The 144,179-nt window shown below is 46.0% G+C and overlaps 1 protein-coding gene across 1 annotated transcript; it reads left to right on the top strand.

Moving 5' to 3' along the window:
• The first annotated feature begins 57,532 nt into the window (after positions 1–57,532).
• Positions 57,533–127,816, top strand: CDYL (chromodomain Y like). The gene is made up of 6 exons (XM_065885050.1): positions 57,533–57,827; positions 116,058–116,314; positions 117,588–117,760; positions 122,960–123,170; positions 126,711–126,854; positions 127,658–127,816. The coding sequence occupies exons 1-6, from the start codon at positions 57,533–57,535 to the stop codon at positions 127,814–127,816; spliced, it is 1,239 nt and encodes a 412-aa protein (XP_065741122.1).
• Positions 127,817–144,179: the final 16,363 nt, after the last annotated feature.

Raw genomic sequence — 144,179 nt, 5'->3', positions numbered from 1 at the left:
AGAATGGCCCTAAGTTGGAGTTTCCTGTGTTTTTTCATGATGAGATTCAGGTTAGTACCCCTTTGGGCAAGAATTCCATGGAAGTGACGCAGTGGCCTTCTGTGTTAATCTGCCAGGACCGCCGTAACAGAGTGCCCAGACCTTTATTCCCTCACAGCCTGGAGGCTGGATGTCCAAGATCAAGATGGCGGCGGGGCTGGTTCTCCCGAGGCCTCTCTCCTTGGCCGGTAGATGCCGCCTCCACCCTGTGTCCTCACAGGGTCATCCCTCTGTGCACGCACATCCCGGCGTCTGTCCAGATTTCCTCCTCCTGTAATGACCCCAGTCACATTGCATCAGGACCACTCCAACACCCTCATTTTAACTTAATTACCTCTTTAAAGGCCCCGTTTCCAAATACAGTCACTTTCTGAGGCGTTGGGGCTTAGGACTTGAACATACGGGTTTTGGAGGACACAGTTCAGCCCGTAACACCTTCTCAAGGCATCACACCAGGAGGAGGGGTGTGGGATGTTATCTCACTGTTGCTGACATAATCTCCATCACTTGGTTGAAGCGGTGTCTGCCGGGTTTCCCCGCTTTGTAATTAATATGTATCTCGGGGGAGATGACTTTTAGACAATCCAAATACATTTTTTTCTCCTTCAGCTTTCTCCCAGTCACTCTAACATTCCATTGGTGAGTCTTGTCTGCAGGAGTTTACCTGATAGTGGCTTCTCCTTTTCTTCCATTTCTTTATTGGAGTTTTTCTGTAAGGAAGAGCTGTCGCTTCTTCCCTGTATATTCACTCATTCAGTGACTTATATCTTTATGGAATCACAGTTTAAAAAAATTCAGTGGGTTATAATCTCATACCCTTATTTTGTTAATCAGGTGGCTCTAGCTTTGGCCACTGGAAACTCCCGTGTCCTTTTGTGAAGTTCCCCACCCCCTCTTTGGAGCATGTCTTTATTTTCAGCCACCACAGCTGGCTCGGGGCTCATCCTGAATTTTCCCTGCCCCAGCCATGGAATCAGCCACCTCTCCAAAGAGCCCCCGCTTAGTGTCATTGGAGCATGGCAGTTAGAAACCCAGATCTGGCCACTGGGCGTGCTCACTGCCACCGACGTGTCATTGCGTCCAGACCCTCCTCGTGGACAGAGCTGTGGAAATACATGTGTGTTCGTGTACTTGCCCGCGCATACCTACACATCTTTATGTCGTTCTGTCTGTGTCTGTACTGACAGAACAAGGGTTCACGTGATAACCTCCGTTTCCAGCCCAACAGCATGCCATTCATTCTAACTGTCCTCCCTTCCTTATTTGCAACTTCTGTCTCCAGTGGTGAGAAATCTGGTCCTCATTGTCTGTTATACGTCTGCTCCACTCTTGTGTGCACGTACGTGTGGTTTCAGAATTGCTAACGGGAACCCTCTGAGAACAGCTTTACTAAACCAGGTCAGGCACCAGTGGACTCTGGCCGACGGGCTAAATCTGGCCCACTTCCTGTTTTTGTGAATAAAGTTTTATTGGAACACACCTGCCCATTTGTTTCTGTGTTGCCTGTGGTCCTTGCTCAGTTCAGTGGCAGACTTCAGTAGTTGCAACAGAGACCATATGGCCAGCAGAGCTGAAGATACTGACTGGCCCTTTGTAGAAGTAGTTTGCCGACTCCTAAACTCCGTAGTTTTTGTGTACGGTTCTTTTTGTCTTCAGCCGTTCGGAGTCCCAGTAAAACAGTGTGTTCCAAAGTTACCTTTTCCTTCCGCCTCCGCCTGGGTGGTTGATCATTTGTAGTACAGGTAGGTTCACTTGTTACAGCTTGTGTTCCATTTGGGTTACCCCACATCCCATCAGTAGTTCATTGTCTGTTTGGGGGGCATGTAAAACATTAGGCTCTAGCAGTGAGGGCTGTACACAGAGGTGCCCACACAGCGCCCCTCGCACCTCATCCCCACTGCCCCGTTCCCACATCATGCTCTCCACTCCTTTCCCCCCACCCTCTGTGGGTGGCCAGTCTCTTTAGTTTCTGGTTTGTCCTTCAGGGTTTTTGTTTTTTGTTTTTGGTACAAATCAGATACCTGTGTATTTTCCTGCATCCTTTTCTTTCTTGCAAGAAGACTAGCGTGTTATCCACACTGTGCCTTGCGTTTTTCACTTACCAGTCAGTCTAGGGAATCACCGCGAATCATACAGGTCATCCTCATGTTGAAAACAGCTGCATGGGAGCAACACCGTGGGTGCGCCGTAGTTTATGAAACCACCGTCCTGTGTGGCGTTTAGAATGCTTCCAGCACTTCGCACCCAAAGTCAGTGCTGCAGCGAGGAACGGTGCGCGTGTGTGGGTTTACGCTGTTGGGGGTCTGCCTTCAGCGGGGGGGCCCTGGAGGTGGGGTGTTGCTGGCTCAGGAGCGCAGGCGTAGTTTCGTCAGCTCTGGCCGGACTCTCAGGAAGGTTGTCCTAGTTTGCACCCGCAGGGTCAGGGTATGAGAATGGCCGATTCCCCACAGTCTCACCAACTGAGTGTACCTGTTGTCATCCTTTCCCCTAATTTGATAGATGTTACCTCTGTTTTTAACTTGAATTTCTCTAATAGTGAGTTTCAGTATGTTTTCATATGTTTGATCTGTTTCGTGTCTTTTCGTGACATCTTAATATGTACATTGATATTTTTATATCTTTTTGTGTGAATTACCTGTTGAGATTACTTTTCCCACTTTTCTATCAGATTTTGGTTCTATGTCCTTCAGTTTTTAAGAGTTTTTTTGTGTGGTAGGGGTGTCATCCCCGGTGATACTTTGTTGCATGCCCCCCTCCCTGTCTTGACTTTGTGGGGTTTGTTTCTGCTTCGTGACTCCCTCTTGCCCCCCGGGCTGATGCTCTCATTCTCTCTCACACACAGACACACACACACACACACACAGTTGCTCACCCTCTGCTGTACCCTGTTGGCAGTGAACACTTTCTAACAACTACTCAGCAACGCTCAGCTCAAGGGTCAGTTCCCAGATGATTTCTCCGCTAGGAAGAGTAAGTTTAAAGAAAGAAAGTATCGTCTGCCTTTTCAGAGGTGCTGCTTTTTAAGTTCGATCCTCATAGCACCCTTTAATGACTGTGACTGCGACCAGGACCAGTTGAGTAAGTCAGAGTTTCTTTCAGATTTCATCATTGCCGTGTCTGTACAGGGTGATTCACCACTAGACTTGAGACTTTTTCCCCAGTTAAGTTATTACGAGTTCACGAATGCATTTCCACCAAAGTCTCTTTTGGCCCTAGTATGGAAGAAGATTGACAAGTCCCAGTGCTAACCTGAGTGGCCACTTGCGTACATCTGGTTATCGCAGCCGTAGAGGCCGGTTTACCTGGCGTTCGTGGAGCTTCGGGTTCAGGTCCCCTCACTTGCCAGGGCCAGGCCTGGAGACATTTTCCTAGTTGTCATTATAGCAGGGGCCTTGCTGCATGTTCGTTAACTCTTCCGTAGTTACGAAGGATTTCCTCTGGAAGGATTAAGTAGCAGGAATATTCAGTAGAGATGAAGCACGGTAGGCCGTGCGAAAAACGCCTGAGTTATGTTGCGTAGATGCTACTTCAGATGAAAATAGCAGTTGTTTATTTTTAATAAGCCGACTAGACTTAAAAAAATTTCAAAAGAAACAGAGCACCTGATTTATTTATCTTTTTAACATCTTGATTGGGGTATAATTGCTTTACAATGGTGTGTTAGTTTCTGCTTTATAACAAAGTGAATCAGTTATACATATACATATGTTCCCATATCTCTTCCCTCTTGTGTCTCCCTCCCTCCCACCCTCCCTATCCCACCCCTCTAGGTGGTCACAGAGCACCGAGCTGATCTCCCTGTGCTATGCGGCTGCTTCCCACTAGCTATCTACCTTACGTTTGGTAGTGTGTATATGTCCATGCCTCTCTCTCGCTTTGTCACAGCTTACCCTTCCCCCTCCCCATGTCCTCAAGTCCATTCTCTAGTAGGTCTGCGTCTTTATTCCTGTCTTGCCCCTAGGTCCTCCATGACCATTTGTTTTTTCTTAAATTCCATATATATGTGTTAGCATACGGTATTTGCCTTTCTGTCTGACTTACTTCACTCTGTATGACAGACTCGAGGTCCACCCACCTCACTGCAGAACACCTGGTTTAAAATAACGTTTGTAGGAGTGCCTCTGCAGTAGGGATGGGCTGTCACCACCCGCTTAACAGTTAATTTCCCTCAGCGGCTGCTCGTCTGGCCAGTTACCGAGCATCGTCCGAGGAGCAGCGGCCAGTGTTGACCTGCCCTGTGAACTGACCACCGCGAGCTCCCTAGAATCCAGTTAACTATACACGCTGAAGTGGTCTGTGTGGGTTTTTTAAAACCAGCTTTTAATTACACAGCACTTAACCTCATTGTTCTTAGACAGTAAATGACCACATTATAAATAAGGCCGAAGCCCCCTTTTACCCCTGCTCACGATCTCGTTCCTGGTTCCTCATCCCCGCCCCCTTCCCAGCTCAGTAACCCCTGGCGTCAGCGTCCTCGGGAACCTTCAGAGCATCTGTGTGCCCTCGCTCCGCTCAGTGGTCCACGGACTCACAGCGTCAGCATCTCGTGGAGCCCGTTAGAGATGCAGACACCTCGACCCTGGAGCCAGAACCTGCCGTTTAACAGGACCCTCAGGTTTTTGTACCGTGCGATTTTGTATATGTAACGATGATGAGTGTAGAAAACGCTGCCAGTGTGTGCTTAAAATTTACACCAGTGGTTTAATGCTGTAACTTTTGTCCATCAACAAGATGCCCTAGAAGCTCCGAACGGTCTCTCCGCCATGGTGTCCGGTAGGCCCGTCTCCCTAACCTTCCCTCTCTGCCGCCCTTCAGGTCACCCATCATTTCCTCCTTGAGGAACCCTGAGCTTGTTTGCAGCTCTTCGTTCTTCTGAGACACCCAGCTTCGCAGTGAACTCTCCAGGGTGCTGTGTCTTATGTACGTGCACCTGGAAAATAACTGGATGGAAGGGTGTGCGCGTTTTTAATTTAAAATTGCCCTCCAGAGTAGTTGTATCAATTTGATGTTGTTTTGGTGGCCAATTTGCATATCCTTTATTTTTTGTAACATGGTTTTAATTACTGCAGCTTTATATGTTTTCACCTCAAGTCCCATCTTTCTTGGGATTCAAAATTATAATGGCTTTTGAAGAAATTTCACACTTGTCTTCTATAGGAAATTTAAAGTCAGCCTGTCGAGTTTTGTGAAAAATTCTGTTGGAGTTTTCATGGCAGGAGATTGTATTGAGTTTCTGGATTAATTTGGATTAGATCTGCTGTTTATTCCTGAAGGTGGTACTTCTCTTTACTTTAGCCATAAGTCCTTCAGTAAAGCTTTATAGTTGTTTGTGTACGTGTATATGCATTTATGTGTGTGTGGGTTGCGTGTGGTGGTTTTGTTTATTTTCTGTTAGGCTTATTCTTAGGTCGTGTTTCTAGCTAATACGAATGGGATTTCTTAAAAGGTTGTTTTTTCGTCGATTGCCAGCCTGTAGGAAAATCACCGGCATTCCTTGGTATGTTAATCTTGTACCTGGCTCTTTTGCTAGACACTAATCGTTTTAATTATCAGTTAGATCACCCGGATTTTCTGAGTAATTACGCTTTTATACTTCCCCCCTAGTATTTATACATGGATTTCATTTTCTCATCTAAGGTGGGCTGAGGGCTTCCTGGGCAGTGCTGAGTAGTGGCAGCGGGACAGGTAACACTGCTGTCGTCCTCTTTACTCACCGGGAGTGCTTCTAATACGTCACTGTTAGAGTATGATGGTTTATGGAAATATCTTGCAGTAGATATTCTCCTGTGCAACTTTTTAGGCTAAGAGGTCTTTATTACTCTCTGAAATCGTGAACGAGCTTTAATTTGCTGGTGTGCTTTTCCAGCATCTGTCATATTGTCCTGCTTCTCCTGTATCTGATGGCAGGGACGGATGGTCTCATATCGAGTTCTCCTGCTGCTCTTGGGGCACCCCTCTCCCCTTGGTCACCCTTATTCTTCTGCCCCTGATGGATTCAGTTTGCTCCCTTATTTGTTTAGGAAGTGTAAATCTCTGCTGTAAGTGAGATTAACCCACCTTCCCCCCCCCCCCCCACTTTGGGCTGTTCTGGTTTGGTTTGGGTATCAATTGTTGTTAGAATGTATTTATTTGTTTCTTGATTTTTTTGTTGGTGGAGTTTGTCTTAAAGTTTCCCTCTCAGAATTGTTGGTGCTGTGATGTATTTTTTTTTTTTTTTTTTTTTGCGGTACGCGGGCCTCTCACTGTTGCGGCCTCTCCCATTGCGGAGCACAGGCTCCGGACGCGCAGGCTCAGCGGCCATGGCTGACGGGCCCAGCCGCTCCGCGGCATGTGGGATCCTCCCGGACCGGGGCACGAACCCGTGTCCCCCGCATCGGCAGGCGGACTCTCAACCACTGCGCCATCAGGGAAGCCCTGTGATGTATTTTTTATTTCTAATAGCAATGAGCAGTAACTTCTGGCAGGTCTGTGCAGCCCTCACATTATTTTCATTTCCGCTTTTAGTTAAAATTATTCTTAGCAAACTTTTGGGAACAAAACATATTTCCCGAAAATGTTGGAGTAATAAGTTTTCTTAAACTTTGTGTAAACAACTGTTTTTATATTTAGTAAATTATTTTAGAGTCGAAATCCTGAGGGAAGAAACAAGCTTTAAGTAAATGACTTGGACCTCTCAGAAAAGGAAACTGGACAGAGGTTTGACTGTGGTGTTATGTGCACAGCTAACCAAAGTAGTCACAGGAACTTGTAACTTGAGGAGCTTCTACCTCAGATAGCTGCGAGGGTTTACAGTTGTAAGAGTAGAGTTAACAGACAGATTTGGGGTTGAGAAGAGGTCCCACAGATCAGCCCTGTGGGCTCCTGTCGGCGTGTGGAGTTGGCGTGAACGCGTGTGGAGAAGGGATCCAGCCAGGCTTGGTGGCCACTCTCTCAGCCCCGTGCGTCACCAGCGTTGCCCGTTTTCCCGCTTGTGACTCGGCGCACCGTGTCCTCAATCTCAAGGTCAGTTTGTAGCCTGTCAGTAGGGACTCGAGTTTTGGTAGTGCCCACTGAGATCCCAGTGATAACAAATAATCGCACCTGGAAAAGAGGGGCTCCTTGTTTCCTCAGCCTCCCACGTGACCTTTCGGAACATACGTGCACATGTATGTGCGTGCGTCTGTATGTATTGGAGAGATAGGACTTTGAAATGTTCACTAGAAGTTCATATAAATCTGGCTATGTTGCTTTTTCTTCTTGAATTTAAGTATGTCTTATGTATGGTTACCTGGTCACCTGGTATATAATCCACCTGCCCGATCTCTTTTGAGAGCCTTCTGGTTTTTATTCCTTAGTATGGATATACCGTAACTTATTTAGCCATTTCTTTCTTGACATTTAGATTATTTACAGTTTTTCAAGTAGACTACTGGGTCAGAAAGTATACACATTTAAAACTGTGCATCACTAGACTGCCTTCCAGATAATCTGCTTGTCTGCATTCGGATGGAATGTCTGTTTTCCTGTGTTTGTATCGACACTGGTTATTATCAGCCTTTCAGTTTTGCTAATCTAACGGACGAAAATTGGTATACACTTGTCTTAACTGTGGGAGTGACTGTATTTTTCTTTCTTTGGTCATTTTAATTCTTCTTCTTTTCGAGGCACGCTCATGCTAATGTTTTATCAGTCGGGAGGCACTCCTCGTGCTGTAAGTAGCGGTCCTGTGTGAACAGTGCTTTGCCCTTGTCTGCTACCAGTTGTAACTTTTAAAAATACATATCTTTTGCTCTACAGGATGTTTTTATTTTGATAGTCAGCTCTCTCTCTCTCTTTTATTTTTTTTTAATGACCGCTGACTTCTGTGTCTTGGTTAAGAAGTCCTTTTCTACGTGGACATTATAAACACACTCCTGTATTTTTTCTAGAAATTTTATAGTTTTATTTAGTTTATCCTGTTGGGGAATATTATCGTTTACAGATTGGGGACGTAGAGATTGAACTTGAAATTTTTTTCTTGTGAAATAGCCGGGAATATTATTGTTTACAGATTGCGGACGTAGAGATTGAACTTGAAATTTTTTTCCTATGAAATAGCCGGTTGTCCCAACACTATTGAATTTCCCACTTGAAAATGCTACCAAGTAGCATATAGTAAATTTCCATAAATTTCTGAACTTTCTGTTGAGCTCCAGTGGATACTTGATCTATTCTGCAGCAGCGTCACAGGGTTTTAATGATGATCGAGGTGTAGTATGTCATGATAATCTGGTGGGCAGGTCTCCCTCAACTTAGTTCTTTTCGGTCTAAATTCTCTTGGGTATTTTTGTGTGTGTCGGTTCCTTTTAAGAGTTTTATTTTGGATTTTGTACGTAGTAAAGGGGCTGTGTCTTACATTTCACAAAGGTAAAAATATGAAGATCCCTGAGAAATTAATACTTACCCAAGATTTATTATTTCGTGTGCTACTTACTGTTTCAAGTGCTTTGCAAATATTGTTACAGGAGAAGCAGTTACACCTTCATTTCTCAGTGAGCAAAAAGTTAGCCTGCCCGCATGACTGTGGTGAGAAAGCAGTAACCAGCAGAGACAGCGTAGATCTGGGATGGACCGCTCAGGGTTCCCACCACGTGACACGCGCACACCCAGGTGGCATTCATCCCCGCCGTGCACACACCCAGGTCGCATGCATCCATGTTCAGTATGGCTGGCATTACAGATTTGTGTCCTGCATTTTACAAACCACGAGCGTAGCGGTACATGAAAAAGAGGATGTCACATATGGTGTAACCAGGAGTCCATGAGAACCACCCAGTTTCAACTAGAGCCTTTTTTTTTTTTAACTGAAGTAGAGGTGATTTACAATACCGTGTTAGTTTCAGGTGTACAGCACAGTGATTCGGTTTTACATGTATACATATATATATGTGTGTGTACATCTCTATTCCTTTTTTTTGATGCTTTTCCATTATAGGTTATTACAAGATAAGAGCCTTTCTAATACTCAAGCATAGAACTGTGTGCTCTTTCCCTAAAGATATCTAGTTACAGTTACACAGTTATAATAATATCATGACCTACTCTCTGATCACCCTCCCCCTATTAAGAGGGTTTTTAAAAACTTTTATATACGGTGAAATTACTGGATCAGAAGCGATGAACAATTTAGCTTTTATTGGAGTCAACTATTCACTCCCACCAAGGTCACCCCAGTGTTTCCTTCCCTGCGTGGGGTGTTACACACCAAATAAAATTAAAAACATAGCTCACAGATGGAAAAGTGTTATCTTTTGAGTTTCGTAGCTAAGTGGCTTTGAAATGTTTGTTAGCCCTTTTGTAGTTAGATTTCAAAAAATCACTTTGTTAACTCTTTTTAAACTTCATATTAATGTGGCAAATGTATTTTCTCAGTTTATTTTCTTTGTACCTCTGTGCTTTTTATTTATGTGAGTTTTACTTTTTAAAATGTAATCAGGTCCGTTGGTCTTTTCTCTTTACAATTTGAACAGTGCATTCCCAAGTACAGAGTTAGCATTTTTATCATTTTAAGCCTTTAAATGTATAATTTATGTGTTGGGAATTATTTTGCCCTGTGTTGTTTCTTCACAGTCTGAATCTCACAGTCAGGCGGTATTTCCAGGATTATTTATGACTCGTCGTGCCCATTTACCGAAGTTTAAATTTCTGTGTGTACTAGGGTCTCTTCTGGACCGCTGTGCTCAACCAAGCCGAGGTGGATTTATCTGTGTAGTCCCATTTCTTGGGACAAAGCATTCCTCGAAAGGAACTTTGAAAGAGTATCTTCTTTCTATTAAAAATGTTTATTTAAGTATCGGTAACTTGAAGGCTACTCCTGAAGTTCCATTTTCTCAGCCTTTATCTCCTTGAGTAGTGTAGTAGCTAAAAATTCACATTTAAAATAGAGAACACCGAGGAAAGGAGGGGGTGATATAAATGATATCGATAAACCTTTCTAAGAAAGATCATTTGTTCCTAGGAATGGAGGGATTTCTGAAGCCTTTGAAGGAGGTGTGAGACCATGCTCCCGTGTACCGTGTTGATGTGTGTACGGTGTGCATCCGAGCTGGGCGGCCGTGTCTGTCCTGGCGGGGCTCTGGTGGGGGAATCTCTCTTTCTCCAGCATAAACTGAAGGTTGGCGGCATGTTTGCGAGACCCAGCGGGTTTACTGACCCCGAGCACTAATTTGTTTGTCTTCCATGAGTAAGCGGATCTTTCTTTCACTGGCTCCCTGTTTCTCCTGCTTTAGCCGGGGGCTTTTATCGCCACACTCACTTTCCTTCTTCCTCCTGAAGGACTTGTAGTCCCTAGTAAAAACACTTAGCTGGGAAGGTATCAGAGCCAACTCTTACCACAGGCTGTTAGCACTGCAATCACAGGTTTGAAAACCATGCTACCTTGACTGTCATCCTCTCACCAGGTGGCTGGAACAGAGGCTCGGGGACTATGTTTGTTTTTATTTTTCCCAAGGGACTGATCTCCTCCTGCCTTTAAGCCCCACATTGTGGTTGGTGATGGTTACTGAGCGTGCGGTGTGGCTGTCGCATTCTCTGTGTCGGTCCCTACAAATTGCGAACGCTTCCCCCAAACCCCCAGGAAAAGGAGTGCTGGGAGTTTGAGTATTGTCCTTAAATCTAAATCTATGTATACCTTGATAATCAAGTACTACCTGGATGATTTTTTTAGGGTTTTCTGGGGTTTTTTGTGTATAGCTCTACAGAATTTTGTTTAAGTAGAGGTGTTATTTGTGTGTGTTGGATTTAGTGTTTTACAGTAAATCTCAATTATATTTTGAGATTTGGTAGTGCTTTGTTTATAGTCGATTCATAGAAATACATAGAAATACTTGTAACTTTTAATCATCTAGAGCATCCTTTGCAAAGATGACTTTAGACAACCTCAGTGTGCAGGCTGGAAGGGGACCTCATCTTCTCCCTGTTCACCGTCGGACACATGGCTGACTCTGAAGCAGGGAGGTCGAGGGGTTTGCCCAGAGTCACGCTGGTCAGGCGGGGACCCGAGCCCAGCTCCTGGGACGTCCACTTAGCAAGGTGTCTAGCAGATAGTTGTGGCTTCTGCCCCGTTTCTCTCTGATTTATCAACAACCTGCAGGTAGTGGGAACTTGCTGTTTGCTGGACCTGGTTCATCACTTTACACGTACCTTCATGACGACGTCATGAGGGGTTGAGGTGGCTGAAACTTACAGATAACAACCTGCGTGTCAGAATTTACTTCTGATGCCGCTTCTTCCTTGATCTCTGCTGCTTATTTCTCTTTTTGCCTTATAATCTGGTGTCAGGTATTTAAGGCAGTGGTTTTTCGGGAGGGAGGTGGATCAGATTTGCTCTCCAGGGGACATTTGGTAACGTATGGAGACACTGTTGATTGTCGTGCCCGCGTTGGGGGCTGTGCTCCCGGCATCTCATGGGTGGAAGCCAGAGATGCTGCTAAACATCCTGCAGTGACCAGGACAGTCATCACCAGGTGACGAATCCTCCAGACCAGGAAGCCAACAGTGCTACAGTTGAGAAACCCAGGTTATGGGAAAGGACCAGCTGCTGGTGGGGGAAGGTGTGGTGGTGATTGGGCAGGACCGAGACATTAAGGAAGGCTGAGCAGCAAACAGACGGGGGAGGAAGGGGCTGCCTAGATGGAGAGTGGCGGGGGGTGTAGACTGATCACAATCCACTCCCCTCTTGCGCCCCCTGGCGGTTGGTCCTTGCAGTCGTACAGGTGCTCAGAAAGCTCTTGGAGCCACACGGTCTGTGTAAAGACCCTATAGTAGGTTTTCCCTAGCAGTGCGGAAACACTCCCAACAAGTATCGGTAGATCAGAAGTTACCAAGCCGTAGCACTTTCCCTGCTGTTTCAGGGCCCTGAGTACAGCTCCATGACTTGAAAGTGATGACTAAATCTACCCAGTTTACTCTTTGGAGGGTCACACAGAAGATGTCAAGGACAGAGTATCACCAGAGGACGACCCCAAAGCCGAGGTGTTCCCTTCTCAGAGCCCTGTGACTTGGTTGTGATTCAGTTACTAAGTCAGTGTTCTACACCCAGCCTGCGCCCCGGGTGACAGGTTCCTCTGGCGGGCGTGCTCTGCGGAACCCTCTCTGGTGGCATCAGCCTTCCCGGGTCCTGAGGTTCAGCTGGTGAGGGAAAGGAGGGAATCTGACCTTCGTTGTCATCCCCTCTCGAGCACGTGCATTCTGTTCTCCCCCATCAGGCCGTGTTTAAGGAGAGGCTGCGTAGGCAGGGAAGCTTTGAGGAGCTACATGCAGGAAGACAAGATCAATTAAACCACCAGTTTCTGGGGTGGCGGGGTGGCATTGGCAGGGACTGGGACCCAGGTCCACGGGATGGCTGCGTACCTTACCTGCATGGATGGAAACCGTCCTCCAGACACCTGTGAGCATAAAAGTTTGGTAAACAGTAGGATACAGAGGCAGGCTTGGAATATACTGAGGGACTGGAGTACAAGAACAGCTTGAAATCTGTAGAAGTAAATAAATAATCCGCAAGGCCTTGCCTCACTGCTAGAATGTGAAGCCCACAGTGAGAACTGTCTTTTTTGTTTGTTTGTTTTGTTTTAATGTTTATTTATTTGGTTGTGCCGGGTCTTATTTGCAGCAGGCGGGCTCCTTAGTTGCGGCTCACGGGCTCCTTAGTTGTGGCATGAGAACTCTTAGTTGCGGCATGCGTGTGGAATCCAGTTTCCTGACCAGGGATCAGACCCGGGCCCGCTGCATTGGGAGCGCAGTCCTAACCGCTGCACCACCAGGGAAGTCCCTGAGAACTGTTTTATATACATCTTCTTCTTCAGCTCTCAGCACAGAATAGTATCAATAGCAGTAGAAGCAGTTTTTAAATTTTCTTATCTCACTTTTAAAACAATCTAAAAATTATTTTATTGAAGTATAGTTGATTTACAATGTTGTGTTAGTTTCAGGTGTACAGCAAAGTGATTCAGTTATGTATATCCTTCTTCATATTCTCTTCCCTTATAGGTTGTTACAAGAGAATGAATATAGTTCCCTATGCTAAACGGTAGGTCCTTGTTGTTTATCTGTTTTATACATGGTAGTGTGCACCTGTTAATCCCCAACTCCTAATTCATCCCTCCCCCCTTTCCCCTTTGGTAACCATAAATTTGCTTTCTATGTCTGAGAGTCTGTTTCTGTTTTGTAAATAAGTTCATTTGTTCTCATCTCACTTTTGATTTTTCTTATCTCATTAATGATGTCATGTAGATTCTCATTTCTTTATCACTGTTCACCTCTGTCTCACCTTTTCGTCCAGTGGGTTCTGGTGCCTTCATGCGCCGAGTGAAGGTTCCGGAAGTGCAGCGTGCACATCAGAGGGGAGGTGATGACCACTGTCACAGAGGAATTCTTTATGTAAAAGCATTCCTTGGGGTTCCATGTGTTCTTAAAATTTTACAAGACTTAATAAAGCACACTCCTTTGGGATTATATAGATTAAAATATGCATCTCCCTTTTCTATTAGGTAAATCACTGCCGTACCATAAATTCCCAAACTTAAGTTCTTGATTTTTGCAGTATCAAGAACAGTATCACCCATACTGTTTATTTTTTCTTTAAATTAGCTTACCTTCTCTTTTAAAAGTAAACTATTACTGCCATAAGTGGAAGGCTCATTTAGCTTAAACAGTATAGCAACAATATTAGTTTGGGGAAAAAAATGCAATAACTGTAGCAAATTGATTTACAAAAATGTATACCTGAATGTTCGTCAGTGGGAATATAGTTGTTTCTAATCAGTCAGTAATAAAGGGATAAGGATGCTTTATGCTCCTTAGTGAGCTAGAATGAGTTTGTGCCAGTAACACTACTGATTGATTGATTGGTTGGTTGGTTGGTTGATTAATAGTTTTATAATTTTATGTGAACAGAGTCAGTTCACATGCACATAGTTGAAAGTGGAAAAGATATATTTCACCATTTCACTTGATAAGGTTGAATGTCAGGAATTCCTAGTTTAGGTGATGAAAGTGACTTCGGTTTCAAGGAACCACCAGAAGCCTTTCTCCACAAACTGTTGAGAACGTGTCCAGTTATTTGGGTGGTATTCAGACAGTACGGGGCGTCCCTTAGCTGCTCATTGCTGCTGTCCAGTGTGAAAAACAAAACCTGTTTCATGTCGTTCAAGTTCTCTTAATAATGTGCAAAAATATTTTCATCTTTCAAATGATATCTAGATCACGCAGATAACAAAAAAGGCTCCCCACATACTTTCACCAATCTGTAGCCCCAAAGCTCTACTTTTGTGCACTCAAGGGAGTTCGTTTCGTCTTACCTGTGGAAAGCTGCAGTGTAAGGATGAACCTGGATGGCCTAAATGAGCCACTGTCCTTGCAGAACATGGTAATCCATGAAGCTGTGCCTCACCGTGCCTGTGCCCTGACGTGGACGTCTGTGTTCACATGTAAGAAGCTCTTCCTGCAGTGAAGATGCTAGTGTAGGCTTTGGAGTTTCAGGGTTATAGACAGCTGGAGTCCTTCCCCATCTCTGTAGAAAGTAGAGACAGGAGGATTCAGCATCTGTCCTTAATAAACGTTAACATTTTGAGTTTACTCTTCTGTATAAACGGAGTAGATTTCGTAAGTTCCCACTAGTATTCATATTTGTATGATGACCTTTACCTTTAAGATTCTTAATCAATCTTATCCGTGATAAGTTTAACAGAAAGAACAAATATTCAGAGAACAGTCCCAGTGCCGTTTCCCAATTATGTATACTTGTACGTAATATGTATATGTACGTAGCACGTATATACTGCCAACTTCTAGGAGTAACTTTTGGTCTATCACTGCTGAGAATGCACTGAGAGTGTGGAGATTCCAAGCTCAGGAATCTTGATTGGGCATCGTATCCAACCCATCTATACTTTTTTTTCTTTATACTGATAAAATACATAGAACATAAAATTTGCTATTACAGCCATTTTAAGTGTGCGACTCAGTGGCATTAATTCAGTGTTGTACAACCATCACCACTGTCTATTACCAAAGCTTTTCATCACCCCAAACAGAAACTCTGTAACGGTTAAGTAATAACGCCTCATTCTTGTCTTCCCCCAGCCCCCCGGAAACCACTGTTCTACTTTTTGTCTCAGTGACTTTTCCTATTCTGGGTATTTATATAAGTGGAATCATATAATCTTTGTCCTTTTGTGTCTGACGTCCTTCTCTTAGCATAGTTTCCAAGGTGTATCCACGTTGTGGTGTGTGTAAGAACTGTGTTCCTTTTCAGGGCTGAATAATACTCCAGCGTATATTTTATTCATCCATTCATCTGTTAGTGGGCATGTGGGTTATTTCCACATTTTGGCTACTGTAAATAATGCCACGGTGAACATTAACATATAAGGGTCTGTTTGAGTCCCTCTTTTCAATTATTTTGGGTATACAGCCATCCCCCACTTTTCAAAAGTTTCCCTTACGCCTGTTTGCTTTTACAAAAGACCTACATTAGTATCTGTTTCCACTAGCTGAGAGAAATTGGAAGAGGATTTTTGCTTTTCTGAAAAAAGGTGAAAAGCAAAGTGTTCGGCATGTGTGTCTTGCAGCGAGCTGCCATAGAGGCAGTGGGCACCCCAGCAGCAGGAGTGGCCCCACAAACTCCTTCCCCCAGAACTGCACTCAGCATCAGACCACCAGAGCTTTGAACTGTGTCTTTGAGCATCTGTGCTTCATCTCGATTTATTTTGTGCATCTGTTAGCAAGACGTATCCTAAGACAATTACTTTTTCACCTTACACCATTTCAGCTTATGAAAGGTTTCCCAGGAATGCTCTATTTTCAGAGAGCGGGGGGAACCTGTATATCTAGGAGTGGATGGTATGGATTGTATGGTGGGTCATTGTTGGGTCATATGGTAATTCTGTGTTTCACTATGTTTAACCACCAAACTGTTTTACATAGAAGTTACTCCATTTTACATTCCAGTCAGCAACATTCACCAACACTTACTTTCCCTTTTTTTTTTTTTTTTTAAAGCGTAGTCATCCTAGTAGGTGTGAGGTGGTATCCTGTGGTTTTGATTTGCATTTTCTTAATGACTAATGATGTGAAGCATCTTTTCATGTGTTTATTAGCCATTTGTATATTTCTGGAGAAACGTCTAGTCCTTTGCCCATTTTTTTTCATTGGGTTGTTGTTGAGTTGTAAGAGTTCTTTATGTATTCTGGATATTAAACCCTTATCACATACATGATTTGCAGATATTTTCTCCTGTTCTGTAGGCTGTCTTTTCATTCTCTTGACGGTGTCCTTTGAAAGACAGTGTTGTAAAATTGAAGTCCAGTTTATCATTTTTTTCTTTCGGTGCCTGTGCGTTTGGTGTCATGGCTCATAATCCATTACCGAGTCCAATGTCAGAAAGATTTATTCCTAGGTTTTCTTTTAAGAGTTTTATGGTTTTCTTTCTTACATTGATTGTTGATCCATTTTGAGTTGAGTTTTGTATATGGTGTGAGATGAGTTTCCAATTTCATTCTTTTTCTTGTGGATATCCAGCTGTCCCAGAACCATTTGTTGAAGAGACTGTTCTTTCCCCATTGATTGGACGTGGGCATCTTTGTCAGAAATCAGTTGGTCATAGACATATAGGTTTATTTCTGGAGTCTCAGTTGGATTCTGTTGGTCTGTATGTTTACCCTTAGGCCAGTACCACGGTGTTTTGATTATCCCAGCATTGTATTAAGTTTTGAAACTGGGAAGCATGAGCCTTCTAACTTCGTTCTATTTCAAGATTGTTTTGACTCTCTCGGGGCCCTTGCAATTCCACATGAATCTGAGAATCAGCTTTTCCATTTCCGCAAAAAGTGCTTTTAGAATTTTGATAGAGGTTACATTGAATCTGTAGATTAATGCAGTTTGGCTTTTAGAATTTTGATAGAGGTTACATTGAATCTGTAGATTAATGCAGTTTGGCTAGCATCCATTGCTGGGTGTATAGAAAAACACTGATATTTGTGTTTATCCTTGGTCCTGAAACGTTGTTGAATTTGTTTGCATTAGTAGCTTTCTTGTGAATCTTTATATATATTTTCTATATACAAGATCATGTCATCTGTGAATAGTGTTAGCTTTACTAATTCCTTTTAGCTTGGATGCTTTTTATTTATTTTTATTGTCCAGCTGTTCTGGCTAGAACTTCAGCGCAACGTTGAATAGCAGTGGTGAAAGTGGGGCATCCTTGTCTCGTCCCTGAAAGCTTCTGTCTTTCACCATTAAGTGTGATGCTAACTGTGGGTTTTTCATAAATGCCTTTTATCGTGTTGCGGAAGTTCTGTTCCTAGTTTGTTCGATGTTTTCATCATGAAAGGGTATTGGATTTTATCAGTGCCTTTTCTGCGCTGATTGAGATGATCTTGTCTTTCCTTTGTTTTGTTAATGTGGTGTATTACATTGATTTTCTTTTTGTGCTTGTTTAGTTTTATTGGAGTCTGGTTGATTTACAATGTTGTGTTAGTTTCCCATGTATAGCAGAGTGATTTGGTTATACATATACGTATGTTCATTCTTTTTTAGATTCTTTTCTCATACAGGTTATCACAATATTGAGGATAGTTCCCTGCTCTATCCTGTAGGTCCTTGTCGGTTATCTGTCTTATACATAGTAGAGTGTGTATGTTCATCCCAAGTTCCTGATTTGTCCCTCCCCTCCACGTTTCCCCTTTGGTAACCCTAAGTTTGTTTTTGATATCTGTAAGTCTGTTTCTGTTTTGTAAATAAGTTCATTTGCATCATTTTTCAAAAATTAGATCCCACATGTGAGTGATATCTTTTGATACTTGTCTTTCTCTGTTTGACTGACTTCAGTTAGTATGATAATCTCTGGGTCCATCCATGTTGCTGTAAATGGCATCATTTCATTCTTTTTTATGGCCGAGTAGTATTCCATTGTGTATATATGTACCACATCTTCTTTATCCATTCCTCTGTCGATGGACACTTAGGTCGCTTCCGTGTCCTGGCTGTTGTAAATAGTGCTGCAGTGAGCATTGGGGTGCACGTGTCTTTTCAGATTATGGTTTTCTCTGGATATATGCTCAGGAGTGGGATTGCTGGATCATATGGTAGTTCTGTTTTTACGTTGATTTTCTTATGTTGAACCACCCTTGCGTTTCTGGGATAAATCATGCTTGGTCATGATACATAATCACTTTAATATGCTGCTGGGTTCAGTTTGGTATCACAGTTGATCCTCATCTGTGGATTCCATGTTTGTGAATTGTCCCGCATGCTGAGATTTATCTGTAACCCCCAAGTGAACACGGTGGTGCTTTCATGGTTGTTCATGGACATGCTGAGAGCGGTGCCACCTGACACGCACCTTCCCAGCTGAAGTCGACCCGGGAGCCGCTGCCTTCTTGTTTCAGCGCTCACGCAGAGATGACCAAGGGTGGAAACGCAGGGGCCAGCGCGACGCTGTGCAGGAAGCTGGGACTGCGGAGCCGCTTCGCATCTCAACTCTGGCACTTGGTGGGGTCGTTTCAGGCGAGTCCCTAACACTTTTGGACCCCGCTTCCTCTGTTATAAAGAGAACAAAATCTATTAGGATAGGTTGTTTTAGGATTGCACACTGTAATCTCTGTGAGGGGTGGGGGGGATGTATGTGTGCTTCCTGTAGGGCCGTGGTTCAGACCTCACTAACTCAGTGTTTACAGCACCTCTGCAAAACATAGCTGCTGTGATTATTGACAATCTACTGTATTTTGTTGAGGATTTTTGCTTCAGTATTTGTAAGAGATACAGATGGGTAGTTCTGTTGTGACATCTTTATCTGGCTTTGATAGCTAATGCCTCACAGAATGAATTAGGAAGTATCCGTCTTATGTTTGGGGGAAGAATTGGAGAAGGTTTGGAGCTAATTCTACTTTTCTTTTATATATATATAAATTGATTGATTGATTTTTGGCTGCGTTGGGTCTCTGTTGCTCCGTGCGGGCTTTCTCTGGTTGCGGTGAGCAGGGGCTACTCTTCGTTGTGGTGCGCGGGCTTCTCATTGCGGTGGCTTCTCTCATTGCAGAGCACGGGCTGTAGGCGCGCGGGCTTCAGTAGTTGCAGCCCGCAGGCTCAGTAGTTGTGGCTCGAGGGCTCTAGAGTGCAGGCTCAGTAGTTGTGGCACATGGGCTCAGTAGTTGTGGCTCACAGGCTCTAGAGTGCGGACTCAGTAGTTGTGGCGCACGGGCTCTAGAGTGCAGACTCAGTAGTTGTGGCGCACGGGCTTAGTTGCTCCACGGCATGTGGGATCTTCCTGGACCAGGGCTCGAACCTGTGTCCCCTGCATTGGGAGGTGGATTCTTAACCACTGCACCACCAGGCAAGTCCTGCAAATTCTACTTTTAATGTTTGATAGAATTCAGCAATGGAAAGGGTCTGGAAAATCGGTGGTTTATTGCTGGTTGACTTTCCGATTGAACCACACGGTTAAAACGAGAACTCTGTTCACTGCACGTGTGTCTTGCACACGACAGTGAATTGTGGCAGAAGCAAGATATACAAAGTAGAGGTTTATCAAACTGAAACTTGCTTATGTTCATGTGATGGTGAACCGTAATACTTAGTTAAAAATGAGAAAAGGACACGCGTGAGACCAGACTGGACATTGAGACGGCAGGTGTGAGGCAAGACTGCTTAGGCAAACCAGGACAGTGCTTATCCCCTTAAATCCATAAAATTAAACTTCTCTGTAACTTCCCTTTCCATTTCCCAGTTTGGTCAGCAGAGTAGCTTCCTAATAGGTTTTAGCCACGGCTCACATCCACGTAGGTTACTCTCCTCATTTCCACTCCCCGCTCTACTTGTACACAACCCTGCCTGGCGAGCTGATAAGACCCTAGTCTGTCACGTCCATCCCGTGCTTGAAACCCAGTCTTGACTACCCATGAATCACTAGTGGTCCTTCAGTGACCGTGTGCACCAGCATCCTCTGTGTGTGAGGGTAGCTGCAGATTTCTGGTTCCTGTCCCAGAGATGGAGAGTCAGTAAGTCTTGGGAAGACACTAGCACGTGGAAATACCCATCTCATTAGTTCATTAGGTACCATTCCCTCTCCAGTTTCACAGTCTGATGCCACCCAGCTTTTGCACGTCCTGTTGAGTGGACCAGAATGTCTTCTTTCCACATTCTTCCATCAGCCAAGAGGCTGTTATAGACTGAGCATCTTGTGATAGTGGGGTCTAGGTCTCAAATCACTTTTGTGTTCTTAACCTGACACCTGAAACTCATGGCGACTGTTTAGTGATGCTTATAGGTAGAAAATTCAAGGTAAGGATCTTTCCATTTTCCTCTTGTCATGAGCTGAAAAAGTTAAGTGAAAGTGAGATTTGTGTGGTCACTATATGAAGTTCATTGTATACATCAAGTTCTGACTTTAAAACTTCTTTTCTCCAAGATTAATCAGTGTGGTGATTTTTAATTTCACACTTAAAAATTGTGCTTTAGAGCAGACCAAAAAACACCCCCTTAAACATTCACAGCCACTGCTTTATTTTAAAATACAATAGCCGTGGCTAGAACTTCCAAAACTATGTTGAATAGCTCAACTGTGTTGAATAAGAGTGGCGGGAAACAGAAAAGACCCCACATAGACAAAGCAATCTTGAGAAAGAAAAACAGAGCTGGAGGAAACAGGCTCCCCGACTTCAAACCATACTACAAAGCTATAGTAATCAAGACAGTATGGTACTGGCACAAAAACAGAAAGATAGATCAACGGAACAGGATAGAAAGCCCAGAGATAGACCCACGCACATATGTTCACCTTATCTTTGATAAAGGAGGCAAGAATATACAATGGAGAAAAGACAGCCTCTTCAATAAGTGATGCTGGGAAAACTGGACAGCTACATGTAAAAGAATGAAATTAGAACACTCCCTAACACCATACACAAAAATAAACTCAAAATGGATTAAAGACCTAAATGTAAGACTGGATACTATCAAACTCTTAGAGGAAAACATAGGCAGAACACTCTATGACATAAATCACAGCAAGATCCTTTTTGACCCACCTCCTAGAGGAATGGAAATAAAAATAAACAAATGGGTCCTAATGAAACTTAAAAGCTTTTGCCCAGCAAAGGAAACTATAAACAAGACGAAAAGACAAACCTCAGAATGGGAGAAAATATTTGCAAACAAAGCAACTGACGAAGAATTAATCTCCAAAATTTATACGCAACTCACGCAGCTTAATATCAAAAAAAACAAACAACCCAATGGGCAGAAGACCTAAATAGACATTTCTCCAAAGAAGATATACAGATTGCCAACAAACACATGAAAGGATGCTCAACATCACTAATCATTAGAGAAATGCAAATCAAAACTACAATGAGGTATCACCTCACACCGGTCAGAATGTCCGTCATCAAAAAATCTACAAACAGTAAATGCTGGAGGGAGTGTGGAGAAAAGGGAACCCTCTTGCACTGCTGGTGGGAATGTAAATTGATATAGCCACTATGGAGAACAGTATGGAGCTTCCTTAAAAAACTAAAAATAGAACCTACCATATGACCCAGCAATTCCACTACTGGGCATATACCCTGAGAAAGCCATAGTTCATAAGGACACACGTACCCCAGTGTTCATTGCAGCACTATTTGCAATAGCCAGGATGTGGAAACAACCTAAATTTCCAATGATAGATGAATAGATAAAGAAGATGTGGTACATATATACAATGGAATATTACTCGGCTATATAAAGGAACAAAATTGGGTCATTATTATAGAGATGTGGATGGACCTAGAGTCTGTCATACAGAGTGAAGTAAGGGAGAAAGAGAACAACAAATACCGTATGTTAATGTATATATGTGGAATCTAGAAAAATGGTAGAGATGAACCTATTTGTAGGGCAGGAACATAGATGTAGAGAACGGATATGTGGACTTGGGGGGAAGGGGAGGGTGGGACGAGTTGGGATTAGGTTTGACATAGATACACGACCGTGTGTAAGATAGCTAGTGGGAACCTGCTGTATAGCACAGGGAGTGCAGCTTGGTGCTCTGTGACGACCCAGATGTGTGGGATTGGCGAGGTGGGAGGGAGGTCCAAGAGGGAGGGGATATAGGTGTACCTATAGCTGATTCACTTCATTGTACAGCAGAAACTAACACAACGTTGTAAAGCAATTTTACTCCGATAAAATAAAATAGTAACTGTATCTTTCTATAACCTGGAAGATACAGGAGCCTCCAGCTCTCTGGGGGTGGAATCGCGAACTGTCAGCAGGCGTTCTCAGGTTTTTTCTGCAGGTCGGGATTGCTGTAAGGATGTTTAGAAAGATCTGCTAAAGCTTTTCTGAGAGTTCTTGCCTGTGGACATGCCTCACACTTTGACTTAAGACCTGGGAGAGGTCTGGTTAATGACCAGTGTTATAAATAATGAAGTTTAATAAAATTTAACTGTAATCACCTATTATTCTTTGAAATTTGGCAGGCTTTTTCCAGAAGAAAGTAACCTCTATAAGGCAGGATTTGGGGGGTGGGGGGCAGGGGAGCCCACATATAATACCCCCAAGGCTAGAACAGTGTCTGACAAAGTAGGCCCTCAGTATTTGTTTAATGAATGAGTGAACTTTAGGGTAGAGCTCAAGTACAGCAGGTTGATTCTTTGATGCTTTACGTTTTTCCTGTAACAGATTTTTACAGAAATTGGAGAGTTTGTGATAACTTTAACATAGTCAGAATTACCTTTGATATCCTTTACCAAACAATCAATTTCAGATCGGTTGCTAGTACCCAGAGCCAGATTTATGCCTCCTGTTAGGATCTGGGAATGTTCCGTTTTTGACAGATACATAAATGAGCAAGCATGTAAGAGCAAATCACCGCTTTCTTGTTTAAAATGATGACAGTGAAGGTCTTACAGGCAGGAAGGGATCTACATCGTGAGCAGCTGACCTGCATTTTGCTTTGAATTCAGTGAAAGAGCAGATGTTTTGATCAGGAAAAGGATTCTTGGAGAAGTAATAGAACAGGACAGTTTTAGTCGTGTGGCTATTTATAGCGTCCCGATGGGATGTGTGTCTTAGTCTTTCTTTGATTTTTTAGGATGTGCTCAGTGTTGAAGGTCTTAAGCCTTAACTGCATGGATGACAGTTTGAGATGGTCTCTTTAAGGCTTCCCTGTGAAGCCCCTTAGGTCGCCGGTGCAGGTCGGTCTGCTTTTTTTTTTTTTTTTAAATTTATCTTGCTGAAGTATAGTTGATGTACAATGTATTAATGTCTGCTCTGCGGGGTAGTGATTCATTTGTACATATATATTCTTTTCCATATTCCTTTCCATTATGGTTTATTACAGGATGTTGAATATAGTTCTCTGCGCTATACAGTAGGACCTTGTTCATCTGTCCTATATACAATAGTTTACATCTGCTCATCCCCAACTCTCGATCCATTTCTCCCCACCCCTCCCCCTTGGCAGCCATAAGTCTGTTCTCTATGTCTGTGAGTTGGTTTCTGTTTCATAGGTAAGTTCACTTGTGTCATATTTTAGATTCCACATGTAAGTCATATCATATAGTATTTGTCTTTCTCTGTCTGACTTACTTCGTATGACTATCTCTGGGTCCATGCACGTTGCTAAAAATGGCATTATTTCATTCTTTTTTATGGCTGAATAATATTCCACTGTTTGTGTAAACTGCATGTTTATCCATTCATCTGTTGATGGACATTTAGGTTGTATCCGTGTCTTGCTATTGTAAATAGTGCCGATATGAACATTGGGGTGCTTCATATTCCAAGTTTCTCAGGATTTGTGTCCAGAACTGGGATGGTCTGTTCTTTTTGAAGGTGATAGAGGCAAAGGGCAGAAGACTATTGCATATATAGGATATTTGAAGCTTATTGTTTACTTTGTTAATAATATTTGACTAATTTTCCTAAACATTTCTTGTGTAATAGCAAAGATCTTAAAAGTCAGTACTTTATCAGGCTCCAGTTGTCATTAATTTGCGTCAGTACTTTTTATTAATAAATTTTAGATTTAATCATGTTTCCCTTAGAAAAATCAGTCTTATTTAAGAGTGTCCTGATTATTTGGGGACATCTGTATAAAACTTTTCGCTTTAGTCCACAATCTGTCCTTTAAATTCCCGTAGTCAAGTGTTAGTGTTTCTTAGAAACAACAGTTGTGGGCAAGGGGGCTTCGTCATGGTATTGAAGCGTGTTAAAAATGTGTAGTGACTGGCCGGTTACTAAAACAGGTTCATACTAATTTTTGGCAAAACGAGTCTTTATGGAAGCATACATTAGTGATTATCTGCCAGGTGCTTTTTGAGGTTAACAGAATCATAAACAGAAGTTACAGAAAGTAAGGTCAGTATTAAACAGCATAATATTTATGTCGTATGTTTTTTTCAAAGATTCTTAAACTTAAGTGCTCTCTGCTTGGTATGTTACTTATTAGTTGATTTGTGGCAATCATTTAAATAACTGTTCTTTTTTCTTCTTAAGGGATCTTACTTTCTTTCTCCCTTCAGTGCTTCTGAACATAAACTTCACTGTTCAAAGGACTTTGTCCATTTTTATTTTTCATATAAAATTTCCCCGAAGTGGTAAAATTAGTCATGTCAGAACAGAGTCCCTCCCCCCCCCCCCCAAGTTTAGGTGGTTAGATAATTCCTATTTATTTTGTACTTGCTGTGTGCCAGGCCCTGAACGGTTCAGCAGATGCAGCAGGAAACAGAACACATGAACTCCTCGCCCCGGTGAAGCTCACGTGTAGACTCAACAAGATCAAGAAGGAAAAAAACATGGCACGACAGGCGGGAGCCGGTGCTGCGGGCGCAGGAGAAAACAGGAGCAGGGAGAGGGCCCAGGACTGGGAGGTGGGGAGACAGGGCCTGTCCCAGCTCGGCCGCTGCACGGAGTATGTCAGCTGGGTGACTTCAGGTCAGTGGTTTAATTCTGGAACCTGTGTTCTCGTGAATAAGTTGGTGAACATAACACATGTTCAGCCTGCTTCACAGGGTTGTGTGGGTAAAAGGAATATTACTAGTAAAAAGACCTTATCAGTAGTGCATACAGGGATGAGTATTAGCTTTTTTTAGTTTTAGCTCCTTGCATCTTCACAGTCATGCTGCAGCTGAATGCCATCGTTTTGAGCTGTGCCTCGATGAACTCAGGAGACACTTACTGAATGTGTCGTGCTGGGCACGAGGGAGGTATCTGGGTTTGAAACAGAACCAGCTCTGCCCTCCTGGTCGCGGTGTAATTGAAGATGTAGCGCAGTACCTCTTACAAGTGCTGTATGTTTTATTTAAAAACTGAGTTTGGTGGCCTTTGGTCAGTTAACCGGAAAGGTTTGTATTTTAGTAAGAAAGTTTGTGTTTTAGTAAAGATTGTGATAGGAAACTCAGTGTGGTTTGATTTTCTCATTAGCGGTCTCAGGACCACTTGAAGTAGTCGTTTCTTTTGCCCTGTATCAGTTCTTAAAGTATCCGTGGAATTCCTTATAAAAATTCTATAGCTCTAAATTTATAATGGTGTTCAGTGAGACCACTGAATACAATAAATTTTGTGACGACTGTACAGATCCGGAAATAGAAACATGTCATTTGATAACTGAGAGCAGTTAGACTGTGGAAACCACACACTGGGGTTTAGCTAAGTTGGGGGAATGCTGACTGGTGAATGAGGTGCATGGTCCTCCGTTTGGGAGCGTGGAGTGAGAGGGATACCAATATTTGGATATTTAATAAAAATTTGGGGGGATTAAAGTATTATTTGAAAAAGAGTAAATTTGCATTAATAAGCAGTGCAGAGTTCTTAATTGAACTAATGAGCAGAAAATCCTGCAGATTTAGAAAACAAAAGCTTCTGATTATTGGGGGAAAGTAATTTGTCTCAAGCGTTGTCACCATGACTAGTTAAACTGAGTCCTGGGGTCTGTGGCTGGTTAAGAGTGACTGGGATTTGTGGTTTCGTCTTTGGGCCACAGGCGCTGTCCACTCACTGACACAAGCTAATGTTGACCTTCCGTTTGAGGAGGTCACCCGTGGGGACAGTGACGGCACCCACTTGGGTGGGCACAGCTCTTCCAGGGTGACTTGAAACAGAGGACATCATCCTTGTTGGAACGTGATGTGGGCCCCCGCGCTGCGAGCTCTGCTGCTAATTCCATAACCTTGGGCAAGCCGCTCGGTTCTGGGTGCCTTTACTTTTCTCATCTGTGAAATGGGTATCATGGTGTGGGGTGTGGGGCTCAAGTGAGATGACTGATGTGAAGACCTAACCCATTGCTTGGCACACAGACGCCTGCAGGGCCTGGTTAGCATTAGCTGTCGTCACTGACGTGGATGAATTAGCTGAAGGTTTCTTAAGAAGACGCACAAGCACTTTTTTGTACTGGAGAGTCCCTGCTCTGGGAAGGTTTGGTTCTCCCTGGGGTGGAGTGGGGTGGGGTGGGAGGAGTAGGCCCTCGCACTGTCTTCACTGTGGCAGCGAAGACCCATGCACTTCCTCCTGCTTAGTGGGCGCAAGAAGCTAGGGTCTGGGGGGTCATCTTCGGTTAAGGGTCTTTGGGGTGGTAGGAGCACAGGGATCGTGTGCACGCCCGCCCCTAGGACCCAGCAGGGGGCAGCGGTCCCCTGTAACTCTTCGCCACCTTCACGGATGGGCACCCGCCCGCCTCTCGGTGAAAGACCCTCCGGGTGTCGCTGGTACCGACAGGCCTGCGGATGTGTTTCTGCCCGTAGTCAGGCCTCCTCAGCCTTGTTTCAACACAAGCCTGTGGCCGTCATTCTTCACATTTAACCACGAGAGACCAACAGTCAAATGGCCGGGGGGCGGGGGGCGGGGAATGATCCGTCTCCAGGGCAGAGGGTCTGAAAGCGCCAGTGACTGAGATGAGCTTGGACTTCTGAGCTCTGGCGATGGTGACACTGACTCTGATGGTCACCAGGTGCTGTCTGATGCCCTTCCCTGGAGAGCCCCTACTCTGTGCGTCCGACTTTGATGTTTCGAAGTGGCCGGCCCAACGTCTTGTGGAATGTCTCACATCCTGGATTAATCTGAACGTTCCTTGCACTTCCTGGGAGTTGGAGGTTTGGGTTGAAGGCTCGCTGCTCTGTGGTCTTGCGTCCGGTCACCGGCCCCCGGTGGCAGGTGGTCCCACTGGTGGTGCTGAGCTGCATGGCGTGGCTTGTGGTGTCTTCGCTGTGAAGGGATGATGCATTCCCCTCTCTAGGGAACCTGGCGGGCGACACGGCACACGCGGAAATCCTGTTTCCATGTTTCAACGTGAGAATTCAACGTTCACTGATGGTCCTTGCTGAATCTTCAGTGGGCGTTGCAATACGATGATTTTTCTGTCACTTCTTCCACATTTAGTAAGTTGAATTATTTTGTAAAGAAGAGCTTGCTCTCATCAACTGGGGTGAACTACAGTTCCTCCTGGAAAGGCAGGGCTTAATTCTTCGCAGCAATTTTCAAAGTTTAGGTTTGGTGTAAAAGTTACTTTCCTTGATGACAAGTGAGGGTTTTATATGTTTTTGTGTGCATCGTTGTGGGCTTTTGATTTCTGACTGAATGATTCCAAGGCAGTCATTCTTTTTGTTTGGATTGTTCAATTTTTAGCCAGTGGGAACATTTCTTGTGGGTTCCTTTGTTCTTTTGACATCTGCCCACACCCCTTCATTTGAGTTCTTTGCATTTTGGCTCAGTGAGGTGGCCCAGGCCCACCCTGTCCTTCCCCGTATAACTGACAGCAGTACTACGTGTAGACGAGCATCACTGCGCCCTTACTGTCAGATGCCGCTTCATACTTTAAAAGTGTTACCACATCCAAACTTCATCCAGCCCCGAGGATGGGTACTTTCATTTTCATCTGTGGAATGAGCACCAAAGCTCAGAGAGGTTAAGAGACGGTAACGTGCCTTCTCCAGAGCCCCTGGTACATGACAGAGCCTGTGTCGGAATCCAGGCTGCCAGCTCTGGAGTGCGTTTTACTAATCGAGTCGGTCGGTGTGCCCATCCCACCCATAGTACCAGGGATGGCTCTGCAGTGTCCCTTGAGCCGGGTTTCTGATCAGCTGACCACCTCCTTGCTCCAGGCCCTTCTACACTGCTGCGTTGACTCTGCCTCCTGCCTTTCTCTTTCCAGGATCCGTGTTCCTGCCTGAGGGATCTTTCCTAAATAAGAGAGGGAGAGGGGAGAGGGAGGGAGAGAGAGAAGAAGAGGTAAATACCACTGTTGCTACAGGGTGAAGTCCAGCCCCTTGTGCATGTCATGCTGGCCCTTCAAGGTTTGTCCCACGAGCCAGCCCTCGGCCTCCCCCGACCCCAGCTCTGTGGGTGCAGAACCGAACAGCTAGCAGTGCTCAGAGCCCCCGTGTGACACTCACTCGCGTGCCTTGTTTCTGTTCCCTAGAATCCCCCTCCCACTTTTGTTTTTATTTTTTTAAACTCTGCACAGATGGGCATCTCCTGGGACTGGTTCCTGGTTCCCGGTGCAAGGTGTCCCTGACCCCTGAAGTATCCCCCAGGCTGAAGCCCATCTCTGTGGCCCAGTTCTTCCAACCAGCAAATAAGGTGTTATTCACCCCCAGCACCGGTGCTCAGCACATAAGGCCCTCGACACACACGTGAGCACGCTAATCTCTGGTTCTCCTCACTGGGACGGTCGCTTGGGCTCTGATTCAATTCAGGTGATGGCCATCCTGCAGGGCATAGCTCAGGGCTCATCTTCAAGCCAGTTTTCTTTGTCATCCCAGTTTTCCTAAAAAGTCGGCATCCCCGGTTCCCTCATCCTATTTATGTGATTTTATATAGCTTTGCTGCTTGTATATCTACTCCACCAGATCTCATAGTTTTAACTCGAAGGTTCTTCCTGGTACAAAGAGCTGCGCACCCCGTAGGCCCCTAATGAATTGTTTCAGCTGGTGAAGTTGGGTGAGGGGGCCCTTGGCTGGGAGTTGCCCGCACGTGCTCTCATCTTAGAAGCATTGATGGAGGCGGAATAAGTCCGCCACGTCTTCCGATGTGGTCAGTGTTGTCTAACGGTGAGCGGCTAAGCACCGGGGCTAAAAGGCTGGATAGTCTCGTGGCCGGCTGTGAGTAGAAAGAGGTTCCAGGACCGGCAGGTGGCAGCTTGTCCCCTGTAGCATTTACGCACTTAAGTTCTGCGCCGTCGGCGACCGCACCAGGCGGACTGTCAACGCCCCTTCCCTTCCCCCCAGCCCCAGTCCGCATGTCCTCCGGGTGTCGGGAGCAGGGAGGGATGTAAGCCTGAAGCTCCCCTACACGGACTTACGTTTGGCCCATACTCTTGGTCACTTGTCTTAAGAGCTAGCGGAGATTAAGGGAAGGGTAAGTTCAGTGAGGCCCTTGGTAATGGACAGGAACTTGACCAGACCTGGTGGCAACCATAAAATCCATAGAGAGGGTAAATGGGAGCTTATTGACCAAATACTGGAATTCTAGACCTAGTCTGTGTCCAGGCAAGGTTGGTTTAAGATTAAATGAAAGAAAGTAATTATTTCATGGATATGAAGCTTAGGATTTTGGATTAACTACATAGATCGAAAAATGGTTTATATAAATTAATTGATTTGTAATGGATTCTCAAGAAAGTACCACTGTAAAGCCCAATATCGAACCCTTTGATGTAAAGTAAAAGAGAATTGACTTTTTTCTCTATCAGTGCCCTCTTATGTCAGCAGTTTTTAACCTATTTAAGCCATGGATCCCTTCTGGAATCTACCAAAAAGCCATGGACTCTCCACCGAGAAAATTATACACGTGTGCCCCCAGAATTTCTCCACAGAGCTTTTTTTCCCTTGGGGCAGGGGGAGGGCCAGGGAAGTCACAGAGCCTCCTGAAAGCTCTTTGTGGACCCTTTTTCTCAAAGGTTTTCTTGACCACAACCCAGAGTTAGTAGAAATATATTTTACGTTACAACCTACTTCCACATATTTAAGTATATAAAACATAAAGTTTCAAAGAACGTTAACCCTACTATAGGCAACACCCTCTGTTCTGTTTTATTTTATAGAAGGTCATCTAGCGGAATTGACTATGACACAGTAATGAGTCTCCACCTGCAATTAAAAAAATATAACTCCCAGCGTGCAGAGCTGCCAAGATTTAGAACGCTTGCTTTATCGTGGTCAGGTTCAATATTGGAGTGTGTGCTGTTCATAGTTGGTTTTTTTTTTTTTTCTGCGGTACGCGGACCTCTCACTGCTGTGGCCTCTCCCGTTGCGGCGCATGGGCTCCGGATGCGCAGGCTCAGCGGCCACGGCTCACGGGCCCAGCCGCTCCGCGGCATGTGGGATCTTCCCGGACTGGGGCACGAACCCGCGTCCCATGCATCGGCAGGCGGACTCTCAACCACTGCGCCACCAGGGAAGCCCCATCTTGACCATTTTTAAGCGTACGGTTCAGTGACCTTAAGTACGTTCCCGTTGTTATGCGGCCATCGCTACCATCCATCTCCAGAACTTGAGAAAAGTAAAATTTTATACTCAACAAGAAACATCCTTCTCCCCAGTGGTATCTAAGAAGTATTCAGATTTATCATGGTAAAATTTTGTATGTATAAAGTAGTTACACATATATGAATCTAGATACTTAATTTAAAAGCTGTTGTAAATCTTGCTCCAGGGGAGGACTTATTTACTTGGGCTAAAGATGCTTGAAAAATAGGTCCAGTGGACTTTTAACTTTTTCTGGTCCCCACCCTTCTCTGCTAACTCTCCCTTTAGCAAACTTAGACCTTCTATGCAGCATTGTTGGCCCTTGAAGTTCCTTTAAAATAGGGCAGCACGTTCGGACATTTTTTGTTGCCCATTTGATATGGATGCGTGCTCTCGAAGTGTCATGATTGGTAAATCCTGGGGGGTGACTTGTGTGCCAGATTTCACTTATTTATTGATTCCTTCTATCCATTTCAGTAAAATCTGTCATTGGATTCAAGAATTTTCTTTCTTGCCATTTGCTTCTCAGAAAGTCCTGTTGAATTGAGGTTGTTCCGAGCCCTTCCTCTGACTTCAAGTAAGTCTGAGTTGCTGCTTCCCCTTGAACTTGAATCTCTCTGAAGAGAGTCAGTTGGCTTCTGTCGATACTTCTCATCATGCCTGTTTAGAAGAGAGCCCACCTGTCCGGTGGAGCAGTGTGATCCAAAGATGTGGATTTGTATCCATCCACTCCAGAGCTTTGTCCACTTCCCGAATCATCTCGTCCCGACTACTTAACTCTCGTGCATTTTGCACTAGGTCAAGGTTCCTTGCATCTTTCACTGCTCTTCCTGACCGTCTAAATTGTGCTGATTTTTAGTTCAAAAATTTCAACTGGGACCCTCCTTCACTGTCTTTGCTGACTCCTGTTATCTCAAAATAAGCTTCTTGTCCAAAGTGAGACTTTATTCTTCCCTCAGATAGAAATAGCTTTGATTTTTGTATTTAAGAAAACCACGCTTGGGACTTCCCTGGTGGCGCAGTGGATAAGACTCCGAGCTCCCAATGCAGGGGATCCCTGGTCAGGGAACTAGATCCCACATGCATGCCGCAACTAAGAGTTCTCATGCCACAACTAAGGAGCTGGCGAGCCACAACTAAGGAGCCCACATGCTGTAACTAAGGAGCCAGCAAGCTGCAGCTAAGGCCCAGTGCAACCAAATAAAATAAAATAAATAAACAGAAAAAGAAAAACCATGCTTACATAGGAAATTCAAGCAGTGAGTAAGTTACATTGAGGATGGGAAACTCAAATAAAACCTGAGTCAGACCCAAACCACTGTTTGTTTCATCGATCCTTCTTCCCTATTATCTCCTTTTGTATGTAATAATGGCTAATATAAGTCTAGGCACCAACATGCTTCATACCCACGCACATCAGTTCCCTCTCTCAGCGACCCTTGGGGGCAGGTGCCACTGTTGCCAGTTACCCTGCTGAGCCTGAGGACCGAGTAGGCCGCCAAGACCACCTGGAGCCCAAGGGGTGCACGCCACCATCTGTAGACCACCCCCCTTGTTGGAGTGTGTAAACACGCATGTTTTTCTGTGACCTGCCTTTTTTTGTTTTGTTTTAAATTCAAGGATATGCTGTAATTCTCTCAGCGTTTATATATAGACTTAAGTCAGCATGAAGGGGGGAGTTTAGACTGGCTGCCTGGGTTTGAATTAGGACTGCTCACTGCCTCTGTAAAAAGGGGTAATAGATACGATTTATCCTGCAGCATTTTGGAACAATTAAATGAGTTAATACGGGTAAAGAACTTAATTTAAGCCATTGCCAAAGAAGCACTGGGTACATGCTGATTACCAACTATGTATTAATAGTGTGTTACGTGTCAATTACTTGCTGTCCTTAGACCCTTCTGGGCATATTCCCGAGTCATCATTTGTTACATGACCTTCAGAGCAGTCCTCCAGTTAGAGTCCATTTGTACACACTTTACTGATAATGTTGTTTCCTTAAGGGTGGTTTGTGGTAAGGTTTTTGTTTGGTTTGATGGCTGTGTAGTGTCTTGTTATACTTTTAATGGTGTCCATTTCATGATGTCTGCAGTGAGTCTCACAATAGACAGTGTGTTCTGTGGAACAAACTTTTTTTTTTTTAATTGAAGTATTGTTGATTTACAATGTTAGTTACAGGTGTACAGCAAAGTGAGTCAGTTATACATACATATATTTTTTCAGATTCCTTTCCATTAAAGGTTACTACAAGACATTAAATATGGTTCCCTGTGCTATACAGTAGGTCCCTGTTGAGTATTTTATGTACAATAGTGTGTATCTGTTAATCCCAAAGTCCTAATTTACCCTGCCCCCTCCCCTCCCCTCTGGTACCCGTAATTTTGTTTTCTGTGTCTGTGAGTCTGTTTCTGGAGCAAACCGATTCCCTTTTATAATATCAGAGTGATTCTCTTGCAGATGTGAGCTCAGTCCTGTGAGCTGAGTGCTTCCACTTTAGTCTTTCCCAGGTTCTGGTCCCCTTGGGTCCCTGGCCGTCGTGTATTGCAGGTCTGCAGTGCTCTGGGCGCCTTGCTCGCTGTAGGCTGCTCTTGGTTTACCCTTCTCAACCCCTCAGGTGCGTTGCAGATGAGGACACAGGTGGGGTCACGTACCTGCCACCGTCCCTGGCAGAGCCGGTGCTGGTCGCCAGAGCTCTCCTGCCCCTTTACCACACTCATGCTTCCTGGAAGGGGAGCTTGATTTAATGGTGGCTGCCTGTTCTGGGATTATTACAAAAAGGACATTTTTACTGTGGATGTCGCTATCAGATAATAAGGTTATTTTGATTAGCGCTGGTTCTGCAAACTTGCATTTTAGGGCCTCTCCGCCTTGTTCAGGAGAGAGTTTTGTTAGCTGCCCCCCAGTTACAGAGCTTTTAAAACGTAAGTTTGCCGAATAAGAGTAACTGACAACACCACTCCTTCCGGGTCCGGCTTCCCTGTTCCTCTCAACACCGCACACTGACTGTGGGTAGCAGACAAGTTCTGGACGGCCAGCTCAGGGCCAGGCTGACGTGAGAACTTCTGTGGACACAGGTATAATTTATAAGAAGCTTCATAAACAAGTTCACGCTTCCTGTTGCTTCTTCTTTTGGACCACAGCTTTCGTGTGTGATGGCTTACGATTTTCATTGCCTCTCTTGACCTCCCTCTTCCGCCCCCCCATTCCCCCCAGTGCTATGTTGGGGCCTATGTTAGTGGCTCACGATACTGTAGCATGCAGGTGTTAGCACATGGGTCCTGAGTTTCCAGCTAGGAGCTTGTTACCGAGAATCAGAATAGTAGAGAGAGGGGGATTGATTCATTAACAGCAGTTTTTTGTTTCTCTGATGCAGAGGATCTAAAAATATAAAACAATTTAAAACATACAAGTACTACTGGAAGATGCAGCGCTATTAGTAAAATGTTCTGGGAGCACGTGCGTATTCTTTCTAGTTCTGTTTACCGCTTGTCCAGTGATACTTTGATGGGCATCCTCAAGGTGTGCATTGGGCCTGAGAGGCACAGAGGTGCACATGGCGCTGGCCTAGTTGTCTCAGGGCCAGGCTGTGCTGGGGGGAGGAGGTGGCCCCGGAACTCCCTATTGAGGGTTGGTGTGTGGCCCAGCCCTAGGTGGTTTTTGTGGTCACCCGTGTAACTGAGCTGGGGCTTGGCTGTGTTTGAGCTCTTCTCCCCTACTTCAGATTCCTTTGAGGACCAGTGCATCAGGCCTAGCTCTTCTCGAGTCATGGGAGGAGACTTGGAGGGTAGGAAGTGGAAACCTACACCTTAAGACATAGCCCATGCTTTGTGTAATGTGATGTCTAAAGATATGTTTTCATTAGTAGACCTACTGCTATATTATATTGAAGGTATTTTCAGTTTTATAGGGGTGCTTCTTGAAAACTTGGTGTCCTCGAAACCTAAGTTGGGTTTGATCTGCTGAGCACAGAGTGGCCCCCTGGTGCTGATTCACCCCCAAGCAGCTCTACTTCTGTACTTGAAAACCTTTAAGCACCTGGGTTGCAAGGCCCTGTGAATCTGGTTATCTTGGCCGTCTCCTTCAAATCCAGCAGCCAACACAAAGTATATATTCCCCGTTAAATCACAACAGCATTCTTAGAAATTCATAGCCCTGGTAATAAACAAGAAAGTAACCAGAAGCAAGAAAGGATCAGAGTGCTGGATAGCCAGCCCTCAGTGAGGCACAGAGGTGCGCATGGGGCTGGCCTGGTGTAGTTGTCTCAGGACCAGGCTAGTGCTGGGGAGGAGGTGGCCCCAGAACTCCTTATTGAGGGTTGGTGTGTCGCCAGCCCTCAGTGAGTTACCAAGCAGGTCTGTGTGTGCCTGGTCTTTTGTTGTTTTAGCATCTCATGTTTATTTTAATTTTTTTTTTTTTTTTTTTTTTGGCCGTGTTGGGTCTTGGTTGCCGTGCACGGGCTTTCTCTAGTTGCGGTGAGCAGGGGCTTCTCACTGCGGTGGCTTCTCTTGTTGCGGAGCAGGGCTCTAGGCACGCGGGCTTCAGTAGTTGTGGCTTGCGGGCTCTGGAGCGCAGGCTCAGTAGTTGTGGTGCAGGGGCTTCGTTGCTCCGCGATATGTGGGATCTTCCCGCACCAGGGCTTGAACCCATGTCCCCTGCCTTGGCAGGCAGACTCTCAACCACTGCGCCACCAGGGAAGCCCAACATCTCGTGTTAAACAAACAAAGCAGTACAGGGTGAAAAGTAGAAAGTCCCCCTTCTCTGTAATTACATCTGATCCACTGGTACGGTCCACATGTACTAGCTTTGAAAGAAATGTTAAGTGTTGATGTTTTGGGGCTTTTGAGGAGGAGTTGACTCTGATTTTGATTTAAGCCTATGCAGCAGGCCTTAAGCCCGTCCATGAATAAGACACCAGCTCCTCCTGGTGATGGCTCACCCTAATTATTTTACTCTATAGCCACAGAAACATAAAACCCACAGTAAGGGCTTCCCTGGTGGCACAGTGGTTGAGAGTCCGCCTGCCGATGCAGGGGACACGGGTTCGTGCCCCGGTCCGGGAGGATCCCACGTGACGCGGAGCGGCCGGGCCGGTGAGCCATGGCCACTGAGCCTGCGCGTCCGGAGCCTGTGCTCCGCAACGGGAAAGGCCACAGCAGTGAGAGGCCCGCGTACCGCAAAAAGGAAAAAAAAAAAAAAAAAACACAGTAAATAATAAGTGTTATATCCATTAAAACAGTATGCCGTGCAACAAAGTCAGCTTAGAGCTGTAAACACGGTCTAATGAACAAGGATCCCAAAGTGTCTCCTACCCTGCCCCCCAGGCTTTCTGTTAATACATTGGAGTGTCTGCCATCCGGCAGCACGCTCTGTCTGCAGGGTTTTCCCTTCAGGACAGTTGTTTAATGTGCTCATCCTTAGTTTATAATTCCTAGACCATTTCATCAGTGATAGCTTCAAAGAGAAATTCTGCAGCAGTAATTCTTGAGATCATCTGTGGCAGCTCTCTGGTTTGACTTGGTGCTAAAGACCTGGCAGCTCCTCCCAGCTCATCAGCAGCTGATGGCTTGAGCATGAGATCTTTTCAGATGGACTGCTTTATTAAGAACATCTTCCCCTACTTCTTGGCAAAAATAGGAAAAGCAGAGACAAGCGCTTCCTCGTTGTTTTTGAATTAGGAAACGTCACTCAGCTAGCTTCACACTCGCCAAGATGAGCTTCCCAGAGGACGTAGCAGCACCGGGCATGGCTCGATGTTCCTTTTAGTGGCAACTTCCACAGGTGAGCCCGGCTTTCGTGATGCAAGTGGTATTTCCCACGGGTGTGAGGTTAAGTAGAGCCGATTCCAGAAAGCCGTTTTGTGTCACAAACCCGTGAATTAGTCAGGAGAATAGTATGCTTTTGCAAGTTGTTATGGGTATGTAAAACAAATGTTTAATGCAGAAGCTGATCTCAGACTGACTTGGTTTCTGATGTCTGTGTTGGGACATTGCCTCATGTGGGCCCCCAAGGCTTTGTCTCCTGCCGGAGAAGGTCCAACTTAAGTCAGAAGATAGAACAGAGAGACTGGAGAAAGGAGTATTGGAAAAGCTAATGGCTAGAAAGTATCATTATTGATTTTTAAAAAGTCCCCAGATCGAAGCTCACTAAAACCTGAGCGAAACTGAGTCCAGACCTAGAAATGAACTGTGGAACAGTGAAGGCCAAGGAGAAGGTCTTAAAAGCACAGTGGGACAAAGACAGGTGACCTAAGACAGCCCCGTGGTGACACCGACAGCTGGCTCTGGCAGTGTCGCTGAAGGCAGGAAGACGGGGCTGAGGAAATAGCTGCCAACCTCGAATCTCTCCTAACGCGAGACCGCATTCAAGAGACGAAGCGAAATGGCCGCTTTCAGACAGACGGGAGCTGAGATGCTTACCAATGGGAGACTGTTGCTAAGGGCCATCAAAAGGAGCTCTTCAAGGCTTCCCTGGTGGCGCAGTGGATGAGAGTCCGCCTGCCGATGCGGGGGACGCGGGTTCGTGCCCCGGTCCGGGAAGATCCCACATGCCGCGGAGCGGCTGGGCCCGTGAGCCGTGGCCGCTGAGCCTGTGCGTCCAGAGCCTGTGCTCCGCGACGGGAGAGGCCACAACAGTGAGAGGCCCGCGTACCGCAAAGAAAGAAAAAAAAAAAGCTCTTCAAAAAGAAGACATTGAACCCAGAAAGACATGAAGTAAAAAAGATTGGTCAGCAAAGAAACTGGAAATGGGTAAACACATGTCCGTTGTATAAAGCAGTAATAGTCACGTTGAGAAATTTGGTCATAATAAATTACATACACCTAACATTCGTAGCAACAACAAGAAGATAGGTGATCAGGAGTAATGTTTTCTTCTGTCCTTTTATTTTTGGGGGGGGAGGAAATCACTTTAGATTTTAATAAAACAGGTAAGCATGTTAAAGCTGTAAGGGTAACCACTAAAATACACAAATTATCAGAAGGGGAAAAGAACAAGCAAGAAAAAGCAAGGGTAAATAGAATGACATGGTCAAAATAAACGTAAATACAAATATATTTGCAATCATGGTAAATTAAAAAAGGATTATGTGTCAGTTAAAAGTCAGAGATTGTCAGATTGAATACATTTATAATTTTAAGGCAAAATATGGTCATTATATAGTGATAAAAAGAACAATTCTCCGTGAAGTTAAAGTAATCTTAAACTTGTTTGCTTTTGGTAACATAGCTTCAAAATATGTAAGACAAAGCTGATGTAATTTCAGGTCTAGAGGCAGTGAGAACTGTTAAATGACTCCTCTGTAAGTAACTAGTAGATTGAACAAAGATAAATTAGAAGGTAAGATTTGCATAGCTAGAGTTTTATCTGAGCCCATGAACTTTAAAAACCCTGCCTTTAATAAGAAGATATGTTCTTCTGAAACATAAGAGGCGTAGTTCAGTACTGCCCACGCTGTAAGCCACAAAGCGGCAAATAACTTGGTGGTGGTGGTGCGTCATTACTATGATCATAACTTATTAAATTAGAAGCTGAACTTCTGATTTTGTGCTTTTTGAAAATTTGAAAATTTTCTAAATAACTTATAGTTTAATGAAGGAATCATAATGGAATTAAGAGAGCGCCTAGAAGTGAATGGTTATCAAAAATTTTGGAACGAGTGAAGGACCCAACGTAGAAGTTAAAAAGCAGCAGAATAAAGTCAAAGAAAAACAAAGAAAAACAAAAAAAAAACAATAAAGTCAAAGAAAAAAAAGTTAAAAAGCAGCAGAATAAAGTCAAAGAAAAACAAGGGATGATAAAGACAAGAGTAGAAAGTAATCCCCCCCAGCAAGGATACAAGTCCCAAGGTTAATCCTTTGAAAAGACACAATGTGGCAGAATTTATGAAGAAAGAGAAAAGATGATTAAGACCAATAGCAGCTGGAGTGAACAGGATGGCTTATCTACAGGTACAAAAAGTGTTTTTAAAATAAGAAAACTACAGACAGTTGTGTGTCAACAATTATAGACAGTATGATATTGCTGTTGGGAGCAAATAGAACATAAAAGTGTGAGTCATATGTAGAAACTTGTTCATTGACAATTAAGGTTACAAATTAGTACGGAAACAATTGGCTCTTTAGGTCATGGTGTTAGGATATTTGGTTATCCATGTGAGAAAGAAACAAAATTAAATTCCCTACCACACACTGTACAGAAGTCATTTCCATGTGTAGTAAAAGACTATATGATTTTGGGGAAGGGAATGATTTTTTAAAAGCAAGACATTAGGACCAAAAACCATAAAGAAAAAAAATTGAATTTAGCCAAAGTAACAAGGATATTTGCAGCATTATTGTTTCTAATAGAGAAAAATTGGGAGCAACTCATGTCCCTCAGCATGAGAATGGATAAGTGGATGCATGTATCATTTATGCTGTGGAATATTACATAGCCTTTAAAATGAGTGAGCCAGATCTACATGTATGAAGATGGATTTCTTTCAAAAACATTGATGAAAATTTATAGAGTTTGAAACCATGCAAGATGATACTCTGTGTTACTTAGATATACACACACGTTAAGTAGTACACTTTTTCAAAGACATGTGAGAATGATAAACATCAGATTTGGAGTAGTGGTTACCTCTGAAGACTGGGGGTACTGAGTGGGTTTCAACTGTATCTTACTGCTTTTTTATTTAGAAATACCCAAATCGGTTATGGCAATATGTTGGGGTTGATTAGCTAGGTGGTCAAGCAGAATACAGATAATTCTCTTTTTTTTCCCCTACTTTTTTGTGTAATTGAAATGTTTCTGTTGGGGAGGCCAGAGAAAGCGTTGCTTTCACATGAAGCAAGGACAATCTCTCTGGTAGAAAATACTCCTTATGAAATACAGACTTTAAAACATGATTGAAAAGCAAGCGCTCGGTGTATAAGTCTGTTTGCAACCGGAAAGTTACACGCCAGTACGTCGTTGGTACGAGGGCTAAGGGGTGGATAATGGGAAAGCAGGGTTCCACAGCCAGGAATTGTTCCTGGACATAAGCGAAAATGAAAATACTCGGACTCTCTTTTGGTCCCTTTGAGAATATATCCTCTGTGCTATTAGAGCAAGAGCCAGTCTTACGGTGCTGTTGGCTTTGGTCCTGAAGTTGGCAAACTAAGTAAGCAAACTCAGATGAATTCACCTCAAAGAGAAAATTTACGGCTGGTGGATGGACAAGTTCTGAGCCTGTGTCAACATGCTGGTTTTATAAAATCGAATGACGTTATTCCCCGGTTTTACCGCCAGACTTGTGCTTGCGTGCTTTATGCTTATCTTCTGAGTGACCCTAACTGTTGGTACTGCTGTGGGGCGTTCTTCTGCCCCAGAGTGTCACTTGTGGATCTGATCCGTGAGAAGACATCTGGAGACAAAGGGTCTGAAGAAACGTTTAAGGACGCAGAGCACCATGGCTTACTCTTCCAGAATCAGTAGCCCTGCACTTAGCAACTAGTCACACATTTCAAGCAGCACCGTAACCCCACACCACACTGTATGTGCATATAAAGTATATATCACCTTAATCCCCAGCCTTAAACTCTCCTCTCCCAGTGCCTACCCTGTGGGGACACACCCTGAGTACCAGTTGTCTCCCCAACCAGGCATGTCAGGACCCACCACTTCACAGATCTACCCAGTTCCTGCAAACAGAAGCCCACGGGCCCTATTTATTTAGAGCTTTAATTTCATCCAGTAACATTTTGAAGTTTTCAGTGTAAAACTCTTGAACTTCTTTCATTAAGTTGATTCCCAAGTACGTTATTCTTTTTGATATGTTGAATGGAATTGCTTTCTTATTTCTTATTTTCACTTTTGGATTAACCATTGCCCTTATATAGAAATACAAGATTTTTATATGTTGGTCTTGTATCTTTCAAGCTAGTTAAACCCACCTATTAGTTCTCACAGTTATTTTGTAGATTCCGTAGTTTTTCCCTGCATCATATCATTTGCAAATAAAGACAGTTTTTCTTTCTTTCCGATCTATATGTGTTTGCTTTTCGGGGCTATGTAGAACCTATAGTGTGATGGTCAGTAGGGATGCTGAGAACTAACATCTTGCTTATAGTTTCTAGGATATTTAGGGGAATGTCTTCAGCCTTTCACATTAAGTGTGATAGTAGCTGTAGGGTTTTGTAGATTTCCTTATCCAGTTGAGAAAGTTTCTATTTCTAGTTTAAGAGTTTTGGTCATAAATGTATATTTTGTCAAATGCTTTATCTGTGACCTTCAAGATGATAGTGTAGCTTTTAGTCTATATTAATAAGGTGTTACATTAATTGATTTTCAGATGTGAAACTGACCTTGCATTTTTGGGAGAGATCCTACTTGGACATGGGGTATAATCCTATTTACATGTTGGTGAATTTGGCTTGGGATTTTTGTGTCTGTGCTTATGGGAAATATTGTTCTGTAGGGCTTTTTTAAATTTGCTTTTGTTTTTAGGGTGTCCTTGTTTGGCTTTGCTGTCAGAGTAATACTGGCCTCACAGAATGATCTGAGAAGTGGTCTTTCCTAGTCTCTGACAGTGTTTGTATAGTACTGTTTTTTTCTTCATTAAGTATTTTGTACATTTCATGAGTGAAGCCATCTGAGCCTGTACTTTTCTTTGTGGGAGGACTTTAAATGACCAAGTGTATTTGTTTACTTGTAAATCTGTATAGATTTTCCATTTCTTCTGGGGTCCATTGTGATAACTGATATTTTCCTAGGCATGTCTCCATTTCATCAGAGTTGCCTAATTTGTTAGCATAGGGCTGTTCATGTTACCTACCCTTTCCTTGTCCTTTACATTTCTGCCACGTGGATAGCGATGTCCCCCTTTGATTTCTGTTGTTGATAATTTGTGTGCTCTCTCTTCTTTTTGTGGTCAGGCTAGCTAACGGTTTATCAGGTTTGTTGATCTTTTCAAAGAACCAACTTTTGGTTTTATTATTTTTCTGGGTGGTTTTGTTGTTTTGCTGTTGCATTGATTTCTGCTCAGATCTTCATTACTTACTACCTTCTGCTTGCTTTGGGCTTAATTTGCTCTTACGTTCTTGTTTCCCAAGGTGGAAAGCTTAGATTATTGATTTTTTTTTTAACTTCTTCTTTTCTGAATACGTGTTTAATGCTATAAAATTTCCTCTAAGCACTACTTCAACTGCGTCCCATAAATTTTGATACGTTTTCATTTACTTCCAAATGCTTTCTAATTTCTCCTGTACTTTTTCTCTTTGACCAGTGGGAAATATTTAACTTTTTTTTTTTTTTTTTTTTTTTGGTCAAACCACACGGCATGCCGAACTTCCCTGATCAGGGATCGAGCCCATGCCCCCTGCAGTGGAAGCGTGGAGTCTTAACCACTGGACTGCCAGGGAATTCCAGTGGGAAATATTTAGAAGTGTGTTGTTTAATGGCAAGTTTTGGAAATTTTTCAAAATTGTTGGTTTCTAATTTAATTCCTTGTGGTCATTGAACAAGTTTTCTCTTTGTCTTCAGGTTTTGATAGTTTGACTATGATGAGTCTAGGTCAGGATCTCTTTGTATGTCTTGAATCCTTTCAAATTAACTGAAACTTGTTTTATGGCCTAGAATATGGTCTGTGGTGGTAAATGTTTTGTGTACACTTGAAAAGAATGTGTATTCTGCTGTTACAGGATGGAGTGTTCTGTAAATGTCAGGGAGGGTGAGTTGGATGATAGCAATCAAGTTTTCTATATCATTGCTCATTTTCTGTTTTATTCTATCAGTTATTGATAGTATTATTTTGAAATCTTCAACTGTAAATGCAGGCTTGTCTATTTCACCTTTCATTTCTGTCAGGTTTTGCTTCATATATTGGGACTCTTTTAGGTATACGCATACATTTATAGTCATTGTATCTTCCTGAAATATTGACCTTTTTATCATTATGGAGTGTTCCTCTCTGTCTCTAATAATATTTCTTGGCTGAATGTCTGTCTGTTTTGTCTAATATGAATATAGTCACTCTCAGGTGGTTACTCTGGGCATGGTATATCTTTTCTGTCCTTCTACTCTTATCCTATTTGTGTCTTTGAATCTAAACTTGAGTCTCTTGTAGAGCATATGGCTGCTTTGTTAAATCTGTTCTGCCATTCTCTGCTCTTTGTTGGGAGTATCTAGTTCTTTCATTTCTCATGTAATTATTGGAATCGTTTTGCTTTGTCAGTTTGCTAGTTTTCCGTTTATCTCATTGTTTTTGTTCTTGTTTCTTCTTTCCTGCTTTCTTTTATGTTAAACATTTTTTGCCTTTATCATATCAATTTCTGTGATTTTTTTAAATGATATATTTGAATTATTTTCTTAGTGATTGCTCTAAGGATTATGATAGGCATTTTAATTTTTCACAATGTACTTCAGGTTAATATTACCTTAATTCAAGTCAATGTATCACCTTTACTCCAGTATATCTCTCTTTTCTCCCCCTTCCTTTGTGATATAGTTATACACATTATATCTAAATTGTCAAGCATGTACAGTGCTATAATTTTTGCTGTGTATAATCTTGTTTCATTTAAGAAATTGAGAAGGAAAAAGAAACAATATTCAACCAGTCTTTATGTGTACCCACATATTTACTGCCCCCACTGCTCTTCCTTTCTTCCCCTGCTTTTGCATTACTGCCTGGAATCATTTTCTTTTAACTTGAGAACTTCCTTTGGTGTTTTTTATCGGGCAGCTTTGCTGGCCATGTGTTTTCTCAGTATCATTTATTTGGGAATGTTTTTATTTTGCCTTCATTTTTAAAGGATAGTTTAGCTGGAGATAGAATTCTTGGTTGGTTTTCTTTCAGTGCTTTGAATATGTCATTCTCCTGCTTTTTACTTTCCATTGTTTCTGACGAAAAGGCAACCATTAATTGTATTGTTGTTCCCCTGTATATGTTAACTTGTTATTTTTCTACTGGTTTCAAGATTTTCTCTGTCTTTAGCTTCCAAAGGTTTAACAGCTGTATCTCTAACTAAGGATCTCCTTGGATTTATATTAATTGGGCTTTGTCGAGCTTCTTGAATCTGTCAATAATTGCTTTTCATCATATTTGGAATGTTTTCAGCCATATTTCTTAAAGTATCCTTTTTTCTGCCTTCTCTCTCTTTATGTCCTCTTTATTATATATGTCCTCTTAATATTTTTTCTCTCTGTTCTTCAGTTTGGGTAAAGTCTATCAGTCTCTCGAAAATTTCACTGATTCTTCTCCCTTCCCAAATCTGCTGTTGAGTCCACCTAGTGAATTTTTTATTTCGCTTACTGTGTTTTTCACCTCTAGAATTTTTGTTCTATTTTGGTAGGGTCTATTTCTTTGTTATTTTTCCTATTTGAATAATTTTCATCATGTTTTCCTTGAATTCTTTAAACATGGAGTCTTTTTTTTTTTTTATCCAGTTTTTTTCAATGTATTTGTAAGGGTTGACCTGAAGTCTTTTTCTGCTAAATCCAAGCTATGAGTAAACGGAGAGACAGTTTTCATTGTTTTATTTCCTGAGTATGACTCATACTTTCCTGGTGTTTTATGTGTATTTCAGAATTTTAACTCCTTCCCTGAGTTTTTTGTTGTTGCTTTTGTTTTGCAAGTGTGTGCGTGTTTTAAGTCACTTGCCTGGATGTAATCCAAGGAACCTTGTGGCCCTAGGTGTGTGGCCACGGATTGCTCTGCTCAGCTCCCTCCATCCCAGTTTTTACCTTGATTTTCGGCCTGACTTGCTAGAGGTCACTCCTGTGTCTGTGTAGTTTGTGAGTCAAGTTTTGGTCAGAGGTCATGGTCAGACACCTTGAGCCCATAAGGCTTCCACCCTCTGCACTGGGTTTGTGTTTCTGTTGCATTCAAAGCTCAGACAGCTTTCAGGGCTGCACTGGGTTTGCTCTGTGCTAGCCCCCTCGAGTGTCCACTGTATGTGGGGTGTGTGGAGCGGTCATCTCTCCCCTCAGTGGCTGTCTCATTTCCAGGCTCTCCCTATAAATTTCTGCCTGTTTCCTCCACTGTCAGTCACCACTGCTGGGACCTCAGCCTCTGGCTGGGAGAGCTGCAGCCCTTTCCCGGCATGGGCTTTCTGCCCTCTGCTTCAGATCGAGTCAGTCCCCTTGACGGCTAAACTGCAGGCTTTCCAGGCCAGCCCTGCAATGGTAGAGCCACCAGTGTGTCAGAGCCGTGGTGGGAGACAGCCTCAGGCAGCAAGATCACCAGCTTCCTCTCTCCTTACTCAGAATTCAGTGGGCTTTCATGAGTAAATGCTTGTCAATCTATCGGTTGCCTTTTGTCGGATTTCCGGGGCCCTGGAGTAGTTGTTCTTCAACTTTGCCAAGTTTTATAGTTGTTTTTTCAGTGGAAAGGATTTGTCAACCTCTTCTTTCCTCTCTTCCGGGTCTAATTTGGTCTAGTAAGATCATTAGACGTAATGGCTGAGCCCCCTTTAGGGCACCTGGCTTCTGGGGGCTGCTTCCGAGGCCTCCTCCAGCGTCACTCCTGCTCTTTGCAATCTCTGCTGGATTCTCCTGTTCGTCCCCTCTTCTAAATGTTTGTGTCTCTCAGGGCCCAGTCCCCAAACTCCTTCTCTTTATCCATACTTAACTCCCTTCATGATCTCATGGATTTAATCACTTATAATGCCTACAAATTCCAAATTTCTATCTTTAGCCCAAATTCCAGATGTGTGAGTCACATGGCCTCTTCCACGTCTCCTCTTAATGTGTTTAAAACTGAACTCTTGTATCTTCTCACATCCCAGTAAATGTCAACTCCATCTTTCCAGTTACTCAGGCCAAATATCTTGGTTAGCTTTCATTCTTCATTTTTCTCTCCTATCCTGCATTCAGTCCATCAGGAAATCTTATCAGCACCCCGTTAAAATAGACCCCAAATCCAGCCACTTCTCAGCATGTCTTCCACCTCCACCACCCTAGAGTCCAAGTCACACCTCCTCTTGCTGAGGTCGTCACAGTCGCCTGCCCGTTCTTAATTCCACAAAGTCGCTGGAGTTGTGATTCTGAAATGCAAAGCAGACACCATTCTTGTGCCCAGAGCCGTTGCCCGGCGTCCGTCTTACTGAGAGCAAACCCCGAATAAAGCTTGGCTACAGACACTCAGTTTAACTCTCCCCCTGCCCCCGGCCTCCTTGACCTCATCTTTTCCATTTTCCCCTGTCACCTCCACTCGAGGCATCCCCCCCCCCGCCCCCCGCTGCCTGTCTCCTGTTCCTCTCGCACTCCAGGCTCACCCCTGCCCTCTGGGTTCGGATCAGCCGTGCGCTCTGGCTGGACGTCCTTCTGGGTGTCCTTGCTCAGCTCCTGACCAAGCTCTCTGCCGTTACCCTGTCCTCTTCCTGGGGTTTTTCTCTCCTTAGCAATTACATATATTTAATGTATTTCACATTTATTAATTTGACTCCTTTCACCTGAGTATAACTTCCAAAATAGAGGAAAGCAATACTGTTCTTGTTTCTTCCTATAACCTCAGAAAAAGCAGAAACCTGACGTGTCACAGGGACTTGGTCCGTATTGGTGGAGTTGGTGAGTGTGCTTAGTAGAACTGGGTTTTAGCATCCATCTGCTTCAGAGGGATTCTCAGGGTGCATCTTAGAGACCCTGAGGGTCTCGATCAGAGCTTCCTACCTGGCAGATCTCCGAGCTGGTTCGTCAGACTTAGAGTCTGCACATACTGACCCCACTTAGCACTTCCATGGCCGTCTCCATGTCGCCGGGGCTCTGTGTAGAAATCGCATTTGGCAGTGCCTCTCCGCCCTAAGCGTTCTCCCCGAGATGGCATCTGGAGGAAATAGAGAGGGGCGCTTTCCCACAAAGACTACTCTGCACCCCTGCTCCGGCTCCCACTGTCCCTAAGGTTCCTGTTTCCATGGAAGAAATGGGTTCCCGTTCCACCTTTGCGCTGCCCCCTAGCGTCCCTCCGTGGAGTTGGGACAGATGACGGTGGAGGATCACCTTCGTGGCCTCAATCCCGCATCTCCACGCAGGAGCTGAGATTTGATTTTCTGGCCAAAGGCAATTGTATCCTGGCTCCTAAATGATTTGTTTGCCATCGGTCTGAGTCTGGGCATTTGCGTGGGCTGTAGAACAGCCGCATTTCACCCCAGAGTGGGTGTTATTCCCCTGGTGGATGTACTCATTCCTGTTCGCAGAGCGCTTGGGGGGTTTTCCACACAAAGGTACTCTCTCCGTGAGTCAGCTTGTCATTCATGAGAAAGATTCTTCTCATCAAACGGCATCGGTGAAGTCTGTCACAAACGTCACTTTACTGAGTCCTTCGTGTGCGCCTGGTATGGTGCATTCTTATTTAACTCAGTTTTGGCGTGTCTTGGTATTTAGGTTTGGCTTTCTTTGTGGAACATTGAGGTTTAAAAGTGAATACTTTGGCCAAGTTTTTATAATTGTAGATATATGGAACCTTGCCTGTAGGACCGTAGCTTCTAACTTTGCTATTTTGTTATGAAAATAGAGCTAAAAAGAAAATTCTCAAAGTCAGAAATCCTAGTTTATTCTGTTCTCACTTCCTGAACAATTCCATCTTTGTCTCCATCCATTTAATAAAGCCAGACAGTAAAGCATTCTGACTCAGAACAGGAATTTATTATTTCTTCAAGCTCTCTATTTGGCATTTTTGGTTTGTGTTGTCGATGAAAAGTAACAAATGCTTTTTTCTGTTTTGAGGTATCTAAAGAAAAATATAGTTGTTATGAAATATGTTTTTATAGTTTTTCAGTTGTAGCAGCTGTGCAGGAAAAGTTCTGATTCACCCTTGTTTATACAATACACATACATAGATTTGACTGTTTGTGATCTGTCTGTCAAGTATGCAAGAAGCGAGTGGTTTCATTGGTACCAGATACCATCCTACTCTTATTCAGAACGAAATGCCAGAAATGTGACTTACTGGTAAAATTTCTAAGTGCCTTTTACCCTTTAAACAACTTGAATCCATTTTTACTTGTTTAAGTCATGTAAGAGAAAGTGGATGGATAGGGTGAGTGTTGGGACTTTTAGCAAACAGGATCCATTTAATGTGTATGCATATAGAATTTCTGATCACATATTGAGAAGGGAGGCAGTAACAATATATACAGTCTCCCTACCTTCCTGCATATATACCGAGAGGCATATCACCGCTCGAGTATCTGGCGGTCTCATGGAAGGAGGAAACGGGAATAACGATGGTGCCGTTCTGTGCATTTTTCATGGGGCGGATGGAAATCCACATTTGCTGATAACCTAAATCATAACATTTCTCTTTCATTTTTGGTTAGAAAGTTCACTTCGCGTTTAACACTTTGGAAAACATGGCCATTGAAAATCTTTATCCTTTCATTTTACCAGCCTGCTTCAAGAATAAATTGATGAACATATAATAGGGCAGAATTCAGTCACTACTGAAGGTATTCAGAACTGATACTCTGTGCCTATGGTTACGCGTGTGAGGGGGAGCGAGGCTCTGAGCAGTGGAGCGGGTGCCTTCTCCAGGCTCCTGGATTTCTCCGCACCTGCTCTCCATTTGCACCTGCCACCGTCTTTGAGCATCCACTCGGTTATTTCCTTGAGTTTATTCCTCAGCTGAATTCTCGAATACAGAGTAAGAGTGTTTTAAACCTTTCGATGTTCTTTGTTGAATCGCTCTCCATAACATAACACAGCTCCCACCTTCAGTAGTCAGGCTGTTTGCTCATCCTCGTGAGCCTTCCAGATGGAAAGTGGTGTCTCCCTTTGGTGAGTTAAACCTTATTCATGGGGTGGTGGTGGCTTGTACTTTCTATCATGAATAGCTTACTCACAGTTCTTGCCCTGCTCTATTGTACCTTTAAAAGAGGTTTTAATGCGGTAAGACGAGTAGCCTCTTGGTCCATACTTTCCACAGCTTGTCAGTTTTACTTTGTGGTGGTCCTGTTTTTACATTTATCACACGTTCTCCGTGTTTCCATTCCAGCCCACCTCGCTCGGCTTTGGCACTCGGCTCCCCAGCACTGTGGCCAGGGGAACCGGTGGGTCGTGTGCTGCAGGGAGCTCGGCCCTCGGGGAGGACGCGGGTCTCTGAGGACCCAGCTCCGGTTTAGATGTCATCTGCCGGGAGCATCTCTTCATCCCCTGGTTCATTCCAGCCTCAGAGCTGCTTAGGAGTTTTTCTGTTGAGTTTGCTGAGTGAGGTGTGACTTACATACAGAAAGTGCATAGATGTTAAGTGTGCGGTAGTTTTGACAAATGTGTACACTGCTGTAACTACCATCTTGACAGAGATGGAGCATTTTCACCACTTCAGTCTCCTTGTGCCCACCCCATCCACAGACTCCCCGCGCTGATTGCTCACCACAGGTTGGTTTTGCCTCTGGTGGGCCCTCCAGCAAGTGGAGTCACGTAGTGTACGGGTCTGTGTCTCGTTTCACTGACTCAGCGCCATGATGGGACGTTCACTCGTGTGGCAGGGGTCAGTCCTGGTGCCGTCTTATTGTGGGCAGCAGTTCAGGGCGTGGGTATACTTCATCTTGTTCATCTGCTTTCCTGTTGATGGACACCTGGGCCGACTCAGTCTCTGACCGTTAGGATAAAGCTGCCGTGAACATTCTCGTACAGGTCTTTCTGTGGACGTTTGTTCCCGGTTCTCTTGGGTAAATACCTAGGAGTGGAATTGCTGAGGTAGGTGTACGTTTAAGGAACTGTCACACAATTTTCCATACTCGCCAGTGTTGACCTGAAGCAAATAGACGGCCAGGTTTTCTCCAGCAGAGATGGGTTTATTCGGGATCAGCAGAGAATTGCAATTCAGGGTCTCATACGAAGCAACCATGTGCAAGTCCCCCCACGGCAAGGGAAGGAGACGCTTTTATAGAGGGGACAGGGGAGGGGGCGGGCTTAGTAAACAGAGCCTGACTTTTCATTGGCTGAGTCCTGGCAGGAAAGAACGGGAGTCTTTCTTCTTCCTGTTGGGCTTGGCTGTTGTCACAGGGGTGAGAGCTCCCCCTGCTGGTCTTCTATTTAATTGGGGTTTCTGTTCAGTAATGTTTTACACCAGCATGTATGAGAGTTCCACTAGTCCTGCATCCTCGTCAGCATTTACTCTTGTTGTCTGAATTTTAGCCATTATAGTAAGTCTTAAAGTTAGGTAATATAAGCCCTCCAACTTCGTGCTTCTCTTTCAATGTTGTTTTGGCTATTCTAGATTCTTAACTTTGACATACAAAACCTTAGAGTTAATTTGTCAATTTATAAAAAAGAGCTTTGGGATTTTTGATTGGGATTCTGTTGCATCCATGTATCAATTTAGGAAGAATCGACAACTAAATAAAACTGAGCGCCGACTTATAAACATGGTGTTTCTTTCGGTTTATAGGTATTCTTTAATTTCTCTCAGCCATGTTTTGTCATTTTCAGCATAGATGTTTTAGACGTTTTGCTTAAATTTATTACTAATATTTTGGTTTTTGATTATACTGTAAATGGAGATTTAAAATTTTTCATTTTAATTGTTTAATACTACTATTAATCCTGTGACTTTACTGAACTTGCTTATTTTTCCTAGTAGTTATTGTAGCTTCCTTTATTTCTGAGTTTTTAAAATCAAGAATAAATATTGACTTTTCCTCAACATTTTTTAATTATGGAAAATTTTAAACATCTAAGTCGAAAGGATTTTAAAGTGAGCATTCATAGGCCCCCTGTAGATTCTTCCGTTTGTCATCCTGCCATCCATCCATCCATCCATCCATCCATCTCGCTTGTTGACACAGTTTATAGTAAGCGCCCACACCAGGACACTTCCCCCTAGTAAACTTCATTTAGCATGCAGTTCATTAGCTTGAATTCCATGTTTGTTTATACATCATTTGTTAATGATGTAACATTTTCTAACGATGCACTGCACAGGTCTTAAGTACTATACAGGTTGCCAACCTTAACAAAAGCATGTACCTTTGCAACCCAAAGGCTTATTGAGCTAGAAAGTTCACTGATGCCCCTCCCAGTTAATTCCCTACCAACCTTTGCTTTTGGGTTTTCTTTCAATAATAGTTCGGGGTGGGGTTTTTTTTTTTTTTTTGCTTGTTCAAGAATTTCCATTTAAATAGAATCATACAACGAGTAGTCTTTTGAGTAGGGCTTTTTCATTCAGTGTGATGTTTTGAGACTCACCCATGTGTTTGTATGTATCACCAGTTGACTTCTTGTTGAGATTACTATATGTACGTACTACAGTTTGTCCAGTCGCTTTTCTAGTTTGGGTCCATGATGAACAGAGTTGCTGTAGATAGTTCTGTACAGGTCTGTTTGTAGATGTGTGTCTTCATTCCTTTTGGGTAAGTAATGAGGTTGGAATTGCTACATCATAGTATAGCTTTCTGTTTCGTTTTATGAAATGCTGTCAGACCTCTTACCAAAATGGCTGTACCATTTGAAGATCCTACCAGCACTGCGTGAATATGCCAGTCGTACATCGCTGGTGTCTTTTCATTTTAGCCATTCTAATGGGTAGGTAGTAGTATCTCATTGTGTATTTAGTTTGCATTTCCTTATGAGCAATGATGTTCATCACTTTTTAATGTGTGTACTGGACATTTGTCTATCTTCTTTTGGGAATGTATGCTTAAATCCTTTGCCCGCTTTTAAATTACATTTTGGTCCTTTCATTATTGAATTCTAGGAATTCTTCATCCGTCTTAGGGACCAGTCCTTGAAGATATTTTTTATGGGTATTATCTCCCAATCTGTGGCGTGTTTATACATTTTCTCGACATTGTTTTTTGATGAAGTCTCATTTATTAATTTTCTTTCTTTCATGGCTATTGCTTTTTGTGACCTAAAGAACCTTTGCCTGCCCCTAAGTCACAAAGATGATGTCCTGTGTTTTGCTGTGGAAGCTTCATATAAAAACTTTTATAATTGGGCCTAAAATACACCGTGAATTAATTTCTGTGTGTAAAGGTTGGGATAAGCGTTGTGGTTCACTTTTTTTCCGTATGGATAGCCAGTATTCCAGCAGTATTTGTTGAAAAGGCAAGTGGATTGCTTTGGAAGCCTTTGTCACCAAAAATCACTCACTCACTCAATCACGTGGCCAGTTTAAGTGAGGGTCTACTTCTGGGCTCGCTGTCTCCTCTATTCCATTGATCCCCTTGTTCGTCCTGTGTAAGTACCACACTGTTGGGAGTCTCTTGGTTCTTGGGAGAGGGTCTTGAAGTACGGCTCTATGAGTCTTCCAGTCAGTTCTTCTTCGGGATTGCTCTGGGTTGCTCTTCAGGTTTGTTGCCTTTCCACGTAAACGCTCAGATCTCGGCAGTTTCCACATAAAATCGTGCTGGGATTATTATTGGGATTGTCTCGTATCTATAGATACATTTGGGAAATTCTCATTTTTAACAGTATTTACTCTGAATTCGTGAACATCGTTTTTTTCCTTTAAGTTTTATCATATATAATTGACACACAGCACCATGTAAGTGTAGGGTGTACAGTGTAATGACTGGACTTAACATATGTTGCCAGATGATCACCGTAACGAGTTTGGTTCACGTCCATCATCTCAAACGATTAAAAGAGAAAAAGAGAGAGAAGTGTTTTTTTCCTTGTGATGAGAACTTTTAGGGTCTGCTTTCTTAGCAACTTCACATATACCATAGAGCAGCGTTAACTACAGTTGCCATGCTGTACATCGCCGGAACTTATTTATTTTATAACTGGAAGTCTGTGCCCTTTGATCACCTTCATCCAGTTGCTCCTTCTCTCTCCCCCTGCTCCCCCGCCTTGAACATCTTTCAGGGCTGTCCCAGGATGTTTGTTTAGAAGACAGCCATGGTTTCTCCTGCCAGAGGTCGGGGCAGGCGTGCTCACGGCCCATCATAAAAGACTGGCTTCCTGTCCTGTAACATCACCCATTGTGTGCGTGGGCCTCACCTGGCCGTCTGTGTCATCCTGTGGGGACTGGAGCGAGGACATGCTGGTCCTCTGGCTGCTGCAGCTGCTGAGGAACGGAGTCCTCTGTCTGCGATCAGGGGTCTTGCCTTTGCCACATCTATGAAACAGTGCAGACTCGCGTGGTAGCTTGCAGACGGGGTGAAATCACAGACACGTCACGGTTCTTGAGTTTCGCTTAGGATGATGGGAAACTGACAAGGATGTGGTTTTCTCAGAGGAGAGGATGAAAGCCTCACGGGTCGCTTGGTGAGATAGGAGGAAAATCCGTGGAGATCAATGGCTCGCTGTGTTGACCAGCTCGTGGGCCTGGCAGTAAATGGTTCCCCGCTTTTGTGGCCTGACAACGGGGAGAAATGGAGATGGTTACAGACTGCCTGCTCACCACGCGGTCCTGTGTGGACTCAGCTGCCAGACACGGCCCCCTTGGTGGCCGACTCTTCTCTGGGCAGGAGGATGTGCTCACCAGTTTGGTGGCACGTGGCCCGGAGTTTCTCAGGGTGAAAGGAGGAAGGTCACAACCCCCGTGGGCAGGAGGCAGGCAGGTTGTTAGGACCTTGAGTGGTTCCCTTGGGAGATGAGTGGGGACTTGGTGCAGCAGGATAGGTGGCTCTAGCACTGACTGTCATGCCGACCTCGGGTCCAGTGGGAGGCGGCAGTAAAAGGCCCAGTGTTTTTGCAGTGGAGGCGGTCTGGGCTGCTCCCCAACGCTGGCACCAAGTGTTGCTTTCCCTGGTAGCGCAGCAGGAGGCTGCCCAGGCTTTGAAGGGGTTGGGCGTTATTTTGGCGGCTCCCCTTCTGTGGGGCCTTCCTGTCTGTGATCTCCTCCCCACCCACTCCTGACTCCACCATCTGGCCCCTGAAGCCTCTAAGACTGTGCTTTCTGGGACTTCCCTGGCCGTCCAGTGGTTAGGACCCTGAGCCCTCACTGCCAGGGGCACGGGTTTGAGCCCTGTTGGGGGAACTAAGATCCTGCATGCCTTGCAGTACAGCCAAAAAAAAAAGAGTGAGACTGTGCTTTCTGCCGAGTTCTGGGGATGTACGAGCCATTGGGGTCCCTTGTTTCAAGGGTCCAATCCCCTCGGTTCTGTGGGCTTTTGGTTTCCTTCCAATGTCGTCAGATAGTCATGTGTATATTCCTCTCTTTCTTCCAGTGGAACAATGTATCTGCCTGTGTTTTCAATAGTTAACAACTGTTCTTAGTAGTTAAGGCAACCTTTCTTGTTCTTAATAGTTAACACACCTTTCACGTGACTGGTGAAACACCTGTCTTCCTCATCTGTTGCTTCAAAGGTCCACCAGAATTCTTTGACATAAGCAGGGTTTTTTTTTTTTTTCTGCGGTACGCAGGCCTCTCACTGCTGTGGCCTCTCCCGTTGCGGAGCACAGGCTCCGGACGCACAGGCTCAGCGGCCATGGCTCACGGGCCCAGCCACTCCGCGGCATGTGGGATCTTCCCGGACCGGGGCACGAACCCGCGTCCCCCGCATCGGCAGGCGGACTCTCAACCACTGCGTCATCAGGGAAGCCCGAGCAGGGGTTTTATGTATCATGGTGATGCTCTGTTGTTCCAGGTTACCCAGGGATTGGTGTACGACTGAAACCTGAGAAAAGCCTTCAGCCTTGCTTCTGGTTGCAAAGTTATCCTGGAAGCCCACTGTTCTGGGAGGGATCACAGCAAGTATTAGCCACCAGCGGGGCCGCTGGCACGGTTACTGATGATGGTGCCGCTTTGGTCTTCTTGTAAGCGGATGTTTGCGTGCCTGATTTCTCAGGCTGCAGCAATAGCAGAGTTGCGTTCTTCCTTCTTTACTGAGCTCTTAAACCACGGTGGGTTTCTCCGTGGGTTTTTGTTCATAGGTTAGTGAACCTTCGTCCGTGCTCTTCTTTCTGTCTTGTGCAACCCCCAGGCCATCCCAGCACCTTCCTGGGCTCCGAGATTGTGGCATGTTCCGAGGTCAGTGGAGTGCGTTGGGTGTTCAGAATGACCCTTTTTGATTAATTTTACTGCTCTGGAAACCATCAGAGGACTTGGCTGTGTTCAGGAAAGCCTGGTTTTACTTCTTTCACGTTTGGGGTGTTTTAGATTGAGTTTTAGAAGGAAATCCTAAGAAAAAGAACTTTTGTCTGTAATTCTGTGCTTTTCTGAAGAATTTGTTTTTTAAAATTCTTTACATCGAGATTCTGTAACTAGAAGTGGATACCCACGTATACTTTAAGAGACAGTTTGTCGGTACTAGTCTTCAGAACCAGTTACGGGGCGGCTCTCAAGAGGAAGGGACTGAAAACCCAAAGAAAGATCTCTTCATACGTTGTCTTGTGATCAGGTCTTCCTCCCTCATCACAGAAGAGCTCTGGAAATCCCTTGAGGCTTATATCCCAGTAAAATCATGTTGAATCCGGGTGATGTGCCTTTTTGTGGGAGATTAATTTAGCTACTCAGACTTGGGATGAACAGGACTTTAACGCTTTCAAAGGAGGGAGGACATTTGTCCTTGAAGGAGGGGTGTCCCAGCTTGGTGTGAAGTTGGTGTTAGGGGCCTGAACCTCCCACGCTGTGTGTCCCATGCCCGGTGTGGCTCTCGTAGACCCGCCACTTCGTGTTTGTGCCCCGTGTCGGCCACACGTGTTGTCAGCTTATAGCCACATCCCCGCGAGTTAGAGTAGCACGTGCGCCCCGAGTGCCCACTGCTCCTTCCCCGTCTACTGTGGGGTTGTGAGCTGGGACCTGCAGGCCAGCTGGAAGAATGGTTTCCACAGGTTTTAAATAGTTGAAGAAAATCACAAGTTCCCTATTTTAGGACACGTGAAAATGACAAAACCCTCACTTCAGCGCGTGTAAGTAGTCTCCGTGGCGCCTGTGGCTGCTCTCATGCCCAGTGGTGCAGTGGCGTGGTCGGGCCCCACGTGGCCCCTTCCAAGCCCCGGTCTCCTGTGCGTGCCTCGTCCCCACTCCTCTCAGTGTCCAAGCGGAGTGTGGCCGCCGAGTGCACACGTGGTGCAGCCCGTGGGGGGCTGGCCTGCAGGGCCGCCAGCCGTTCACGGGGGTCAGGGGAGGGGAGGAGACCTGTCCTCCCTGACCAGAGCCCTGTGCAGCTTGAAGGAAACAGGCGAAAGGAAGATGGGCCGCCCTGGTCCAGCCTCCCTCATGCTGCTGGGGTGGAAGTTGATTTAGAAAGAAACTAAGTATTAAACAGCGTTGTTAGCTGTTAAGAGAGAATCTCTTTACCGCTTGTATCTAAAACTTTTAAGTTATTTCTGCCATGAAATTGATTGGCGTGGAATTTTCCAGAAACGTGTTTTAAATGGAAATACTCACACCCTTAAACGCAGCTCTTCACAAGCAGAGGAATGGGAGGAAACCACTTTGAAAGCTCCCCGCGCTGCAGCCTGGGCCACGAGGGCCCACCGTGCAGGCCTGACACCGCTGTGACGCGGGGTCTGCCTGGCGTGAGACCCGCCTTCTGCTGAAACCTGGCTTTCCTTCCCCTATTCCTTGTCGCCCAGAGGCAGTCACGTGCGTTTCACTTCAGGCTCTTCTGTAGTTCAGGGCTTTCGTTTTCTACACCCCAGGTAGGTATACTGGCGAGTTTGGGGGGTATTTCGACACTAGGGCAGATGCTGGGGTGTAGGGTGTTCCGCACTCCCGTCCAGCGTCTGCAGCTGTACTCGGCTTCTGCTACTTTGGCATGTTAGGGAACTAGGTGCACCGTTGTGTCAGCTGGCCTAACCTGTAGCTTTGCCAGAAGTTTGCTGAAGACCCTGATAACGGCCTAGAAGACCCTGTCTCCTTAGTTAAAGAGCTGCCTGCCATGTGGCCCAGGCCTCTGCGTACGAGGTACGAGGTACCTGCTGCCACCGGGGAAACAGGCTGGTGGTTTCTGTGTTGACTGGAGAGGTAGCCACAGGTGGTATTTCCCCAATAACTTGAGGGACATTTTGTGAAACAGGTTCGTTCCCACGAGTCATAGACGCTCTCCCATCTACACTTAGGATGTCAATTAAGGCAGTGGAATTTGTCACGGTAATAACAGTACGTTTCATGCCAAGGTTGTGTAAATTCATAAATTTGATACAGGTTGTGTTGATCATCAGATTCAAAGACTGACAGCATCTTCCTTTAAAGATGTTGGTTCACACTAGTTAAAACCAAGTTTTAAAGGTACATGACCTGACCATTCTACACCATTTTATTACCAATAAAGCGTTAAGTCCTCTGCTGACCTTTTTCATTTTAACCGAGTGCTTCTAAGTGATGCTGTCAGTACCGACCCTGTTTCCTCGGTGCGTGGGCCAGTGCCACCCTCAGGGCTCGGCCTGGACCACAGCCGTGCTGTTTCTTGGGCGCCTGCTGTTGGTAACAGGACGACCAGGCAGAAGGCTGGAGATGCCCAGCACTGTGGTCCAGTTGTGACCGTGAAAACCAGCTCAGGTGGTCGGCGTTCAGTATAAAAAATAGAAGGAGAGCCCCTCTTGAATCACAAAAAAATAAGCTACCTAACACGTCCATATATTCTGAGCGTAAACTTTAAGCATTTTGTTTGACTTAATTTCAAGGAAATCGCTAAAACCCCGAATGATCTGTTACTGTTCTGTTTTCAGACCATTCGGCTCGGGAAGAGGCGATCGCGTGCACCACCTGTTGCGGTTTTTATTATTTTCGATGATCCATTATTATTACGCTTGCACCTTATTTTTCAGATAGTGCGTTTATACTTTTCTCTTTTCCCCTATAACAGGTTGAAAGAATCGTTGACAAAAGGAAGAACAAAAAAGGGAAGACGGAGTATTTGGTCCGGTGGAAGGGCTACGACAGCGAGGACGACACCTGGGAACCGGAGCAGCACCTGGTAAACTGCGAGGAGTACATCCACGACTTCAACAGGCGCCACACCGAGAAGCAGCGCGAGGGCCCCTTCACCAGGGCCAACCGGGCCTCCCCGAACAACGCTAGGAAGCAGATTTCCAGGTCCACCAACAGCAGCTTTTCCAAGGCCTCTCCTAAATCGCTAGTGGTCGGCAAAGAGCACGAGCCCAAGGCCAGCCCGCTGTTTGCTGCCAGCCAGAAGTTCAGGAAGAACCCAGCCCCGTCGCTCTCGAACCGGAAGAACATGGACCTGGCCAAGTCAGGTATAAAGATCCTCGTGCCCAAGAGCCCCATCAAGAGCAGGACCGCGGTGGACGGCTTTCAGAGCGAGAGCCCCGAGAAACTGGACCCCGTCGAGCAGGGGCAGGAGGACACGGTGGCGCCGGAGGTGGCGGCTGAGAAGCCGGTCGGAGCCCTGCTGGGCCCCGGAGCCGAGCGGGCGCGGATGGGGAGCCGGCCCCGGATACACCCGCTGGTGCCGCAGGTGTCCGGCCCCGTGACCGCGGCCATGGCCACGGGGCTGGCCGTGAACGGGAAAGGTGAGTGATGGTCTTGGAGGGGCGTGGGGTCCCTGCCCCGGAGGGCAGTCTGGTGTGGGCCCGGGGGCTCCTGCGGGCTCCGCTTCTGACAGATGTCTGTCTGCGGGAACCCTGGAGCGGCTTCGCCAGCCCCCGCTTTCTTTCCTTGAAGCCTTTGACAGTGACGTCTGAAGTCAGCACTGGCTGTCTCTGTTTCATTGGCCGTCCGCAGACTGGACCACCACGTTGACTTGATTTAAACAGTGTCCCACTCTGAGTAGGTGATGGCTGGGTTTTTTGTTCGGTTGGTTGGTTGGTGGGTTTTTTACAGCTAGTTTCTTCTACCTTTATGCATCTCTTAGGCACCGGGTCTCATGTTAGGAATCCATCTGAATTCTCTAAGTGTGACCGGTATTGATGAGAAGTCATGGTTCTTGTTGTGCTAACCCATCTAAGTAACCGGAAGTGCCTTTCAAGAAGGATATTGATGACCTAAGAGCCTTCGGGACCTCGATTGGTCTAAGACAGTCCGCTGTTCGGGTCCCTTTTTCAGAGCGGGAGGCCGTTCAACGTGGGTGCTCTCTTATGTTCTGCTTCTACCCTGTTCCTGACCCGGACGCTGCAGCTGGGGTGGTCATCCGGTGACCTCCCCGACCCCAGGACAGCGCCCCTGGGGATCAGCACGGACAGCTACCTTCCCTGCCCTTTTCGTGTGCCTGGCGAGCCGCCACTTCTTCTAGAATGTTCTGTCACATCTTCTCTAACACATGCCTCACCTCACGGTACCTGCCTGCTGTCTTACCGGCCCCCCTGCTCCACCGCCTCTTGGCGGCTCCCGTCCATTCGCCGTGATTCTTGGACGGGGGCGCGATCCCTGCTCGCCAGCTGCTGCACCGAGTGGGCAGGCAGCCCCCAGTCTCTCCACGGCCCTCCCCTGCCTGTCCAGCTCTCTCTCCACGTCGGGGCGCCTGTTCTTCTCTGCCCTGTTCCTTCTCTGCCTCGTGGACACTGCTCTTCCTCTGGTCCAGGAGCCACCCGCTCCCATGTCCCTTTGTCACTCGTGCCCCCTCGCCCTCCGTGTGGCAGGAGCGGGACGGTCTCTGTACCTGTGCGCATCTCCCTCAGCCCACGCTTAGTAGAATAATACGAAACGAGGAGAAGTGCTGTTGGTCTGTCTGGGGCGCCCTTTTCCTCCAGAGACACGTTCCCCTGAGACACCGCTCTGCTGTCTTGCTGTGGTGCGTCCCGCAGTCTGGGGGGGATGTGACTGAGGTCAGGGTCCCCTTCGCTCAGTAAAGGGGCCTCTCGCCAGTGTTTCCCAGACACGCGCTTCGCCCCGACGCCGCTGCTCTGCCCTGCTTTTGGCCTTCGCCTGGAGCGCGTCCGCAGAGCTGACCTCTCGTGTGGCTGACTTGCCCACAGACACAGCGCTCTGACCTCGGTGCGAGGGAGGAGCGTAGAGGCGCGGCGGCAGACAAGGCCCGACAGCCTGCTGATAGGAGGCTCCACTCTGCAGACGGGGGTCAGGTCCAGAGAGGCTGGATGCTCGGGCCGGGCGGGAATCAGCACGTCTCTTATTCCCACCCTGTGTTCTCCTCGCCACTGCAGCACGTCTCTTAGTTCCCACCCTGCGTTCTCCTTGCCGCTGCTGGCCACCTTCACCAGGGAAAGAAACGTCTCCTGCTTCACCACTCACTCGGGCCAGGTGCCGCCTGGGCTCTGGTGCTGCAGACGAGGCCTGGGCCCGAGCTGCCATACTACAGCCCGCGGGCCCAGCCCCGTGTGGCCCAGGAGCTAAGAATGGTTGTCGCGTTTTCTGATGTTTGAAAAAATCAAGAGGAATAATATTTCACGATCCGTGAAAATAGGAGAAATTCCGATTTCTGTTCCACAGAGGGTTATTGGAAGCCAGGCACGTTCGTTCGTTCACCTACAGTCTGGCTGCTTTCCAGCTGCAGGGACGGAGTTGAATCACTGTGACGAGGCTGTGTAGCCTGCAGGCTGAAGGTGGGCCGTTTGGCTTTTAACAGAAGAAGTTTGCTCACCCTGCTCTGGGAAGCCTTGGTCCCGGGAGTGGGGCACAGGGGCCTCAGATCCTGGGGCTCCCCTTTGCTTGTCCACAGAGCTTGCGTGTACGTATGTTTTCTGGCCGGAGGGGACCCATAATTTTCAAAACTATTGACTCTTAAGTTCCCACATTATGCTCTCAGCACGGCTCCGCAGGGTTGGCTGCCCTCAGCAGAAGCCCTCAATTTTGTATATACGGAGGGTTGTGGCTTCTATTCAAATAAAAAGTGGGTGACTTCCTTTTTTTTTTTATCACTCGTAGCCATTTCAGAATTTTTTCGGTGTCTATAAGGGTGTCTGTGGTTAAAACCACAGGGGGCGTGTAAGTGTAAAATCTTAAATTATTTTATCTTGTTCTGCGGAGGTAGTTGATTGGGGTGAGAGTAACATATGTTTCCAAGGCCCCCTGTGACCGCCCTTCTCTTCTGCGCACCCGGGTCCCATACAGGTTGAGAATCTCCTCACCACTTAGATGGTGGCAAGTCTGGCAGCCCCTCGGGAATGTCTTTAAGGCCGTGGTGAACCAGGCTTGCAGTGGTGTCCCAGACGCTCGTCAGGGTCACTGGGTGCCTTTGCTTCCTGTCACCCTCCTGCATGGAAGATGCTTTCGTTCTCGCTGCCACTGGACTGTGGGCTTCGGGAGGGATGTTGTCTTGCAGGGCTGAGCCTCCCCGTGGCCAGAGCAGGGCCTGTGTGTGGCGGGAGTGATATGGGTAGGACAGTGCTTTCTGGAGAAGAGGCTGTGTGACACATCCTTTTCGCCCTGTCGCTGGGTCACACTAAACGAGAGGGGGTGCTGTTGAAAAGACAAGGTCTGTGGTCCAGAGCATGGAACCTTCCGGAAAACCACATCCTCGCCTTCAGCGTATCTCTTTCCCGACGAGCAGGACCGAGGCCCTCTGGGGTGGTTGGTCCACGTTTGTACATTCTTAACACAGATGTTTGTTTCTACCTTCCACGGTAATTTTAGAGCTGCACCAGAACCCTGATTTGTTTTTCTAAAACTAATTGGAGCAGATACTTGCAGAGTCATCGGGAAATGAACCGTCTCCTATTCAAAACATTAATCGAGTAGGGGGTATATTTTTGCCACCAAGCACAGCAGATACTTAAATGCCTGTTACCCAAAAGAGTAAATGTTTCTGGAGAATTTTAACACACACACACAGTGACTTTTACAGACTAACCATATGTGTGTTTGGTTTTTGACTGTTTTAAGTACGAAACAGAGGTTTAAAAGATATATTGCTTCACTCAGAAATAGAAAAAAATTTAAATGTAGGCAATGCAGCTGTGTTTCCACTCTTTTATTAATAAGTTACTGTCTTCATGCTCTTTTAATTGCCTGATGAACTAATCCTACAAAAGAAGCAATTGCTTTTAAAAACTGTATTATTGTTACTTTGTTCTTTCGTGAATTCAAATATATAGTTGATCACCATTCCACAGGTATGACATTTGAGAAAATACTAGTAGCAAACTGTTTTTTTGAAATGAGGTCTAAACCTTATCAGTGTTATCATGTAGGGTTGGCTGCTGGATTTTAAGTCAAAGCTAACAGATTTAGGAGGAAAATGATGGAGGAAACACCTTAACACACCACATGTCTTCCACCCCGTGAGCATTTCAGTTGGAGGAAGCTCCCGGGAGAAATTTTCAGGAAAAGTTGGCTTCTTCTTTGGAGAAGCTGCAGCATAAGTTCCTCCCAGTAAGAATATGAAGCAGATGATTCCGGGGATCCCGGTCCAGAGCTCCTCTGCAGGAGGAGCCCCGGGGCCACTTGCTGTGTAGGCGCTGACATCGGAACTTACCTCCAGGGAAGGTTAGGAGGCCAGGAGACCAGTGCCCAGAGGCAGTCGCCGGTCAGCGGGGCCCCAGCAGGAAGTGTCCGCTGGACACCACACTGTAGCAGACCGTCAGTTAAATGTGTGTACGAGGGCTCACCACGAAGGATTTCCATTCGAAACCAACAAGCGTTTGTCATTTGTCATAGTCTCCCAGGGGGGAGATGACCCACCGGCGGCTCGCGGGCACTCAGCTTTGCCCGCCCTGAGCACACGGTAGATGGCCCCGCAGACCGGTGCAGTCGCCCCGTTTCCTTCCTGAGCTGAGCTCGGTGGCCCCCAAATCTGGATGTGCTTCAGAGTCCAGTGGAGTTTTAGGCACAAGGCCCCACGGAGAAGCGGTTTCTGCCCTGCGGCAGCAGCCTGTGGGGTGAAGTCTGTCACCCCCAGGAGTCTCTGAAAACATACAGACCGTCATCATTTTACTTGAAAACTTATAAATGGGCGGTTCTTTGCCAGTCCCCGATGGTGGAGCCCAGGCCTTTAAAGGGGTGCTTTCACTTGCCACTTGTTTGAAGAGCGAGCCTCTTTCTTTACACGTGGACCCACTGGTTTTGTGTGGCGCACACCCTTAAACCCTCTTCTCCTGTTTCCAGTTCAGATTTCATTAAAGTGGACACGATCTTAGGTACTTACCAGTCTGCCTGGGTGCACAGCCCTAGCATTTTTCTTTCTTCCCACTTTCTCGCTTACACCTGATTTGACCATTCCCTTTACCCGTACGCTGTGTATACTTTCCAGAGCATCACTGTTTTCTTTGAAGCATCAGCTCACCGTTCGTAATCATATCTCCTATCTTGTGTAAAATGAACTAAGTGTGATCATGACAGATTCAACGGGCCTAAGACATTTTAGGGAGTCACCCAGCCAGCTCTGGACCAGCCCGAGTCCCAGCAGGAGGAACCTGACCTGACTGCCAAGCTCCGACCTCTGCTTCTGGGAGACTCGCCTCCTCGCTCCTCTGCGAGGTTTTAGGGACGCTCAGGAGTGCTTGGGACTCGGGGCAGCATTGACCCAGTGAGCCCACTTCAGAGCCCTTGTGACTGTTTGGTTTTCTCTCTTCGTTTGCACCGTCTTTGTGTCTCTGCCTATTCCAGTGGTTCTCGGAGCGCGGTGCCCAGAGCAGCGTCAGCACCCGGGCACCTGCTAGGAACGCACACCCCTGGGCCCCGTCCCGCCTCTCGAGCCGGACTCTCTCTCAGGTGGGCCCAGCACACCCTCCAGGTGGTTCTCAGGCCATCCTGTGCCGTGTTCCCTTGTAAGTTTGTGGTTTTGTAGAGCAGGATGGGAACGAACTATCTACTACTAAATGCTTGTGTTTGTAGTATACTTTACGTTCTTACAGTTAGACAGATTTAGTTCCTATTCGCTCTTGAGATCTTGATTGGAAATTGTCTTTAGGCATTTGTAAATTATTTTTAAATAAATAATTAAACGTTTTTAATGACAGGAAAACATAAAATAATTAAAACATCTCAAAGAACAGAAAGACTTCCCTGGTGGCACGGTGGTTGAGAGTCCGCCTGCCGATGCAGGGGACACGGGTTCGTGCCCCGGTCCGGGAAGACCCCACATGCCGCGGAGCGGCTGGGCCCGTGAGCCACGGCCGCTGAGCCTGCGCGTCCGGAGCATGTGCTCCGCAACAGGAGAGGCCACAGCAGTGAGAGGCCCGTGTACCGCAAAAAAAAAAAAAAAAAGAACAAAAAGAAAAGTAAAAGCTCCCTGCCCCAGTGAGAACTGCTGCTAACAGTTTTTTCCTTCCAGAAGCTGTACAAACATGTACATCTTTTCAGTACACCGTGGGCTCATACTTGTCGTGTGGTTCTACCAGCTAGGTCTCTTTTTTACTTCCATGATGCGTCTTGGATGTACTTTTCAGATGTACATGAACAGCCCTCCGCCATTCTTTCAGAGATGTCGTGGTTATTTATCGCATGGCTTCAGTGACTTCATGTCGGTGCTTCTCAGCAGGGGGCACTGTGGCGCCTGGGCCCGGGTGCTCCCCTGGTTTAGTGCCCCTGGTCCTGCCCTTAAGGCGCTAGAGTGGCCTCAGGCATAGTGTGTCGTGTTCCCGCAGGGGCCTGTGTCTGGCCTCATCCTTTAGGTGAGAACCACAGCTATAGGCATTGTGAGTTTTTCCCCCGTAAATGAATAAATTTAATTGATGCTACAACAGCAGAAATGGTAACGTACCTCCTGTCTTAAACACAGGTAATCCAGAAATACTGTGATTTTTGACACAAGTAATTTTCAAGTACATCGAGCGAAACAGGAAAGTTGACCATGGCCACCTCCGCTCAGAATACCATTTCCTTCCCCAGAGGGAACGTTAATAGTTTGACGTGTGTCATTTCAGATGTTTTTCTGGGTGTCTGTACTCTTCGATATGGAATCATACTCCATAAATGTTCTTGGATTTGTCTTTTTCATTTGACATCCTGTCTTGGAGAACTTTGTATTTTAAGACTCACATCTCTACCTCACTTCTTTTGAAGTCATAAACTTGATTTTTTTTTGGATACTATTTCAAACTTATGGAGAGGTTGGGGGACAGTACAAGAAAAACCCATCTACCGTTTTATCCATGTTCACCGATTGTCTGCGTTTTGCCTCATTGGCTCTCTGCCCCCTCCGCCCCGCGCTTGTGTGTATTTATACCCGCACGTACGTGCGTGCATAGACACTGCTGTTATCCTGCATCGTTTGAGGCGGCACGCTTGCTGCTGTGAACAAGAGGAAATGCAAGGGCTACGACTGACCTAAGATTCAGATGGTAGCAAATTGCTCTCTAAACAAGCTTGCAGGCTGGGTGCCCATAGACCTGTTCTTAATCAACCTTTAAGTATCCGCCCAGGGGCTTCCCTGGTGGTGCAGTGGTTGAGAGTCCACCGGGTTCGTGCTCCGGTCCGGGAAGATCCCACATGCCGCGGAGCGGCTGGGCCCGCGAGCCAAGGCCGCTGAGCCTGCGCGTCCGGAGCCTGTGTTCCGCAACGGGAGAGGCCACAACAGTGAGAGGCCCGCGTACCGCAAAAAAAAAAAAAAAAAATCTGCCCAACGAGAAGGTAGAAAATGGTATCATTGTTTTAATTTTAAAACATGAAAACTCTGTTTTTACAGGTTATAATTGCTGGTTTGCATTTATTTTTCTTAGTCCCCTTTATATAGCCCTTGCCTATTTTGCAGTGGGCGGGGAGGGGCGGTGTTGGCGGTGTGTGGAGGGAGGGATGGGTGGTTCAGCTCTTCCAAAGTGTGAAGACTTCATGAATGTGCATGTCACCCTCGCCCGGGGGCCACACTCGTCTCGTGTCTGAGCCACCATGTGTGCTCGTCCTCCTGGCTCCCACGCCAGGGGGTAGAGTGAACGGGCCTGCCTGGCCTCTGCCTTAAGGGATATTTATAGCAGTTTAAAGAGAACAGCCCAAATTAATTTGCATTAATTTTATGGTTCTTGCCCAGGTTTGAATATGCCGAAGTGTGTTATTTTATTAACTTGGAGTTTTATAATTTTAAAAGAATTTGGATTCCTTAGGTCGTCATATGCAAAGAAAGAACCTTTCTGACTACAGTTCCTGCTCCTTCTGAACTTTGTTAACTGAGTGGTACACGGGCAGAAGAACAACCACATATTCAGGTGAAATTCCTTTTTTTTTAAACGTTTGCTCTTGTTGCTGCCGACTAGTGGGGCTAAACACCTGTTCCAAACCCCACGCATCTTCTGTATCCTGTATTCTTATTGCTGTCACCTGCAGCAGGGGGCTGGGCTTCTGGGATATGCCGCCAGTGACATCCTTGACAGACAGCTGTCCACAGCTGTGTGTGGACACCCACCCAGTCTCACCTCCGAGCCTGCCCTTCTGTCGCCTTTGTTCTGTCGTAAGTTCTCCAACCCGCTGCTGCTGCTTCCAGGGCATCTCGTGTTACAGACGAGGCTGGTTCTGAAAGAGAAAGTGATTTGGTAGAGTTGGTGGGATGGGAGGGTCCATGATAGAACCTGCTCCTGACTCCTGTTTGGTTCTTCTGTGTCACACGGGCGACAAGGGACTTTTTATAAGCATGGTTCACAATACTGACCGTACTATAATAGTCGAGATTTTTTTCTGTCTCCAGTGAGTGAAATGACTCAAATCGGTTTAAACAAGCAAACAAAAATGCCTCCATTGGGTCAGAGTAGGATCCAGGCACAGCTGGATTCAGCCACCCCCAGAACCCCGTCTCCCCGCCACAGGCTGTCTCTGCTTCGTTCAGAGGGTGAGGGCTGGCGTGCCGACCCTCTCAGCAAACCGGGCAGAGAAGAGTCTCCTCCTTCCCAGAAGTTCCAGCGGGTGAGAACAGCTCACCCAGAGTCTGGCTCCCCAGGGAACACCCCAGCCGACGAGCAGCAGAAATGGGAGCTGGGCTGAGCCCCCGAGAGTCTCGACACACTTAAGGTTACTGAGTACGTTTAAAATGTAACTCTGCTCTCCTCAGTTACAGAAAATCGTGTGTGTTAAATATTGATCATTGAATAATAACAGCTCCAGTGACTGTCCCGTTCCGGCCTCTGGGTGGCCCTCTCTCGCGGACATGGTCCTCCTCGCCCCGCCGGCCGCCACGGCTGCTCGCCGTGAAAGTGGACCCGAGCTGCCCTTTCACTTCCTAGCTTTGTGCGTAAGTTGGGTGCCCTTCTGCCTGTTGTGGCCCTCGCGGTCCTGTCTTGGGGGCTGCCGCTGTGTTTATCTCCTCCTAATTTGATGTCACCTTTTAAAAGTCGGTCACATTTTTAATTACACATGAGGGAAGGTGATTTTCATAAGTCAGTTTATCACACACCGCTTGAAGGAAGACCCTTATTAGGAGTCGAGTTCCCCAGGATGCCCCCGCTGTGGGCGGAGAGGTCTGCAGTGGCCCGGGAACCTGGACTGGGTGGAGGAGAGCCGATTCCCTAGAGGAATCTCTGAGAGGAAAGTCTGGTGGGGAAGGTCCAGAACAGGTGGACGAATTCGATAACACTGTAGACGGTGGGATGTGAAAGCATTTCAGTCTCCTCTGGAACCTTCTGTATCGTCTGGTCCGGTTGTTTACTTAGAGTAGGGGCTTGATGAACATTTGTGTGTGAGTGGACGAGTTGCCGGAGGAATTTTTGTCTCTTCTGCTTTCATCCTTAGTGTTTGTCTTCTAAAAAGAGTGTGAGTGAAAAAGAAACAGCAGATCTGTCAGGGGAGATGGGAGAGATTGCCAAGGAAGTAAGAGCCAGGGCACGTTTGGAGCTTGCGTGCAAATATGGAGTGAGAGGTGATTCTTCGAGCTGGAAAAACTGAAGAAAACATCTGTAGGTTAATGTGGTGTAGAACATCTTTTTTAAAACACCAGTGAATAATTTCACTTTGTATGACAGCGTGCAGGAGGCAACTTGATAGGTAATGACTTGGACCTCTCCCGAGATGCACCCACTTCCAGAACCCCGGGTCGCCAGAATGAGCTTCAGACCAGTGGAGCCTGTCCCGGGCCTCGGGCCCAGGTCCTTTCGAGGTGGAAATGACCTCGGTGTTCAGTTCTGTGCGTTTCCGCCGTGGAGCTGGCTTCTCCCTTCTCATCTGCCCCCAGCTTAGCAGCGTTCATTGCTGTGTCCTCGTCAGAATCCCCGATGTCCTCAGCCTCCTGGGAGGAGATGTCCCGCCCGCCTTCCTGCCCCCGGGCCTCCTGCCCTCGGCTCTGGGGTGGAGGTGCTGACCCCCAGGCTCTGGGGCCCGCGGTGCCAGGCAGCTTCCTCCGGGTCTGTGTCTTCTCCCCTGTCACTGACTGATGCTCCGACCTCCCGGTGCTGCTCCAGCATCCCTCAGAGACGGGCTTCACACCTTTATTCCCACCCTAGGACTCGGCCTGACATCTCACTTCTGACCCCGGGAGAGCACCGGCCCGGCGTTCTGCGGCCCGTCCCCCACTTCATCCCATCCACCCGTCACTGGTCCTCACGACGCAATGGCTGGTACTTGTCCCAGCGCTGGACTGATAGAGAATGTCAGGATTCACAACCCCTTTTCCTCAGGGTTTGATCTCTTAAAAACGATCTTGTTGCCACCCTGATCCTCGCTTCCCCCTTGGGCCACACTCTGGAGAATTTAGTCCACATTCTTGGTCCTCTCCTTTCGTCCTCTGCCCTCGGTCTGGCTCTCGGCACCCGGACCTCTGGCCACCCCAGCCACGGAGTCGGGGCTCCAGCCTTTTAATGTTTTATGTGGAACGGAGGACACGTTTCGTATGGCTTATCACGTCTTTTAGTTTTGTTTTCATTTTCAGGTGTGGCAACAAACACATAAACACCGGGTTTACCACCTGGAACATCGTTAAGCGTGTAGTTCAGAAATGTTCAGTGCATTCACCTCGTCACACAGCGGAGCTCTAGAACTTCTTCCTCTTACGGAGTGGCACTCTGTCCCCGCTAAACACTGATGCCCCTCCCCACAGCCTTTGGCAACACCATCCTACGGTCTGTTTCTATGATACTGACTACTTTAGGGACCTCACATAGTGCAGTCACACAGCGTTTGTCCTTTTGTGTCTGCCTTATTTCACTGAGCGTGATGTCCTCAAGGTTCATCCGTTGTTACAGCCTGTCAGAATTTCCTCCTTTTTAAAGACTGCGTCCTATTCCACGGTGTGTATGTATTTTTCCTTCATTCATCCGTCGAGGACGCTTGGCTGCTTCCACCTCTTGGCTACTGTAAATGATGCTACGATGAACGTGGGTGTACAGACATCTCTTCAAGATCCTGCTTTGCATTCTTTGGGCTAAATACCCAGAGGTGGGATTGCCACATGACGTGGTGATTCTGCTTTTCATTTTTTGAGGACCGCATAGCAGCCACGGTATTTTACATCCCACCAGCAGTGCACAAGGGTTTCCATTTCTCCACATCCTTGCCAGCGCTTGTTGCGTCTTTGTTTTTAAAATACTTGTTCTGGAGCGCTGCTGTTCCCTGTTCGTCTTTTACCTCGTTTTCTTTTCGGTTGCCTCTGTGCTAAGTGGCACGGTCCCCGGGGCTGTTCGCCGTGGCACCTGTTCACAGAGGGATGTTCGGTGTGCCGGGCCGTCTGGGCGACCCTCACGGAGCGGCTGCTGGTGCTGGGAGCATCGCCTGGGGTTCCGATGCCTGGGCACTCCCTGCTGCCTACACACTCAGGGGCCATCGTCCAGCTCAGCCAAGGTAGCAGGCCGAGCTCCGGTCCCCTGAAATGGAGGTGACACCCTCCTCTTCATAGCTGTACCCGGTGGACAGGGGACTTCTGGGGAGTAAGAACCAAGACTCCCGTCCTACTTTTTCTACCACCTGCCTGGCCTCATGGTAGGAGCTGAATGTGTGGAGTGGATAAAAGCATTTTCTTTCCTGGTTCATCTTAACACGGCTTCTCATTACTAGCGTTTTATTGAATATTAATAGAGTATTGTTTTGTCTGGGCAAAAATCTAATTAAAGAATTCATTCAACTTCAGCAAACAAACGCAGTGAGGGCAGAGCACTCCCTCTAGCTGTAAAGTGCTTGCCATCATCTGGGTGCTATGGGGAGAAGAAGGCTTCTGCGTGCTTTCTCCCGGGGCCTGGTTCCGGGGGCTCCTGGCTCACCTGCCCCTCCCCCTCTCTGTGGCTGCTGTGGGCCCTGAAGCTGGAGCTGGCTGTGCTGGGTTCGTCTCACTAGGCTTCAGACATGGTTTCTGGTTGAGGGTGTTCCGTGCTGACGGTCAGCTGTCTCCACGCGGGGGCGGGGGGCAGGGGGGTCCTGGAAGCTCCGTGCGTCCTCATCACACGCTTGGCGAGCATCTCCTGTGTGCAGGCTCCGTGCTGGATGCTGGGAGTTCAGAGCTCAATAAAACACAGCCCCTGACTTCCAGGGGCACATAGCCCGGAGGGACAGTTGTTGGTGAAAGAGCCCTCGTTTCTGACTACGGGGCTCTGTTGAATGGCGCGGTGGTTGACAGAGAAAGTAGCTCCGTCCCTGGTCCAGGACGGATAGAGCCAGAGCGCGGCCACCGCCAGGCCGCAGTGTTCAAAGTTGAGCCCTGGGGTCTAGGCAGTGTTCCTCAAGGCAAGAGCAGTAAACCAGACTATCGATAAGGAGATGGTAATAAACTTACCCTTGTGCAGACCTGCTCTTGCTGAAATGATGACATCTACTGAGATAAACTGTCTCTGTTTAAAAAGCAGTTACCGGGCTTCCGTGGTGGCGCAGTGGATGAGAGTCCGCCTGCCGATGCCGGGGACGCAGGTTCATGCCCCGGTCCGGGAAGATCCCACGTGCCGCGGAGCGGCTGGGCCCGTGAGCCATGGCCGCTGATCCTGCGTATCTGGAGCCTGTGCTCCGCAACGGGAGAGGCCACAACAGTGAGAGGCCCGCGTACCGCAAAAAAAAAAAAAAAAAAAGCAGTTACCCTCCTATAGCAAATACCCATCTCCCCTAGTGATAAGGAGCTAATTAACTGCCTCTCAGTCTAGAACCATAAACAGGACCTGCCGAGACGTCGGAAAGATTTTTTTGTTCCAGGTTGTGATCTGAACTGTGTACATGCTCCTCAAAGCAAGGGGATTTGTTACCCCTTCTTCTGTTCACTGGTCACAACCCCCCCAGCCTCCAGCCCCCGGGGGCCTTTGGGAAGATGCGCGTCATAATCAGGTTTCTTTATGGTAACGTCTTGTCTGCCTCCCCTGCTTCATTCGTGAAGAGTTGCTTGTGCTTAAAAGTATTTTCTAATGGGGACATAGTAAGTTCTCAAAATACCTTAAAACAACCCCCTTTCTGGCCAGTTATCTCAGTCACAGCCACCTCTCATTTCTGTCTGCAGTTCAAGTTCTTTTTTACGTGTGGGTGACACGAGGAGGGCCAGGGGAGGGCAGTTCTTTCTTACGTCAGGAGAAAAGAGGGAGATGTCTTAGGGCCACGTCAGCCACTGCGAAACGCAGCTCTCCCACCTCCGTGCTGAGGTCACCATCACAAAGTCCACACACGAGAAGCGAGACGTTGGGTCCCCAGCAGACCTCGCAATCCCTGTGTCGTCGCTGCACCAGGAGCTCAGGCCCCACCCCGTCCTCACCTGCACTTTTAAGGCTTTACCCCTGTCCCAGCCCAGCCCAGCCCAGCCCACCGCCAGCCTCACCTGAATTCCAGAAGTCAAACGGGGTCAAGCAGATAGTGCGCCCCCGTGAGGACGGTTGTGGAGTTGCCGGGGCATCCCGGTCTCGCTGACTCTGGGCTCACACGATCAGGAGGTTGACTACCCTGAGTCTGCGTGGTGGGCTCTGTCCTCTGCAACCCCAAGACCAGACGAGGAATGTGAGGCCCACTGAGGCGTCCTTGCTGCTGGATGGCACCGTCCTGATTGGTCTCTGGCAGCTCCCTGCCCGTGTGTCAGGGTCGGTCCCAGGTCTTAGTCCTTGGGATCTGATGCCAGCGTGGGTGCTGGCCTCCCCCGTCCCCCGAGACGAGCCCGGATTGTCTCCTAAACTAGTCGCCGATTTTGAAAAACGGGATTTGTCACCAAGGAGGACAGAATCTCAGCACGTGCTTCATCCAGGGCACGTGCAGTTGGGAGCCACCTGTGGGAGGGTGAACCGCTGTATTATCTGGAGGTAATAAAGGGAGTCGTAAGGTTTGTTTTCGAGAATTAAATCAGTGAAGGCTTTGGCTCCATCTGGGTTGGGGGCAAAGACCCTGGAGCCTGAACCACGTCTCGTGTCTGGAAGCCCCTCACTTCCCCAGGGCTGGCAGCTCAAGTGCTGGGCCCCTTACGATGGAGACCTTTCCTCTCCAGCCCACAGGACCATTTCTAGTGTCATTCTCATGGCAATTCCTGCAACTCTACAGGGGTTGGAGCCTTAAAAAAAAGTCACTGGTTCTAATTAAATCTTAAAGTCAAAGTAACAAGATGTGAGGAGGCCTGCCCACAGTTTTTATTAAGTTTCATGTTGGTAACGGGGTGGGGGGGTGAAGGTTTCGCCTTTCATGCAGTGGGTCCACCCGTCCCACGGACGTGTGATGTGATTTTCATGAAATGTAACACGTTATCACCTGAAGCTCTTGCGTTGGACTGCGATCTTGCTGCTACAGTGAAATCACGCACCCCTGTGAGCATCCTGGTTGTAGCACTTCTTCTCCGGACGACACTTTCAGCAAAGCGGGACAGCTGTTTCCTGGACTTGGCATTAGCTCTGAAGGTTACACGACATCTTGGTTTTGAGGGAATCCTGTGATAACGTGAACATGATCGGTGGGGTTACGGAAGCGCATGCTGTTTAATTATCGTGTCGCCAGTACTCTGCCCACATGGCTTCTGGTCTCACCGGCCACAGCACGAGTGTAAAGGTTGTAGGAAGAGGACAGCCCACACCAGCCTTGGGACGGGTGACGTCTTACGCGGGATGTGACTGCAGCTGCAGCGTTTCCGTTGCCTGGCGCTCACACTACCTTGTGGACTTCAGAGGGAGAGTGGAAGCTTTCCGTCCTCCTGTCAGAAGGTTGACTTCCGTGCTTCGCTTTTGCAGCCCAGCCTCACCTGATGGGCCACGGTCGCCCCAGCTTGCCAGCAGCCTCGAGCGGGAGTGGTGTGAACAGTCTCCATCTGAGTTTTGCTTTGTTGGCTTCCTGTGGGGAAGGAGGAGTTACCCCAGTAAATTCCCCGCTTGCGGAGTAATCAAGTTTTCACAGGGGGCCCCTGCTGTGCGTTTCACGAGCAGGGGGACACTGGGGTCTGCCCCTATGTGGTCCTGGGCCGGCTGGGGAGATGCAGGGTCTTCAGAGCCACAGCCATGACCGCATATCCAGTCCACGTTAGAACCCGGGGCTCTAGTGGGTCAGGTGGGTGCCGCCCGAGAGCTGGGATGTCGCCCAGATGTCCTGCTGCAAAAAGAGGAGCCGCTGGAAAATGCAGAACAAGCCACGGCAGTCGGGGTGTCTGTTTCCCCGATTCGGGGGAGAACGGAGAGAAAAGCTGACTGGGGGAGTTTGGCCCTAGTACAGTTTCGAAGTACGTAGTCTTAATGTTCAAAGCTGGATTCTGAAATTACTGTTACTTTTTATACAGTGTTTATGTAACCGAGCAGGTGTTTGCTTTGTATTTTGAGTCTGTTGTGCTGAGGTCAGTTTTCCTTCTTGACCCTTGAGTAGCTCTTGTCCTCATCTGTGAAATGGTGTGTCAGGTTAAACCTTCTCTCTTGATCTCTTGCTTTTCAGCCTGTGGTTCCGGTCTGTGTAAGGTGAGCACGCAGTTCTGAGTCTGGCTCGCCCTTGAGTTCCGTGTCCCAGGCCTCCCTCCAGGGGGTCCACAGTGAAGAGACGCACACGCCTGCCCGCAGTCAGGGGCTCTGGGCCGCCCTCTTCAGTGTGCACCGGCGGCCCCCTCTAAAGGGCAGACGCGTGCCCAGCCACGCGCGGTGAATACCTGGGTCTCTCGCAAAGGTGGGTGTGGTCCCGTCTCCGGCATTGCCCTGGAAGCGGGTTAAGGATCGCAGCCAGAGGGGCCCCTTGGCAACAGCCTGATCCAGCCCGATGGGAAAGGGGCCTGTGAGCCGCACGGCAGGCCATCGGCCCAGCAGGTGGTCACCAGGGTGAAAGCACAGGATTTACAACTCGGCTTTCACCTCATAGACTCGAATAGTGCGGCCTTGGACCCTAGTTTGAGAAGCACTCATCTAGTGCCTGGCCAAGGCGAGACCTTTGCCTTAGAAGCGTGCTCTAGGAGATGCTGGTTTGCTCAGCCTACAGCTCTGCAGGCCAAGCTGGCTGCTCGGTGACTGCGGGCCGGCCCCGGGGCTCCCAACAGCTGTCCTCCTGTGGCCCAGCCTCACACGGCTTCGGGGCTTCTCTCCCCGAGGTAGTCTGCTAACGGCAGGCCGGAGTGACGGGTCAGCTGGCCTTCAGCCCTGGCTCTCCAAGGATCTGGGCTGTGTTTTCTTTCTTTTTTTTCTGTTTTTGTTGTTTTGTTTTTTTTGTTTTTGTTTTTTGTTTTGCTCTCCCGCCGCGGAGCACAGGCTCCGGACGCGCAGGCCCAGCGGCCATGGCCCACGGGCCCAGCCGCTCCACGACATGTGGGGGATCCTCCCAGACCGGGGCACGAACCTGCGTCCCCTGCATCGGCAGGCGGACTCTCAACCACTGCACCACCAGGGAAGCCCCTCTTTTTTTTTTTTTTTTAATATATTTATTTATTTTTGGCTGCGTTGGGTCTTTGTTGCTGCACGGGCTTTCTCTACTTGCGGCGAGCGGGGACTACTCTTCGTTGCAGTGTGGTGGCTTCTCGTTGCAGAGCGCGGGCTCTAGGTGCGCAAGCTTCAGTAGTTGTGGAGCACGAGGTTCTGTAGTTGTGGCGTGAGGGCTCTAGGCACGTGGGCTTCAGTAGTTGTGGCTCGCGGGCTCTAGAGCACAGGCTCAGTAGTTGTGGCACACAGGCTTAGTTGTTCCGCGGCATGTGGGATCTTCCCAGACCAGGGCTCGAACCCGTGTCCCCTGCATTGGCAGGCGGATTCTTAACCACGGCGCCACCAGGGAAGCCCCTGGGCTGTGTTTTCTTAAGCACAAAACCTTGTTCTACTTATAAGTACTGTAATGACAGTGCCTGGCCTGTGGGGTTACCACTGTCTTTCCTCACTTTCTCTCCTCAGTCCTTGAAAAGATGAAACTTTGATTCCCATCACGGTCTCCAGGTAGCCCACACGTAGTCCTTTGACATTTTGACTCACTATAAATCCTCCAGCCAGCAGCTTTTTACATCCATGTAGAAATGTGTTGCTCATCGTTAATTAAGACCGTGACACGTACTAACTGGAGGTCACCTTCAGGGCACGTGGTCCCATCCTGTGTCTGTCTAGATGCTCTACTCTTTGCTGGGTTCTGCTTCCCTGATTAACGTACAAAAGGTTCTGTGCTTAGACTAGATGTGGGTTTGAGTGTCCCCGCCCGTGCACAGAGGTACAGGGTTCAAGCATGCAGGAGCATCACCCTCTCGGACACAGGCCACTCCTCGTGATTCCCAGCCGGGAGCTGGTGCCCTCTGCCATCTGAAAACGTTTGTGCTGTGGTTTCGTGAGACAGAGAAACCTTTTCAAGGAAGCTGCCGAGAAAGAGGGGACGCGAGTGTATGAGTGGGAGAGATCATTTGTCACGTCATTGCCTCTGTCCTTGTACTGGACTTTTTTTTTTTTTTAATAGTGTTTATTTTTACTTGTTGACAGTTTGCTTTATTTATTTATTTTTGGCTGTGTTGGGTCTTCGTTTCTGTGCCAGGGCTTTCTCTAGTTGTGGCAAGCCGGGGCCACCCTTCATCGCGGTGCGCGGGCCTCTCACTGTCACGGCCTCTCTTGTTGCGGAGCACAGGCTCCAGACGCGCAGGCTCAGTAGTTGTGGCTCACGGGCCCAGTTGCTCTGCGGCATGTGGGATCTTCCCAGACCAGGGCTCGAACCCGTGTCCCCTGCATTGGCAGGCAGATTCTCAACCACTGCGCCACCAGGGAAACCCTGGACTTCTTAAAGTGGTCATTTTCGTCATGGGCATTGCGGACTCCGGGTTCGTCATCGCCCCCTCCATCCTGGCAGGGGCTCCAGGCTCCCCACCCCAGTGAGTGTTGCCTCTAAGGGTCGTCTGGGCCTGCCCCTCCCTCACCCTGACCATCTAGCATGCCGCCAAGCCCTTCATTCCACTCCGAAGTGTGCCCGTGTCCCTCTGCTCCCCAGCCTCTGGCCATGCCACCACCTAGACCAAGCACCCCACGTCTTCTTTATTGTCTTTTCTCAGTTCATTTTCACTTGGCTACCGGGGGTTTTTTTGTAGATGTTGTAATCCATATAGTACCGTCCTTCTGAAGGTTGAGATGAGATTCAGACTTCTTAACTGTGACCTGCAGGGCCAGCTCTTCATTACTCTGTTTCAGATGCAGGGGGTTCTTCCAGTTGCTAGAATTTGCCAAGTTCTCTCCTTTCCTAGGATTTTGCACATGTACTTCTATGTTTTATCTGGTTGATTCCTTATCTGCCTGGTCTCAGCCTACATGGCACTTCCTCTCCGCTCCTTCCCCCACCATCTGAAATACAGTCTGTTCTCTGACTTTCCAGCACACGCCCATGGCCTAGTTGCACACTCAGTGTGTTTATTAGTGTAAGTTGCAGGTGGTCAGGCACCGCATATGTTTATTCACCCCTGTGTCTTCAGCACCTGGACAGTGCCCGGCTGTGGCCACCTGCATTCAGGTTTGTTAAATGGTGCTTCTGACTTTCCATCTTCCTCCCAGATGAAGTGCCTTTAGGGCAGACTCCATGGTTCTGTCTCTGTGCTCCTGGTCAGAGGAGGTGCTCAGTGATGAACAGATGCTTGGCATTTAATGACCATTTACCGTTATCCTTTCTTCCTTCAGTTTGATTGATAAGCACACTGTGTGCTGAGTGTCAGGAGGTCCAGCCGGTGACACGCACACACGTGGCTAGTCTCCATCCCGCAAGGCCTGGTGTTTGCCAGGATGAGGACAGCCCAGTTACAGAAGAAGCTGGAACACGCAGTGATGTGCAGTGCCTCGAGTGGCTTAGCGCAGGGGCCCAGAGGGTCTAGGAGAGAGCACATCTGGCTTTGTGAAGAGCGAGAAGGCGTCTCTGTGGGCCTGAAGGCTTAGCAGGATTGGATCGGCAGCCGCAGGAGATGGTCTGGGTGGAAAGAACAGAGCAGAGGTCCAGGAGGCAACAGTGGACCGTTCCTTATGGTTTGTACACCTCTCAGACCTTACGTGACAAAGGACTGGAGGCAGATTACAGTCTGGAACTACAGAGTTGGTGGGTTGGTTGGTTTTTCCCAAGTGAAGACATCAAGACGTGGAAACTGAAGCTTGATGAAGCCAAGGGTGTGGTGATGCAGAGGGTGCCCCCCGTGACGTCAGTGATGCCGCTGGACCACAAGGTTGGCGCCAAGCTCTTAGCACATCCTAGGAACCAATGAGTCAGATCCACGGTGACTGCACACGTGTGTACACGCGCGCACACACGTTGCCCGGTAAAAGGGCATGTAGCCACAGTGATGAGACATAAAAGGGAATTTTCCCCTGTATTGTCATCAAAATCCTTAATTTTGGTTAAGTCAACAAAATCTCTCCATACCACCTTCTTCACAATAAATGTGAGGGTCATGGGGCTGTTTGTTTGTGCCTGGACACATAAGATACACGAGAGCTCAAGGCAGCAAAGTTCTGTGTCATAGAGGATGGTGCCCCTAAAAGCCCACCTTAGACATAAATACAGTCTTATGGAAGAATCCATTTAGTGTTAGGTGATGTCTGAGCAACTTCCCAGCTGCAGCGATTTACTATGTAGGGTTGTTAGTTTTAAACTGGTGGGTGCTACAGGACATCTCCTGTCAAGTTATCATTTTCAAAAGGTAAAATCATGAATACAGAATGAATACATGTCAGATATTTAACTCAGTCAAGAAATCAAAGAATGGTAAAGTTGGTTCAAAGAAAATTCAAGAGATTGAGTACATGGAGGCACTGGAGGAGTGCCGGAATAAAGGTAAATTACAAGGCTGGTTAATGTCCCCCGGGCCGTGAGACTGTTGCCTCTTGTCCTGAACAGGCATCATTTGTACATAGAGCCACAGCGCTATTCCTTTTTGTCGCTCTCAGTTTTCTAAAGCTGACATCTGCCCTGACGGAGTGATAAGATACTTAATCATTGCTGGATAGTAGGTCATGAGTGCCAGCACCCTCGGGTACACCCCGCAGAGCTCCAGTGTGGCTTTTGGGATGGTACGTGGGCATCCTTTAGCCTGTTTCCAAGTTGGAGATTTTTTTTTTCCCCTGACCATTAGGAAGAAGTGTTGGCTTTGGTTTGGGTGAATTTTATCCAGCCCATCCTTCCTGGGGTGGATGATAGCAGGGCCACTCCTCGTTTGTTCAGACAGCTCCACGCCGTCATCACCCACATGTGGCCTTGAGGGTATTCTCTCATCTGCAGCTCCGCTTGGGTGGGAGGGCGGGTAGCATCCTGCTGACCCAGAAAGGGACCGGGGGTGCCGGCGGAGGAGCTGAAGTTGGATCCAGTGCAGCTTTGACGGGCAGGGCGGGGAGGCTGGATCCTCCCCTTTCCAGTGGGGGTTGGAGCGGAAGCCTGTGGACTGTCTCACATCTTGACCTTGATCGCTGACTGCCCCAAGGACAGTGACCGTGGGGTAGGTGGGCCAGCAGGGCCCAGGCTGTTGACGGTGGTGGCTGGACGTGGGTACAGGCGTCATGGGCCATCCGAGGGGAAAGACGTTTCTGCCTGTCCTCGAGAGTGACTTGGGAGAGCCCTGGTCGTGTCTTCGGAGGCCTGTCGCCCCCAGAGCTTCAGGCACCTCTGAGTGAATGTCTCTTCACTGTGGCTGCAATCCCTGACACGTTTCCTCATTTGTTAATTAGGGCTGTGTATTTGAGAGCTGTTCTCAAGTGCCATCTTGTAAAGCTTTCTGCTGAGCAAAGCGCCAGGTAAGACGCCTCACAGATGACATGTGCAAAAGTACGGTGCTCATTATGCAAATAATATAAATGGAGAGCCGTATTCTGTGTCATCAAAAGACCCCGCACGGTCAGTTGTGGTCTTGGGCGGAAGGGTGGTGGAGAAGTGAATTCTCTTCTTTCAGCGGTGGTGTGCCCCCGGTATCTGCCTTCCCAAGGAGAGAGCCTCGCCCCCCCGGGTTTTCTGTACGTAGACCGTAGGTCCCAGAGCTTTAGCGCAGGTGCACGCCGGACCAGCCCGCACCCTCTGGGGAGCCCCCCGCGAGACACAAAGCCCCGCTGCGACGGAAGCAGCGCTGGCCCTGCAGCTGGGGGCGGGAGCGGCCCGCGTCAGCGTCTGCGCCTGCGCTGCTGGGAGGACCTGAGGACACTTCAGGTTGGCCTGAACCTGGGCGAAGGGCTGGCGTCCAGCCCGGCCTTTTTCGTGATTTCACGTTTTGAAAAACCAAGCGACAGCTGCACCTAGGTTCCATTTCACTGATGTGACGAAAGGAAGTCACTGTGTTGGGAAGAAGCAGGTCCTAAGTCCCAACCAGAGCAGGTTCCCATGGTGGCAAAGGAGCCTGAGCTGAGCCCGGCAGGGTGGCAGGTTTTGTGTTCGTTGCTGTGGGTGGTTTTAAGAGGAGTGAGTGTGTCTCTCGGCGGATTGTCACGTTTGTACGTAAGTCCATGGTTTCAGGGATTCTCACGCAGCTCTTCAGTGTCTTTGTGCCACACAGGAAGGTGGACTAGAAATGCTGTGCACGTGGGGAGCGTGCAGAGTGACGGGCGGGGTGGGCTGGGGTCCGTTGTGCCAGTGCAGACCTGTATCATCGCGTCTCTGTCCTTTGCCTTGTTCTGTAGAAGAGCGCACCTGTTAATAACATTGGTGATAGTTACTGACGTTTGTATGGTTTTAATCACTTTTGTTTTGTTGTTTAACTCTTAGTTTCCCTGCGAAGCAAATGCTATAAATGCTACTATCCCTTAGGTGTCTGAGATCACAGAGCTGGTAAATGACAGAACTAGGCTTGAGGCCAGGTCCTCCGCCACCAGGGCCAAAGTGCTCTGAGTAAGACGGCAGGGGTCCGCCTGCCTCGGTGGCTCGGGGTTCACCAGGAGCCTCCCTGACCCAAACAGGAAGCCCGCGTTTCAGAGCAGACCCTGGTCCTGGGAGCCAAGAAATACAAGAAGCGGGAGCATGTCACACATGGGTGGCCAGACTGCGACAGTCAACACGGTGTTTATACACATGGGGGCACCACCGGAGTCCAGCTGGCACTGGCCTTCACGAAACCATGACGGAGTAAAGGAGAAGGGAAGTGGGGCAGGAGCGAGGCTTATCTTTATTTTCCTGTTTCCAAGCTCTTAGCATTATGCCTGATTCCTGTTACCACGGAGGATGACGAGTTAACTGTGCTGTTCTGTTTTATGAATGAAAAGTTGGCTTAACTGCAGGTATTTCCCTTTAGTACAGGACTTGGTGGGGTTTTGGAAACCATGAAGTAGAAATGATATAATCCCTTCCAAAAACGTGGCATGGCGTGAAATTGGGGGAGAATAAATGTGTGGGGGAGGGAGCTGTGAGACTTGGGGGGCTTTGGAATCAAGTAACAAATGCTGGGTGGCTGCCTGCCATGCTCCTCGGCTTAAAGTTGGCTAGCTTTAAAAATATTGTTTAGATGTGTGCTTTTAACATAAAAATATGTTACATAAAAATTTAAATCACCTTTTCAAATCTAACAATGACAGAGACGCATTTGTATCTCAAGGTGGTTGATATTTATTTTTATTCACAGTTGATCCTTGAACAACATGGGGGTTAGGGGCGCCGACCCTCTGCACAGTTGAAAATCCACGTGTAGCTTGTACTCGGCCCTCTGTGTCCACAGTTCCTCCATATTCGCGATTCTTCTGTATCTGCGAATAGTAAGTTCTACAGTATTACACTGCAGGTAGTGTAATACTGTAGAATTTACTATTGAAAACAGTCTGCATCTGGGCTTCCCTGGTGGCGCAGTGGTAGAGAGTCCGCCTGCCGATGCAGGGGACACGGGTTCGTGCCCCGGTCCTGGAAGATCCCACATGCCGTGGAGCGGCTGGGCCCGTGAGCCATGGCCGCCGAGCCTGCGCGTCCGGAGCCTGTGCTCCGGCCACAACGGTGAGAGGCCCGCGTACCACAAAAAAAAAAAAAAAGTCTGCATCTAAGTGGACCAGAGCAGTTCAAACCCAGGGTCAAGGGTCAGCTGTATTTTTTTAAGCCAATTTATTTAAACTAAAACAAAAACACCCATTTTTTCCACCTTCTACCCGTGGTCTCTGGTAACCACCAGTCAGTTCTCTGTACCTGTGAGCTGGGTTATGTATGTATGTATTTATTTTTAGATTCCACATATAAGAGAGATCATATGGTATTTGTCCTTCTCTTATTTGGTGAGCATAGTGCCCTCAAGGTCCATCCATGTTGTTGAAAACAGCAAGACTTCCCTCCTTTTTATGGCTGAGTAGTATTCCATTTTGTATATGTACCACATCTTCTTTATCCATTCACCCATAGACTCTTAGGTTGTTTCCCTATCTTGGCTATTGTAAATCATGCTGCTGTGAACACAAGGGTGCATATATCTTTTTGAGTTAGTGTTTTTATGTTCTTCAGGTAAATACCTAGAAGTGGAATTGCTGGATCATATGGTTAGTTGTATTTTAAAATTTTTGAGGAACCTCCGTGTGGTTTTTCATAGTGGCCATGCCTGTCTATCAAAGTTGTTGATTTTAGAGCTCTGCCATCAAAGGATCCAGTCATAGTGGTCTTTAGAGCCACCTATATAAAGTATGTTGACATGTACCTAATTTCTTAGAAGTCCTTATTAGTAATCAGTGTGGGAGAGCCTCTTCTAAGCATCAAACAGACTCAGAGTTTCAGTTTTCAGGAAGTGGTTCTGTTTGTTCAAAGATCACTTGCCTGTTAATATCAAGAGGTAAGCAGTCACTGATTTGATTTGTCTCACTTCCGTGTGTACAAAAAGGAAGCCTGGCTCTTCCGCAGTGTGTTTTGGAAGGTATGACGTGTCCTAAGATTGCTGGAATGGACATCTAGGTGCTGAGGGCTCTGAAGATACATACGGTGTGGGTAGAAAGCTGAAATACAAGAAGCTTTCCAGAAGATGTGTAGGAGTCTTGAGGAGTATGAAGTTAGTTTTCATCATTTGAGTGCATAGAAGTTATTCCATTCCCAGGAGACATCAGAATCTTGTTGGGCAGAAGCAGCAAAATCGTCTTTGGTTTCGAAAATTGCCTGTGTAATGCTGCCTGCGAGCCAGGTTTTTTGTTTGTTTGTTTTGTGTGTTTTTCTTTTTGTCTAAGTTTGTGGAAAATAACCAGACCCAGCATTGGCACTGATAATGATCAAAGTCAAAATTATATGGTTTTCAAGATACATTTTTTTCCTCCTAAGTTTACCATTGCTTTCATTAGTTTTTAATCATGATATTAATTTTGAAGTTTCAAATACACTCAAGAAAGAGACAACTCAGAGGGGAGCCTGGATTGTTTTTTTTTTTTAAAAGAATGAGGAATAGCGGTGGAGGACGTCAGAAGGAATGCCTTCCTTGGTGCGGGGCTGTGGAGGAGACTGGGGATTGTTTTTAACGAGAACTTTATACCTGCCCTCAGATACGCATGTGCGCAGAGTATAGCCAGCGTCGTGTCAAGGTACACACCACCGAATTACCTGCCGAGCTGGAGATGCTTCATCCCTCAACCTTGCCGGCACCTGACTTTGCTTGCTCTGCTTTGATTAAGAAAAGAGATCAGTTGCAGGCATCTGTTTTGGAGCAAATGTGGTTTCTTTCAAGCAGTGAAGAGTTTTTAAACACAAGCCATGATTCTGTGTCTTAAGTAGTTTGCTTTGGTGATTCTGTGACATTGCCATACTTTTTGCTTTTAACAGAGAACACAAAGTCTGGTTGCACAACTGACAAAACAGATTTACACTTTAAAAAATAATTCTCGGCTCTGAAATATGCCTGATGCTGAACAATGATCCCCTTCAAGTCTTCCAGGGAATTCTCTCTTCAGTTCCTTACTAGGCGAATACAGGGACAGAGGAGGGCACTCCAGCTTCGGGGTCAGCACATTTTTTTCTGGAAAGAGCCAGATGGTATTGTAGGCTTTGGGGCCAGACAGTCTCTGCTACAATGCCCAGCTGTACCGTTGAGCATGAAAGTTGCCACCAACAGCAGGGATCAGGCATTGTAGCTGGGTTCTGATCCAGATTTTGGCCCTTGGACACTGTTTGCAGGTCCCTGGTCTTGCCTGTGGGCTGGTCGCCAAGTCCTTTCCTCCTGTGTCCTCACCACCCCTTCACTTGGAGGGGTGCAGTCTGGTATCATAGAACTAGGGCCCTCACCTCTGACCCCCGCCCTCACTTTCCCTGCAGTCTCTCATCTGTAGGAACAGGACATGTCGTGATATTCCAATGGCTTATTCTTAGTGATTTGAAAAATTCTCTCTGTATTCTACGTACAAGCCCTGCGTGCTCTGCACACAGCCCCTGAGACAGTCCCGCTGTCAGGGGTGTTGGAAAGGCCTTTTCCCAATCTGTGATTGATTTTTTTTTCTCTGATGGTGTTCTGATGATCAGAAGTTGTTAATGTACTCCAGTTTATCCATCTTTTCTTGCTTTTGCTTTTTGTGCTGTTTAACAAATCATTTCCTGATCTCCAACCCCATTCTCTTATGTTATCTTCTAAAAGCTTTCATGTTTACATCTCTAATTTGCCTTGGAGGATGTGTAACTGTCAAGTTCTATACCACTGTCACGCCTGCAGCATAACCGCCTTTGGTGTAAGCCCAAGGACTGTCTCTATAGAGGTCAGTCTCCAGGTTTCTGTTCTGTTCTCCTGCCAGTCACACATTGTCTTAATTGCAGTATCTTGAAGTCCTGGTATCTGGTAGAGAAAGTCCTCCCCCTTGTTCTTGTTCAGGAATTGCCTCGTTTACCCTTGGCCCTTTGCACGTCCATGTCCACATACAGTGTAGAGTCAGCTTTCAGTTTTCACTCCCCAGGAGAACAGAACCCCACTGGGATCTGGATTGAGACTGCATTCACTCTGACCATTTAGGGAAATTGGCATCTTTACAGTTAGTACATGTGTTTTACGATTTTCTGAGTAGAGACCTTGCATGTCTTTCATTAGTTGATTCCTTTGGGGGTTTAAATTATAAATGGTATCATTTAATTTTTTGTTTTCACGTTCTGTTTGTTGTTCTCTTTGTCCTAATCTTCTGAAGAAAAATTTCAAGATTTCACCATTAAGAATGTTTGCTGTAGCGTTTAAAAATACTGTGTATCGGACATATCAATTGTCCATTATCACCATAATGCTGTAAAAAAGAGAGATCTCAAAACCTCAGTGGCATATAGCATTTATTATTTACGCATCTGGGGTTGTTGGGTGGGCAGTTGTGATCTTGAGTGGGCTTCCTTCCAGGTCTAGGTTTGGCTGCCTGTCTAAGATCCACAAGTCTGTGAAGTACTGAACACTTCCACGGGACCTATTCTCTTAGACCCTACCTCTTTTATAGAGGGACATATTAGTATTAAATTTGACCCTTATTTATTTTTTTAGCATCTTTATTGGAGTATAATTGCTTTACAATGGTGTGTTAGTTTCTGCTGTATAACAAAGTGAACCAGCTGTATATATATGTATATCCCCATATCCCCTCCCTCTTGCGTCTCCCTTCCACCCTCCCTATCCCACCCCTCTAGGTGGTCACAAAGCACCAAGCTGATCTGCCTGTGCTATGCAGCTGCTTCCCACTAGCTATCTCTTTTAGGTTTGGTAGTGTATATATGTCCATGCCACTCTCTCACCTTGTCCCAGCTTACCCTTCCCCCTCCCACTGTCCTCAAGTCCATATTATACACCTGTGTCTTTATTCCTGTCCTGCCCTTAGGTTCATCAGAACCTTCTTTTTTTTTTTCCAGATTCCATATATATGTGTTAGCATACAGTATTTGTTTTTCTCTTTCTGACTTACTTCACTCTCTATGACGGACTCTAGGTCCATCCACCTCACTACAAATAACTCAATTTCGTTTCTTTTTATGGCTGAGTAATATTTCATTGTATATATGTGCCACATCTTCTTTATCCATTCATCTGTCGATGGACACTTAGGTTGCTTCCACGTCCTGGCTATAGTAAATAGAGCTGCAATGAACATTGCGGTACATGACTCTTTTTGAATTATGGTTTTCTCAGGGTATAGGCCCAGTAGTGGGATTGCTGGGTCGTATGGTAGTTCTATTTTTAGTTTTTTAAGGAACCTCCATACTGTTCTCCATAGTGGCTGGATCAATTTACATTCCCACCAACAGTGCGAGAGGGTTCCCTTTTCTCCACACCCTCTCCAGCATTTATTGTTTGTAGATTTTTTGATGATGGCCATTCTGACTGGCGTGAGATGATATCTCCTTGTAGTTTTGATTTGCATTTCTCTAATGATTAGTGATGTTGAGCATCCTTTCATGTGTTTGTTGGCAATCTGTATATCTTTTTTGGAGAAATGTCTGTTCAGGTCTTCTGCCCATTTTTGGATTGGGTTGTTTGTTTTTTTGATATTGAGCTGCATGAGCTGCTTGTATATTTTGGAGATTAATCCTTTGTCAGTTGCTTCACTTGCAAATATTTTCTCCCATTCTGAGGGTTGTCTTTTTGTCTTGTTTATGGTTTCCTTTGCTGTGCAAAAGCTTTTAAGTTTCATTTGGTCCCATTTTTTTTTGTTTGTTTTTATTTCCATTTCTCTAGCAGGGGTGGTTGATCCTTATTTTAAAAGGTGTAACCCAAGGATAAAAATTAAAGTGATACATGAAAAGATGTTCAACATCACTAATTACTAGGGAAATGCAAATTAAAACCACAATGAGATACTACCTCATGCCCATTAGAATGGCTCTTATCAAAAAGGTGAGAGGGCTTCCCTGGTGGCGCAGTGGTTGAGAGTCCACCTGCCAACGCAGGGGACAAGGGTTCGTGCTCTGGTCCGGGAGGATCCCACGTGCCGCGGAGCAGCTGGGCCCGTGAGCCATGGCCGCTGAGCCTGCACGTCCGGAGCCTGTGCTCTGCAACGGGAGGGGCCGCAGCAGTGGGAGGCCCACGTACCACAAAAAAAAAAAAAAATAAAAAGGTGAGCAACAATAAGTGTTGGTGAGGATGTAGAGGAAGGCAACCCTTGTGCACTGTTGGTGGGAATGTAAGTTGGTGCAGCCTCTGTGGAAAACAGTATTGAGAGCACTCAAGCTAAGAATAGAACTACGGTGTGATCCAGCAATTCTACTTCTGGGTATTTATCCAAAGAAAACGAAAGCACTAAATAAAAAAGATATATGCACCCCCGTGTTCATTGCAGCATTTATATAGTAGCCAAGGAATGGAAACAACTTAAGTGCCCATCAACAGATGAATGAACAAAGAAGATGTGAGATATATATATACACAGACAGACACACGCGCACACACAGGAATACTACTCAGTCATAAAAAAATAAAATCTTGCCATTTGAGACAACATGGGTGGACCTAGAGGGTATTATGCTAAGTGAAATAAATCAGATGGAGTGAGACAAATACCGTATGATTTCACTCATATATGGATTATTAAAATATAAATATATAAGCAAACAAACAACGTAGAACAGGTTGGTGGTTTCCAGAGGGGAAGAGAGGGTGGGGGAGGGCGAAATGGGTGGAGGGGGTCAACTGTATGGTGACAGGTGGAAGCTTGCGGTGGTGAGCACCCTGCCATGCATACAGAAGTCAAATTACATTGTGCGCATAAACTTATATGTAATGTTATAAACCAATGTTACCTCAATTTAAAAAACACAGTAACAGGGCTTCCCTGGTGGCGCAGTGGTTGAGAGTCCGCCTGCCGATGCGGGGGACGCGGGTTCGTGTCCCGGTCCGGGAAGATCCCACATGCCGCGGAGCGGCTGGGCCCGTGAGCCATGGCCGCTGAGCCTGCGCGTCCGGAGCCTGTGCTCCGCAACGGGAGAGGCCACAACAGTGAGAGGCCCGCGTACCACAAAACAAACAAAGAAACAAAAAACCCCACAGTAACAGTCTTTTTAAAGTTATTCTTTTTTCTAATTCTAGAATTAGAAAAGACGAACATACTTGTTACTGAAAAATAGTTGAGAAGATGAGAACACCAGTTCCAAGGGAGGTTTGAAGGGAGCAAGCTGAAATGTGTGTGTAGTAACTGTAGCGTGAATCCATCGAGTGTCCGATGCACGCTGGACCTGTTGTAAGTGCTCTACACATGTTAGTCACTTGACCCCACGATAGCCCTGTGGGGTAGCTACTAGTGAGCAGCCGAGCCAAAAACGGGCTCAGGAGCCTGACCTGTAAGTGCTTCAGATGAGGGTAAATATTTAAAATCTTCATCGGGTCTTGAATGGCCTCAGCTGGAACAGCCGGACTGACTCGGATTGGTTCTTTCCTCCTGCAGCCGGCCAATCTGATTGCATTCTTGTAGTGATGTCAGGGACACAGAGGGCAAGCGCCTGTCCAAAGCCCATCTCAAACCTCTATTTCCGGATTCAAGGGCTGCAAGAGTCTGCCAGTCCACAATGGGAGGAAAACGTAAAGTTCCACGGCAAAGGGTGTGGGTACAGAGAAGTTAAGAATTAGGACCATGGCTAGTTAAGGAAGTTTTCACTCTATTTCTAATGTGTTGCAAAGTATTTTATCGTTTGTTAATATTGAATTACTTACATCTACTGAGATTTTTCTTTCTTATTTATTTCTTTAAGCAGCTCAGTTACACTGGGTCCTCTTCCTTCCTCATCCCCTCCCCGCAAACACCAAGTCAGCCTTGCATTCCTGGAATACACCCAACTTAGTTGTGATGTTTTAGGCTTTTTATACATGGCTGGACTTGCTTTCCTAAACTGTGTTGTAGACACAAGAGCCTAACGTACTGTAGACATTGACCTGTAATGTTCCCTTCTTGCAATAGTAATCTATTAAAATTTTTTTTAATTTCACTGTTTTTAATCTGGTGATACCTTATATAATTTGAACGTAAACATTTATATTAATTATTTGTGTCAACAACTATCTATTGAGGTTCTGTTATTTGGTAGGTACTTTTTTTGCATTGAAAATAAATGAGATCTACATCTCGTACCATAAAATTCACCCTTTGAAAGTGTACAATTCAAATTTTATATTTTATATTTGTTTAATTCCAGAGCATTGCTTCACTTCAAAAGGAAACCCTGTACCCATTGCAGTCACTCTCCTTTCCACCTTCCTCCCAGCCCCAGGCAACTAAACATTTTACTTTTTTTCTCTATGGATTTGCCTATTCTAAACAATTCATATAAATGTTCAGCTTTTGTGTCTATGTTTTTTACTTAGCATGTTTTCAAAGTTCATCCATATTATAGCATGAATGAGTATTTCATCCCTTTTTACGACTGAATTATACTCCATTGTATGAATATACCACATTTTATTTATTCATCCAAAAGTTGATGGACGTTTGGGTTACTTCCACATTTGGCTACTATGAGCAATGCTGCTGTGAACATTTGTGTACCTGCTCTTCTGTGGACATGTTTTCAGTGTTCTTGGTTATATCCCTAGGAGTGGAATCGCTGGGTCATATAGTAACTCTTTGTTTAATACTTGAGAAACTGCAACACTTTTCCATTCTATACCCCACCAGCACTGTAGGAGCGTTCCAGGTTCTCCACATTCTCACCAACACTTGTCATTGTTATTAAGGCTCTCCTTTTCATTATTGCCATCCTAGTGGGTGTGAAGTAGTATCTACTTGTGGTTTTGGTATGTGTTTCCCTAATGACTAATGATGTTGAGCATCTTCTCATGTGCCTGTTTTCCATTTGCATATCTCTAGATATGTTTATTCAGATCCTTTGCCCATTTTTTAAAATTTATTTTTATTTTATCTGTGGCTGTGTCAGCTTTTTTTTTATTTATTATTTTTGGCTATGTTGGGTCCTCGTTTCTATGCGAGGGCTTTCTCCATGTGCGGCGAGCGGGGGCCACTCTTCATCGCGGTGCGCAGGCCTCTGTCACTGCCTCTCATTGCGGAGCACAGGCTCCAGATGCGCAGGCTCAGTAGTTGTGGCTCACGGGCCCAGTTGCTCCGCAGCATGTGGGATCCTCCCAGACTAGGGCTCGAACCCGTGTCCCCTGCACTGGTAGGCAGACTCTCAACCACTGCGCCACCAGGGAAGCCCCCTGCCCATTTTTAAGTTGTATTATTTTTTTATTGTTGAGTTGTACGAGCTCATTGTATATTTTGGATATTACACCCTTCTAAAACGTGATTTGCAAGCATTTTCTCGCATTCTGTTGGTTGTCTTTTTACCTTCTTGATAGTGTCCTTTGAGGCAAAAAAGTTTTTAATTTCAGTGATATTTAATGTATTTATTTATTTTGTTTTTGGTTTATTGTGCTTTTAGTATCATAACTAAGAAACCCATGCCTTAATCCATGGTCACTAAGATTTCTGCCTGTCTTTCTTCTAAGAATTTTGTAGATTTTTTCCTTTACATTTAGGTCATTGATCCATTTTGAGTTAATTTTTATTTATGGTATACAGTAGGTATCAAACTTCAATCTTTTGCATATGGATATCCTGTTGTCCCAACACCATTTATTGAAAAGAGTAGTCTTTCCCACGTTGAATGGTCTTGGTACCCTTTTCAGAAATCAGTTGCCATAGACATGGGTTTATTTCTGGGCTCTTGAATCTGTTCCCCTTGGTCTCTATGTCTCTTCACATGCCCGTGCCACATTGCCTTGATGACTGAAGCTTTGTAGTAAGTTTTGAAATCAGGACATGTGAGTCCTACTTTGTTCTTATTTTTCAAGGTGGTTTTGCTAGTCTGGGTTCTCTGCAGTTCCAGATGAATTGTAGAATCACCTTGCCCATCTCTATAAAACATGAGCTGGGATTCTGATAAACGTTGTGTTAATCAATTTTGGAAAAATAAGCAAATGGGACCTAATGAAACTTGAAAGCTTTTGCATAGCAAAGGAAACCATAAACAAGACGAAAAGGCAACCCTCAGGATGGGAGAAAATATTTGCAAACAAAGCAGCTGACAAAGGATTAATCTCCAAAATATACAAGCAGCTCATGCAGCTCAATATCAGAAAAACAAACAACCCAATCCAAAAATGGGCGGAAGACCTAAACAGACATTTCAAGACGTACAGATTGCCAACAAACACATGAAAGGTTGCTCAACATCACTAATCATTAGAGAAACGCAAATCAAAACCACGATGAGGTATCACCTCACACCGGTCAGGCATCATCAAAATATCTGCAAACGGTAAATTCTGGAGAGGGTGTGGAGAAAAGGGAACCGTCTCACACTGTTGGTGGGAATGTAAATTGATCCAGCCACTATGGAGAACAGTATGGAGGTTCCTTAAAAAACTAAAAATAGAACTACCATACGACCCAGCAATCCCACTACTGGGCCTATACCCTGAGAAAACCATAATTCAAAAAGAGTCATGTACCGCAATGTTCACTGCAGCTCTATTTACAATAGCCAGGACATGGAAGCAACCTAAGTGTCCATCGACAGATGAATGGATAAAGAAGATGTGGCACATATATACAATGGAATATGACTCAGCCATAAAAAGAAATGAAATCGAGTTATTTGTAGTGAGGTGGATGGACCTAGAGTCTGTCATACAGAGTGAAGTAAGTCAGAAAGAGAAAAACAAATACCGTATGCTTACACATATATATGGAATCTGAAAAAAAAAAAAGGTTCTGATGAACCTAAGGGCAGGACAGGAATAAAGACGCAGATGTAGAGTATGGACTTGAGGACACGGGGAGGGGGAAGGGTAAGCTGGGACGAAGTGAGAGAGTGGCATTGACATTTATACACTACCAAATGTAAAATAGATAGCTGGGGGAAACAGCTGCATAGCACAGGGAGATCAGCTCAGTGCTTTGTGACCACTTAGAGGAATGGGATAGGGAGGGTGGGAGGGAGACGCAAGAGGGAGGCGATATGGGGATATACGTATACATATAGCTGGTTCACTTTGTTATACAGCAGAAACTAACAACATTGTAAAGCAATTATACTCCAATAAGGATGTTTAAAAAGAAAATCAATTTTGGGAAAACTGCCACCTTAACAATATTAAGTCTTTCAATACACGAACATGGACTCTCTCTCCATTTATTTAGGTCTTTAATTTCTTCAATGAGGTTTTGTTATTTTCAGTGTACAAATCTTACACTTTGGCTAAATTTATTCCTACATGTTTTATTCTTTTTCATGCTATTCTAAATGTACCTTTTCTTAATTTCGTTTCAGTTTCTTGTTGCTGCTTTATAGAAATACAACTGATTTCTCTGGATTGATCTTGTATCCTGCAACCTTGCTGAGCTCATTCATTCATTCTAATGTGTTTATGTTTGTGGATTCCTTAAGGTTTTCTATAATTGCAGTTATGTCATCTGCAAATAGATAGTTTACTTCTTCCTTTCTAATGTTTTGTTTCATTTTTTCCTAATAGTCCTGGCTAGAACCTGCAATCAATGTTGAACAGAAGTGACTAGAGTGAATATCTTTGTCTTGTTCCTGATCTTAGAGGGAAATTTTTCAGTCTTTCGCTATTAAGTGTGATACTTGCTGAGGAGTTTTCATAGAAAAATCAGATAGAGGAAGTTCCCCTCTATTCCTAGGTTTTTGAGTGTTTTTATCCTGAAAGGCTGTTGGATTTTATCATATACATTTTCTGTATTTATTGAGATGATTATGTGGTTTATCCTGTATTCTTTTCATGTGGTTTATTATGTTGATTTATTTTTATATATCAGCCCAACCTTGCCTTCCTGAGAGAAATCCCACTTGGTCATGGCATATAAATCCATTGTATATATGCTGTTGGATTCATTTTGCTAACATTTTGTTAAGAATTTTGGATCTACATTCATAAGGGGTATTGGTCTGTAGTTTTCTTGGGATACCTTTATGTGGTTTTGGTATCAGGATAATAGCAGTCTCATAGAATGAGTGTGGAGGTGTTTTCTCCCTTTCTGTTGTAAGACTTTGTAAAGTATTTGTTTTTTTGTTTTTTTATAAATTTATTTATTTTATTTTTGGCTGCGTTGGGTCTTTGTTGCTGCAAGCGGGCTTTCTCTAGTTGCAGAGAGCACGCTTCTCACTGCGGTGGCTTCTCTTGTTGCAGAGCACAGGCTCAGTAGTTGTGGCTCACAGGCTCAGTAGTTGTAGTGCACAGGCTTAGTTGCTCCGCGGCATGTGAGATCTTCCCCGACCAGGGCTCAAACCCATGTCCCCTGCATTGGCAGGTGGATTCTTAACCACTGCACCACCAGGGAAGCCCTAAAGCATTAGTTTTAATTCTTTAAATGTTCGGGAGAATTCACCAGTGGAGCCCTCTGGTCCTCAACTTTTCTTTGCAGGAAGTGTTCTGATTCCTAATTTAATCTCTTATCATAAGTCTATTCGTATTTTTTATTTTGGGGGGGTTTAGTTTCATGAATTTATATCTTTCTAGGAATGTGTGCATTTCATGTAGGTTATCTAATTTGTCAGCACAGGATCCCCTTATAGTCCTTTCATTTCTGTAAGGTCATTGATGCTGTTCCCATTTTCATTCCTAATTATTTGACTGTTCTCTTTTTTCCTGGTCAGTCTGAAAGGTTGGTTGATTTTTTCAAAGAAGCAACTTTTGATTTCTTGGAGTTTTGCTATTGTTTTTCTAGTCTATACTTCATTGATTTTTTGCTCTCGTTTTTATTGTTTCCTTCTTTCTGCTTGCTTTGAGTTTAGTTTACTTTTTGATTTCCAGTTTCTTAGGGAGGATGCTTAGGCTAATAATTTGAGATCTTCTTTTTTAATGTGAGATTCCTTTTGTTACTGATTTCTAATTTCATTCCACTGTGTTCAGAGGTCACAGTGTTGTGCAGTATAGGTTGTTCTGTAGATGTCTTTTAGGTCTAGTTGGTTTGCAGTGCTGTTCAGGTCTTCCCTCGGCGCCGATCTTCTGCCTAGTCCTATCCATTCGCTCTAGCACAGCATCCACATTGGAAGTTGGATATTGAAGCCTTCAACTATTACTGTTGAATTGTCTGTTTCTCCTTTCAGTTCTATCTGATTTGCTTCATTTTAGGGCTGTCTTGTTAGGTACATGTATATTTATAATTGTTATGTCTTCCTCATGATTTAGCACTTTTACTATTATAAAATGTTCTTTTTCTCTGGTAACTTTTGTTTTAAAGTCTGTTTTGCCTCATATGGTGTAACTGTTCCAGGTCTCTTTTGATTGTGGTTTATGAACCATCTATCTTTTCTGATCTTTTACTATCACCCTGTTTGTATCTTTATATCCAGAGTGTTTCTCTTATAGACAAAATAGAGTTGAACCAGGTCTTTTTATTCCTTCTGCCCATCTCTGCCTTTTAAATGGAGTGTTTGTAATCACTGATACCTTATCCCTCCCCCACCCACCCACTCCATTACTCTGTTACTGCCTTCTGTCATTCAGGTTAAATAGGTATTCCCTAATGTTCCATTTTAATTCCTTTGTTGTTTCTTTTGATATATAATTTTAGCTCTTAGTTGTTGTCCCAGGGATTACAATTCACATTTTATCTATGAAAATGTTAAGTTCAGTATTATGTAATTTGTTCTTATGTAACTTTATTTCCTCCCCACCTCTTTGTGCAGTTATTGTCATACACAGTCATTTTGTTTTATATACCCATCAACACAGATTTATAATTATTGCACTACATAGTTATCTTTTTAAATCAGACAAAAGAATTGTGAACCAAAATTAATTTACTCTTTTTGTTTTGTTTTTTTTACAGCTTTATTGGAGTATAATTGCTTTACAATGGTGTGTTAGTTTCTGCTTTATAAGAAAGTGAATCAGTTATACATATACATATGTTCCCATACCTCTTCCCTCTTGCGTCTCCCTCCCTCCCACCCTCCCTATCCCACCCCTCCAGGCGGTCACAAAGCACCGAGCTTATCTCCCTGTGCAATGCAGCTGCTTCCCACTAGCTATCTACTTTACGTTTGGTAGTGTATATATATATCCATGCCTCTCTATCGCTTTGTCACAGCTTACCCTTTGCCCTCCCCATATCCTCAAGTCCATTCTCTAGTAGGTCTGTGTCTTTATTCCTGTCTTACCCCTAGGTTCTTCATGACTTTTTTTTTCTTAAATTCCATATATATGTGTTAGCATACGGTACTTGTCTTTCTCTTTCTGACTTACTTCACTCTGTATGACAGACTCTAGGTCTATCCATCTCATTGCAAATAGCTCAATTTCGTTTCTTTTTATGGCTGAGTAATATTCCATTGTATATATGTGCCACATCTTCTTTATACATTCATCCGATGATGGACACTTAGGTTGTTTCCATCTCCAGGCTATTGTACGTAGAGCTGCAATGAACATTTTGGTACATGACTCTTTTCGAATTATGGTTTTCTCAGGGTCTATGCCCAGTAGTGGGATTGCTGGGTCATATGGTAGTTCTATTTGTAGTTTTTTAAGGAACATCCATACTGTTCTCCATAGTGGCTGTACCAATTCACATTCCCACCAGCAGTGCAAGAGTATTCCCTTTTCTCCACACCCTCTCCAGCATTTATTGTTTCTAGATTTTTTGATGATGGCCATTCTGACTGGTGTGAGATGATATCTCATTGTACTTTTGATTTGCATTTCTCTGATGATTAATGATGAGCATTCTTTCATTTGTTTGTTGGCAGTCTGTATATCTGCTTTGGAGAAATGTCTATTTAGGTCTTCTGCCCATTTTTGGATTGGGTTGTTTGTTTTTTTCTTATTGAGCTGCATGAGCTGCTTATAAATTTTGGAGATTAATCCTTTGTCAGTTGCTTCATTTGCAAATATTTTCTCCCATTCTGAGGATTGTCTTTTGGTCCTGTTTATGCTTTCCTTTGCTGTGCAAAAGCTTTGAAGTTTCATTAGGTCCGATTTGTTTATTTTTGGTTTTATTTCCATTTCTCTAGGAGGTGGGTCAAAAAGGATCTTGCTGTGATTTATGTCATAGAGTGTTCTGCCTATGTTTTCCTCTAAGAGTTTGATACATTTAGGTCTTTAATCCATTTTGAGCTTATTTTTGTGTATGGTGTTAGGGAGTGATCTAATCTCATACTTTTACATGTACCTTCCAGTTTTCCCAGCACCACTTATTGGAGAGGCTGTCCTTTCTCCACTGTACATTCCTGCCTCCTTTATCAAAGATAAGGTGACCATATGTGCGTGGGTTTATCTCTGGGCTTTCTATCCTGTTCCATTGATGTATCTTTCTGTGTTTGTGCCAGTACCATACTGTCTTGATTACTGTAGCTTTGTAGTATAGTCTGAAGTCAGGGAGCCTGATTCGTCCAGCTCCGTTTTTCGTTCTCAAGATTGCTTTGGCTCTTCGGGGTCTTTTGTGTTTCCATACAAATTGTGAAATATTTTGTTCTACTTCTGTGAAAAATGCCAGTGGTAGTTTGATAGGGATTACATTGAATCTGTAGATTGCTTTGGGTAGTAGCGTCATTTTCACAATGTTGATTCTTCCAATCCAAGAACATGGTATATCTCTCCATCTATTTGTATCATCTTTAATTTCTTTCATCAGTGTCTTATAATTTTCTGCACAGAGTTCTTTTCTCTTCTTAGGTAGGTTTATTCCTAGATATTTTATTCGTTTTGTGGCAATGGTAAATGGGAGTGTTTTCTTGATATCACTTTCAGATATTCATCATTAGTGTATAGGAATGCCAGAGATTTCTGTGCATTAATTTTGTATCCTGCTACTTTACCACATTCATTGATTAGCTCTAGTAGTTTTCTGGTAGCATTTTTAGGATTCTCTATGTATAGTATCATGTCATCTGCAAACAGTGACAGCTTTACTTCTTTTCCAATTTGGATTCCTTTTATTTCCTTTTCTTCTCTGATTGCTGTGGCTAAAACTTCCAAAACTATGTTGAATAAGAGTGGTGAGAGTGGGCAACCTTGTCTTGTTCCTGATCTTAGTGGAAATGCTTTCAGTTTTTCACCATTGAGGACGATGTTGGCTGTGGGTTTGTTATATATGGCCCTTATTATGTTGAGGAAAGTTCCCTCTATGCCTACTTTCTGCAGGGTTTTTGTCATAAATGGGTGTTGAATTTTGTCAAAAGCTTTCTCTGCATCTATTGAAATAATCATATGGTTTTTCTCCTTCAATTTGTTAATATGGTGTATCACGTTGATTGATTTGCGTATATTGAAGAATCCTTGCATTCCTGGAATAAACCCCACTTGATCATGGTGTATGATCCTCTTAATGTGCTGTTGGATTCTGTTTGCTAGTATTTTGTTGAGGATTTTTGCATCTATGTTCATCAGTGATATTGGCCTGTAGTTTTCTTTCTTTGTGACATCCTTGTCTGGCTTTGCTGTCAGGGTGATGGTGGCCTCGTAGAATGAGTTTGGGAGTGTTCCTCCCTCTGCTATATTTTGGAAGAGTTTGAGAAGGATAGGTGTTATCTCTTCTCTAAATGTTTGATAGAATTCGCCTGTGAAGCCATATGGTCCTGGGCTTTTGTTTGTTGGAAGATTTTTAATCACAGTTTCAGTTTCAGTGCTTGTGACTGGTCTGTTCATGTTTTCTATTTCTTCCTGATTCTGTCTTGGCAGGTTGTGCATTTCTAAGAATTTATCCATTTCTTCCAGGTTGTCCATTTTATTGGCATAGAGTTGCTTGTAGTAATCTCTCATGATCTTCTGTATTTCTGCAGTGTCAGTTGTTACTTCTCCTTTTTCATTTCTGATTCTATTGATTTGAGTCTTCTCCCTTTTTTTCTTGATGAGTCTGGCTAATGGTTTATCAATTTTGTTTATCTTCTTGAAGAACCAGCTTTTAGTTTTATTGATCTTTGCTATCATTTCCTTCATTTCTTTTTCATTTGTTTCTGATCTGATTTTTATGATTTCTTTCCTTCTGCTAACTTTGGGGGTTTTTTGTTCTTCTTTCTCTAATTGCTTTAGGTGCAAGGTTAGGTTGTTTATTAGAGATGTTTCCTGTTTCTTAAGGTAGGTTTGTATTGCTATAAACTTCTCTCTTAGAACTGCTTTTGCTGCATCCCATAGGTTTTTGGGTCGTCGTGTCTCCATTGTCATTTGTTTCCAGGTATTTTTTTATTTCCTCTTTGATTTCTTCAGTGATCACTTCGTTATTAAGTAGTATATTGTTTAGCCTCCATGTGTTTGTATTTTTTACAGACCTTTTCCTGTAATTGATATCTAGTCTCATAGCATTGTGATCGGAAAAGTTACTTGATACAATTTCAATTTTCTTAAATTTACCAAGGCTTGATTTGTGACCCGAGATATGATCTATCCTGGAGAATGTTCCATGAGCACTTGAGAAAAATGTGTATTCTGTTGTTTTTGGATGGAATGTCCTATAAATATCAATTAAGTCCATCTTGTTTAATGTATCATTTAAAGCTTGTGTTCCCTTATTTATTTTCATTTTGGATGATCTGTCCATGGGTGAAAGTGGGGTGTTAAAGTCCCCTACTATGAATGTGTTACTGTCAATTTCCCCTTTTATGGCTGTTAGTATTTGCCTTATGTATTGAGGTGCTCCTATGTTGGGTGCATAAATATTTACAATTGTTATATCTTCTTCTTGGATCGATCCCTTGATCATTACGTAGTGTCCTTCTTTGTCCCTTCTAATAGTCTTTATTTTAAAGTCTATGTTGTCTGGTATGAGAATTGCTACTCCAGCTTTCTTTTGATTTTCATTTGCATGGAATATCTTTTTCCATCCCCTTACTTTCAGTCTGTATGTGTCTCTAGGTCTGAAGTGGGTCTCTTGTAGACAGTATATACATGGGTCTTGTTTTTGTATCCATTCAGCCAATCTGTATCTTTTGGTGGGAGCATTTAGTCCATTTACATTTAAGGTAATTATCAATATGTATGTTCCTATTCCCACTTTCTTAATTGTTTTGGGTTTGGTGTTGTAGGTCTTTTCCTTCTCTAGTGTTTCTTGCCTAGAGAAGTTCCTTTAGCGTTTGTTGTAAAACTGCTTTGGTGGTGCTGAACTCTCTCAGCTCTTGCTTGTCTGTAAAGGTTTTAATTACTCCATCAAATCTAAATGAGATCCTTGCTGGGTAGAGTAATCTTGGTTGCAGGTTTTTCTCCTTCATCACTTTAAATATGTCCTGCCAGTCCCTTCTGGCTTGCAGAGTTTCTGCTGAAAGATCAGCTGTTAACCTTATGGGGATTCCCTTGTGTGTTATTTGTTGTTTTTCCCTTGCTGCTTTTAATATGTTTTCTTTGTATTTAATTTTTGACAGTTTAATATGTGTCTTGGCATATTTCTCCTTGGATTTATCCTGTATGGGACTTCCTGTGCTTCCTGGACTTGATTAACTATTTCCTTTCCCACATTAGGGAAGTTTTCAACTCTAATCTCTTCAGATATTTTCTCAGTCCCTTTCTTTTTCTCTTCTTCTTCTGGGACCCCTATAATTCGAATGTTGGTGTGTTTAATGTTGTTCCAGAGGTCTCTGAGACTGTCCTCAGTTCTTTTCATTCTTTTTTCTTTATTCTGCTCTGCAGTAGTTATTTCCACTATTTTATCTTCCAGGTCACTTATCCGTTCTTCTGCCTCAGTTATTCTGCTATTGATCCCATCTAGAATATTTTTAATTTCATTTATTGTGTTGTTCATCATGGCTTGTTTCATCTTTAGTTCTTCTAGATCGTTGTTAAATGTTTCTTGCATTTTGTCTATTCTGTTTCCAAGATTTTGGATCATCTTTATTATCATTCTGAATTCTTTTTCAGGTAGACTGCCTATTTCCTCTTCATTTGTTAGGTCTGGTGGGTTTTTATCTTGCTCCTTCATCTGCTGTGTTTTTCTGTCTTCTCATTTTGCTTATCTAACTGTGTTTGGGGTTTCCTTTTTGCAGGCTGCAGGTTCGTAGTTCCCGTTGTTTTTGATGTCTGTCCCCAGTAGCAAAGGTTCGTTCAGTGGGTTGTGTAGGCTTCCTGGTGGAGGGGACTAGTGCCTGTGTTCTGATGGATGAGGCTGGATCTTGTCTTTCTGGTGGGCAGGTCCACGTCTGGTGGTGTGTTTTGGGGTGTCTGTGGACTTATTATGATTTTAGGCATCCTCTCTGCTAATGCATGGGGTTATGTTCCTGTCTTGCTAGTTTTTTGGCATAGGGTGTCCAGCACTGTAGCTTGCTGGTCGTTGAGTGAAGCCGGGTGCTGGTGTTGAGATGGAGATCTCTGGGAGATTTTCGCCGTTTGATATTATGTGGAGCTGGGAGGTCTCTTATGGACCAGTGTCCTGAAGTTGGCTCTCCCACCTCAGAGGCACAGCACTGACTCCTGGCTGTAGCACCAAGAGCCTTTCATCCACACGGCTCACAATAAAAGGGAGAAAAAGTAGAAAGAAAGATTTAGTAGGAGAAGAAAGAAAGAAAGGAAGGAGGGAGGGAGGAAGGAAGGAAGGAAGAAAGAAAGATAAAGTAAAATAAAGTAAGATAAAATGTAATAAAGTTCTTAGAATAAAAAATAATTGTTAAGAAAAAAGGACGGATAGAACCCTAGGACAAATGGTGGAAGCAAAGCTATACAATGTCTCACACAGAAGCATAGACATACGCACTCACAAAACAAGGAAAAGGGGAAAAAATCATAAATCTTGCTCAACGTCCACCTCCTCCATTTGGGATGACTCGTTGTCTATTCAGGTATTCCACAGATGCAGGTACATCACGTTGATTGTGGAGCTTTAATCCGCTGCTCCTGAGGCTGCTGGGAGAGATTTCCCTTTCTCTTCTTTGTTCTCACAGCTCCCAGGGGCTCAGCTTTGGATTTGGCCCCGCCTCTGAATGTAGGTCGCGGGAGGGCGTCTCTTCTTCGCTCAGACAGGATGGGGTTAAAGGAGCCGCTGATTCGGTGGCTCTGGCTCACTCAGGCTTGGGGGCGGGGCGCGGAGGGGTACGGAGTGCGGGTTGGACCTGCGGCGGCAGAGGCCAGCGTGACGTTGCACCAGCCTGAGGCGCGCCGTGCGTTCTCCCCGGGAAGTTGTCCCTGCATCCCGGGACCCTGGCAGTGGCGGGCTGCACAGGCTCCCCGGAAGGGGGCGTGTGGATAGTGACCTGTGCTCAAACACAGGCTTCTTGGTGGCGGCGGCAGCAGCCTTAGCGTCTCATGCCCGTCTCTGGGGTTCGCGCTTTTAGCCGCGGCTCGCGCCCGTCGTCTCTGGAGCTCCTTTAAGCGGCGCTCTTAATCCCCTCTCCTCGCGCGCCAGGGAACAAAGAGGGAAGGAAAAGTCTCTTGCCTCTTCGGCAGGTCCAGACTTTTCCCCGACTCCCTCCCGGCCAGCCGTGGCGCACTAACCCCTTCAGGCTGTGTTCACGCCGCCAACCCCAGTCCTCTCCCTGCGCTGCTCCGACCGAAGCCCGAGCCTCAGCTCGCAGCCCCGCCCGCCCCGGCGGGTGAGCAGACAAGCCTCTTGGGCTGGTGAGTGCCGGTCGGCCCTGATGCTCTGTGCGGGAATCTCTCCGCTTTGCCCTCCGCACCCCTGTGGCTGCGCTCTCCTCCGCGGCCCCGAAGCTTCCCCCTCCGCCACCCGCAGTCTCCGCCCGCGAAGGGACTCCTAGTGTGTGGAAACCTTTCCTCCTTCACGGCTCCCTCCCACTGGTGCAGGTCCCGTCCCTATCCTTTTGTCTCTGTTTATTCTTTTTTCTTTTGCTCTACCCAGGTACGTGGGGAGTTTCTTGCCTTTTGGGAGGTCTGAGGTCTTCTGCCAGCATTCAGTAGGTGTTCTGTAGGAGTTGTTCCACGTGTAGATGTATTTCTGGTGTATCTGTGGGGAGGAAGGTGATCTCCGCGTCTTACTCCTCCGCCATCTTCCTCTCTTCTCTACTCTGTTGTTTATAATTAGCTATGTACTTACCTTTACCAGTGTCTTTTTTTTTTTTTTTTTTTTTTTTTTTACAGTACGCGGGCCTCTCACTGTTGTGGCCTCTCCCATTGCGGAGCACAGGCTCTGGAAGCGCAGGCTCAGCGGCCATGGCTCACGGGCCGAGCCGCTCCGCAGCATGTGGGATCTTCCCGGACTGGGGCACGAACCCGTGTCCCCTGCATCAGCAGGCGGACTCTCAACCACTGTGCCACCGGGGAAGCCCTACCAGTGTCTTTTATTTCTTCATGTGGATTTAAGTTACTATCTAATGTGTCCTCTCATTTTAGCCTAAAGGACTCTCTTTAGTATTTATTGTAAAGTAAGTCAACTCGCCACCGATTCCCTGGTTTTTTGTTTGTTTGACTTGGGAATGTCTTAATTTCTCCTTCATTGTCAAGGGATACTTACGCTGGATTTAGAAGTTTTGGCTGTAGTCTTTCTTTTAGCACTTTAAATATTTCTTTCCGCTGCCTTCTGACCTCCACGGTTTCTGCTGAGAAATAAGCTGTTAATCTTATCAGGGGTCCTGGAACACGACGTGTTGGTTCTCCTTGCTGCTTCCAAGCTTCTCTGTGTCTTAGGCTGTCAGCATTTTGCTTATGATGTGCCTACATGAGGCTCTCTTTACATTTATTTTGTTTGGGATCCCTTGAGCTTCTTGGATATGAAGATTAATGTTGTCCATCAAATTCTGCAAGTTTTTGGTCATTATTTCTTCAAATATTCTTCTCCCTTTATCTCCTCTCCTTTTGGGACTCCCATACGGTGTGTTGGTGTTCTTAATGGTGGCCCAGAGGTCTCTGAAGTTCTGTTTTGCTTTTTTTCTTCCTTCTCTGTTCCTCAGGCTGGATAATTTCAACTGACTTATCTTCGTGGTTGGTGATCGTTTCTTTCGCCAGTCTACAGCTGCTGAACTGCTGTAGGGAATTTTTCGTTTCAGTTATTACACTTTTCAACTCAGAGACTTCTGTTTCTTTAAGTAGTCTGTTTCTACTGATAGTATTTGGGGAGGCATATTGTTCTCATACGTCTCTTTAGTTCTTTTGACATTATTTCCTTTAATTCTTGAACGTATTTGAAATAGCTGATTAAAGACCGCAGTAAAGTGCATTATTGTCTGGGCCTCCTCAGTGACAGTTTTTGTTGACTACTTTTTCCCCCATGTGTGGGTCATTCCTTCTTGTGTATTTGCGTGTCTTCTGATTTGTTATTGTTATTGAAAATAGGACTTTTTAGAAAAATGTGGCAACTCTAGAAATCAGATTCTTCCCCTCCCCAGGGTTTTTTGTTATTTCTAGCCCTAACATTTGACTTTTCATAGTTTCTGGGTCTTTGCTTAAATGCCCCATCGAGTAATGCAAGTTGTCCACCTTTTCTGTTAGTTCCTTTTACATGTGTCATAGTTATTTTGATGTCCCTATATGATAGTGTCGTTCCTGGGTCACCTCTGAGTCCCATTCCATTGATCGCCTTGTTTCTTGACAATGAGTTGTATTCTATTTTCTTGATCTTTTCTGTATTTCATAATTTTTGATTGACTGCCAGACATCTTGTATGGAACAGGAGCGTCTAAGAAAAGTAATATGTGTGCCTAGAAATGGGCGTGGTTTTTCTCAGGCAGCTGGTGTCAGAGGTTGAGTCGTGCTCGTCAGCGGTTGAGCTGGGTTTCGCCTTTCCTTTGCTGTGGTTACTGGAAGGTTCTTCTCAGTGTTTGTGCTCTGCCACCAGCTTTCAGCTGCCCCACGCCTGAGTCAGAGAGGACCTCGCTCACACACTGTTGCCCCTCCCCTAGGAGTAGACTGCTGGTGGTTTTTTAGTCAGCTCTTTTCTAGGCTGGGGTCGTGGGAAGTGGGGAAGATGCAAGGGGAGTGGGGTCAGGGTGTTCTTGTTTGCTGTGCCACCTCCGTCTTGGGCCCCATGTGCCTCAGCCCTGGGGGTGGAGCTTTCTCAGGATTCTTTCTCCTACCCAAGGGGTAAAAAGGGGTTTTCTCCCCACACTCTCCTTCCCTCAGGTCTAAGGGCCCACAGTGTTTGCTGCCCCTCTCCAGAAGCCTGAGAGGTCAGGGCAGGCAGGGCAGTCTCCGTACCTTTCCCCTGGGGGTGGCAGACCCCTTGCTCAGTGCCTGCGTTGCTGTGAGCGAGGCTGTGTCTGCCCTCCCGCTTCGCCTGGGTCTGTCTCACGAATGAGCTTCTGTGCTATCCTGCGAGCTCACGCTCAGCCGTCAGCAGTTCTTGAGAGTTTCAGCTGATGGCTTCTCACTCATTTCTAGAGGCCCTGCCTTCCCCTGCCGCAAATGGCACAGCCCGCGCACCCCATCTTTCCACTGACAGGCTTGTCTTTCCTAGAATTTCAGTGTATTTGGTTGCCAGTTACAACCTCAGATCTCTGATAAGCTCAAGGAAAGTTGCCACTGTGTAGCTTGTCCAGCTCTTTAACCAGCCTTTCAGCCGCGGACAGGTCGTTCTTCGTTCTGCGCCGTTGATCTCTTTTCCGCATTGGCTTTTGTTTATGATAGGACGCAGCGTTTGCACAGTTGGTGCTTGACGGGAGCGGGTTCTGATGTGCTTTCTTAAAGCAAGGTCCACAGAGGGCCCCGCCCGTGATGAGCCCAAGCCGGCCCGCACCACCAGCCTCGTGGTCACTGACCTTCCCGGGACGGTCAGCGCCTGCTCAGGTGTAGAAGCGTTTCACTGCAGCACTGAAGCCCGGCAGCTGAACCACTGCATCCAGAGTGGGAAGAGGGCAGATCGACCTTGTAGCTGGGAGACCAGGAAGGGGGTCAGGAGGTGAGAGGTCAAGAAGATGCTACATGGGCTCTGCGTGTGGTGTGTAAGAACACACCTCCCTGTTCCGTGTGCCAGGCCTGGTTCCTCATAGGTCGTGCGTACCTTTCCGTGTCATGGGGCATAATCACACCGTCCTTAATTACAGCAAACTCCCTGCTTCTTTTTGAAGAACTTCCATTTGGTCAAATTCTAATGGATATCTGTGATTACTTTCCTAAGATTAATTCCTAGATTTGGATTCATCAGAGGTTTTAATGTTTTTGATACAAGTTGTCAGACTGCCTTGCAGAAAGCATGTTACCGCTTTGCTCTCGAGAGGACATGCTTTGTGTGGGCCTGATGTTAGGGGTTTTGCTATTTTGGAAGTTAGTCTCATGTGTTTCTCTTAATATTAGAATGCTTAACTTGATTGCTTCAAATTTCCAATGTATGGACATTAATTTTAAATTCTGTTGAGAAAATAGAACCACAAACGTGTTTGGAGTAACTGCCTTTTTAGCACAAACTGTGTACTTTACTCTTCTCTGAGGAGGTGATTCTTCACACCGGATTTTTTGAACTTTAAAGCTATTCTATGTTCCTGTGAGTAAATTTCCTTTAAGTAGTCATGAGATAAAGAAATCTTGACCAAAAAGAACTAAACGTAATTCTTTTTTTTTTTTTTTTTGCGGTATGCGGGCCTCTCACCGCGGTGGCCTCTCCCGTTGCGGAGCACAGGCTCCAGACGCACAGGCTCAGTGGCCATGGCTCACGGGCCCAGCCGCTCCGCGGCATGTGGGATCTTCCCGGACCAGGGCATGAACCCATGTCCCCTGCATCGGCAGGCGAACTCTCAACCACTGCGCCACCAGAGAAGCCCCTAAACGTAATTCTGAGTGAGCATCACAAATACTTAGTTCCTGGAAGTTCACTCTGGGTTAAATTTTGACCTTGTTCTCATGGTCTGAAAACTAACTGAAAGTCCAATTAAAGCGTGTCTGGAAGGGCGGATGACGAGCTCTAGGTGGCCGTCTCTTTTCCCCAGGCCAGCCTCTGCTCCTGCCGCCAGTCTGACCTCACCTTCCTCTGGGTGCTTCATTCTAGGCCAGCGGCTGAGCTCTGAGGACAGAGGCGCCTCTCAAGTCCTCACAGCCTCTTTCCTTTTAAAATAAAATCATTTATTCTCATTTTCTTATGGCGCTTCCTAAATGCAAGGAAGCTTGGTGTTTCTCCGTCTGCTGGGTGAGCTGTCTGGATGGACGTCCAGCCCCACATCTGCACCAGGCTGGTCTGGGGGCTAAGGGGCCAGTGAGTGCCCCCCACCCCTCCCCACTGAGCACCTCTGCTTCGATCAGCTTTGCGTTATAGGCTCCATGTTAGATTTTGTTTAGGTGGGGAAATGTTAGGAAAGCCGGGGACCCCGCTGAGTTTGCAGTCTGTTCTGTGTGCGTTGTCCTTTGCCTTTATTGCTTTTTGTCGCTTCTGGTTTGGGGAGGCTGAGTGTCTGTGTGTGGGGGTCTCTTGATCTTTCAAAGACCCTCAGGGAGTAACTTCTCTTGCGTCTTAGAAGTAGCAGGTTGTCGTCTTAAGCGGTAAGTTTGTTTTTTTTATTTAGAATCTTCTTTTACTGGGGTTTCCAGCCTTGCTCTGGCCTCCAGAAAGCCAGAACTAAGTCTGTGTTCCGCTTTTAGTGACCGGCCACAGGACCTCCTTATTCCTGCGGTGCTGTCACCTCGGCTTCATCTTGTTGAGGGCGAACGGTGTGCTTCCAGCAGACCTGGCCTTCGTGGCTCTAGTGGTGTCTCCTGCCAGTCAGGATCTAGAACATACACTGGTATGGAACTACGAACCTAGAGAGTCATGACAGCATTTGAGAACGCAGTTAGAATGAACACAGGTGCTCTTCTGGTTTAAGCTATTGCTTATTTAGAGATGGGGTGAGGCGTGGAAAGGAGGGCTGCTTTACGGTGACGGTTCACAAGAAGAGGTTAAGAGGACTCCTCTGCGGTACTCTGACGTTTGAATACGTAAGACACTGACTATGCTGGGAGCACGTGGAAAAGATTAAAAGTATAGACGACAGGTTTTCATCCCTGGCCTGTTGCTGTTGACATTGCAGATGGAAGACCGAAGAAGACCTCACTGTGAATATCAGCAAACACCCTGAACTTATCCCTACTCTGGGTGATAATGTGCGTCCCAAGAAGGGGTTTGAAGTCTTGCGCTCTGTGAGGCGCCCCTGCACCAGCGCTAGGAAATTAGCACTTGACTATGCTAAACACAATAAATATGGACTGTGAATTAATTGTATTTGGAGTAGAAGTTTGGTTGTACTCTACATGTATCTAACCACGAGCGTGTCTTCCTGTAATATGTAGGACTTGAAATTAATGGGCATGCACTGTTAAAATGAAATGGGGAAATCAGCTTGTAATTGATTAGTTCTCTTACTAAAGCAATAGTTGCAAAAACTGGTTGGTTCTAAAAGTCAAAATAAGCATTATAAAGAAAAGTGTTGAGGGACTTCCCTGGTGGTGCAGTGGTTAAGAATCTGTCTGCCAATGCAGGGGATTGGGTTTGTTCCCCGGTCCGGGAAGATCCCACATGACGCGGAGCAACTAACCCCATGCACCACAACTACTGAGCCTGCGCACCACAACTGCTGAAGCCCATGCACCTTAGAGCCCACAAGCCACAGCTACTGAGCCCATGTGCTACAACTACTGAAGCCTGCGCGCCTAGAGCCTGTGCTCTGCAACAAGAGAAGCCACCACAATGAGAAGCCCGCATGCTGCAACGAAGAGTAGCCCCCGCTTGCCGCAACTAGAGAAAGCCTGTGCGTAGCAACGGAGACTCAACACAGCCCAAAAATAACCAAACAACTTAATTAATTGAATAAAATTACTTTTAAAAAGAAAAATGTTGAGAGAATTCAGTCCTGTGTCAAATAAGGTAGAATCGTTTTTGCGGGAAATAAAATTTTTGTAGATATGATGAATAAGATTTCACTGCTGAGGAATCATACCATGTAGGTAGTTATTGTTATCCTTCTTATATATATATTTTTTTGTTAATCCTTCTTCTCAGCACTAAAGAGGAATGTGGGTCTGATCGTTTTCTGTTCCTTTTTTTTGTACTTAAAGTGACATAGTATAAAGGTTTTTGCTAGGTTTTTTCTCTCCAATATTTGACTTAGTTTCAAGGCTGTTAGTGAGGAAATAAAATGCACTACATTTAAAGCATCACCTGTCTTGTTAGATTTACTTTGGGAACTTATCCTGATATGCTTATTTAGAATGATAGGATTTATATTGCTAGTAATTTTTCATTTTTTATTTTAGTTTGTCATAAGTAAAACTAAACTTAATAGCTTGAACTTGCATCTATAACTAAAGCTTGAATCACGCTTGAAAGTTTTCCATTAACCTCTTCAAAGAATGCACTTCACTTGTAAGGGTTTCCGTTTCCTCCGTGTTCCTAACTTTGATTCTGAATTGTTGGTGCCAGTAGCTTTGCAACTGCTTTACTGCCATTTCTGTTGAACTCAGTAAAGATGACGCTTAAATTTCCTTTAGTCTACTGAGGACTCCTGTGCTTTTCTGGATCTAGGAATCCAAATCCCCTTAGGGATTAGTGCTTCCTGAGGAGCCCAGCTCAACTCGCAGTGAAGATTGGAGCTGACAGAGGGAGGGCTCTTCTATACATGACGGGGCTGTGGAGGAATGACCTTTGTACCAGGAAACTTCAAAACACAGGCAGGGACTCTCAGTGGTTTCTGGTTGTGCCTTGAACTGACTGTAGACGTTTGCATAGTTTATGGTGACATTGCTAATTGGAGTGTTTTTATTCCAAAGAACAAAAATCTTCAAGCTCCTTGTACTCTCCTCCTGTCAAAATGTCATCAGGAAACTCTCTGAGTAAAAGCAAGGCTAGGGAATTCCCTGGCGGTCCAGTGGTTGGGACTCTGCGCTGCTTCCACTGCAGGGGGCACGAGTTCCATCCCGGGTCAGGGAAATAGGATCCCGCATGCCGTGAGACACAGCCCCCCCACCCAAAAAAAAAAAAAAGGCTAGTTCTCAGGACGGAAGGCACAGGCGTGGGGAGGCCTGGCTCCTGCTGTTGGGGAAGCGTGTGGCCTCACGTGTATCTTCAAGCTGCAAGACTGGCCAGGAGAAAGTGATTCCCAGCAAGAAAAAGAGAAACAAATAATGTGTTTGATGAAGATTTTATCTCTAGACTAAGAGCCTCGGAATCAGCTACAAATCCTTGTGCGATTCGTCTTGATTGTATTAACTCATCCAACATTTGTCTCCTCTGCTTCCGTATCCCAGGAAAACCAAAGAAATTTAGCAAGAAAATGGAAGTAATCACAGTCCAGGCCATGATTCAGATCTTCTCCAAGAGTTTGATTATAATTTCTAACTAAACACATTCTAGCTAATTTGGGAAAATACTAAATATAACTTCAAAAAATTAAACATAGAATTACCATATGATCCCTTTCTATATCAACAGATACAGACTTGTATATGTACAGATTTGTATAGAATCCATAGAATTACCAATTCCACTTCTAGGTATATATCCAAAGAATTGAAAGTAGGGACTCAGGTATTTGTACGCTCGTATGAATACGAATGTCCATACAGCATTATTCACAACACCCAAAAGGCGGAAACAACCCAAATGTCCATTGGGGAATGAATGGATAAACAAAAGTGGTGTTTTTAAAAAAAAATACTGGAATGGAATATTATTCACCTTTAGAAAAGAATGACGTTCTTACAGAGGCTACATACAACATGGATGAACCTCAGCGGCATCGCGCTCAATGAACTAAACCAGACACAGAAGGACAGATGTCATATGATTCTACTTATATGAGGTCGCTAGAGCCATCAAACTCACGGACACAGAAAGTAGAAGGGTGGTTGCCAGGCGAGTGAGGAGTTAGCGTTTCACGGGGTCGGCCTTGCAGGTCGGAAGGTGGAAGCTCTGTGGATGGATGTGGCGATGTTTGCACAGCAGTGTGGGTGTGCTTAATGCCACTGAACTGGACACTTAGAAGCGGTTAAAATGGCAGGTTTTATGTGCTTTTACCATAATAAAAATTATGTTCCCAGTTCTGTTTGCTAATATTTTATTTAGGACTTTTTGTTCCCCCCGCAAAATACGTGCGTGTGTGTGTGTGAAGCTAAGCTGAAGCTGTTTCGGGGGTACTAGACTGCCCCTTCCCCATGCCTGGCCTGGTGGCAGGAGTTACCAGGTGACAGCTCTGTGGTTTGTTTTCATAGGACAGGCAGGTGGGGGAGGGGAGTTGCAAGCGGCCCCCTGGCCTGCTCGTTGGGGGCTCCATGACCCCAGGAGGGCAGCTGAGCTCTGGACCTCGGCTTTCATCTTGTGGAACAGATTCAGTGAGATGCCAGGACCCCGAGTGCCGATGCGCCTGTGGTGTCCATTGTCCTGCCTCGGCCTCCGCATCCCAACCTCTGATCGCCTCCTCAGAAACTGGTATGATGGCTCGCTGGCACCTACCCCCTTGCTTTTGGGGAAGAATAAGGGAAAAAGTGAGGAAGGGTTGTCATTGAATGGGAAGCCCTTCTGAGGGGAGGTGTGGAAACCTTCAGGATGTGCAAGTATTTACTCGCCTTAATGATATTAACTGCAAACAGTTACAAAATTATAAACACAACCATTGGGCTACTTAGCTGTGAACGTGTGGGCCTGTCTCCGCTAATGTAATGCAGCTCTTAACAAGGTCAGCGGTGTGATCTCATCCGTCTCAACTTCCAGACTCCCTGCAGGTTCCCAGACCTTGAGCCTTTGCTGTCTCCTTTTTTTTCCCGCCCCCCCCCCCCAAATATTTATTTATTTGGCCGCGCCGGGTCTCAGTTGTGGCATGCGGGCTCCTTAGTTGTGGCATGCATGTGGGATCTAGTTCCCCGACCAGGGATCGAACCCCAGTCCCCTGCATTGGGAGCACGGAGTCTTAACCACTGCGCCACCAGGGAAGTCCCTGCTGTCTCCTTTGATTCAGTCGCTAAATTTGTTAATGGAGAAAAGCAGTCGTGTTGACTGTCTTTGAATATTTCGAGTTTCTCTGCATTTCTGATACCCTAATTGACTGTTCCAGCATCTCCCTGTCATCTCTCTGGTGTTCGTCACTTCTTGTATCACGTATTCTTTCTCTTCTTTTCATTTCCTTGTTTGTCTGTTTCAGTCATTTGGACTTTAAGGACCCTCTTCTGCTTGGGAGGAACTGCTCCTGCTGACCGGGTCTTGGTCCTCTGACCTAAGCTTTTCCCTCTGGGAATCTGAGCATCCTGTTCAGACAGCAGTTGTGCCGCATCTGTCAGCGCGCAACAGGGTCACGTGGGCGGGGCCCCGCTCCCCTCCCAGAAACCCCAGGTGGCTGGGAATGTGGCCCCAGGAGCATTTGTTCTTAAGCTGCTCAGTGATGCTGTTGTGAGTCGGGTTGAGAATCTGTGGACGGCAGAACATTGCCCTTCTCGTGTCAGATATTACACTACTGTATACCTCTTGGTTCATAATCTTTGGTTTAATTGGGGGGCTGATCTTATATAGGTTTTAGGAAATTATAATTAATTAGCTAAACTTTATTTAAAATTGCATAATCTCATTAATTGCCACTTTTATCTCAAAATGTTATTTTTCTTTTTAAGTCTCCTCATTGCTTTTTCATACTTAATATTCCTAGATTGGTTCCCTCTGGAAACTTAGTTATATAACAGAATAATTTCAAATGAAGAAATCATAGCTTGTGTCCTTTTTTCGGTCAGTTTTCAGAATGCTTCCTAATTCTAGGTACTCTTAGATTTGTTAACTATTTTCCATTCCTCTGCCTTCAATATATTTCTAGCATTCATGAGCTGTTTCGTGGTGTCAAGGAATTCTGTGTGTGCTTCATGCACTAAAATGGCTTTTATACACCCTCCATCCTTAGGCATTCTTTTGCTCTTTAAAGAATGAGTTGTTCGCAGTATGTTTTCCCCAGTGCAGATTCTGTGCCAGTGGCTACTCGGTACAAAGTTGTGGAGCGCCCTGGCCCTGGCTCAGTGAGGCTCCAGCTTATCTTAGGAAGCTGGGATGCAGGTGGTCCTGCCTGGATCCTGGAGCAGATGGTGGTACCTGATTGATTCCCAAGAGGGGATGTCAGAGACATGAAAGAGACCCAACTATGGAAAATCTTGGTTATTCACCTGATGCATTTTTATTTAAGTTGGGGGGTTGTTGTTGTTTTTGGTTCTTGTTTTGTAGGGAAAATACTTTAATGAAAGGTTTGAGGAGAGCTCTTGTGGTTGTGGCCTTGGTCACAGCCAGTGTGTTGTCAAAACTAGAAGGCAGAGAAGCAGTGAGGCTGATGGAGGTCAAGCTAGAGGTGAAAGACTGGAAAGCAGGCGGATGGAGAAAGCAGGGCAGGGGGAGGGGCCAGGGACCGGACGTGACGTGAGCGTGCAGGGCAGTGATCACGGGTCTGTCCCTTCCCGCTCCCACTCCACAGGTCTCCAGCCAAGAGTCAGGACAGTGACCCGGCAGCCTGCTCTCCCCTCCAGCCACCCACCTCCCAGGGTGGCACCAGCCAGCGAGGGACACCCTGCTGATGCTGCTGAGAAAGCAGGAGGCATGCTGACCGGGTGGCGAGGACTCGAATCTCAGGCTTATTTATTGGGTCAGGTGTATCCCAAGTGTCAGAGGCAGTGCTGGGCGCCCTCCTGCTCTGGGGAGTCACCTCTTACAGCCCAAGGTGGCGGGCGTCCAGAGGGCTCAGCGGGGGTGAAGGGGGGGACCAAGTCCGGGTTGGGGCCCAGAGGCACAGCCCACGCTTTCTCACAGTGGGTGCTGCGTGCACAGGTGCTCAGATCGTTCCTGATGTATCAGTCGTGTTGGAGCAAAGCATTATAGGAGCACCGATGATATGTTAATGTCTCTTATGGAGACAGCCAAGAGTGAGCCTATAAACTTTAAATCCAGAGATCCCCGTGGACAGGGAAGTGTAATTGAAGGAGTTGCAGCAGGGACTTTTATAATGATTTACAGAGGAGTCATTGAATGTGTTATGGAAACAAGGGATGCTAATGTTTAAAGCCTACCTTTAGTTCCACGTTCATTTGAAGAATTTTCTGTTAATGAATTCAGTTTGCAGGTTATATAATCTGAATAAAATGGTAGGCTTTTATATCATTAAATAGGATTAGGTTCCGTGAGTGTGGATGACAACATTTTGAAATGTTAGACTCCATAAAGGAGGGCGGATAATTCTGTAGACACTGTAGTGCTTGCTCTCTAACTTCAGACTAAAGAAGGTAATGGCCATGAACATCCAAGAGGCACAGGTCCTTTTCTTCTTCCAGCCTCCTGGGCCTCGTCACCTTCAGTCTGCGTTCCCAGGTCAGCATTTCCCCGCAGCGTGGAAGTCACCTCCAGGCAGGAGGCCCAGTGGGTCATTGGGCTCACCTGCACCCTTCATGCTGGCAACACGGTCGTGCCCTGCCTGTTGTCTGGTGTCTGAAATGGTCATGTGGTGGTTTGTTCTGTTTTCTGGGTCTCACTGGCCAATGAGGAAATCCAGACACCGTTTCTCTATCATGGTTGGAAGCACATTTCACGTTAGAGACATGCTTTTTGAAGCAGTGAATTTTTAAATTTTGTTTATTTGGTTGCACCAGGTCTTAGTTGCGGCTCGCAGGCTCCTTAGTTGCAGCATGCAAACTCTTAGTGGCGGCATGCATGTGGGATCTAGTTCCCTGACCGGGGATCGAACCCAGTCCCCCTGCATTGGGAGCACACAGTCTTAACCACTGCGCCACCAGGGAAGTCCCCTGAAGCCGTGAATTTTAACAGGTCAGCAGTACATGTTTGAGGGTATCTTTTTTTTTTTTTTTTTGGCTGCGTTGGGTCTTCGTTGCTGCGCACGGGCTTTCTCTAGTTGTGGCGAGTGGGGGCTACTCTTCCTTGCGGTGCGCGGGCTTCTCATTGTGGTGGCTTCCCTTGTTGCGGAGCACGGGCTCTAGGCACGCAGGCTTCAGTAGTTGTGGCATGTGGGCTCAGTAGTTGTGGCTTGCGGGCTCTAGAGCACAGGCTCAGTAGTTGTGGCGCACGGGCTTAGTTGCTCCACAGAATGTGGGACCTTCCCGGACCAGGGCTTGAACCCGTGTCCGCCTGCATTGGCAGGCGATTCTTAACTGCTGCACCACCAGGGAGGCCCCTGAGAGTATCTTTTTTGCTCTTAGAATGTTTTAAAAGAAAACCGTTTTTCGGAGAGACGCTGAGTGAGTTTTTCCTAGCTGGATTTCATGCCGGTTCCTTGGAACTTTTGCCTCCTGTGTTTCCCTCAGAGCCTGGGTCACACTGCGTGTCGCACGATGGTTTCCATCGTGGAGGACGTCTTTTCCTGAATCTCAGTGTTTGCCTTTTAGTTGAGTCCTTAGCAGTGGCTTCTGCTCTGAAGTGTGGCACTGCTGCCCCCGATTGTCACGAGGCTGGGTGGGCTGTAGGCCTCCTCCTCTGGGTGCAGGGGGCTGGGCTGAAGGGGCGTTGGGGTCCCCTCCCCTCATCTGCTTGGTCAGTGGCGACCGCGAGTTCCAAGCACCGGGGGTGCGGCAGTGAATGAGACAGACGGGGAGCTTGGTGACGTCCAGCCACAGAGCATAAGTAAAAGTCGGGTGAGACAGGATGAGCTGGGTGAGGAACGCTGCGAGGGAGACAGACTGGGCCGCGTGGGTGCTGCCGGGAGGGCCGCACGCGTGGGGACCGAGGCTTCCTGAGGAGCTGCCGCTCAGATGAGCAGAAACAAGCAGCCGTCTGGAGCTCTAGGGCCAGAACGTTCTGGGCAGAGGGAACGGCGAGTCCAGAGGCCCTGGGGGAGCACAGACCTGAACGGGGTGGGGGGGGGGACGCACGTCACGAGGGGCGTGGCCCAGCGCTGGCGCCTGCGAGTCTGAGGGCAGTCCTGCCGTGAGCACTTCTCCACCTGAACAGGGTCCTGCAGGTGGGTAACAGAGGGTCCCGGGGCTCATACTGGGGTTGGGGGTTGAGCCACTGGCAAGATCAGAGCCCGCGAGGGCACGGAGAGCCAGCAGAGCTCTAACAGGGACATGAAGGCCCCCAGTGCTGGTCGGCATGAGGCAACAGAAATCCACGGCTACGTTTGCAGAACCACGGAGAGCTCCGGGGCATGCGCTGCCTCCAGTACGCGGAGGCGCTTCCAGAGCTCACGTATCGAGGCTACATGGACCCATAGCCTAGAGACCCTCTGCCTTTGTGGAAGGGAGCCACCGGGGAAACTCCTGGAGCGCTGACGAATGTGTGGCTTTGGAGCAGGTCGGGGTGGAAGGGCTGATCCGAAGCCAGCGGCTTCGCCCTGGTGGGCGGCGGGCACCCAGCACGCAGAGGGCTTCCCCGTATCACCGGGGTCATTCCTGCTGCTTTGACACAGCACCTATCAACTCACTCAGGGTTGGTAACACCAAGATCCAGACACACCAGCAAGTGCCTCCCCGAGAACCTGCTCCTCCGGGCCGTGCCGGAGCCCCAGCCAGGCCGCCCGTGACCCTGCATCGCCCTCCCCCTTCACCCGGGGCGGGTGGCCTCCCTGCCTGCCTCTGCGTGGGCTTATTTCTGATGGGACCTCTTTTTAGGCAGGGGAATCATTGTCAGTCCCGTGAATACCGGTCCCGCTCAGCTGCAGTTGTTCTTCTGGGGTCCTTACCACCGCATTTTAACAGATTCTTGGTTTGAACATGTATGTTTTTTGCATGTGACAGTTTTTGTCTGTTGTACATTGAATTCTCCGTTCTGGCTTCTGCCCTCCAGTGAGACAACTTCCTGGGTTTAAGAGGGGCCCCTCGTGCCCCACCCCCCTGCCCCACGACCTCTCCATTCCCCTCCTTCTCTCTGTGGCACACGCCACTGTTGACACAGCCTCGTCGCGTGGCACCGCTCCCTACCCTTGGGCAGCCCCCTAGCCCTGCTCGTGACCCCCCCCCCCCCCGCACCCAGGCAGGCTCGCGGCTCCTCCTCTCCTTCACTGCTTCTACTTCTCAGCTCAGCTGTCGTTTCTGGACACCCACTCCGCTTACCACAGGCCCCGCTTCGGGGCTCTGGAGCCTCTTCACTCTTCACTTCAGCAGTGACTGGAGAAAACCACATTTCCCTGTGGCACTCCCCTGCAGATGCCCCGTCTCCTGGGCACCAGGCTCAGTGGCTTAGCTTCATCCATGGCCCGTTCCTCCCTGCACCCGAGAAGTAAGTTCGCGTAGACTCCAGCGCAGGGCAGATGGGTGGAGGAACGATGGGCAGAGGGAGAAGTGGGGGCAGCAGGGACAGCCCAGGCGGGGCTGTGACGGGCCTGAGAAGAGAGGGCAGTGCTGGGAAGAGCAGCTCAGAGCGCAGAGTGGGGAAGAGGTTGGAGAACGTCTGTAAACACAGACGGGAGGGTGGGGGGACCTGGTAGAGGAGAGGCTGGAGGTTAAAAGAAACAGAAAGGATCCTTGCTGGCTTCCTCAGAAAGATTCAGCAGTGCCCTGTCTCACTGGTAACAGCTTATCAAATGCTCTTTCCGTTACAGATCCTTTAGAAACTTATCCTACAGGTTGGCCAGCACATTGGAAGGGACAACACAAGCCAAGGTTACGCGTTGCAGCATCATTTGTAGTATCAAAAATTGCTGGTAAAATGCATTACAGAAATCCACAGCGCTGTGTCTAATGTGCCGCCATCTGTGTTTGTTAAAGGCGGGTGAGAGAGAAGCATTTAAATTCATATTTGCTGATATACACATAGGGCACTCTGTAAGACACCTGGAAACCAGACACAGTGGCTATGGAGGGCAGGGGGTCGTGGGCTGATGGGGGAGGCCTTGTACCATTGTACCTTTCTATAGTCTCAGAGTCTTGTACCATTTATGTATTAGAACCTCTCCCAGATTTTCCCAAAAATGAGTTTATTTTCAGTTCTAAAAACCTCCAAAGTAGTTCTACTAACTGAATGAAAGTCAACCTGTTTAACCAGGGAGATGATCTGACTTCTCGAAACATCCATTCACAAGTCTTCTCCAGCGGCTCCAGCTTATCTTCTTTCACTTTGCAGGAAGGATTTCTGACTCGTAATTCATCCAGCTCTTCTCCTCAGAGAACTTCTCTCCTTGCTCATTTTATTAGTAAAGCCTGATCCAGTTCCTTGCATTTCTTTCCCTTTCTTCCTCCACCCAAAGGCTCTATACGTTCATTACCAGGTTAGATAATATTTAGACAGTTCACACCAATAGCATAATTATTTGCCTTACCACTTGAACCCTTAGCCTGACATTTCCTGGTAACTCTAAGAAAGTATCAAACCCTTGACTTTATCGTAGTAAGAAACACCAAGTTCGGAAGGCTGTGTCTTTAAGGCTGAGTGAAGCACAGCCAGGCTGACACAGAACAGCCGACAGAGGAAGGAGAATCAGCGGGACTAACTTTTGGTGGCAGGAGAGAGCGCCGTCTCCAGCCATTGAAAAGGCTGTTTGAAAATGTAGTAGAACTGGGACCAGGGGACAGAGTGGCCCGAGGGTGTGGCGGACCCGCAGAAACGGGGCGGGGCTGCTTCGCGAGCCTGTATGAGTGGCTCTTCATCCAGAAGAAATTTCGGCTAGAATGGCAGATAGCTCGGCTCTAATAATAAGATATTTCTTTGAATCAGTTTCCATTTTTCTTTCAACTTCTCAAGCCCGGAATATGTCCTCTTCATGAGACCCATTCTAGTTCAGTTCCGTTCCTCAAAAGTCTCAAATTTTGCAGTTTCTTTTCAGCACGTTCCTTCCCATCTCGTTTTATTAGGCAGGATCAGCGCGTGGGCGATTTCCTCGTCAGACTTGGGAGGCAAACAAACGCCTATCCTCTCCAAAGGTTCTACTTTTTAAGCTTCTTAAATTAACACAGTCGATCCTGGGTCTGTCGCAAGCATTTTTCCCTAATTCAAAGGCGAGTTGATGGCAAGACCTCACCGACGGCTGTGCTTTCGGACCCCTGGCAGGTTCCTCTCCATTCATGGACGCGCTGACGGCCAACGGGACGACCAACCTGCAGACGTCAGTCACGGGCGTGACGGCCGGGAAGAGGAAATTCATCGATGACAGACGAGACCAGCCCTTCGACAAGCGGCTGCGTTTCAGCGTGAGGCAGACGGAAAGCGCCTACAGGTACAGGGATATCGTCGTCCGGAAGCAGGACGGCTTCACCCACATCCTGCTGTCCACGAAGTCGTCCGAGAACAACTCTCTCAACCCAGAGGTGAGCACCGTCCCTGGGGCTGCTCGGGGCCTCCTGTCTCTCTGGGCCTGCGGGGCCCGGTCCCTGCTCTCCTGCGCCCTTTCTCATCCCCCATCCCCACCCCGGGCTGTTTCACCCGACGGTGGAAGCCAGCGCAGCACGGCAGGCCTGCTCCCCGTTACATGTGGGAACAGTGTGGTCCGGCGAGGACCCGGCTTCCCGTTCGGGGCTCTGGCTGTGAACAGGGAGGTGGCGGTGGTGCCCCTGTGCTTCCACCTCCCGGCCAGGAGCTCTTCCTCCGTCGCGGGGGACGGAGGGCCCCCCTGAAGTCACATGTAAAGCGTGTACACACGCCATCCTGTAGCTTTCGTCAGGTCCCAGAGCACTCTGTTCAGACAAGATTAAAGAGCCCCAGGTCCAGCCTTCTGAATATCTCACCATCCTTCCCAGTCGGTCCCAGCACTCCACGTAGTGGAACTTACAGCTGCAGTGATGCCAATGCATTTGTTACTGATCGTACCCGGTAAAGGTAGCTTCCCAGGATCAAGGGAGACTGGTGCTCGCAAAGGCTCGAAAACTTAGTTCTGTGAAGTATCTAAAATCGGAAGTGTTTGAACCTGCACTCCATCATGCCTAAAATTGTAAATTCTGGTAGTTGTTTGTTTCCTGCTCGTGAACGGCTAGGTCACGCCTTTTCTGGACGAGAAAACCAAACCACAGAAAGCTAGTGTGTCTGGCCAGGATCACGGGACAGACCAGCTCGGGGCGGCTGGTCCCCGGTACACCGTTAGACCGTTGGTTATTTGTAAGTCCTTCAGAGAGACCATTTTAAGTGGTTTGTGCCCTTCTAAAATGCCTCCATGCTGATGTGCTTGTATTCGTTACCCGTACGCACTAAACTTGGTGTTTCTGTCCCAGGTACGGAGGCTGGTGTCAAATGAAACCAGACTAGTAGTTTGTTTGAACTGGTTGCATGCGCCACCTGCTGTCCACACTGTAGAAATGCCAAGGGGATATAATACGTAACTCACCCACCGAGAGCCGCGAGGACGGGACCGTTGAGTAACTCAGATTCACACATCTCTCTTATCCTCCGTTCGTAATTTGTTATGTGATGAGACTCTGTCCCCATTATTCCCAATCCCTGGTTTCAGAAAATAAGAAACTTGCGAGTTACTTGGTAGGTACAGGCAACAGTATCAGGCCGTAGATGCGCTTTGCGTGGATCGAGATGGTCCAGTAATGAGATGCTCTTAGCGTTCCCTTCGCGCCCGTGACTCCCGGTGCCTTTCAGGTGATGAAGGAAGTGCAGAGCGCCCTGAGCACGGCCGCCGCCGACGACAGCAAGCTGGTGCTGTTCAGCGCCGTGGGCAGCGTCTTCTGCTGCGGCCTTGACTTCATCTACTTCATCCGGCGCCTGACGGACGACCGGAAGAGAGAGAGCACGAAGATGGCCGAGGCCATCAGGTACGCACACCTGGTCCGCCGTGAACGCCGGCGTGACCCAGGCCCCGTGGGGCGGGTCTGGACGGGCCTGCGAGCAGGGCGTGCGTCTCCTGCCCTGAGACTCGCTGGTAGCAGAGTTGATCGGATCTTCTGTCTCTGCTGTGGGCCACTTGCCTTGAGCAGATGACACATGTCAAGGTTGGCCGGAGCCCAGCACACGCTCGATGGGGGGCGCTCCAGGGGCAGAGCGCGGGGTAGCACGTGGCGGGGGCTTCGGCCGTCCACGCTCCGTGTGCTCTGCCGCCAGCCCTGGAATAAAGACACTGTCTTTTTCATGTGGTAACTTACCATTTGCTTGACTCTAAAATAAATCGGCTGGACTTTATGACACACTAGTTCCATAACGTCACACGAGAAGGTTTTTTTCAGTAGAAGCAGTACACACAAGCTCATCCTGAGTTCCAGCTACACACAAAACTAGATGATACAGATACACGGAGTTCCCTTTCTTTCACCCCCAGCAAGGCATCCACTGTTTATTTGTATCTTTCCCAACCTTTTTCAAACATTTTCAGATGTGCGTTCCATACACACACACACACACACACACACACACACACAAAGTAATACAGATGTATTTTTGATTCTATCAAATAAGTGGAATTATACTGTGTGTTGTTTTGCAACTTTTCCCATTTAGCAGTATAACTTCTGACATTTCTGTTTCCTCTGTTTTCGGATTTTCTACTCCTTTAACACAACGTTGCAGGAAACTTTCTTTAGAACCACGTGATTCTGCAGTAAGCTTATGCAGGTACATATTTGTATATATTTCCTGCTCATCACTACACGCACAATGAAAAGTGTGATTTTTCAGAGATTAATCTCATTTGAAGTGAATGAAACCCAGTCACCAGCCAGAAAGCCTGTTGTACTGCCCTGCCTACCTCCCTAGAAATGTCACATCCCTAAGGGACCCCAGAGAACCCTTTGTGTGTCTTGGTCATTTACAGGATGAAAACATTTAAAGAGATGCAGACTCGCAAAGTGGCGATAACGTTGGTTGAATCTCCTCCAAAATCCTTAGTTAGTTGGAGAGTTGAAGCTGAGCTGCTTTGATAAGTATTGGGCCCGCTGTGGCTGAGACTCTAAGACTGACGTTGAGGGCACTGGGCTTTCTGGTCCCTAAACCATTCGAGGGCTGCACAGCAGGACGGTGGAAGCCTTTTTCCCGTCTTGGCCTGGAGTAGGTGGGGCATCTCTCTCCAAAAGATCTCCCCAGATGGTTCCGATGGGCGCAGCCCCAAACAGCCCGTCAGAGGAGCCCTGGAACCCCACACCTTGGGACTATAGGGCATTGCCTTGGCCTTTCAGAATATTTTTAATAATTCTCAAAATTAATGTTTTCTCACACTGTATACACGTGTGCATGTATACAAGGCATTGTCTGTTCGTTAATCTTTTCGAACATTACTATTTTTTAGGCTATCGTAGGGTAGTTGTTTTTCCAAAATTAGTTTGAAATTTTATAATCTGATTTTATTAAGCATTGCTCCTGGCTTCCTAAATAATTTCAAACTTGCAGTGTACTAGATGGGACCGTCTTGTTATTCAAAGTAAACTGCTTGATCAGTGCACGTAATTCCTCGACAAGTCATCAGTAACTTTAGGATAACTTGTAGATACTCCTAATTATTGACCCATCCCACCCTTTCAGGATGAATTATAGGAACTTAACGTTCATTTTTAAAATACAGACGCTTATGCCTCAGGTGGTGACTTTGTGTATTCTCCATAAGATCACACTGACATTCCACCTGACTCTGTGATTTGGGGGCTCTGCTGAGTGAGAAGACAGGGTTTGTCGCCTCCGTTCTGGCTCACTCCCCCCGTAGACGGTTCCCTGAGTTCCACCAATAAACTTTCTGGCCCGCTTCTCCAGGGTGGGGTTGCCCTTGACCGGGGCAAAGGCTTGTATTGTTGGGATTAGACAAAGTAGAGGAAGGATAGATCAAGAGCGATCTCATGTGTTGAACTTCTAGGTAACTTTAAATGCTAATTTTCTTCAGCCACCCACTCCATTTCAGAAACTCCAGACTCTCCTCACTCCCCACAGAAGGCCGAATTGGTATCCTAGGGGAAAGCCGAATCTTGCTTTAGGAAATCAGTTCTTCTTTAAATGATATGTTTTTGTCAACGTGAATTTTTCTGAATGCACTCAGGCAGGATCCAAAAATAGTTACACCAGATTGACTTAACCTTTACTTTTGCTCATTTGCATTGAAATTCACGTTTATGTGTGTAAGGTTGGCTTATACACGTAAAGCTATTACTGCGTGTATCTTTTGTTTCTGTGGTGTCTCGTCTCGAATGCCTTAAAACTTTGGGCAAAGAACATCAATCGCAGCGAGTTTCCGAAAGAAAGGTGGGAAATAGGAAGGTCAAGTCTAAACTTTAGATTCTTAAGTATCTGTAGGGGCTGATTCCGTTGCTGGGATTCTTGGCAGTAACCAGTTTGCAGATTAATTGTAATAAAAATACTCAGCACATTAGTGATTAGGGATCAATTTATAATGTTAGGCTTTTGCAGTCTGTGGGGACCAGTAGCTGCTGCTTTGTGTCTGAAGGACCAGGAGCCTCCTCTCCCCAAAAGGAGGCGAGAGCAGAGATTTGGGGAGGGAGCAAAGCCAGAGAGGAAACGTCCCCTGGAACCTGACCTCTTCCGCATTCACTCCCGTTCCAGGCACTCTCGTGAAAGGGGAGATCAGTTGAGAAATGGCAGTGAACTGGCCCTTAATAGGTCAGTTCTTGGTTTCCCCAAAACAATTCCTGGACTGTTGTTCTTAGGTGATTTTCTAACTTGGTGAGGTCTGTGGGGTAGTAAATGTACTTCAAAAGAATGGAGAGAATTTCGGTTTTGTTTAAGAGTCTTTTTGTGGCAAATATGATCTCTTTCCTTCCCTGCTGTTCCCAGCACAGCCTCTCACTCAATTCATAGGCAATCCAGAGGAAAGCGAAGTTTAAATTCAGTATGTTGCATTGAGCACATTTGAACGTTCATGCATTGTAAGTTCTAAAATACACTTGCTTTACGCCCCGCAAAGCAGTGGACAGACGGTCCCTGGCTGCCAGGCCCCCGAGAGCCATCCCGGGCCCCGAAGGCGCCTCCCGCCTCTGGCTGCTGTGTGGCTAAGCCTTCTTGGCTCGGGGAAGTTCCTGCAAAACAGAAAAGCAGTTCTGTGAACTTCTGTTTGGGGTTTTCGGGGGGTTTTCTTTGTTATTTTTTTATTTTCACACGAGAGGGGTTTCTCTGTGAACCGTGCTTGCTCTGGCGTCTCAGAGCTCATCAGATGGCGCGGTGGAGTCCTCCGAGAAGGGGCGATGGCCTTCACTCCAGAGGGAGTCGGTTAATTCATACTCCTCCCAGAAAGAGCCCCGGGTTGAGATGATCAATCCAAGCGAAAATAAAAATAAAATCATCTTCTTAGGGGGGAAAAATTCAGTTCCAATTTCTCCAGCCTGATTTTGCAATATGTATTTTAGAAGCAGATTTTTTTCTTTTATACTGACATATGAGAAGGATTCATTCCTTGTACCGTTTCTCTATAGAATCCCTTTATTACACGGTTTTGATCACCTCTTTCATGTTAAGCTACCATCCCATCCATGGTTTCCAGATGTCAGCACTGAAAGAGCTTCCTTTGCCCCTGTTCACGTAAGCAGATGCATGTGGGGCCACTCGGGGTAAACGTCTGTTTTAAACCAGGGAGACAGCAGTTACCTTCTCAAGGGTCGTTGGTAACTGAGCATAGAAAATGCATTTCCATCACGACTCGTTGACCCAGAATCCTCAAACAGTGGCAGAACTGAAGTAGCTTCACGTACGTGGTCTAGGATTATTTCAAGGACCTATTGTAAAGGTTGTCTGGCTCTCTTTGTGTCCTTAAAACCCAGTGTGATCTTCCTAACGGTGCCCCAGGCTCTCATTTAAAAGTCTCTGCAGCTCATTCGAGTGACCTAATTCTCAATCCCCCCCAACCTTTGGGGACCCTGGGGCAGGCTGAGGTCTGTGCTGACTGCAGGGGCTTTTGAGAAGAGTTCCCAGAGTGAGGCTTGCAGGCTGCCAAACTCTAGGGTCCCCTCCCCCTTACACACACACACCCTACACACACTCCCTCCCTCCAAACCATCACCCCCCGCCATCCAAAGAAGACAGACTCTTCCTGTCAGTGTTTGGGGAGGAGGGGAGACTAGATGATAGAGACGATCTGCACAGATTTGCCTTATTTTTAAATTGCTGAATTGTAGGGAGCAGGACCCAGACTGGTATTTTGGCCCCAAAGCTGGGGGGCGGCAGGTTGAGAATTTGGAGTTCTGGACTTCTGATCTAGAACATAGCTGGCCTTAAAGGCATTATCTTGTATTCATTTGGGTGGATTTGTCCTTTTCTTCACCATGTTAAGTCTTCACATGACGCGACCTCTGATCGTAGTTAGTTAGCTTCCCAGTGCGGGGGAGGGAGACGCACCATCTGGCCCTGAACCGAAGAGCAGAGCAGCCCGCTTCCCAGCCTGTGATGGTCCCAGCGGTGTGATGCTCTCGTCAGGTCTCACATCTCACACGAGCCTGTGAGCTTCTTCTCCCTACATCCCCCAACTCATTCCACCTAGTTCTATATAAACTCAGGAAATTTCTGTCTTTCGAGTTAGTAAGCCGTCTGAAATCACAGACCAAGTCCAGACCTGGGGACTGCAACCCTGGGGTTCCTGACCCCAGGCCCCATGTCCCTGCCCAGCACAGGCTACCGCAGTGACCCCAGGCCAGGCCTCCTGCGGGAGAGCTGCTGGACTGGTCCTCCGAAGCCCATCGTGGTTCCTGGGCTCCTCCTGCCGTCAGGGGAAGACAGGTTGGCCCTGGAGCCCAAGCCGAGAGCACCTTCCGCTGTGTTGTTCCCGCAGAATTCACACAGGTCCTGTGGCAACAGCCACCCTGGCCTGGTGTCCAGGGCACCATTAAGCCTTTGCAGCACACGGTACATAAAGCCAGGGTCCCTGGCAGTGGGGAGAAGGCCATCAGCGAATTCCAAGTCACGGTGATGCCCCCAGAGTTCACATCCCCCAGAGTTCACATCTTGGTGTATTGAATGCCGTAGAAGTAGATTTTTCTGTTGCTCAAACATGCAGTGTTTTGAGTAACTCCCCCATTTATTTTCCGTTTTAGAAACTTCGTGAATACTTTCATTCAGTTTAAGAAGCCTATTATTGTAGCCGTAAACGGCCCAGCCATTGGGCTAGGAGCGTCCATCCTGCCTCTCTGTGACGTGGTTTGGGCCAATGAGAAGGCTTGGTTCCAAACACCCTACACTACCTTCGGACAGAGTCCAGATGGCTGTTCCACCGTGATGTTTCCCAAGATTATGGGAGGAGCATCTGTGAGTACCTCTTTTTAAAAAATCATCTTAGAAAACTTCCTGAAGAAGTCTAGTTTGGTTAGTGTTTTTCTAAATACAGACAAGGTGCCATTCTGGGGGGACTTCGCATCAGATGCACTTGTAATTCAGTTCTTGTTCTTAAGTCATGAAATCACACTTAGTTCAGGAGCTCGTGGAAGGTTTTCATGGTTTGGTTCATAGACTGTTTAGGGAAGAGGCCCTCCTGCCATGAGGAATCTGTCTCTGCGTGATTAACACCGATACCCACGAGTGGTAAACACCCAGTTTGTGACCCAAACGAACCAGAGTTTGCAATCAACAGGTTCTTGCCCTCATAACCTGAAAGCTGCCCTTTCAGGGGAAAGCACGAAGGAGCAAAGCTGGGCCTTTCCCCCCAGGATTGGGGGGGCTTCGTCTTACCTGTTAAATCCAGCCGTAACGAGAGTCTGTGTTTGCGTTGCAGCTTGTGGGTTGTAGAAAGCTCACGTTGCGTTCCTCACTCCTTGAGCCATAATCGGGTACGGGCTGGGGTCCTGGCCTGGGGCTGCAGGCGCAGACGCTGAAGGGGAGGCCGGCACGCGGCGGCAGGAGCCAAGCTGTACAGCGGCGGGCCCTGCGGAGCTTCACCGCCGGCCCCGCGGGGAGCGCTGGGACACACACCCTGCCGTGGGCTGGAGTGGCTGGCTGCCGTGTCCGTCTCGGCTCGGGTTGTGGCGTCACCCCGCGGCAGAGGGGCCCCAGGGCCCCTGGCGTCTGTGCTGACCGTCTTCAGCAGCTGGATCTGGGCGGCACAGCCGTGTCCAGCCGTCGCCCTTGTCCCGTGGGCGCCACCTCCTCCCGCCCGTGTGCGGGGCCGCGCGCCTGGGTGCAGGACTCCCCCCCGTTCCTGGCGGAGACACAGGGGACGAGACAGGGGTGCTGCCTCAGGCGGGGGCCCCCAGCTCACGAGGAAAAGGGTGTTTGCATGCGCTCGTTATTGATGGTGGAAAAAGAGCGTAAGTGCAGTTGAGAAGTAGGTTCCTGGGCACCCGGCTAACACTGGAGCAGCCCTGGCGGCAGGCACTGCCGCAAACAGCGCACAGCGCCCTCTAGGGGCGCTGAAAGGCCCAGGAACCATCGCGGCCTGGAGGGGGCCTGACGGCTCAGAGAAAGGACGTTGCTGGGAAACCTGGCGAGATTGGCAGACAGGTCGCGGCTCAGTCGTGAGAGCATCATGTTGATGGTCATCGCGAGGTGTTCCTTAAGGTGTTACCGTGAGGGACAGCTGGGGGACGGGGCCCAGGAGCTCTCTGTGCTGCTTTTATCATCTCCGTAAGTCTACTCCCTCCCAAGCAGAACGTTTAAAGGGTTTAAAGAAACGTAAGAGGAGTGACGTGGGACAAGCCGCAGCGCTCGTGGCCACATCTGGTCACAGGGTCGCTCCCCCTCGTCTCCCTTCCTGCTGTAGCCCCCCGCCCGCCAGCTGCCCTCAGTGGCCATCCTGCTGGGGACGCTGGGGACGCTGGGCCTTGTGCAGGCCCACGCCCAAGCCGCTGCCCTGGTCCGTGCATGGCTCTGGGGGCCCCCTGCCCTGCCCAGGCAGCAGTCGTGGCTTGAAGGCCAGTGGGACCCTTGCTGGCAGCTGTGGCCCCTCTGGGACCGCCGCGCCCGGAGCTGGGAATAGGGGAGATGGCACCCCTTGGGATCAGCAGGAGGGAGGGTTGCCGTGGCTGTTCTGGCCTCCGCCCCTTGTTTCCCAGCCTGCGGGGACGCAGAGGCCGGCGCCCATCCTCCCAGGGTGCGCGTCTACCCGCTGCTCCCCAGGCCGGCACGGGGAGGGTCTCTGGGCCGGGGACCCCGGGGCCCTGCAGGCAGGGCACAGTCCCAGGCAGGCCGGAGTGAGGAGCGGCGTGGCCGGCGGCTGGGCTCCTCAGGACCTGCCAGCTTGGTCCTGCTCTCCGGCTGGAGGTGCAGAGGGACAGCAGCTGCACCGGCCACTCGGTTCACGTGGTGGACACCCCCTACCCCCCTCCCCCCCCATACCAGGCCTGCCCGGGGGAGCCACGTACAGCCAGGCACTGCGCTTTCTGGGGTCTGTGCAGACCTGCCCCGCGTTGCCTTGTGCATCCCCCCACCTGGAGTAGGAAGGCCGAGTTGGGACCGGCTCTCCCGTAATAGCAGGTAGGGGCGAGCCGGTTCTCGTGAAGGAAGCCAGGCAACAAGGACAGCTCACGACTGGCCGTCACTGCCCCCAGGCCTCAGTGTCCAGAAGAGGGAAGGAGACGGGGTGGGGGGAGCAGTAAGTGACCTCCACGTGGCAGAAAACGATGTTCAAGGAAGTGATGGCGAGGGGCTGAGGATGCCCGCCCCGTCACTCCCACTCCAGACGGCCCAGGGCCGGCAGTGTCTGCATCCACCATCCAAGCTCAGACCCTGGGGTTCAAGCCGGTCTTGAGAACGTGCTCCACGCTCAGTGACCGGCTTGTGGTCTTGTCTGCACGATGCAGTGGAGTGCATAGAAACACGAGCTAGGAGACGGGACCTGGCTCCCCGCCCTCTGTTGAAAGGCCAGTAGATCCGCAGGCATCTGCTTTGCAGCCGCACTGGTGGTTTCCAGGAGGTGCACAGGTCAGCTGAGACGTCTCAGTACTAGCAGGGCCTTTCATATCAAGGGTTTTACCTCTTTTGGAAAATATGTTTCACCGGAGCCTAGAAGCTCGTGGTCAAGTCTTCACGCGTCTTCAGGATAACCTACGGAGAGGAAATTGTCACATCAGAATAGGGTGAGGTTTCTTTGTCAGATAGATTCTCTTTCTCCTTATTGCAGCATCTGAGCCTGTCGTTCGAATGAGATAAAAACCCATACTTGTGTTGAAACCTGAAAAGTGACCTAAGTCCAGGACCAAGTTTTAAAAAAAAGTGTGTGTATGAAATTGATTTTAACATCTGCAGATGTGAACTTCTTCCATGAAGTAACTGTGGTCAGACCCTCTTAAGCAGACTAAGTGGTCATCCAGGTCCTGCAGTTTATTTTTACCATGTGGATGTTAAGCGTGGCTGCCAGGTTACCCTGCAGCAGAAACATCCCTGCCCTTAGAACCTTGCTCTATCGAGGACAGTCAACCGTTGGCCTCTCTGACATAGAAAACGTTGGGTAGCAGTTCTGTGCCTGGTGCTAAATCCCTAAAACCACCAATTGCCATGAGCCTTGCTTACGCCTGTTGCCTGGGAAACCGGTTTGTGTGAATGAGTCCACGCGTGGGCAGGGCTGGCACTGGGCTGCGGCAGGTGGGGAGGGCCATGCCAGTAACTTCAGGTCTCTAGCAGAGGCCTTCTTTGATTTAGATTCCTTGGTTCTGTCCAGGTGATTCTGTTCTACGTCATAAAAATAAGCCTTTTACGTCTTCTTGAAAACCCGCCGGCCGGTACTTACGTCCCCCGTTGATGGCACCTCCCGTGTGTTACTCGCGCTCTGAACTTTCAGGGCTGAGTTTTCGGGCTGTGTCCTCCCTGCCACGCCCTCCCGCGTCTCACGCGCCCTCCGCTCTTCCTTCCTTCCAGGCGAATGAAATGCTGCTCAGCGGACGGAAGCTGACGGCGCAGGAGGCGTGCGGCAAAGGCCTGGTCTCCCAGGTGTTCTGGCCCGGGACCTTCACCCAGGAAGTCATGGTCCGCATTAAGGAGCTCGCCTCCTGTAACCCGGTCGTACGTCCAGTTCCTTCTCTTCCGCGTGTCAGTGCTCTCACCGCGACCTTTCCCTGCAGGGCGCGCACAGGGGGCACCCCCGGCTGCCTCCATGTGCGACACCGGAGGCCGGGCTCGGGCCTCTGCTGACCTTGCCCTCCCTCTGCAGCTACCCGGGAGCCAAGGAGTGCAGTTCAAGCGGAGAGTCAGTCACTTAAGTGTCCCGTGCAAGTCTGCAAAAAGCAACGTTTCTAAAGTTCTTTACTGTTTCCAAAGCCCTTTCGCACAACTGCACTTATTTCTCCCTCAGTGGACTTCAGTTTTTGTTTAATAAGTGTGCTGGGTAACAGTCTTCTAACAAAATTGCATTTAGCAAATTACAGGGTGAAATGTTATTTCATATTAAGGGACACAACTCCCATCTAGGCTGTCCCAGGCATCCCACAACTCGTTACCGAAATTAAATTCCGGTTAGAAAACTCCCGGGGCGGGCATTCTCAGTGAGTATCACAGGCGTGGACAGGGTCCACGCTGGGGGCAGGGGCCCCACAGCCGTAGCTCAGGCCCAAGCCTGGTCACACTGCTGGAGAGAAGCACAGCTCTGTTGTGAATTAGCTTAACAGCCCTTTGAAATGAAGGATCTGTCCAGATCCACAGTGAATGAGATACCTATATCAGGCCTGACACGTATCGTGAGATGTTTGGTCACCTTCTTACCAGGTGGCTCCTCAGGTTTGCTAACTGCCTCCGTAAGCTTGGGGGCAGCGAGGAGCCAGCACTTGCAGCCACAGTCCCCGCTAATCACAGCTCATTGTCTGGCACAGGTGCTCGAGGAATCCAAGGCCCTGGTGCGCTGCAACATGAAGCTGGAGCTGGAGCAGGCCAACGAGCGGGAGTGCGAGGTGCTGAAGAAGATCTGGGGCTCGGCCCAGGGCATGGACTCCATGCTCAAGTACCTGCAGAGGAAGATCGACGAGTTCTGACGGCCGGGCTGCCCCAGACGACCCTGGAGTCGCATCGCGCAGGCCGGCTGGGGCTCCCCGGGGCGCGGACCCACCCTCACAGCCTGAAACAGGTTCACGTGGAGCTCACGCTTGGAAGCAGGACTTGAAACAGCCAAGCTATTTATTACCAAGGAGTTTTTAAGTACTGTAACTTTAAAATAAATAACTACAAAGCTCCTTTGTCCAAACGTCATTATTATACTTAATACACACACAAGTATAAAAGTATAAATTGTGAGCTCTGGGCTGCTCTTTGAGGCTCTACTTTTTGTTATCTTTGGCTAGTACTGTATAAAAAAGAAGTGTGTTTTCCTGGTTTGGGTGTCAGAAAAGTCTGGAATAATGTTTGTTTTCCTTGTTTTTTCCTTCTAGAAAACAGAATCTAAAGAGGTGTTAGCCCGCCTCGCCCCCACCCCCACCCCAAATAGAATTACGGAAAGATCTGAGGCATGCCCTTGTCTCCAGGAAGGTACAAAAACCTCAGAGATGGAAAATTCTCAATCAAAAGGAAGACTTATCCTAAAAGAATAAGTATTTCTGATTAAACACCCACTGCTGAATATACCCCCAGACTAAAACACGCCTAGGATTCACACTGAGAAAGCAGTTGATTCCGCCCTCTTTCTTAAATATGTCCGATTCTTACCCAGTTAACAGAAAGAAACCACTCTCTCTAGGGGAAAGCTTGTTTTGCAGTGTTGGCGAATCACTGAATAGCTAAGTATGATTTCTAAGTTATAGGGTTTATAATTAATTTTTCTGACCCATTTGAAAAAAATAACTATATAAGTGCTTCATGTTACTGGGTGAGAACTACTTTATATACAGTTATGATTTCTATTTGCAGATATGATTGATGTATTACACCAAAAATAAAGTATTTTTATGTTTATAAAGTGTAATTTTTAGGTTCACTTAGAATATATTTTATTTAATAAGTTAAAATTCTTTTGGCACACTATTAAATGCAGAAACTCCTTTTTAAGAGAAAGAGCTACCTTATATCGACGTTTAATGTTCTTGGTCTCTGCTTTCATGTCTACACAATAATACCAAGTACAGGATGCTGTCCAAGAGTGCCCTGTGTAAATAGACGTCCGCATTCCCGCCAGGAGTGGGGACTGATTCCTGATTCCAGACGCCTATCGTTCGGTAGGCTTCTGAGCTTGCAATCATATTGAATGTATGAAGAATGAAATAAAATCAAAACCTTATTTTTGTACAGTTTTGAAGTTTATACTTAGAACCGACCACCTCCCGGCCTCGTGGAGAGCTGTACAGCGTGTAAATCTGCCTTTACCATGGATTGGCTGGTGCAGTATTTTTGCATCTGTGGGACCTACTTTTTTCGTTCAGTAGTTTGAACTATATATAAACTGTACAATCTGTAAAGTTTTTATAGAATAAATATTCAGCTGTGAAAACTGGTTAAATAAAACTAATATTTCTTAACACATTCGAAATGTTTCTCTGATAATTCTTCACTTCTGAAGTTCCTCATGAGACGTTTACATTTTGTGTGAAATACACACACGGGCATATCACATTTGACAGTTTTAGGGAAACCCACGCCCACAATGTAACCAGAAGCAGGTGGAAGGCAGCTGACTAGGACCACCCCACGGCCCCTCTTGGCCAGAGAGCAGAAGAAGGGGAAAGCCTCTGGGCCGAGCAGGAGCCCTCAGGGGCTCCAACCTCCACGTCCTTCACTTGGCTTACACCAATACGAACAAATGGTATGCAAAAGAAGGAAACTGTGTTAGAGAATTGGCTCTAACAAGTAGTGACACATCACGAGAGAGGGACAATGGGCATAGGGCTCGTCTGCTGGGTCTGTCACTGTCCTCCTCTGCTTCCCCCAAAGCCAACTCTGATCAGCCCCTCTGGCGGCCTCTGTGTCACTGACCTTTCTGTCCCTTCCATAACCGGCTTTCCCCAGCCCTGCCCTTCCTGTCCTAGATGCTCTGGTGACCTCCAGAACATGCCAGGGGGGGCCCTGCCCTCCACGGTAAGGGAGAGACTCCAGGCAAATTAAACAGTCCTCCAAGTGCCTTTAGGCCCTGGAGCAAAGCCCAGAACTTGAGTGACATCGTGACTCTGCGACATTGCATGTACCTGTTTACTTTTTTTTTTTAATTTATTTATTTTGGGCTGCATTGGGTCTTCATTGCAGCGCGTGGGCCTCTCAGGCTCCAGTAGTTGTGACACATGGGCTCAGTAGTTGTGGCACACGGGCTTAGTTGCTCTGCAGCCTGTGGGATCTTCCCGGACCAGGGCTCGAACCCGTGTCCCCTGCATTGGCAGGCGGATTCCCAACCACTGCGCCACCAGGGAAGCCCACTTGTTCAGCTTTGTACGTGAGGAAATAGGCTCAGAGGGGCCAAGGGCCTGCTCATCATTACAGAGCCTGTGAGTGTCTGGGCCCAGGAGCAGCCAATGCTCCCCAGACGCCACCGCTCCTCCCCCAGCACCCTGACTCACCAAAACCAAACTGAGATTGAAACTGGCCGTGGAGAGTGCAAAGCGGTGGTTGCCGGACTTCGTTGCATATTAGAATCATCTGGGGAGCCTGGAAAACTCTGGATGCCCACAAATCCATTTAAATCAGCACCTCAGGGCTGAGACTCAAGCATCTAGGGTGTTTGGCCCAGGACAAGTAGCTTGGCTCTTCTATGCCTGGAGTGCGGAGGGGCAGGAGGGTGGCCTGGAGAATCCAGTCCGTTCTGCACCCTGTGAGCCCACAATCCTGTGCATGGAAGTGGTGGGTGGAGGCTGCTTGGCAGCTCAGGATTTAGGGCTTTTTCAAGCAGAGGCTGGACCTACCACCCTAGAATTTTGATGGTCTACAAACTATTCTGCATCTGGAGGAGCTGGACCAGTCCACCAAGCGATCTCTATGCTAACACATAGAAATAAACATCCTCAAGGAGGTCAGCCAGGATAGTGGAGTAGAGAGACCCTGAGCTCACCTCTCACAGGCAGGCCTAAAATCAAAACTATTTGCAGAACCACCGTCAATGAAAAAGCCCGGAACCTACCAGAAAATACCTTCTACAACTAAAGATACAAAGAACGAGTGACATGGGTAGGAAGGGCAGAGTCGCAACATAGCCGAGTCCCATAACCCAGGTGAGCAACCCACAAACGTGAGAATCACTACAATTGCAGAGATTCTCCCAAAGGCTACAGGGTCTGAGCCCCACATCAGACTCCTCAGTCTGCGAGTCTGTGCCAGGAACACAAGCCCCCAGAACATTCGGCTTTGAAGGGCAGCAGGGCTCTCAAGAGTCCCAGAGGGTGGGGGGAAATAGACTTCACTCTTTTAACGGACCACACGAAACCTCACGAGGACCCTGGTGACGGCAAGTGACACTTGGATCTCCCTCCAGCTTACTGGCCTCAGGACCCAGCCCCTCCCTCCCCCACCAGCCTGTAGGCACCAGGACTGAGGTGTGTCAGGCCACGCGACTAACTGGGTGCACACACAAGCTGCCTTAAGACCCCCCTGAGCCCACAGCCATCCGTGGACATGGCCCTGCCCCTCCAGAGGGCCCAGGACCCAGCCCCACACACCAGCACACATGCACTACACCACAGACACCCAGGGCCCTGCGGCCTGAGACCCCAAGGCCCATCTCAGCCCATCTCTACCCATCAGTGACCAAGTACCGGCCCCAGAATCCCCAGCAAGCCTCAGGACCACCCACCAGCAGGCAGACCCAGCCACAGGACATCCACAGCCCCTCAACCGGCAGACTCAGCACCTGTCCTGGGACCAGCTGGGCCCCTCCTTCTGCCCACTAGCAAATGAAAATAATAAGTGATCCAAAGATCTATGGGTCACAGCTCTAAGAGGGAAGTTCACAGTGATACAACCTTACATCAGGAAACAAGAGAAATCTCAAACAACCTAACCTTACACCTAAAGGAACTAGAAAAAGAACAAAGAAAACCCAAAGTTAGCAGAAGGAAAGAAATCATAAAGATCAGAGCAAAAATAAATGAAGTAGAGAAAAAAACAATAGATCAGTGAAACTAAGAGCTAGTTCTTTAAAAAGAAAATTCAAACCTTTAGGCAGACTCATTAAGAAAAAAGAGAGAGCCCAAATCAAGATCAGATATGAAAAAGGAGAAGTTACAACCCAAACCGTAAACCTACACCGTAAAGGGCAGTCCTGCTGCCCTTAAATACAAAGGATAAGAGACTACTACAAACTATAGTATATACTATACTATATAGTTATATCCCAATAAAATGGACAAACCTTGAGGAAACTGACAAATTCCTAGAAATGTACAACCTCCCAAGACTGAACCAGGAAGAAACAGAAAATAAGAACAGACCACTTACCAGTAATGAAATTGAATCAGTAACTTTTAAAAAGCCTCCCAAACAAAAGTCCAGGACCAAATGGCCTCACAGGTGAATTCTTCCACACATTTAAAAACACTTAACACCCATCCTCCTCACACTATTCCAAAACAATTGCAGAGGAAGGAACACTTATGAACTCATTCTGTGAGTCCAGCATCACCTTGATACCAAAACCAGACAAAGATACCACAAAAAAAGAAAATTACATGCCAATGTCACTGATTAACATACATGCAAAAATCCTAAACAAAATATTAGCAAACCAAATGCAACTACATTAAAAGGATCATACCGGGCTTCCCTGGTGGCACAGTGGTTGAGAGTCTGCCTGCCGATGCAGGGGACACGGGTTCATGCCCCGGTCCACGAGGATCCCACATGCCGCGGAGCAGCTGGGCCCATGAGCCATGGCCACTGAGCCTGCGCGTCCAGAGCCTGTGCTCCGCAACGGGAGAGGCCACAACAGTGAGAGGCCCGCGTACCGCGCAAAAAAAAAAAGATAATACCATGATCAAGTGGGATTTAACCCAGGGATGCAAGAATTTTTCAATATCCACAAATTAATCAATGTTATGCACCACATTAAACTAAAGAATAAAAACCATATGATCATCTTAATAGATGCAGAAAAAGCACTTAATACAATTCAACATCCATTTATGATAAAAACTCTCCAGAAAGTGGGTATAGAGGAAACATACCTCAACATAATAAAGGCCATATATGATAAGCCCACAGCTAACATATTCAGTGGTGAAAAGTTGAAAGCAATTTCTCTAAGATCAGGAACAAGACAAGGATGCCCACTCTTGCCACTTTTATTCAACACAGTATTGGAAGTCCTAGCCACAGCACTCACACAAGAAAAAAAAAGTAAAAGGAATCCAAATTGGAAAGGAAGGAGTTAAATTGTCATTGTTTGCAGATGACATGATACTACACACAGAAAATCCTAAGGACACCACCAGAAAACTACTAGCACTCATCAATGAATTCAGTAAATTTGTAATACAAAATTAATGTACAAAAATCTGTTGAATTTCTATACACACTCAGGAAGAGAAATTAAGGAAACAATTCCATGTACAATTGCATCAGGAAAGAATTAAATACCTAGTAATAAACCTACCTAAGGAAGCTAAAGACCTGTACTCAGAAAACTATAAGACACTGATGAAAGAAATTGGAGATGACACAAACGTATGGAAAGATACATCATATTCATGGATTTAAAGAACTAATATTGTTATAATGACCATATTACCCAAGGCAATCTACATATTCAACGCTATCCCTATCAAAATACCAATGGTACTTTTCACAGAACTAGAACAAATAATTTTAAAGTTTGTATAGAAACGCAAGAGACCCTGAATAGCCAGAATGATCTTGAGAAAGAACAGAATTGTTAGAATTGTATAGACTTAAGACTATACGGTGCTGCAGTAATCAAAACAGTATGGTACTGGCACAGAAACAGACACCTAGATCAATGGAACAGAACAGAGAGCCCAGAGATAAACCCACGCACTTACAGTCAATTAACCTATGAGAAAGGAGACAATATACAGTGGAGAAAAGACAGTCTCTTCGATAACTGGTGCAGGGAAAACTGGACAGCTACACGTCAAAGAATGAAATTAGTACATTTCCTAACACCACATACAAAAATAAACTCAAAATGGATTGAAGACCTAAATGTAAGATCACAAACCATAAAGCTCTTAGAAGAAAACAGGCAGAACACTCTCTGACATAAATCATAGCAATATATTTTTTGGATCTGTCTCCTAAGGCAAAGGAAACAAAAGCAAAAGTAAACAAATGGGACCTAATTAAACTTAAAAGCTTCTGCAGAGCAAAGGCAACCACTGACAAAATAAAAAGACAACCTAAAGGAATGAGAGAAATTATTTGTAAATGATATGATCGATAAAGGATTTAATGTCCAAAATACATAAAAAGTTCATACAATTCAACATCAAAAATATAAACAACTTAGGGCTTCCCTGGAGGCACAGTGGTTGAGAGTCCGCCTGCCGATGCAGGGGACACGGGTTCCTGCCCCGGTCCGGGAAGATCCCTACATGCCGCGGAGCAGCTGGGCCCGTGAGCCATGGCCACTGAGCCTGCGCGTCCGGAGCCTGTGCTCCGCAATGGGAGAGGCCACAACAGTGAGAGGCTCATGTACCACACACACACACACATATATATATATATAAAAACAACTTAAAACATGGGCAGAAGACCTGAGTAGACATTTTTCCAAAGAAGACATACAGATGGCCAACAGGCACATAAGATGCTCAATATCGTTAATCAGAAAAATGCAAATCAAAACCATAATCAGATATCATCTCACACCTGTCAGAATGGCCATCATCAAAAAGACCATTAAGGGATTTCCCTGGCAGTCCAGTGGTTAAGACTCCACACTTCCACTGCAGAAGGCACCAGTTCAATCCTTGGTCAGGGAACTACGATCTCATATGCTGCATGGCACAACCAAAAATAACAAAAGACTAATAACAAATGTTGGTGAAGATGTGGAGAAAAGGGAACCCTGGTACACTGCTGCTGGGAATGTAAATTGGTACAGCCACCACGGAAAAAAGTATGGAGGTTCCTCAAGTAACTAAAAATAGAACAACCATATGATCTAGCAATTCCACTCCTGGGTATAGAGCCGAAGAAAATGAAAACACTAACTGGAAAAGACACGTGCACTTCAATGTTCACAGTATTGTTTATAATAGCCAAGATATGAAAGCAACCTAAGTGTCCATCAACAGATGAATGGATAAAGAAGATGTGGTAGCAGCATATAATGGAATACTACTCAGCCATAAAAATGAAATTTTGCCATTTGCAACAACTTGGAGGTCATTATGCTTAGTGAAATAAGACAAAGACAAATGCTATAGGATATCACTTATATGTGGAATCTAAAAAATAAAACAAATTAGTTAATATAACAAAAGAAAGAAACTCACACACATAGAGAACTAGTGGTTACCAGTGGGGAGAGGGGCAAGATAGGGGTAAGGGATTAAGAGGCACAAACTACTATGTATAAAATAAACTACAAGGATATATTGTACAGTGCAGGGAATATAGCCAATATTTTATAATAACTATAAGTGAAGTTATTTAAAGTTTTAAAATTTGTGAATAACTATGTTGTATACATGAAACATACATTGTAAATCAACCATACATCAATTTAAAAATGAAAATAAAATATCACCCCTCGGGGCTTCCCTGGTGGCACAGTGGTTAAGAATCCGCCTGCCAATGCAGGGGACATGGGTTCGAGCCCTGGTCCAGCAAGATCCCACATGCCATGAAGCAACTAAGCCCACACGCCACAACTACTGAGCCTGCGCTCAAGAACCCGTGAGCCACAACTTCTAAGCCCACGTGCCTAGAGCCTGTGCTCCACAAGAGAAGCCACCGCAATGAGAAGCCCATGCACCACGACAAAGAGTAGCCCCCCCTTGTCACAATTAGAGGAAGACCACACAGAGAAACAAAGACTCAACGCAGCCACAAGAAAAAATAATTTTTAAAAATCACCCCTCTATAAAAAAAAATAAACAGCTTCACTGCTTGGCAACAGAGGAAGGACTGACAACATTCCAGAAAACTCCCTGTCCTCCAGGGAACATTATGATGGTGTCTCTGAAGATGCAGACAAATATCTGCTTAGTAAAAATGGCAGCGGATGATTTGAACATTGGTTTAAAAGTTACTTTTTGCTGTGATTGAAAGACTAACATTTTCTAAAAGTTGACTTTATGATCTTAGAGCCATATTATGTCATTAGGTGACTTTTTTTTTTTAACAAATGCCTGTACTAAACGAAGGCTAAGATCTAATGAGTTTTAACATTAATTCCTATTTCCCTAAATTTTATGTCATATTCTAAAACTGAACTTAAAAGGACTGAAGTCATACAAACTATGTCCTTCAACCACAATGGAATGAAATTAGATATCAATAACAAATTTAAGAAAGTAGAATATGAGGACATTAAAAGATTAAATTCCTAAACAAAGAATAAACTTTAGAAAATATTCAGAGATAAATGAAAGTGAAAAACATATTATATAACAAAACACCTATGTTAAAAAGTAAACAGATATTAAGTCAATAACATTACACCTTAAGAAACTAGAAAAAAGAGCACACTAAACCCATAGGAAGCAGAAGGAAGGAAATGAAAAAAAGAGTAGAGAAGTAAGTAAAATGGAGACTAAAAAAATAGTAGAGAAAAATCAAGGAAACCAAATGTTAGTTCTTTGAAAAAATCAGACTAAGGAAAAAATACTCAAATTACTAATAGCAGGAGTGAGAGAGAGGACAGTACTACCAAACTTACAGAAGTAAAAAGAACATAAGTCAAGTCATAAATAACACAAAACCCCTTTGGGGAAGACAAAAAAAAAAAAAGAACATAAGGCAGCACTATGAGCTGTATGCCAACAAACTAGATAAGTGACATGAGACGGGCTAATCCCTAGAAAGAAACAAACTACTGAAACTGACTCAAGCAACAGACAACTTGAATACACCTATAACAAGTAAAGAGACTGAGTCGGTAATCAAAAACTTCCCACAAAGAAAAGCCCTGGACCAAATGGCTCCACTCATGAATTCTATCAAACACTTGAGGAATCAGTACCACATTCACAGAAAGACAAACAAAATGAAAAGGCAGAGACCTATGTACCAGATGAAGGAAAAAGATAAAACCCCAGAAAAACTAAATGAAGTGGAGATAGGCAACCTTCCAGAAGAAGAATTCAGAATAATGATAGTGAAGATGAGCCAGGACCTCAGAAAAAGAATGGAGGCAAAGATCGAGAAGATGCAAGAAATGTTTAACAAAGACCTAGAAGAATTAAAGAACAAACAGACATGAACAATACAATAACTGAAATGGAAACTACACTAGAAGGAATCAACAGCAGAATAACTGAGGCAGAAGAACAGATAAGTGACCTGGAAGACAGAATGGTGGAATTCACTGCTGCGGAACAGACTAAAGTAAAAAGAATGAAAAGAAATGAAGACAGACTAAGAGACCTCTAGGACAACATTAAATGCAACAACATTCGCATTATAGGGGTCCCAGAAGGAGAAGAGAGAGAGAGAAAGAACCCGAGAAAACATTTGAAGAGATTATAGTCGAAAACTTCCCTAACATGGGAAAGGAAATAGCCACCCAGGTCTAAGAAGCGCAGAGAGTCCCAGGCAGGATAAACCCAAGGAGAAATACGCCGAGACACATAGTAATCAAACTGGCAAAAATTAAAGACAAAGAAAAATTATTGAAAGCAGCAAGGGAAAAATGACAACATACAAGGGAACTCCCATAAGGTTAAACAGCTGATTTCTCAGCAGAAACTCTACAAGCCAGAAGGGAGTGGCATGATATACTTAAAGTGATGAAAGGGAAGAAACTACAACCAAGATTACTCTACCCAGCAAGGATCTCATTTAGATTCGATGGAGAAAACAAAAGCTTTACAGACAAGCAAAAGCTAAGAGAATTCAGCACCACCAAACCAGCTTTACAACAAATGCTAAAGGAACTTCTCTAAGTGGGAAACACAAGAGAAGAAAAGGACCTACAAAAACAAACCCAAAACAATTAAGAAAATGGCCATAGGAACATACATATCAATAATTACCTTAAATGTGAATGCATTAAATGCTCCAACCAAAAGACACAGGCTTGCTGAATGGATACAGAAACAAGACCCATCTATATGCTGTCTACAAGAGACCCACTTCAGACCTAGGGACACATACAGACTGAAAGTAAGGGGATGGAAAAAGATATTCCATGCAAATGGAAATCAAAAGAAAGCTGGAGTAGCTATACTCGTATCAGATAAAATAGACTTTCAAATAAAGAATGTTACAAGAGACAAGGAAGGACACTACATAATGATCAAGGGATCAATCCAAGAAGAAGATATAACAATTATAAATATATATGCACCCAACATAGGAGCACCTCAATACATAGGCAACTGCTAACAGCTATAAAAGAGGAAATCGACAGTAACACAATAATAGTGGGGGACTTTAACACCTCACTTACACCAATGGACAGATCATCCAAAATGAAAATAAATAAGGAAACAGAAGCTTTAAATAACACAACAGACCAGATAGATTTAAGTGATATTGATAGGACATTCCATCCAAAAACAGCAGATTACACTTTCTTCTCAAGTGCGCACAGAACATTCTCCAGGAGAGATCACATCTTGGGTCACAAATCAAGCCTCAGTAAATTTAAGAAAATTGAAATAATATCAAGCATCTTTTCTGACCACAACACTATGAGATTAGAAATGAATTACAGGGAAAAAAATGTGAAAAACACAAACACATGGAGGCTAAACAATATGTTACTAAATAACCAAGCGATAACTGAAGAAATCCAAGAGGAAATAAAAAAATACCTAGAGACAAATGACAATGAAAACATGACAATCCAAAACCTATGGGATGCAGCAAAAGCAGTTCTAAGAGGGAAGTTTATAGCTATATAAGCCTACCTCAAGAAACAAGAAAAATCTCAAGTAAACAATCTAACCTTACACCTAAAGGAACTAGAGAAAGAAGAATAAACAAAACCCAAAGTTAGCAGAAGGAAAGAAATCATAAAGATCAGAGCAGAAATAAATGAAAGAGAAACAAAGTAAACAAAGCAAAGATCAATAAAACTAAAAGCTGGTTCTTTAAGATAAACAAAATTGATAAACCATTAGCCAGACTCATCAAGAAAAAGGACTCAAATCAATAAAATTAGAAATGAAAAAAGAGAAGCTACAACAGACACCACAGAAATACAAAGCATCCTAAGAGACTGCTACAAGCAACTCTATGCCAATAAAATGGACAACCTAGAAGAAATGGACTAATTCTTAGAAAGGTATAACCTTCTAGGACTGAACCAGGAAGAAGCAGAAAATATGAACAGACCAGTCACAAGTAATGAAATTGAAACTGTGATTAAAAATCTTCCAACAAACAAAAGTCCAGGACCAGATGGCTTCACAGGGGAATTCTATCCAACATTCAGAGAAGAGCTAACACCCATCCTTCTCAAACTCTTCCCAAAAATTGCAGAGGAAGGAACACTCCCAAGCTCGTTCTACAAGGCCACCATCACCCTGATACCAAAATCAAAGATAGTACAAAAAAAGAAAATTACAGACCAATATCACTGATGAATGTAGATGCAAAAATCCTCAACAAAATACTAGCAGACAGAATCCAACAACACATTAAAAGGATCATACACCACGATCAAGTGGGATTTATCCCAGGGATGCAAGGATTCTTCAACATATGCAAACCAATCAATGTGATACACCATATTAACAAATTGAAGAATAAAAACCATATGATCATCTCAATAGATGCAGAAAAAGCTTTTGACAAAATTCAACACCCATTTATGAAAAAAACTCTCCAGAAAGTGGGCATAGAGGGAACCTACCTCAACATAATAAAGGCCATATATGACAAAACCACAGCAAACATCATTCTCAATGGTGAAAAACTGAAAGCATTTCCTCTAAGATTAGGAACAAGACAAGGATGTCCACTCTCACCACTATTATTCAACATAGTTTTGGAAGTCCTAGCCACAGAAATCAGAGAAGAAATAAAAGGAATACAAATTGGAGAAGAATAAGTAAAACTGTCACTGTTTGCAGATGACATGATACTATACATAGAGAATCCTAAAAATGCCACCAGAAAACTACTAGAGCCAATCAATGAATCTGGTAAAGTAGCAGGATACAAAATTAATGCACAGAAGTCTCTTGCATTCCTATACACTAATGACACTAATGATGAAAAATCTGAAAGAGAAATTATGGAAACACTCCCATTTACCGTTGCAACAAGAAATAAAATACCTAGGAATAAACCTACCTAGGGAAACAAAAGACCTGTATACAGAAAACTATAAGACACTGATGAAAGAAATTAAAGATGATACCAACAGATAGAGTGATATACCATGTTCTTGGATTGGAAGAATCAATACTGTGAAAATGACTATACTACCCAAAGCAATCTACAGATTCAATGCAATTCCTATCAAATTATCAATGGCATTTTTTACAGAACTAGAACAAATCATCTTAAAATTTGTATGGAGACACAAAAGACCCCGAATAGTCAAAGCAATCTTGAGGGAAAAAAACGGAGCTGGAGGAATCAGACTCCCTGACTTCCGACTATACTACAAAGCTACAGTAATCAAGACAATATGGTACTGGCACAAAAACAGAAACATAGATCAATGGAACAAGATAGAAAGCCCAGAGATAAACCCATGCACCTATGGTCAACTAATCTATGACAAAGGAGGCAAAGATATACAATGGAGAAAAGACAGTCTCTTCAATAAGTGTTGCTGGAAAAACTGGACAGCTACATGTAAAAGAATGAAATTAGAATACTCCCTGGGCTTCCCTGGTGGCGCAGTGGTTGAGAGCCTGCCTGCCAATGCAGGGGACACGGGTTCATGCCCCCGGTCCGGGGGGATCCCACATGCCGCAGAGCAACTGGGCCCGTGAGCCATGGCCACTGAGCCTGCGCGTCCAGAGCCTGCGCTCCACAACAGGAGAGGAGGCCACAACAGTGAGAAGCCCATGTACCACAAAAAAATAAGTAAAAAACTAAAAAAAATTAGAATACTCCTTAACACCATACACAAAAATAAACTCAAAATGGATTCGGGACCCAAATGTAAGACCAGACACTATAAAACTCTTAGAGGAAAACATAGGAAGAACACTCTTTGACGTAAATCACAGCAAGATCGTTTTTGATCCACCTCCTAGAGTAATGGAAATAAAAACAAAAATAAATAAATGGGACCTAATGAAACTTTAAAGCTTTTGCACAGCAAAGGAAACCATAAACAAGACGAAAAGACAACCCTCAGAACGGGAGAAAATATTTGCAAACAAATCAACGGACAAAGGATTAATCTCCAAAATATACAAGGAAGCTCATGCAGCTCAATATTAAAAAAACAACCCAATCCAAAAATGGGCAGAAGACCTAAACAGACGTCTCTCCAAAGAAGACATACAGATGGCCAAGAAGCACATGAAAAGCTACTCAACATCACTAATCATTAGAGAAATGCAAATCAAAACTACAATGAGATATCATCTCACACAGGTCAGAATGGCCATCATTAAAAAATCTAGAAACAATAAATGCTGGAGAGGGTGTGGAGAAAAGGGAACCCTCTTGCACCGTTGGTGGGAATGTAAATTGATGCAGCCACTATGGAGAACAGTATGGAGGTTCCTTAAAAAACTAAAAATAGAATTTACCCTATGATCCAGCAATCCCACTACTGGGCATATACCCAGAGAAAACCGTAATTCAAAAAGGCACATGCACCCCAATGTTCGTTGCAGCACTATTTACAATAGCCAGGTCATGGAAGCAGCCTAAATGCCCATCGACAGACGAATGGATAAAGAAGTTCTGATACATATATACAATAGAATATTACTCAGCCATAAAAAGGAACGAAATTGAATCATTTACTGAGACGTGGATGGACCTAGAGACTGTCAGAGTGAAATCAGTCAGAAAGAGAAAAACAAGTATCGTACATTAACGTATATATGTGGAATCTAGAAAAATGGTACAGATGAACCGGTTTGCAAGGCAGAAGTAGATACACAGATGTACAGAACAAACGTATGGACACCAAGGGGGGAAAGTGGGGTGTGGGGTGATGGTGGTGGGATGAATTAGGAGATTGGGATTGACATGTATAGTCTAATATGTATGAAATAGATTAATAAGAACCTGCTGTATAAAAAATAAAATTAAAGAAAAAGGAGGAATCAGTTCCTTTGTAAATGCTTCCAAGAAATAGAGCACTTTTTAACTTATTCTATGAGCCCAATATTACCCTAATACCAAAATCACACAAAGACATCACAAGAGAAGGAAACTATAGATCAACATTAATATAAGAGCAAAAATTCTCTACAAAATTATCCGGCACCATATAAAAATCACACACCGTGACCAAGGGTGATTTATTTCATGAATGCAAGCTTAAACACACACACTCACACAAAAATCAATATACAATATTGATAAGATGAAGGATAGAACTACATGATCATCTCAAATGCAGAAAAAGCACTTGAAAAATCTGACAGTCCCCATAATAAAAGCACTCAACAAACAGGGATAGGGACTTCCCTGGTGCCTCAGTGGTTAAGAATTCTCCTGCCAATGCAGGGGACATGGGTTCAAGCCCTGGCCCAGGAAGATCCCACATGCCGTGGAGCAACTAAGTCTGTGCGCCACAACTACTGAGCCTGCTGCGCTCTAGAGCCCGTGAGCCACAACTAATGAGCCCGCATACCACAACTACTGAAGCCCACGCACTTAGAACCTGTACTCCGAAACAAGACAAGCCACCACAATAAGAAGCCCGTGCACCACAACGAAGAGTAGCCCCCTGCTCGCTGCAGCTAGAGAAAGCCCGCATGCAGCAACAAAGACCCAACGCAGCCAAAAAATAAAATTAAAAAATAAAAAAAACAGGGATAGAAGGGATAGCCTTAACTTGATAAAGGGCATCTATGAACAACCCATAGCTAACATCATACTTAACAGTGTGAAAGCTTTCACCCGAAAATCAGGAATAAGAGAAAGATGTTTGCTCTTGCCACTTCTATACAACATTTTATTAAAGGTTCTAGCCAGGACAATTACACAAGAAAAATGGAATATTACTCAGTCAGAAAAAACAATGAGATCTTGCCATTTGTGACAATATGGATAAACCTCAAGGGAATTATGCTAAGTGAGATGAGTCAGAGAAAGATGAACACTGTATGATCTCACTTACATGTGAAATTCAAAATAAAACAAACCTACCAAGCTCATAGATACAGAAAACAGATGGGTGGTTGCCAGAGATCGGGGTGGGAGGAGTGGGTGAAATGAAGGGGATCAAGAGGTATAAATTTCAGTTATAAAATAAATAAGTCATGGGGATGTGATGTACAGCAACCCCAACTTATAGTTAATGCTGTGTTCTACATCTGCAAGTTGCCCAGAGAGTAGACAAGGTTGCAGGATACAAGACCAATATACAAAAGTCAATTGTATCGCTAGCTGTTGTATACGCTAGCAATAAACAGGCTGAAGATGAAACTAAGAAAGCAATTCCATCTACAAAAGAATCAAAAAAATAAAATTACTAGGAATAAATTAACCAAAGAAGTGCAAGACCTGTGCACTGGAAACTACAGAACACTGCTGAAAGAATTAAAGGCAACCTAAATAAATAGACGTTCATATGGATTGAGAGACTTAACACTGGCAACCTGGCAAAACTAAGTTTGTCTACAGATTCAGTGAAATCCCTATCAAAATTCCAACTGCCTTTTTTGCAGAAATGGATGAGCTAGTCCTAAAATTCATATGAAAATGCAAGGGATCCAGGATAGCCAATTCAATCTTGAAAGTGAAGTCAAAGTTGGAGGTCTCACACTTCCCAATTTCAAAACTTACTGCAGGGCTACAGCAATCAAGACAGTGTGGTACTGGCATAAGGAAAGACATATGGATCAATGGAATGAAACTGAGAGTCCAGAAGTAAATCCTTACATCTATAATCAACTGATTTTTCAACAAGGATGCCAAGATCACTCAGTGGGGATAGAAGAGTCTTTTTCATAAATGATTCTGGGACAACTGGATATCTACGTGCAAAAGTATCAAGTTGGACTCACCATGAACAAAACTCAAAATGGATTAAAAACAAAACTAAATCTAGACCTACAAATATAAAACTTTCAGAAGACATAGGTATAACTTCTCATGATCTTGGATTAGGCAATAATTTTTTTAGGTATGACACTAAAAGCATAACCAAGG

Source organism: Phocoena phocoena, chromosome 10 (genome assembly GCF_963924675.1).
Source record: "Phocoena phocoena chromosome 10, mPhoPho1.1, whole genome shotgun sequence".
Classification (NCBI taxonomy): Eukaryota; Metazoa; Chordata; class Mammalia; order Artiodactyla; family Phocoenidae; genus Phocoena; species Phocoena phocoena.
Note: the sequence above shows the minus strand (reverse complement) of the source record. Positions and strands in the feature narration are given on the sequence as shown.

Coding starts and splice junctions, on each gene's coding strand:
- CDYL (XM_065885050.1), top strand. CDS start 57,533: ATGGACCTGGCCAAGTCAGGTATAAAGATCCTCGTGCCCAAGAGCCCC. Junction 116,315..117,587: donor ACAACTCTCTCAACCCAGAG/GTGAGCACCGTC, acceptor GGTGCCTTTCAG/GTGATGAAGGAAGTGCAGAG. Junction 126,855..127,657: donor TCGCCTCCTGTAACCCGGTC/GTACGTCCAGTT, acceptor TGTCTGGCACAG/GTGCTCGAGGAATCCAAGGC.